Source organism: Rosa chinensis, chromosome 7 (assembly GCF_002994745.2).
Source record: "Rosa chinensis cultivar Old Blush chromosome 7, RchiOBHm-V2, whole genome shotgun sequence".
Lineage (NCBI taxonomy): Eukaryota > Viridiplantae > Streptophyta > Magnoliopsida > Rosales > Rosaceae > Rosa > Rosa chinensis.
In genome coordinates, this window is record NC_037094.1 from 8287457 (window position 1) to 8427964 (window position 140508).

Genomic DNA, 140508 nt, shown 5'->3' on the forward strand with positions numbered 1-140508 from the left:
AGTATTTATGAGGCGATGCGTAGATAGCCCCAGAATTCTGATCCTGACAAAGTGTGAAGGTAATGTCAAGATGATGCCGCCTCGGGACTTGAGCGATGTGGTTGCGGTGGAAACGAACCGTTTTGATGTTTCAAAAGGGGAGAGAGCCGCGTATATATGGACAGTAATTAAAGTGTTTCTAATTTTAATTTTAATGTTAACTTTAGCACTAATTAATATAATATGACCTTTTCCCGGACAGAGATTGAGATTCCTCCGTTTGTTGCTTTAGACCATACACACTAGCGATTAGACAATACACGTGGGCCCCTGTTCATTTTCTTTCCCAACAAACTTTAAAAATAAAAATAAAAAGGGGAATTTAAAGCTTCCAGTGTCAAGCGATATGCCTCCCCCCGTTATGGAGTTACCTTTTTACTGTTCTGACATGGAAAATTACCTATTACAACTAAAAAAAGAAACTGAGGAATATTACCTTTTTATCTTTACTTGATTTCTTTTTTCTTTTAGAGCACTTTTAATTATGGAGAAAAATAATCTACGAAGAAAAAAATTTATAATAACTTCCATGACCCATCATGGACCTACACTTCACCCATCATGCATACTATGTTGGTGATGTAAATATCGAGATATTCATGCCCAGTCTGACTGCATTAGAAATATTTACACATTTAAATTAATTTTATTTCTTATGTTTTGTATTGTCGGCATTGACATTACTAATGTACAAACTGAGCTATTTTATGTGTCGTTTGATTATACATTTATACTAGAGATACACATTTGACGAGTCTTTTAAATTAATTTTATTTCATGTGTTTTGCATTGACGTCGTTATGTACAAGATTTTGAATTTAGCTAAAAAAAAGACGGGTTATTGTATAATAATAAATAAATAAAAATAAAGACACCAAAAAACCTACCATATGACAAACAAATTAAATTTTCTTAATTAATAGTATAGATCCGATTATTAATTCTTTGATATGCAAAACCTCAATTTAATTACGTCCCCAAATAAGATTACCTACTAAATCTCACAGACAATCAATAAGAGCTAAATTCCTGTAATCTTATAATCAGGGCAAGGCAGGTGGGTTAACTAAGCCTATTCATATCTTTTTTTGGAAGGATTTATTTCTTTCTTATTAGACAAATTGTGATTACCCTAAAGTAAGATTAATTTATTTTCTCTCAAATTAAAGCAAATTATTTCGTATTATATCAATCTACGCTCCAAAGTTTAAATAAACATAATTTGGAGTCTTACTTATTTTATAGGGCCCTAAAACAATAATAAGAGCGTTGCTTAATAACGTACACCACGATTTAGTAAAAATGGTAGGTCATTATAATGACTATTATAATGACAATCTTTGAAAGAATATTAATGATGATGTGATTCATCGCTTGGCCAATATATGACCATTCTTAATTGTTACATTAACAATGTAATTTATCTTTCCATATCAATATTGAGTATACTTTTTTCCAACTTTTATGGATAGGAAGGTAAGAGTACAAAATATCTCTTAGAAAATATCTTAATGGTTACATTAACAATGTAATTTATCTTTCCATATCAGTATTGAGTATTCTTTTCCAACTTTTATGGCTAGGAAGGAGACAGTACAAAATATCTCTTAGAAAATATCTTATCCAGTGAGTTTAATTGTATGGACACTAAATACAATACAATAAGGTACACTGTTATAAATAATTTATTTACACAATCGACTTGTCAGATTTTCCCGGTACAAGTCATAAAAATAAAATAAAATAAATGATTATCTTCATTACTCAAAACGAAATGATTATCTTCATTGCTCACTATCGTGGCATCTAGATTGCATCATGTAAGTTATCTTCACCTACTATCGTTTATCCAGTATTACTCACAGATTGTGACATATATTTCTTCAAAGACAATAATGCAGTAAAAAATTTGTAAATGTTCGATTGTAATTGGTTAAAGAATCTTAGGAGTTAAATAATGGAGGTGTGACTAGAAAGTAAAACCAACATAAAACCAACTAAGTTTATACAACTAAAAAAGTGATAATTTTCTTTATAGAACTTAAAAAAAGAAAAAAAATAAATAAAGTAACCATGGTTTATGAAGCGCACACTCGGAAAAAGGGGAGTGGGTATTTAAGTACGACCCCTCGTTACCCTCCTCATCCATCCAAGCCTGCCCGTTAATAGCACGACAATGCCACTTCCCCAATTAAAACACAACAACTTTTTCTCACTTAACGTCGTTACCTGCCCCTCAATAACTGGGCGACACCTGGTAACGGAGAGCGCAAACGGCGTTTCTGCTGTCCCGAAAGCCGCCTTCATTATTAATCGGGGTTGTCGCTGTATGGGGCTTGGTGACTGGGCCAGCGGGCTGTAGCCGGTAACAAAGGGCTAGGTCACCGGTGATTCCGGGTCTCGCTCTTAGAATGGTTAGAAATTGACTGCGGTTGAAAATCATTGCACGCTGTTTTGACCACTGAGGTTAAGCCCCCATTTTCAGACACTCGTAGACTCAAAGAAAGAGGAGACGCAGAGAGAGAGAGAGAGAGAAAAAGAAAAAAGGAGAAGAGAGAGAGCTTGAAGGCGGGTTTGGCGCGCAGAGCTGTGGTGAAGGAAGGAAACAGACGCCGTGAGTTGCAGAGGGAGATAGAGGAGAGAGAGCGGCGGACATTGACGGTCGAATCGAGGGGATTGGTCCAGATTTGAGCGAGGTTTGGTTTCGGAGTCTGAAATTTGGGGTATTCGTGAAGCTAGTAGAGGAGACAGATAGGTCAAAATTGTAGGTGTGTGAAAGAGACGGGTTATATAGTGAGGTTTGAGGCGTAAAACCGATTTGAGGTGTGTGAGAGAGATAGGAGTGATTAGATTGTTTCAGTGGTTGAAGGAATCGGGGCTCCGGCGAATAGATCTCACGGTGTGTGTGAGAGAGGTGGGAGATTGATGAGCCTAGTGTCGCAGATGAGAGATCTGTGTTGAAGGGCCTTGAAAAATGACGTCATCGGAGGTTTCGATAAAGGACAACGGAGGAAACCAGAGAGGAGGAGAGAGCTTTTCTTCGGGTTTCAGCGACCACAACGACGGCAGGAATAATGCCGCGGAGGGGCAGAACGGTCATTCCACTGTCCCGGCGGCCGGCAGAGGTAATTCCGGTTTCCTTTTTCGGTGACAGAGTTTTGTCTGTGGTTTTCTTCTTCAAGTAGTTCCATGTGATGATAATTCGGCCCGAAAAAATAATATATATATTATATTAAAAAAAAAAAAAGTCGCTCCATGTGATGAGGTTTGTTTTTCTGATTTTGCTGTGTTGATTTTGATGTCTGTAGATGCTGAAACTGCACTCTACACGGAGCTGTGGCACGCCTGCGCCGGGCCGCTCGTGACTGTGCCGCGTGAAGGGGAGCGTGTCTTTTATTTCCCTCAGGGACACATCGAGCAGGTCGACTTTTTATTTCTCTCTGGTCTCTGCCTACTGTTTCAACCCCTTTCATTTTCTTTCCACCTTTCTTTGGGTTCCGAGCTTTTTTGACCAGATTTATGGTTGATATGTGTTTTTTTTTTTTGGTATATATTCATGGATTTTCATTGCGTATCGATGTGAATTGGAGGTGCTGTGGGTAATTGTTGGGGAGGTTGCTAATTGTTTGAATTTTGTTTTTCTGGGTGTTCAGGTGGAGGCGTCGACTAATCAGGTGGCTGACCAGCAGATGCCAGTGTATAATCTTCCACCGAAGATACTTTGCAAGGTGATCAATGTTCAGTTGAAGGTACGGATTGTCCATTTCTAAGGTGTTTAGTTATTGGATTTTCAGCTTATGCACTTAAAATTAGCTTGGCAAACTAATTAATTTATTTCTATTGAATTACAGGCTGAGCCTGACACGGATGAGGTATTTGCGCAAGTGACACTACTTCCTGAGCCAACTGTAAGTTTCGTTTGGAGGATACGGATCAGTACAATGATTTGATTGTATTTGCATCGACAAGGGATCTGATTCTGACACTTTCATGTTCTTTTTAATTCCAGCAAGATGAGAATGCTGTGGAGAAGGAACCTCCCCCACCTCCGCCGCCAAGATTTCAAGTACATTCATTCTGTAAGACCTTAACAGCCTCAGACACGAGCACTCATGGAGGATTTTCTGTTCTAAGGCGGCATGCGGATGAATGCCTTCCACAACTGGTTGGTTTTTTTAGCAAGTAGTTTGTTTGTTGTGTTCCTTCCATTTTGCCAGGTAGATTATATTCTAATGTGGCTTTCTCTGCAGGACATGTCTCGTCAACCTCCAACCCAGGAGTTGGTTGCCAAAGATTTACATGGAAATGAGTGGCGCTTCCGACATATCTTCCGAGGTAATTGATATGAGATAGAATTACAATAATGCACAATTTGACGACAAGTAGTTTAATCCGATTTGCTTTGTTGTCGACAAGTAGGCATTACATCTTCTTTAATTAAATTACCGTCATGATGGGAATGACAGGTCAACCAAGGAGGCATCTGCTTCAAAGTGGTTGGAGTGTTTTCGTTAGCTCCAAGAGGCTTGTTGCAGGGGATGCATTTATATTTCTAAGGTTAGTGACTTGCAGTTGGGATCTTTTTTTTATTTTCTTTTGCTCCTCAATTTCTTTCTGATAATGGACCGTTGCCTTACTTTAGGGGTGAAAATGGGGAGCTCCGTGTTGGTGTTAGACGTGCAATGCGACAGCAGGGCAATGTTCCATCTTCAGTAATATCTAGTCACAGCATGCACCTTGGTGTGCTGGCAACTGCATGGCATGCCATTATGACAGGAACCATGTTCACTGTCTACTACAAGCCAAGGTGTGGTTTTATTTGGTTCAAACTATTTTGCTTAAACTTTTTACTTCAACATTTATAGTTGGTATACATACCAGATTTTTTGCGGTTGTATTGGTGTGACAATTGCAACACTTCCCCCTTGATTTGTTAAGACTTATTTCATGTTTATATGTTCTGGTACAGGACAAGCCCGGCTGAGTTCATTGTTCCATTTGATCAGTACATGGAGTCTGTGAAAAACAACTATTCTATAGGGATGAGGTTTAAGATGAGGTTCGAAGGTGAAGAAGCTCCAGAGCAGAGGTATGTGTAATGGATGCTGCTTTTTATTTGTCTTCTTCCACTTTCTATCTATCTTCAAGAAAATGTGTAATATATTCGATAATGTTGTAGGTTTACTGGCACCATAATTGGAATTGAAGATGCTGACCCGAAAAGGTGGCGAGATTCTAAATGGAGGTCCCTTAAGGTAGTAAAATTCTGAAGGCAGCTTGTTATGTTGTTCTTCACATGCGAAAACTAACATTCTTATGTTTATTAAAGGTGAGATGGGATGAAAATTCAACCATACCTCGTCCAGAGAGAGTTTCATCTTGGAAAATAGAGCCTGCTCTTGCTCCACCTGCACTAAATCCTCTTCCCATGCCACGACCAAAGAGGCCGCGCCCAAACATGGTTCCCTCTTCTCCAGACTCTTCGGTTCTCACAAGAGAAGGTATAGTCTTACTGCCATTGCAATCTGTTTTAGATACCTGGGTAGTTAGGTCCAGAACATTGTTAGTTTTTTCCTACTCGAAAGAACTAAATTTTCCTTTTCATTGTTATTCAGTAGGATCATCTAAAGTAACGGTAGACCCTGTACTACAAGGAGGTGGGTATTCAAGGGTATTGCAAGGTCAAGAATTCTCGACCTTGCGAGGCAGTTTTGTGGAGAGTGAGTCTGATACAGCTGAAAAGTCTACTGCATGGCCAGCTTCGGTTGATGATGAGAGGATTGATGCAGTGTCTGGTTCAAGAAGATTTGCTTCCAGTGCAGATAACTGGATGCCCTCAGGGAGACATGAGCCAACCTACACAGATTTGCTCTCAGGCTTTGGTACTAATGGTGATGCCTCACATGGTATCTGTCAGCCCTTTGTTGATCAAGCAGTAGCATCTGCTAATTCAATGAGAAAGCATTCACTGGATCAGGAAGGCAAGTTTAACTTGAATTCATGGTCCATGTTACCCTCATCGCTGTCACTTAGCTTGGACTCTAATCAGAAGGTTCCTATTGGCAATGCATCTTACCAACCCCAACAGAATGTTAGATATGGTGGATTGAATGATCGTTCTGTTAACCATGTTCATAGAGTTGAGCAACCGCAAGGAAATTGGATGATGCCTCCACCACCCCCATCTCATTTTGAGAGTCAAGCGAATGCACGGGAAGTCATGCCAAAGCATATGCCAGTACTGAAACATGAGCCTGTTAAACCTAAAGATGGAAGCTGCAAGCTCTTTGGCATTCCCCTCATAACACCAGAAACTTCATCACAGAGACCTGGAATGAATGAATCAGCTCGTCATAACCAAGCACTTGCCTTGGAGTCTGACCAGAAGTTGGAAAAGTCAAGGGGACTAAAGTCAGTGGATAATTTATTAGCTGTTAATGAGTCAGATAAACAAACTTCTCAGCAGCATGCCAGAGATGTTCAGGGTAAAGCACAAGGCTCTTCAACTAGGAGTTGCACAAAGGTATATATATATATTTATCTACATATAGTATTGGACATTATGTAAAACTCTGTTGACAATATACTGAAGCAGAACTGAATGTTTTGCTACTTGTACAGGTTCACAAGCAGGGTATTGCACTTGGTAGGTCCGTTGATCTTACAAAGTTCAACAACTATGATGAACTGATTGCTGAATTGGACCAATTGTTTGAATTTGGTGGTGAACTAATGGCCCCAAAAAAGAATTGGCTGATTGTTTATACTGATGATGAGGGTGACATGATGCTTGTTGGAGATGATCCATGGCAGTAAGTAGCTATCTTGCATGGATCTGAAAATGCTTAATGTATTGCTTATTTAAGTTGATTGATGTCTGTTTTTCATTGTGACCAGGGAATTTTGTGGCATAGTCCGGAAGATTTTTATCTACACGAGAGAGGAGGTTCAGAAAATGAACCCCGGGACCTTAACGTCACTGGGGGAGGAGAACCCAGCAATGCCTGCTGAGGGTGTGGATGCAAGAGAGGGGAAGTCTCAGTGACCTTCCTTGAGCATCTATGCCTGAGAAGTGTTAGGACTGGTTGTAGGTATGACTAGATCTATTATTCGACTAGAGATGCTTTAAGCCATTTATCACGGTTTCACTGGTGTTCTGTAGATTTTTGGGGGGTGATCATATTCACAGTTCTTTTGTCAGAGTGCTATTAAACTATTCAGATATATGAACTAATCGAGATTGATGTCAGCTCGTTTCTCTATTGGACTTCAAGTTCACCTGATACGTCCCGGGTAGAAGGCACGTGATTTATCCAGTTTTGGGCATGTTTCTGGAGTTAGTATCTTGAATTGTCTGCGTTATATAGGTATAGATAAATATTAGTTACACCCTAGTTTCGAGTAAGGTCCTGTGAGACTTGCTTTCTCAAACAATTCCACCTTGTACAGTTATCTCCTTATTTTCCTGCCTTGTAATATAAGTACGTGCGCAGATTGTCTAATTTTCTGCTTTTCGGGTTGATGAAGAAATTATCTTTAAGTTTTCAGTTTCTGTTGACTTCTTTGTTACAATACTGTTTCTGCCATTGCAATCCTGTTGAAGGTTTGTGAGTTAGGCTAGCCTGTGTTTTTCCGATCAGCAGATGCATGTGTCTGTCCTGTGAGTTCGGCTTTTGCTTTGGTTCATTCTCTAGTTTTGGACATGAAATGGGAAAACTTGAACTTGACGCGCCCTTTTTTCTCACCGACAGTACGAACGGTCGTTGTGTAAAAGAAGTCATGTTCCCTTGGGAATATTCAGGATGATGGGCAAAAGTATTTGCGAACACAAAAAAACATCTCATCCCTCGTGATTATGATCTGGATTGGGACCATTGAGCTCTCATTCTGTTTTCGTAATCTTATCCTCAGAATCTCAACCGCATTACGTCACTGGAGTTAGCTCCGGGCTAGGGACCAGCCCAGAATTCGAGCAACCGGGGATGAAGCCCGATTCCATTGATTTGAGATGGGCCTTTTGTTCACTACAGGACTTGATAACACAATAGTTCTAAAGAAACACTTTATTAAGAACCTGAAGAAAAGGCTCAGAATTACAAACTTTCACTCAATTCAGGTGGCAGTGGCACCAAGAACCTGAATTTCCATGATACAAAGCAAACCTACAAAGTTTCTTCGATAGCTGCTAAATTAAAATGTGATGATGGCACAGTTGAGCTTTGGCTAGCAAAACATGGTGGAGAAATTGCACGACTCCTCTCCTATCTTGGTAAAGCAACTTCAGTTTGTTGTTCTGCTGCAACCTATATCATGCCATGGAACCCAGCTGAATCCAAGAGTACTGCCTTTATATGCTCAGGGTGGACGTCTTGACCTTCCTTGCATTGCTGAAAACGAAGAGAAGTTAGTCGTTTCACTCTTATTTAGTAAGAGCATAAAAAATTTCTTACTAAGGAAGATGTAATATTGTCGAGACAGTTTGAAATGTTGCGTATTAAATCGTCATTCTAAACCAGTTGACCAGTGGAACTCTTATTTGAATTAGTGGACTCTGAATCTGTGATACATTTCTCGTTTAGGAAAATGTTTTGCTCTCGAGACAATTTGACGTGTTATGTTTTAAACCGTCATTCTAATCCATTGACCAGCTGGATTGAATATCTGAATTGTTGTTTGAATAAACAGTCTTAACATATCTAACATAACATGTACACTAGACTGTCTGATAAGAGAGTATTACTCGCAACAATATTAAGCAATGACAATATTAATGGAATGTTATTGTAGAAACAAAAGATGACTGAAAGTAATATTACCTCAGCCCGGAATATATCCATGGCAAACCCATTGAAGCAGCTAATGACGGCTTGCTGGATGTCTAAACCAAGATTATCTACAGCCCTCATAGTGGAGAGCAAGAGACCAGGTCTTCTGCCACAGAACATGTGGATGTTCACAGCTCTGCCTTCTCGTAGCCTTACTTCAACCTACATGATTATCAACATTAGAACACTGCAATGAAATTTTGATAAGATAGTGGCACTATAACAGTCATTAATCTAAACGAACATAGTGACTTGTCATCCCTGATATTTAAGTAAAATCACCTGAAGTGATTGACTAGAAGGCATAGAACATATACTCTTAACTAGAACATTTATAATAAGAAAGAACTTCCGAAAATGTTACCCTTGCAGGTTGGCCATTCGGGCTAGGTAAGCTGGGGCAAAGCTCTTCCTTAATACGGCTAGGCAGAGTAGGTGGAGTGGGTGTCAAAGGATGAAAAGTACTTGCGGTAGGTGTCAATGCAGACCCGGGAGGGAGCGACTCCAATTCGTTATGGAGGTTGTTGATCCTCTGCAGAAGTTCTTTCAAGTACTCAATTGCATCCCCAAGGATAGAAGCCCTATCCATCTGATAGCACAACAAAACTTGTTACTTGATCACACAATATTCATGAAACAGAACAACATAAAACTCAAAAAGCCTTCTCTTTCGTAGCTTCTTTGTCTACGATGCCAAAACTTCGAAGAAGTACATATGAAGCTTTCTTCATCATACAATACCAAATTTTGCTTTGAACTACATCATTTTGAAACATTGTAGAGAAGTTGCTCTATCAAATGACAAAAGGCTAGAAAAAAAAAAAAAACATCTGCTTATGAATCTTGAGGACCTCATGACATAACACATAAAATCAATGCACACTCGAGATCACAATAAAAATGGTGTAATGTGAAATGAATTCTTACTTTGCTGATCTTTGGAACAACAGATCTCAGCATATACAGCCGATCATTGAGCTTCTTCCGGCGGCGCCTCTCAGCCATCAGATTCTTAGCAGGCAACCCTTTCTTCTTCCCCTTGTGCTCCCCACCAGTAACAGTACTATTAGCATTGGAGCTATTGCCACCATTCTTGGCATTCTCATCCATCTTAGTATTCTCAGTAAACTCATCTGAATCATAGTTCAAACCCGAGCCATCGAAACTCAAATCTTCGCCATCATCTCCACCACTAAACTTCCTCTTCTTCTCATTCTCTTCCCCCATGTCCCTCTTCCCCTTATCCCCTTCATAGTTACTCAAGACCAGTCCCCCCTCGGATCCCAGTCCACCCAAATTCTTCCGCAGCGCCGCCCTTTTCTGAAAAAGAGTCGGCTGTGCTCCCACAGAAGATAAGGGCTGGAGGGGTCTCAACATTTTAGACCTATTGCTAAACAAAGCATTGCCTGAAGTATCATCAACACCCCGAAAACCCGAAAAATTATTACCATTCTCAAGCAAATGAGGCAAACGGGTGGTTGAGAATTGCAAATTGGAGCACAGATTCTGAGCCTGCATGTGGGTGTTGGAGCTCAAATCATTGAACCCGGTTAAAACCCCACCTCCCCTGTTCATCAAACTCGAACCACCACCGGAGCCTTGGTTGTCAAGAAACCCAATTTCACAGCCCAAATCAAAGCCATGGTCCAGAGGGTTGTTAGGCACAGCATTGAGCAGAGAAGACAACGATGGGTTCTGAGGCAGGTAGTAGTGAACCTGAGACGGGTCGAGGTTGTTGAAAACAGAGGAAGATGGAGAACAAGAAGACGAAGAGTCCACTTGGTTGAGCAGCAAGCTTTCTGGGTCAGCAAAGCTGGGCGAGAACGTCAAGTCTCTGACGTCAGAATGGCCCTGAATGCCATTGTTGTTCATGTACGTCCACTCGTCTTCAACCTCCAGCATGGATTTGAAATTCGACAGAGAACCCATCTCGTCCTTGCTGTTCCCTGCGCCGGCCGCCGCGGCGGTTCTGGCCCACTCGCCGGCGTCTCTGTCCTCCCTGTCCTCCATCCAAACAACCCCATTGAGCCTCGGCAGCATTTCCAACACTCGATTGCTGGAGCTAGCTGGGTTTTTTCTGAGAGAAGCAGAGTAGAGAGAGGTAACCTCAGCTCAGCTTAGGTCATTGAGTTGGGTTGTTGTGGTGAGATAAGGAAATGGGGTTTTAAGCAAGAGGTCAAATGGACGTTGCAGAAGGAAAAGGGCACCGGTTTTTGACACGCCAACCCAACCCTTTGGAACGTTACACACTCACACAACATTAGTACTAGTCTCTCTCTCTCTCTAATCTAATTCTAACCTCAACACCCCCATCAACCTTATCACTCATTTGTAGTTATGTAATGATTACTCTGTTTTTGCTGCAGGTTTAACGGTTAGTGAAACTCAGGAAGGATAAGCATCACAAAAGCTAACATAGGTAACTTCTCCATCCTGCTAAGCTCTGTTTAACTGCAAGCTGTGTAGGGGAAGCTCAATTCCTGCAAAGGTGCTCTGTAATTTGCAGAGATCTCAACTGATTGTGGATGTTTGTGATGATGATAGGGAGTTAAGTAGAGAAAATTTGAAAGCATTAGTGCTTTTTTTTTTTTTGAAAGGGCATTAGTGCTTTTTTAGTTGGTTACGTTTTTGGAGTTCTCCATTAAGTAACAATGCTTTGTGTTCAAACCCTTTTTTCTTTCTTTCTTTTTTTGTCTTAACAAACTCATAATTCAACTTTGAATTTCTGAAAGAAACCGTTAAATCACTTTTTTACCAGATTAAGAATATGGAAGGTAGGTAAATGGAGTGTCTCGAGTAAGTTTATGAACTATTAATTGTGTTTCTGTTACGCGAATGAAAAACAGTTTATAACGTTTTATCGTCTCAAACTTTTGAATCATCAAGAATTTTGCCTTGAAACTTATGATTTTACAATAAAATGAGTTGAATGGAACTTGGTTTTGATTATAAATTCACGTAAAATGGTCGTGGAGTTAAGGAAATTGTGGAGAATATTTTTTTTCCGAGAGTTGCATTATTGAGTTCGAAGGCTTTGCTTTTTTATTTAGTTAACAAGGAACTATTTTAGTAGCTTATAAAATTTTCCGATATACTTTGTTCCATCAATTCAAAGATTTTTTTTATTTTTATTTATTCTCAATATAATTATCTTTGACTATTGATTTAATCAATAGTCATAGTTGGTCCCCCTCCTCATGGAAGATAACAACTTGAGCGAAAGCAAGATAAGCAAAGAATCTTTTTTTTGGCTTGTCTAAAGGTTAATGAAATTATTGGTCTTTGGATTTTACTTGGTTTTAATTGTATTACCAATTTAGCTAAATTAGTAAATTGTGGTCGTTTAGGTCATTTTTGTATTAGAATTAAGCACACAGGGACCAAAAAGATCATCTTCCAAAATGCATGGTAAAAACTCTAATCCTGAATTCCATTGGTTTCCTTAACCCTGACGGCTCTTTTACTAGCAAGTTCTTGGGGTTCATAAGATCCACATGTTAAATTTGATCAAGATAGTTGTCAAAACCCGATTGTACTCAACCATTTCAAAACTAATTACAATTCTACAAACACTATTTGTTCTTTTGAATGTGAATAGTCTTAAGCATGTAAAAAATATGAAAGGCGTTATTGCAGTCAATTTTAGGAAATTATTAACAATCCCATCCCTTTACTTTCAAATTTTTAATCAATAAAAGCCTAGGGTCCTGGTTTGAGCTCTCAATCTGAACTTCTGAGGGATAAGCTGTATGGTATTTAAGATCTGCTCAGACTCTCAGTGGTCCCAAAGGTTATGGTACTTGTCCTACTCAAAAATAATGATGAGCATTTTTTAAATTTTGTATTTTTGCTGGGTTTATTTTCATGTATTTGGCCAGAAGCAGAGTGAACACGTTATTAACAGCTTCATGTCCCAAAATATGTAAACATTACATGTTACAAGAACTGTGCTATATAGCATTAAGATTTTGAACTATGACAAAAGCACACACTGAATGTAGAATAATATACTAGATATTTGGGACCAATTTAGTAAGCTAATCAAAATTTAGAGAAGATGCGTGTGTGAACAGTGTATGCTTGCATGATATGAATATAGTTGGTTTGATTTACGTTATTGTTTTTAGCGCGGTTAGACGTTTTATTGTTTTCAGAGTCCAATGATTATCTGATGTAATAACAGATGGTGATGCCTTAGATCTATTCATTTGTTTTTAACTTTTACATGAAATTCAAGCTTTTCGGTTTAAGTTCATGATTATACCAAGTGGTTTAGTAATACAGACTGACCTAATTACTATCGTTATTCAGCATCACGATAGCCTCGTATAAGCGACTGAAATTAAAACGTCCATACATACAGAGAATCTCATTCACGTCTTTTTTACTTTAAACAACCGAAACCCAAAGCTTCTTTATGACAATAATGATTGCATTTTCAATAAAGAAGATGCTGCCGTTTCAATAATTATCTGCTTTGTATTGATGCTTATCGAGAATTAAGGTTCTACAGTTTGAGGTTACAATTCCGAAGATTTCCTTGCAGTATTATACTAATGTAAATATGTTTAGTAACTTGTTTATAATTGTGGATGTAGAACATCAAAATTTACAGCGAATTACATGCACGCCTTTCAATATTTAAGAGGCCCAACATCATGTCTTTTATATTTAAATCTATGTAGTAGGGTGTAGTACTCATCTAAACAAATGAATAGACAATGATACAAAAATGATGTAGTCACATACTTTTAGGGTTTGTGCTTACGATTCACGAGACTTATTTATTCCGCTGCTATAATGAGTAACCAAATATGAGGGGTTGAGTTTCAAACGTCCAAATTTAGGGCTCTTTCATACTCGTATTTTTATAAGATATTGTATCATATAGGTTTGTAGTATTCCCAGGGTAAGAGAGCCAGACTAATTGGACCTTGTATTAGAAATCTGAGGCATATAGTTGAGACCCAATTAAATGCAAAGACTTGTTGCAAAGTAAAAAGCTACAGCTAGCTGAGCCAATAAAGATGAACATAGGAGCCAGGAAGGACAGGAGGGTGGTACGTACGTTCTGGGTAGCTCCAGAAAGAGAATAATTTCGAAATTGGGTTGAAATTAACTTGAACAATTAGTAGGGAAGCCAAGAATCCCGTGATTTCTTTCTGTTTCACCGCACCTACTATCTAATCCAATCCCAAAGTCACCTCTCTTTCACTCTTTCTCTTTCAATTTTCTCTCTTTCCTTTTCAGAATCTGTGGCTTCCCTCCATCTCGATCTCTCTCATTGCCCTTGCCCCTCGTTCTAGTGCCATACATACTTCACCTTTCTATGCCAAGACTTGGGTATTGTACCAATCAAACTATTTGGACTTTGATGTATGGCTCAAATGTCAAAAGTGGGTGCCTTAACCTATCAATGAAATTTTATCCTGTATTCCGATTTTGGAGTTATAAAGAAAAATAAAACACGCAATAAAGTCATCCGTCACATAAACGAAATTTTCAAATGGTTGATTTATTCAAACAAGTAACTTTATTTTCTTTTGAAAACCCAGCCAAACTGAAATGGTTTGCCCATGCCCATATTTATACTAGGGGTACAATACATCGGAGGAATACATAACACCTAAATCATGAGAATCAGAGATAACAAACATTTCATGTAACTTTCAAGACAAACTTCTAAGTATTTGGTTTCTTCACACAAATAACTTTCTTTTTTTAAAGCCCAGCCAAACTGGGAGGGTCAATCCAATACTCATATTATTACTAGATGCACAATATATCGGAGGAATACATAACACCAGAACCCTGAAAATTATAGATAACAAACATATCATGCAACTTTCAAGACGAACTTCCAAATGATTAGTTTTTTTAAACAAGTGACATATATAACAAAACTTAATGAAAATCCACAAATATGATGTCAAACAGTGATTGTGTTAAATAATAATATGAATTAACTTTTTAATAGCGCTAATAATATATTTTTTATAATATTAGACATTAACTATCCAAATTGAACAGAAAACTGAGTTGATATTATTAAGACATGAAGTCAAAAATCTCATTTCCGCTCCCTCCTCCCTCCCTTTAATACCGACCTATTTTTCGTACTTGCGAAAAACAAAAAAACCTAAATAAGCCCCATTTTCTTGTGAAAATGATGTAATACTTTTTCAAATTGGTAACATATTTATCACATGGACCCACTGAATCTATGAAATAGCATATGGCAAGTGGCGCATATGTGGACCACAATGGAAGTGTAATTAAATTTTGTAAGTGATGCCCTTGGAGATTAAAAGGAATACGACAAGAATTTCAATTTTGGTGCAGCTGGGGAGGGGGGTGGCTCCTTCGGGCTTCGGCTATGGAAAACAAAAGAAGAAGAGAGGCTGCCTTTAATATTTCTCGACTATCCTCGTGAGTTTGGGACATTGGCATAAAAGACTGCCCTTAATTTGGGTTACCCCACCCCCACTCCCCCACCCTACCCTATGAATCATTTTCACTTCTTTGGAAACCAATTGACAAAAATGGCGAGAAAATTTAGGTTTATTTAGGGTTTAGTGCCCTATATGCCAGTATGGTCTATGCACCTACAGCATGGGGGAGAAGCCCAAAACTAATTTGGGCTGATTCTGCCTGGCCGGTGTTCCTTTCAGGTGTCTACCGGCTTTATGGGTGGATATGAATGGCTGAATAATTTGGTCTTAGTGGGAAGATTGTAGAGAGAGAGGTGACGATCAAGAGGCCTTTTATCCCCGAATTTGATTTGGCTGCTAGAAGCTTTATGCTATTGATAAACTATAAATGTTATTAGCGCTAATGGACATGTATACAACCTTTTATGTAGAGGGTGGTAATGGTGGTTTAAGAGAATATATGGGTCGACGGTTCGGGCCTAGTCATTACATTGTCAAAGCCACTGAAGGATTTTCTTAACCCTAAATGTTGATGGGGCATGTTTGCCACACCATACCCATGGAAGGTTGTGGCCCAACTCGACTAACCTATAAAGGCATGGCCCATTGAGCCCACCAAAGCTACAGCAAATTCAGACCAAGAAGAAAAAAACAAAAAACTACCTGTAGATTATCATTAGTGGATCAACGAGGCCGGTGGAATTCAAGAACCGACATTGATAGAGAGGGGGTTTCTCATTCTGAACAAAATTCGGCTCATCTTTGTAGTTCGACGACAAAACATATAACATTACATCTAGTAAAATAAAATGAGATTTTAGCTTGATATCGTTAGAAAAAGTCAAATGTTAGTTTAGTCGACACGGAACTTCTAATTGATGAATATGCACTGAATTATCGAATAAATTCATAAATTTGCCTCGGTGCAATATTGGACACAAATTTTTTTTGTGGATTCCTAGTACGACGCACCATGATCAACCCACATCTACCTATTAGCCCAAATATGGCCCTCATAAACCTCCAAAATAGTAGGGACAAGGGAATCCTTTTCCTTTCATCAAAAGGGTAAAGAACAATGTTTTGTTTTGGAAACAAATAGAAGAATAGAATGGAAAAAAAATCAAAATTATGGTCTTTGGAGTTACAACAAGGCCAAAATTAAGGCTGCCGCCCCATTAGGCTGACAATGCTTTGATATTTTTTGAGAGATACAAACAATCAAACCCATCCTAATCATTGGAAATTTGGAATTTGTCAAACAAGCCCTTAAAGGCCTTCATTAAAAGTTTTCTCCAAAAAAAAAAAAAAAGGCCTCTCCATTTAGTTTGTTTACTCCATTAAATCATTAATATCAAAAGTTTTACACTAGCTCAAAAAAAATATTTACTTAAAAATTAAATTTAGATTTATTACTTTGCTAATGCTTTGTTCAAGTTAAAATTTGTTTACATGGTTCGTGGTTCATTTCAGCAGCCCTAATTTTTATTTATTGTTTAAATGTAACCTTACGATCTGTATCTAATTTAACATAATGCGATTTATGTTACGAATCCATATCAAATCACATGTAGTAATGTCATCCTAACATGTTGAATATAAATCTAGTTGACCAAAACTCTATTAATCTCCAATCATTTTGCATAGATTTTGCTCTACTCAAAGAAGAAAGGAAAAAAAAAAAACTCTAATTGTGTGAAATAAGATTTCCCAATAAATCAAAACTTAAAAAAATGGGTGAAGCAACCGGTCTCGTGTACGGCTTTGCTACAGATAGCCTAACAGCGACGCATTTACATTCGTTCCCATGCACCTATTTTCTGTGGCCAATAAAGACCTACGTTTCGAGGGTAAGATAGTCATCCAACGAAATATCTCGGGACAAGATAGGGACTTCCCCAGACATTGACTTACAGATAACCCCGGGAGGGTCCCGCCCCTAGCTAAAATCTCACACACCCTCCTACGTGGCTCCATCTCCCACCCTCCATTACTCGGACTCGGTATCCCGGTAGCTTTATCGGGTGGGCGATGGCGCATGAGCGGTGATGCAGGCGCACAGAAAGAAAAGGCTTATCATTTAGAGCGAGAGAGAGAGAGAGAGAGAGAGAGAGAGAGAGAGAAGAGGAGCTTGTTGTTTAAGACCACACCCTCTCTCTATCTCTTGCTGTTTGGGCCGACCATAACAGAGTAGTGCTAAGAATAGGGTCTCTTCTCGTCTCTTCTCTCTGAAGAAAGACCCTTCTTCTCTTATTTTTTCTCTCTCTTTGAACTTTCCTTCTTTTTGGGTTGGAGGTTAATCCCACTACCGAGCGGGTTTAGGTGAGCCTTTTCGTTTCGTTTCGTTTCGTTGCGCAATGGGTTGTACGAGAAATTAGGGTTTTTGGGTTCGGTTCTGTTTATGTGGATTTGGGTTTTTCTTTTGTTTTGTGATTGATGGAATTTTTAAATTTCTATTTGTTGGATTGCTTTTGATTTTTAGCTCTGGATTGAGAGTATTTGTTTTTCTGCATCCTGGGTATTTGAGATTGAAGATTGTGGGGAGCTAGGGTATTGTTTAATCTGTGATTTTGATGGTGTGTCTATGTACTAGTGCTTTGTAGTTTATCCGTTAGTTTTTCCATTCCAAGTGTTTAGGATTTTTCAAACTGAGATGGGTTTTAGGCTCTAGGATATGTTCTTTGAGATTTTGTTGGATTGGTCGCTGCTATGCTGGTTTTGGTGATTTTGAATTGATATTTTGATTTTGAGAAGCCTGGCCGGAGAAATGTAGTGTGGATAGAATCGTGTGTTTTTATGAATATTATGGTAGCCAATATGTATAGTTGATGTTGATAGGATTCCGGAATGCTCGAACATATTGAGGGTCGCACTTTTTACTGACTGCATGTTCCTTGATGAATTTGAGTACCATTTTGCTTGTAACATTAGTGTTGAGTTATTACTCAAGTTGGTTTACTTCATTTTCTGTTTTTAGGAGTGTGTTGGAAATGCCTTCTAATCGGAGTTTGCTTGTTGCTGTAGGTTGGAATCATGGCTAGGGTTTTGGTTCAGTCCACGAATATTCCCGGTGTGGTTGGCGGGCGAAGGCTTGCCCAATCTAAAGGATCTGGAAATACTAGAAGGTCGACCAAGATGATGTGTACCTTGCGAGCACCTGCTTTGAGACTGAGCAGTTTCTCCGGACTACGTAGTGTTAATGCTCTAGATATTATGGCGAGGCCTGGGCAAGACTTGTATTCTAAGGTGGGAGTAGCTATCTCCTCCCGGCGTCAAAAGGCTAGTAGATGTGTGCCCAAAGCCATGTTTGAGCGCTTCACAGAAAAAGCAATAAAGGTGATTATGCTTGCACAAGAGGAAGCAAGGCGACTCGGTCACAACTTTGTTGGTACAGAGCAGATACTTTTGGGTCTTATTGGTGAAGGAACTGGAATTGCTGCCAAGGTCCTTAAATCTATGGGAATCAATCTTAAAGATGCACGCGTTGAAGTGGAAAAGATCATTGGAAGGGGTAGTGGCTTTGTTGCTGTTGAAATCCCATTCACTCCTCGTGCAAAGCGAGTTTTGGAACTGTCACTGGAGGAAGCTCGACAACTGGGTATATTCTTTTCCCTGTTCTTAATATATCTTTTAACAAAAACATGGTAGTAGCTAATAAGAAGTTTGTCTTATCTGAATTATTGAGGTACCTTTTGGGCTACCTAAGATACCTTATCTGTTAAATTTCAGGCCATAACTATATTGGTTCTGAACACTTGCTTTTGGGACTGCTTCGGGAAGGTGAGGGTGTGGCAGCTCGTGTTCTTGAGAATTTAGGCGCTGACCCCAGCAACATTCGTACACAGGCAAGCTAGTGTCCTTTGGCTTTGTCTTTCTTTCTGGAGTAATTTGTCACAAAGAAATTAGTAATGTAACTCTTTTTTGGTTTGAGTAGGTTATTCGTATGGTGGGTGAGAGCACAGAAGCTGTTGGTGTTGGAGCTGGACAGGGAAGCAGTGGCAACAAGATGCCAACTCTGGAGGAGTATGGTACCAATTTGACTAAGCTAGCAGAGGAGGTAAAGTAGGGGCAGCTTTTATTATTATTCTTTATTTTTTTTGTCATGTTGCTGTATTTGCTGCTTTTATTTTGAGAAGACCTATTTAATATGTTTTATTCGTGCATTTTCAGGGAAAGCTGGATCCTGTTGTTGGAAGACAACCACAAATTGAACGTGTTGTCCAAATTTTGGGTAGGCGGACGAAGAATAACCCCTGCCTGATTGGGGAACCTGGTGTTGGGAAGACTGCAATTGCTGAAGGTCTTGCTCAACGAATTGCAAGCGGTGATGTGCCTGAAACAATAGAGGGAAAGAAGGTGAGTGAGTTTGTTTGTAATTTTCAGCAAGCTTATGCTCTCGCAGCATGTTCATGTGATTTTGAAAAATCAATACATTAGGTATACATTGGAGAGCAATAGAATAACACATGTTACCTCCCCACCTGCTATTCTATAGGTTATCACTCTGGATATGGGTCTTCTTGTTGCTGGTACAAAATACCGTGGAGAGTTCGAGGAAAGGTTAAAGAAGCTGATGGAGGAAATCAAACAAAGTGATGAGATAATTTTGTTCATTGATGAGGTGCACACTTTAATTGGAGCAGGAGCAGCAGAAGGTGCAATTGATGCTGCCAATATATTAAAACCAGCTCTTGCAAGAGGTGAACTGCAGGTAATTTTTTTGATACTATGCATGGATAGAAAGAACAAAATTTGTTTTTTCTTGGTTTATTAGATTCTATATTTACCTATTTGATATTGGAGAATGCAATTATAATTCTGGTGATTTTTGCCGTTCAAGCTTTATATATATATGTACTGGTTTTGGGTGCTTTGGATTCTTGGTGATTCAAGAATGATGGTGTTTTCACATCCAAATATTGAGTTTTACATCTATGCTGCAGTGTATTGGAGCCACCACTCTAGATGAATACAGAAAGCACATTGAGAAAGACCCAGCATTGGAAAGACGTTTTCAACCAGTTAAAGTTCCTGAACCATCTGTGGACGAAACAATACAGATTTTGCGAGGGCTCCGGGAGCGATATGAGATCCACCACAAACTCCGGTATACTGATGAAGCTCTAGTATCTGCCGCTCAGCTATCATACCAGTACATCAGGTGGGCATCCCTCTATGTGTAATGTTCATAGTAGAATCTATATTAATCTTGCATACCTCTTGGACATTCTGCTGTTGATGGATCCAGTAGACATTGTTGTCTGGCTGGAAATTTAGCTTGTGCAATCAGTGGTGTATTAAGTACTCAATTAGCATATGTATAGAAATTGATTATCATCTTTTTTTGTTTGTAGTGATGCTAGCTACTTCTCTCCTCCGATGCATATCTAGTTAATTAAATAGTTTTGTTCCTGATTGACAATATTGTTTTCTACAGTGATCGCTTTCTACCTGATAAAGCAATTGACTTGATTGATGAAGCTGGTTCTCGAGTTCGCCTTCGTCATGCACAGGTATGACCTCACTTTCTAGTTCAAAGTCCAGACAGGCATCATCTTTTTATCTCAGGGATTTTTGAGTTGACATGACCTATTATATGATATCTGCAGCTACCTGAAGAAGCTAGAGACCTTGACAAAGAACTGAGACAGATTACCAAGGAGAAGAATGAAGCTGTTCGAAGCCAAGACTTTGAAAAGGTATAGATGTTTTACATGTGCTTTGGATCGGTATGTTTGCTGAAGTTGTAAACCACTCTTTGTTGCAATTATACTATGAATATGATGAACCAGATTAGTAGTGAATCTATTAAAGATTGCGGCTAGAAATATTGGTAAACTTTCAAGGTGATTTAGAGTAAGATGGTTATTAGAATTGTTCATGTCTAGGGTGGTAGATTAGAACTAAAATATTTACTTCTGATAATGTGTCTTGGAAAGCTTCAACTGATTAAGCTGACAACACTATTTTGGACAGGCTGGGGAGTTGCGTGACAGAGAAATGGACCTCAAGACACAGATCACAGCTATAACAGAGAAAGGCAAAGAGATGAGCAAGGCTGAGAGCGAGGCAGGGGATGTAGGACCTATGGTAACTGAAGTGGATATTCAACATATTGTCTCCTCTTGGACTGGTATTCCTGTTGACAAAGTGTCAGCTGATGAATCAGATCGCCTTCTCAAGATGGAAGAGACCCTCCATAAGCGGGTTATTGGTCAGGATGAAGCAGTCAAGGCTATTAGTCGTGCTATTCGTCGAGCCCGTGTTGGACTGAAAAATCCTAATCGTCCAATTGCCAGTTTCATCTTTTCTGGTCCAACTGGTGTTGGAAAATCCGAACTCGCAAAAGCTTTGGCTGCATACTACTTTGGCTCTGAAGAAGCCATGATTCGTCTTGATATGAGTGAATTCATGGAAAGGCACACTGTCTCAAAGCTTATTGGTTCTCCCCCTGGTTATGTTGGTTACACCGAGGGAGGTCAGCTTACTGAAGCTGTTAGACGTCGTCCTTACACTGTGGTGCTTTTTGATGAGATTGAGAAGGCTCATCCAGATGTCTTCAACATGATGCTTCAAATTCTTGAGGATGGAAGATTGACTGACAGCAAGGGCAGAACTGTGGATTTCAAGAATACACTTCTGATCATGACTTCAAATGTTGGAAGCAGTGTAATTGAGAAAGGAGGCCGACGTATAGGATTTGACCTTGATTATGATGAGAAGGATAGCAGTTACAATCGCATCAAGAGCTTGGTGACAGAGGAGTTGAAACAGTACTTTAGACCAGAGTTCCTAAATAGGTTGGATGAAATGATTGTCTTCCGCCAGCTCACTAAGTTGGAGGTGAAGGAAATAGCGGATATAATGCTGAAAGAGGTTTTCGAAAGGCTGAAGACTAAAGAGATAGAGCTTCAAGTGACAGAGAGGTTCAGAGATAGGGTGGTGGATGAAGGATACAATCCAAGTTATGGGGCAAGGCCTCTAAGAAGAGCGATAATGAGGCTTTTGGAGGACAGCATGGCTGAGAAGATGCTAGCAAGGGAGATTAAAGAGGGCGACTCGGTTATTGTTGATGTTGATTCTGATGGAAACGTAACTGTGCTCAATGGTAGCAGTGGTTCTCCCGAATCTTTGCCAGAGGCTCTTCCCGTTTAAAAGTTGACAGCGCCACTTCTGTTCACCTTTTGCCAATATGTTTGTATTTTTTCATTTGAACTTTCTCTCGTTAAAAATAGTCTGTTTTCTTGAAAAGTACTAGTTGGTAGTGGTAATTGAAAGCTGTTTATTGATGCTTGACATGACTGATCAAGGCTGTACCGGTTATACAGAAGAATAGCATGCATAGTTCAGTCTCAGATAGTAGGGTTAGTATTTTTTCTTCTTCCATACTTGCGTTTGGTTGTTGGGAATGCTGGTATTTATAATAAAAGAACGTAATTTGATCATTGTGTAGATGACTAGCTGAATTCTGCAATTTTTTCTGCTTGGATATTTCTGGAGTTTTATGCTATTAGGTGATCAAAGCTGTATGAAATTCACATTTCTTTTTAATAGTATGGATGATACTACTATAGTGGGATGCCGTGGTTCGTTTCTTTGTTAGCGAGGAATCTATCTATCATATGCGTTAAATGTTACTAGTATTGCCAATCCAAAAGGTTCTTCTGAAGCGGGGCCTTGATAACAAATTGCCACTCCAAAACATTAACCAGAGTTTCAGCATTTCTAGAGATGGATTCCGTTTTCCTAAAATCATCCATTCAAATCTTTTTTTGATAATACTTACTGACCATCATAATAGTCGAAAAAACTTTATGCAATGTTGTATGTCAAATGCTGTAGGGTCAATGCCTAGTGCAAAAGACTCAAAACATTTTTCGCAAAAAGGCTGAGAGGCTTAGTGAACTTTTGACATGAGAGCAAATGTTCCACCACGTGGGCACGTGTGGTAAGCAAGCTCGTTAATCTGTTTTCACTTTTTTTCTCGACTCTGTTCCATCATCTATTCCGTTTAGGGTTTTTAACATACATGCAGCTCGGATTACCTATTTCATCTTGATGGAAACCATAAATACTACGCAAAATGTCACTGCTATGTCAAAGCAAATAGAGTAGCCATTTGTGCACTTTTTGCTAATTGGTGCTTGTTAGAATACATAGATCTCTATGCTTATTGTAATCTAGGGTTTATGTTTTATGTCCCCACTTGTATTCTGCAATTTCAATAATCAAGGATTAAGTACAGCCGCACCAGCCCATTTAAAAAAAAAAAAAATATAGCCCCAGTTCTAGAACCATGGCACAAAATACCACAACTATATTAAACCACCCAAAAGGTAATTAGCTCATTTGTTCATGATACATTTTTACTCCAAACCACCTCTCCTAGTGTACACGGATTACCTATATCATCTCTACTGCATATATACAACAATGATCAGCAACATCAACTTCGGTAAACATTTTATAGCAATTAACAAGAAGCTTGGAAATCCCTACTCTTCAACATCTGAATGAGATCTTTGTGTGGGGCTGACACTTCCGCCTCGACTGATTTTTAGTACTGTCAAAGCCTTTTGTATTTCCATTGTCATTGCGCTATCCACGCTACCAGACGATAGTTTCTTATGTGATTTCTGTAAATGAAGCTTAAGAGAGCTGCTACTCAGACCCGCATTCACCCCACAGATGGGGCAAACTTTCATCATTGGCTTCCGCTGATGCCACTCCATTGAAACTTTACCATGCAGTTTCTTATCCAAATTCAACAAGATCTTCGCAAACCCATCATTGGGTTGTGCTCGGCGATGAACCTGCTTTAGAGAATTCCATGCTTCTAATAGAGTGGAATTCCTGCACCACAGAAAGATCACTTATATAGCAGATCATTTCGCAAGGTAGTCTTGTTGCAACATACAAAAAAAATGAGGAGGTTCCATATCACTGTATATTGCAGTTTTTACTTACTTTCTGAGCATTAGGTATGCAAGCACTAGTGTAGCACTTCTACTTTTTCCCTCAAAGCAATGGACTAGAACCTTCCCTCCTGTTTCTTCAACACGATCAATAAACTCAACAGCTTCATCAAAGATGTTGCTGATGTTGAAATCTTCACTGTCACATATCTGTTCAAAGAGGTAGTCTAATGAGGACAGTTCAGGTAGAAAAGTATGATGAAAACAAAAAATATACGAGTTGATGAGGATCCCAACAAAGACAACACTCACCAAAATATGACTAAGTAGACCAAATATTGGATACAATAAATAGAGTTACATAATGAAACACACTAGTTTGTAGGGGTTGTGCCCTTGATCATGAATTCACGATACACTATCCGAGAATATGTCTAATGAGGCAAACTTGAATTCTAGATGTACTGGAATAAGGGCTATGCTAGGTGTGACCTCTTGAATTGATAAGAAGGTTTAAGGAAGAAGTGAATTGATTTTTCTTTCATTCTATTTTGTTAAGTGTTTTAAGAATATGCAAATGGCTTCTTGGAGCTAATATATCATGACATAACCTTCACATGGGCTGAAGAGATGTGTAAAGAAATTATTTAAAAAAAAAACAAAGAAAAAAAAAAGATGAACCAACAATTGGAAAACAAATAAGAAACCACTTACAGAGAAGTTTTTGTACTCAAATAGATCAGGAAACTGGGAATCTGACTGTCCAATTTCATTGGAACACAAACATAATATATGAGTGATTCCTAAGCGTTGCAGTGTGTATACAGATCGTGCAGCAAGCGCTCCACCAATAAACAGGCTACTTGTGATTCGAGATGGCCTCTCTGTATTTGCAGCCTCAGATATCAATGAAATTCTCTCGAGAATGTGCTCAAGTCTGACCTGTTAATAAAGTTGAAAAGTGAAAGAAAGAAAACGGGAGGACAAAAAGAGAAGGGACAGTATCTTCTCAGCAGCATCCACCCTGAGCAGTGTAATACATGTTTAATTGTACAAAAACAAAATTACCTTCAATTCATAAGCGTCAACTACGCCGTTATTGTCACTACCCTCAAAGAACCCAGCATTAAAATTGTTCTCCTGGCAAAGTTTGACTGCATCGCTCTTTAGCATTTCATTCCACTGTTCCAATTCTTTGTTTGTTTCAGCATCAACCTGAGCATTGTAATATTAAAACTTAAAAGTTTGTATTAAGAAAGGACTTAATCACATAGCATGGAAGATGGAATTCACCCCTCCCAAAGAAAAACTCTTAAATCATTATCTACATATATCTCCTTCTGTTGTCTGGTTTACATGCAACTACATTATCTAGTGTACTAACATGAAAAGAAAGCAACCCTGAAATCAAACATACAATTCCCCTTGACAGTAGTATTATTTATTATTTATTCAGACAGAAAACACTTGTACCCATGATCTTATCAAAAGTGTGAGCTCAGAATATCAGAACTATGAATACTTGAATAGCACTATTAATTATATCAGCAGATGAATTCAATGAGCATTAAACTTCCCAACTAATTCCAGATATCATTATCTGCAGTATGATACAATGTACAGTTTTCAATTCAGATTTCCAACCTTGGCATTTTTATGAAAGTCCCGGAGCTTTGCTGTCAAACGCAGACTACGGAGGGGATCTGAACTTGCACTCCCTTTCCAAAACTTTCCGTGCCAACTCTCCCGTGACATGGGAGAGCTGCAGTCACAGCTTTCTTTAGGTCCTGAAGTTGAAGGCCTTGGAGCAGTTCTCTGCAATTCGGAATCACTAAAATCTGAATGGTTCTCATTGACAAGCCTCTCCTTATTTGGTGTAGAAGGAAAATAACCACTTCCGGCAGCTTGTGATGGAGACTCAATAACTACCAAATCCTCCTTATCGGACTCCCCTATTTTATCTATAATATTGAAAAATATACGTATCAGATTCTCCAGTTTTTGATGAAGTGTCAGTAAGAAGATATGGAATCCTTGCAGATCCCTGAGAGCACGTTTGAACCCACTACGGAACCCTTGAACAACCAAAGTCATTTCCATTGCTTGTGTATCAGATGCATCAGTATCTTGTAACGGAGGACGTCCTAATTTCCCTAATGTTATGTCATGTAACAGATTAGAGGAGTATTCAGAATTGTTCAGTAGTAACTCAACCAACTTTGGATAAATTTCCTGGTCATTTGCACGTTTTCCAGCAGGAGGTCGACGAGGAACGCCAGAATCAATAGCCACAACTGGAAAATCGGAAAACATTAAATCATCTGAGAGTTGACTCTTTACGCTCATCTGACTAGACCTTGGCGAATCCATAATGTCAGAAAGATCAGATTTCTGTGGTACCAATGCTGTATTATGCAATCTGATATCTACTGAAGTTGCCCTTCTATCCTTTTGAAGAGCTCTGATCACTCTTGGTTTGTATCTCTTGATGGCAGAATCAAAGGCTTCCTCCAATCTGTCCATATTTCCAAAATCCATTTTGTCTGCAAACAATAGATTTGCCGAGTTTCCACGCCATCTGAGCTGACGGCAAGGTAGTCTATCTTCATTTCTGATGACAAGGTCCAACATCAAGATCCTACCAAGAGAAGCTGCTGTTTTCTCTGCAGTTTCCTTCACCTCAAATACACTTGAGCTTTCAAGTAAAGGAGATCCGTGAACATAGCTGCATAAATGAAAGATTTGATCTTCAAAACACCATATGAAAGATCCAGTTATCCACTGCAAAGCATTTTATAATGCTGCACATCATGGAATATCATGCTTCGTCATTAAATCAGTATTATAAGTATACAGCAATGGCTGAGGACGAAAGAGAACATGATCTAGAGAGCCTAAGGAACATGTTAAATGTATATGTAATGAGCCTAGCAATCAACACAGTTTTTCCCACGGATCTAACTAGTCATGTAACAGACTCATGAATCTATAGAAATGCTTCCTCAACTGATATTGAACTTCTGAAAAATAGTACAATGGATAAATAAGCCTCTGTAGAATACACTCACATTTTTCGGAGCAATATATTGTATAACAAAATCAATTGACACTAGATGGTGAACAAAAGCACAAGCATTTCATGCTGCAAAGTAACACCTCATCTACTTAGTAAATTGCAATCTTAGTTATACCTCATGAGCAAAAGGCATCGGCTAAGTTCAAGAGCTTCCAAAAGTTCCGAACATGTCATTTCCCCACATTCATCTCCTTCTGAAACTGCTGCTTCCCTTGCTTTTTCTGCTGCTTCCTTCATCTGGAGCCACTCCATACTACAATTATGTATGACTCTGGCCTGCAATGTCCAACAGAACGGTTCAGGAGAAAGATCACAGTGATAACACAGAGAAGAAAGAAGCATTATGGCAAAAATAATAGGATAGCATGATTGACAAGGTAAAACCTGTGGAGTTCGAACTCCAAGCCACTTTGCAAATTCGTAACCTAGACGTTCAGACTGTGTGGCCATCCTCGATGAAGATATCTTTATAACAGCCGCTGCTTCCTTAGAAGAGTTATCATCAGTCCCTGGCTGGTTGAAAAGGGCAAAGAAAACAACTCCCCCCGAATTCACAGTGACCTATATGCAACAGAACTGAGAGACGATGAGGCAACATTTACAAGTATATAAATAATAATGACACACTTCTTTGATTCAATCCAATAAACATAAAATGATGTTCCATATGTAATTAAAGGGGATTGCTTACCTCCAGCGCTTTGTTCATTTCATCCTCAGACTGATCATTGCTACTACTATGTTCAGTGTGGTGAAGTGAAGAAAGCCTATCCCATGAGAAAAAACTCGACTCAATGTCCAATGTAGCAGCTTTACCAAGTCTTTCCCAGAGATTGACTTCTGTGGTTTGCTCAGGCGACGCAGGACCTTTCCAGTCCTCACTACACTCTCCTGCACTGAATGCCAACCCAACCATGATGACTACTATGTTCCGCATTTCAATGCTTATACACAAGATAACAAAAAGTTAACACCAACCTAGCAGGCATTGTGTCAAGCCTTAATGGGCGGCGAGGGAAGCCAGAGGAATGGTATTTGGCACTGCGTTTACGGACCAATTCCAGCCATTGACTGATTTTGAAGGCCGGTCCAGACGCAATGTCACCCAACATATACAAGACCTACATTCCCAAACTACATTTTTACATCAACCATTGTTTTGTTTCTCCAAAATTCAGTTACTATCAACATTACACACCAGCATTTCAAAACACAAACTATTCAAATTCAAATCACTCAAAAGTAACTAACCCGGGAAGTGACGGTGAGAGGCAGAGGAGCCTCGAGGTCGTCAGATCCAGGGTCCAGATCCCCGTCTTCCTGTTTTTCCTGCAATTTCAGCATAACCCAATTCGTTTTATCTCTAAAAAAATCAACCCCAGTAAAAAAGATTGCAACTTTATGCAATGTGCTGAAAACCCAGATCCCAAAAATCACAAGAAATGAACCCAATGTAAAATAAGAAATAGGGTACAAGATTTTGATGATCTGGGTTTAAATAAAAAGTGGAGAAACAAAAAGAAGAGGGGTTTGGAGGGGAATACCTGGACCTGCAGAGGGTTGATGATTGCAGGCTGCTCCTGCTTTTGCTCCTGTTTTGCCATAATGTTTATTTTTGGGAGATTAGTTTTTCTTTAGAATAGATAATGAGAGAGCTCTCTCTCTCTCTCTCTCTCCTTGCTTGGAGTCAGTTTAGAGAGAGAGAAGGAAAAAACTGGGAAAAGCAGTTTGCTTTATATAACCAATTTGGAAGTAAAGTTGGCGCCTTTTCAGGGCTGCTCTTCTCAACAGTTTAAATAGTCACTGTAAGAGGTGGTGGGGGAAGTGGAGGTTACTAGTGGTGGTGGTGGTACTTGTTTGGTCTGGAACTCTTAAGATTTAGATGGGGTTTTGGGAATTGGTAGTTGTTGCTGTTGCTTCAAAGCTATGCTATCATTGCTATGATGAGGAACACACTCTAAAAAGTCTTTTGCTTTGGCCAGCATAGTGCATTGTCTTGGGTTGTTTATTATAGTGATGGGGTTTGTGCCTTGCATGTTTATCATATAGTATTGCTGAATCCTATAAATATCCACCGACTGTTTTGATTTAATTAGGTGTTGTTCTTCATGATCTCCAACGGTTCTTTTTCTTCTTTTGGTGGAAACAAGAACAAATTTTTCATTGCTCAGAAGAATTTATTGATGTATATGTCCTATCTCCAATGCTCGACTTGATTAGGTAGCTGGTCAATTATGCGATTGACATTAAACACAAAACTTCGCACGTACGAAATTAGGTCATTAGTAGGATAATACTCGGCTAATCATAGCCAATAACAAGATGACACGTGTTCATTTCACCGAGATACTATTCATAATTTGTTGCAGTGGAATCTTCTTCACATTATTGTCAAACATTTTTAGCTGATTATTGGACAATTGTCTTCTTGTTATTGGCTATGGCCCCAATAAAGGATGTGCAAGGACCAAAACCGAAAGCTAAGATCCATAAGGTGCAAAGACGTCCAAAGTGATTAAAGAGGACTTCCTCTTTAGCTTTTGGTTTTGGTAGTTTTGATTCCAGTTGTCAAAGAGGTTATTGGCTCTAGTGTTTTGTACTAGTCTTACGAGATAATTACCACTAACTACAATTTGCTACCTTTTCTTCCCATGCGCAGGAGCCAGAGACACGTTGTCCTTGCGGTCATTTACAGCTAGCTACAAATGCATTAAAGTCATAAAGATAGTTAAATTTCTATAGAATTACCAAAATTGCCACTCAGTATATCACGATACATAAGCTCTCTCTCTCTCTCTCTCTCTCAAATCCGTTTCTCCCCAAAATCGAAACTTCCATTTCTCCCCAAAATCAAAACCTCCATTTCAGTGGCGAAGCAACAAAGCAAGAATCCGGCAGCAAAGCAACAAAGCAAGAATCCGGCAGCAAAGCAACAAATCAAGGCTCAGGCGGGGAAGCAATGAATTGAGGCTCCGGCGGCGAAGCAGTGAATCAAGGCTCCAGCGGCGAAGCAACAGATCTAGGCTCCGGTGGCGAAGCAACAAATCCAGGCTCCGGTGGCGAAGCAACAGATTGAGGATCCGGCGGCGAAGCAACAAATCGAGACTCCAGCGGCGAAGCAACAGATCTAGGATCCGGCAGAGCCAATCAATGAAGAAGAGGTCGAGGCAGTTGCTCACTTCACGATGAAGACACCGACGGCGAAGCAACAATTCGAAGCTCCGCCTGCGCTAGGCCTTAAAGGTCAGTAGCCAAAGAAATTTCTAGTTATTGAGGGTCAATAGATATAGACTCTGATTACTAATTGATTGTTTGATTTGGTTTGGTTATTGAGAAATCCAAAGAAAGTGAATAATGAATTTATGTAGCTAGGTTACTAGATTTGAGATCTAATTAACTCTCTGATACAGTACAGTTAGGGTTAAGATGAGAAGATGCATGAAATATTTACAAATGGTGACAAATTTCAATTGCAGTTAAGCTTAGTGAAGACTGAAGAGTGAGTAGCAATAGCCTGTTTGGTTTGAGTAAAACCTAAGTTTTGGCTTGATTGAATAGTTTTGAAGGTCAGTAGCATTAAAATTTCAATTGCAGTTAAAGCTAGTGAGAATTGAGTACTAGTAGCTTGTTTTGAGGGTCATTAGCATTGAAGTTTCAATTAGAGTTAAAGCTAGTGAGAATTGAGTACCAGTAGCTTGTTTGGCTTGATTGAATAGTTTTAAAAGTCAATAGCATTAATATTTCAATTGCAGTTAAAGCTAGTAAGGATTGAGTACCAGTAGCTTGTTTGGCTTGATTGAATAGTTTTAAAAGTCAGTAGCATTAATATTTCAATTGCAGTTAAAGCTAGTAAGGATTGAGTACCAGTAGCTTGTTTGGCTTGATTGAATATTTTTGAAGGTCAGTAGCACTAAAATTTCAATTGCAGTTAAAGTTAATGAGGATTGGGTACCAGTAGCTTGTTTGGCTTAATTGAATAGTTTTGAAGGTCAGTAGCATTAAAATTTTAAACGCAGTTAGCAGAACCTGAGTTTTGAGAGTCAGTAGCATTAAAATTTTTGTTATAGTTAAAGCTAGTGAGGATTGAGTAGAAACAATATGTTTGGAGTGAGTAAAACCTGAGTTTTGAGGGTCAGTAGCATTAAAATGTGCAATGTGTGTAATGGGGTATTGAGGGTCAGTATCATTCTTTTCCTTGATAAAATAGAAGAGTTCAAATTTTTACAGTAACATATGAGCACTTAATATCTTGGTTCCTTATTTGGTCAACATAAGAGTTCATATTTGAGTGGAACTGAGTTAGCTTTTGAGGGTCGGTACCCTACTGAGGTGTGTTTCAATGGCTTCAGTATTTCCTTAAAGTTCTTGGTTTCTAGCATCTATATAATTCATTACTTTGAAAATGTGGATGCATCATTTGATTTCCTTACAATCCTATTCTTCATACTGCATGATTGTGTAAATATATAACTCATGACTTTCATGTGTAAGCTACTGAGGGTCAGTACTCATAAAGATGTTCTACTGAAGGTCAATAATTTTAGTTTTTAGCAATACTCATATATTCGCATATCACATACGCAGATTAATGACAATGGCAAAGAGGAAGGCTGCTGCAATAAAAGAAGAGGACGCAATGTTAATTTGCTACTACATGTAATATATTGCTTGCAGCAATGTATATGTAAGATTTCTTTTTACTCACCTTACTGCATGTCAATAGCTTTAACTAAATGAATACCTTAACTTAGATTTTCTATCATTTTGTAGTTTGACTGTGGAGCATATATATCCTAAACTATATACAACAAGTTGCAAATAACCAAGGAGTCAGGGATAGAAGAATGTGCTACAAATTGAAAAGGAAATCAAAGAGAGCCTCAAGCACATGAGGAAATCCTGCTGGAGAAACTTCTTCACCATGAGAAGAGGTGAAATTCAAAGCAACTTGTATGTGAAAGCAGCAAAGCAGAGATAAATGATATAGTGTTCAAGTTTCATATTGTAATATGTATAAATAGTCTTGGCATGTTTAAATAAATGAGTTGTTTCTAAGAAAAATAAAGATGGAATGTAGAAATATTATTTCTTCATAATGCTACTGACATTCAGCAGTCTTAATTCATAGGGTTAATTACATATAAGTGCATATTTGAATGTTCTTTTAGCCATAAGGCCACCAACTATTTTTTTCCCTTATAAGGCCACTAGAATAAAAAAGGTGTTAAATTTTGGATATAAAATTAATATATTTACATAAATGTCACTAGAGTAAAAAGTTAACAATCATCCTCTCTCCTCTCCGGTGAGATCTCCGGCCAACTCCGGCAGGTCTCTCGTCGACCTCCGGCCAACTTCCGACGACCAAAAAAGCTATTGTTGCAAGCAACAAATGCTACTTTGATGAGATTTCCGGTAACCTCCAACGAGGTCACAAAAGCTACTGTTATCAGCAACAAAAGCTACTGTCGCTAGCAACAAAAGCTACTCTGGTGAGAATTCCAAAAACCTCCGGCGAGGTGACAAAAGCTACTATTACTAGCAACAAAAGTTACTCCTAACCAAAAAAACCTATGATCTCCAAAACCAAATGCTACTATCCCTACCAACCAAAGCTACTATCACCAACACTAAAAGCTACTCTCACCAACACCAAAAGCTACCCTCACCAGCAACAGAAAACTACTCTCAACAACAGCAAAAGCTGCTCTCACCAACAACAAAAATTACTCTCACCAACACCAGCGAGCTACTCCAGTATCAAAAGCTACTCTCACCATCAATAAAAGTTACTCTCACCGACGCAAAAAGTTACTATCACCACCGCAAAAAGCTACAATCATCACCACCAAAAGTTACTCTCACCAACAATAAAAGATACTCTCATCAACATCAAAAACTCTTCTCACCAACAACAAAACGCTACTTTCACCAAAACCGATAGCTACTCTCACCAACTTCGAAAGCTACTCTCACCAACATTGAAAACCGCTTCACTTGCTCTGTTTTTGAAATGATGCAAGTGCAAGACAAATATTGCCAGAATTCAACAACAAAAACAAACACAAACCAGAATAAAACACCATCATAAACATAGATATATACCATAACATCAAAATTGCACAATGAGGCATAAAATTAAGATCAAATTTCATTAACCACATCTATCTATTAAGTGCAAAGGTTAATCAATTCTAACATGTCAAAATGCAATTAATACTAATTCACATGCCCTCATCACTTTTGTGCTGTTAAACAAAGGTACAGCTATAACCAACATCCCTGCTCAAACGAAAACTAAAACAATTAGGAACAGAACAAGTTGGGCAGTCCAATTTTCCCCACAGTTAATGAACCAAACAAGTTCCCAAGCAATGCAGCATCAGGCACAGACGAAAACTAAAACAATTAGGAACAGAACAAGTTGGGCAGTCCAATTTTCCCCACAGTCAATGACCCAAACAAGTTCCCAAGCAATGCAGCATCAGGCACAGTCAACCCATTTATAAGCCCAGCTACAAACTCACCGAGAAAACTATCTCCGGCACCGGTTGGATCAACCTGGCTGGTCAGAAACGATCTAACTTCTACTTCCTCATCTTTCCAACACACTACACCCACGCTTCCCATTCACCACCACAACACAACAGTGAGGTAGCTCTGATCCAACTAAGAATCTGCTTGACTCGCACGAAATCTCACTGCCAAAGTATGAGCACGAGGTCGAGTTCACAGAGAAACCAGAGGCCTTACTGCGAGCATTCGGTTTCTGAGACGAGTAGAGAATCGGTGAGATCTGAGTTGGACTCCAGTGAGGTAGCTCCGATCGGAGCTTCGTCGTCGTCTTTAGGCGTGGCGGTGCCGTTTCGAGGTTTTGCAAGCTTGGATCGATTGGAATCTCACTAGATCGGAGGCGGTGGTCGCCGAAATCGGATGGGGGGAGAGAAAGAGTCGTGCCGGTGGTTGCCGGAATCAGAGGCTGAGACAAAAGACGTGAAAAACCTGTGGTCGAGGAGAGAGAGAGAGAGAGAGAAAGAGAGAGACCTGTGGTCGAGGAGAGGGAGAGAGACTGTGATCGGAGATCTGAGAAAGAGAGAGAGGTACGGGTGTAACTGTGTAAGGCTGATGGAATTAATTGGGTTTCTTAAGTGGGAGGGTAAAATTGTCAGGAATGAATTAATTTGTGGAAACAGGTGGCCTTATGTGTACAAGAAAAATTAAGTGGCCTCATCACTAATTAAAGTTTCAAAAGATCACTTGTGTGTAATTTTCTATAATTCATATTATCCAAACCATAAAGGTAGTTTCGTAATTTGCATGTCAATAGAAACAATTCAAAAACAGAAGGAATCTGACCTCAAGGTATAATACCTTGCACATGGGCCTTGAACAATAGCGCATGGGAATTCACAAAAACAGGCATGCGCATGGTAAAATTGCTAGAGAATATGTATCTTACGGTAATTTGTTATTTTTTTTTCTATAAAAAAATATAAGAAGACATCCTAAATAAAAGACTGACCAAAGTATCACATTGATACAAAATTTAGAATTCAAGCAGTACATTGATATTTTTTTTAGTTGTGCGTCATTTGGTAGATGACTTTTCAAGACGTGAAACTGTATTTTAATAGATCTTATTTACCGCTTTCTTGTTAAATAAATGCCAAAATATGAGGTGGGTTGAAATTCTAATACCAAAATAAGATCGACTTAGTCAATTAAAGTCTTAATCTCAATATAAAAATCATTGTATACACAAACTTATTATGTTAGGAATAGTCGATTCAAGTGACTAGAGAGCTCAAATCTCAATAAAAGTAAAGGTTGACGAACAAACCCTAGCATTAATTTATTATCAAGAAAACTTTGGAAACCTTTTTAAAATATAATTTCGGGGATATATCCTCAAATCTCATGCGAAGATGTCCTGACCCGGAACTCTAACATTAACCTTTGACTTTCAATTATGGAAATACGGTTCAAACAAAGTAGAGTTTTATTATCACCTTTTGCATTTGTATAAACAAAAATGTCGTACTGTACATCTCACAAATTGGAACATGTCTTCAACAGTCATGCATATATATGACTTGCAGATTAACTTGCACACCAGCTTAATAGTGGGTGTCAGAATACTAGAGGTAGAGCCCTGCCTTGAAGAAATGACTTGAATAGCATGAGTGATCTCTCAGGCTGTGAGAATGGAGCTTCATGAGAGGCACCTCTGATGGTTGCAAATGAAAGTATGTTCCCATAAACTTGAGTCCATCCACCAACCTGTACACAATAGATCACAAATTAATCCACTTTATAAAAGGCAAATTCCTACAATGAGAAATATAATAAGCGTTGCAAAATACCTGTTTTCCCTGAAACCAAACTCTATAAGGGACAGTGGTGTTCAGTCCTAACTCCCTTGCCAATCTGTCGACCAAGGTTCGGCTTCCCGTCAATGGAATTGCAGAATCCTGATCTCCACTGGATTGAAATATTTTTTTTTATCAAGGTTAATATTATAGCAAATGGAAGTAAATGCATGCATGCCACTGTTACTTTGATAAAGATCATGACGTAGTTACCTGTAAACTAACACTGGAATTCCGGCCTTGACAATAGATCCAACTAGTGAGATTGTAGGGATTTCCAGGTCGAGCATTTGGTAGTCCAAAATGCTAGTATCACTATATACAATAAAAAGTATAAGATTTTTGCTTGGTAATTAAGAAAATGTAATTGTGTATATAATCCTAAGTACGGTAAAACTGAGTAAAAGGAATTACTCGCTGCAAACATCCCATCTTCGAACCCCTACAAGCTTGGCATGGAGAGCCTTCTGCACATCTTTTCGGTTCAAGTAACTTACAATCTTGTCTTCTACACACACATCAATCCTCTGTGTCATTTGCTGCCACATTAATATGAAGAGTTAGAAGTGTAAGAACAGAAAAGGCACATTATATAGTTAAAACTAAGTGTGAGAAGGCTTACGTTGGGGCTTATAGCCTTTGACTGTGAGAGCACAGATGAAATGCAGACGTCAAGAGTGACATCATACTTATCCACAAATTTACTGGTTTCTATGCTCACTTGGTTCATAACTCTTGAACAAACAGGTGAAACCGAGTCTCTATAGTACTCACTCACGTAGCGCGAATAGTTGCAAACAGAAGTGAACATTCTGTATGTTGAGTCTGATATTAGTCCATGAGACCAGAAATACTCAGCTCTTGAATTTAAGTCGGTGGCGAATTCTAGGACAGGGTTACCCAACTGCGCGTATACATATATAGTTAGAAAGTTCATATGTAAGTTGCTTGGTACTGTATGAGAATTGTTTGGTTTTTCAATCAAAATTGATAAGTCATGAACTTCTTGTACTCACAGCTAGTCCTTTTAGATTGAACAACTTCTCTTTGCTGTTAGCTTCAACCATAAGCTTTGCAAGTTGAGGGATGTAGTGACCTGGTATCAAGAACCAGCTACAAATTAAGTAAACAAAAAGGGATGAAACAGTCAATTCTAAGTAATATAGAGTGCATGCATGAGAGAGTTTACCTGCATAACTTTCTCCAGTTAGAAACAAATCTCTGTGCTTATATTGAGGGAACTTGTTGAACCAGCGTTGTAAGAATACAAGATTGTCCCTGGCTTAAGAAGACAAATATGCAGACACAAAATTCAAATATCAAGATAGAAAGAGTTTGAATCCTTCATGGGAAGAACAAAACAAAAGTTACGTACGGCCGATATTTCGACAGAATTAATGTTGTAGATGTCACTATTTTCAAAGCCTAATGAAAGAAACAAATGCAGAAAAGTAGACAGAAAGCAAGAAGCTAAAAGATGAATCTCTATGTATTTGAAATTTGCAACATAAATACCTGTTGCTTCATCATCCACTGCCACATCGTTGGAGCTATGTCTAGAATAAGAGAATCCCACACCAACTGGTGTCTCTAAATACAACATATTAGCCTCTGCAGTATCAAAATGAAAAAAAATGAAAAAAAGTATATTAGTTGCCAAACTATGCAAGAAAAATCACACTATCATTTTCATATCATTACCTATATTCCAGCTGTACTCATTTCTAACCAGGACTTGACCATCTGGTCTAAAAGGTCCATTTTCAGAGAAAGCCCCTACTCCAACAGAAGAACAACCAGGACCTAAACGAAACATAAATTAGCCCCATGAAGAAACCACATTGTATATTTGAGTTTACATTGAAGAAAGCAAAAGGGTTAGTGTCACAGACCTCCATTTAACCAGAGGACCAAAGGCTTTGAAGCTGGGTTTTTTTCTGCTTCAGCAAAGTAGTAAAATAGAGCTTTGTGGTTTTTCTGATGATCGCTCACAGAAATATAACCTGAAAAGTGTTGAAAGTCCACACTGGGTTGTCCTGGAAGCCTAACTATCTTGTGATCATAGTGATGAGATGAGGACTCAACAAACTCCATGGAAATGAAGCACAGCTGAAGCACAAGTAGTAGAGCCATTGCCATTGTCTTCATTGCTCAGAGAGAGAGAGAGAGAGAGAGAGAGAAGGGTGGTTGAGTTTGGCAAAATGGAAAGCAAAATATAAATGTGAAGACTTTTGTTTTTATGTTATCATTACAGTTGTGGCTTTTTGCTTGCAGGCCTGAAATCGTTGGTGTTGAAAGAGACACAATCACTAGGGAGTGAATCTGGTCTGTGCTTATTTTTGTTGCGTGAGTCAGCAGCACTTATACAGATTGGTCTTGTGAAGTTGAAGTGAGCAATATTCACCAAAAAAAAAAAGTTGAAATGAGCAATAGATGGAATCTTGAATGCTTTAGATTAATATTCACAGAAATTTCAGTTTTGTTGTTTCTGCATATTCTTCACTTTTGATTAAAGTAACACAACCTAGCATGATCAGTGGAAAGTGGCTTTTTCCCAAGATTACTTTCCATCTGAGAAAATGTGTGACATTTAATTAAAAACATTTTTTTTTAAAATAGTTATCCAGAAAAGCCTTGTTAACTTCTGCATATATATTCTCCTTTTTAGAACAACTTTACAGTTCCTTTTTGGTTTTCCAAAAAATGGCTGGATTAATGATTTAGATTTTCTTGATCTCCGAGTACAAGCCCTTATCTGGTTTCTAATTCTAAGAAGATTTGAACATAGGTACATGATAATTGCTAACTAGTAACTAGCAACTCAGAAAAATTTGAAAAGGTGAAGGCCAGGAATATGTGAGTGAGAAATAGAAGGAAGAAAAAGGATGCGTAAATGCATAATGTTAAAAGAAAAAGTTGCCAACATTCCTCATAGATTACACATTGACCGTTTAATTGCATCATATATCCCACTTTGTTTTTCAATTGAAACCAAAACATTACTGAAAGCAATTTACCAAAGATTTGCTTATCATATTACAAGCATGGAATTTGACTGACAAAATCCTTTAATAAAATTGAAGAAGGAATATGATCATCTGTATAATCAAACACTGTACGATGGATATAGCATGCGCCTTAAGTAAAATAGTCCCAAATTTTGAGTGGAGATTGAGCAAAAGCTCCTAAACCTTTTATTTAGGTATTCATCTGGGGATGAATTTGTTCTCTTTGACCTTTTTGTTTAAAAAGGCATCACTTACAATATGATCTGTAACCGTCCCACTTCCTTAAGTTGTCATTTTCTTTTAGTTAATTATATAGTAATACTCACAAGGAAGGTCCACGTGAGACACCACATGTTCCCCATCATAGCTTCAAAACAACTAGTCATTGCTTCTAATGGGACCTGCCTCCTCCTTCTCCTCTCATTCAGTACTTCTTAGCTGTGCGTGCCATTTTCTTTCAACTGAGTTTTCCAGTCATCCAATGACCACTGAGGAAAATGGTCATGACCTCAAGTCACGGATTTTCTTTTAACATGCCAACTACTTCACCCCTTTACCTTTAAGTGTTTTTATTCTGATGAACACAGGGGATGGGCCGTTCTAGGTGAGGCGTGTAAAGCAAATCCCTTCCATTCAAAAAGATTAAGAAAAGATGTTCAACGATTTGTCTCAAATAAGCTAAGACAAGAGCAACTTGCTAAGCAAAACAAATTGGCAAATGAGCTTCTTTAACTTTGGCTGGATGAACAAGAGTTTTTGAATTACTAGGAAGTCAATGCATATACTTTGGTTCTTGGCGAGAAGAGGTATGAATGGTAGTTCTCATTGTGGATCTAAAACAACTCTAGATATTCACAAAAAGTAGAAGATCATGAATTAGTATATGAATTTTCAGCAACAAGTTGGTTTTGGGAGATTGAATGCTATTATGAATCACTATACATATATAGATTCTTATATGATGCTTGGTTCTCAAAGAGCCAGAGAAGAGGACCCAGCTGTCCCAGCATAACTAAAGTTCATGAATGAGATTGATCCTCATTATTACTATATCTTATATAAGAATGTTATTAATCTTTGATAAGATTTCCTCTTTAGAAATGTCATTGTTTCAGAATATATATGACATTAACTTACACAACCACAATTCCAAACTAGGAAAACCAGGATTATGTAGGCTTTATATGAACCTTGCCATGAAAGCAAAGGTTCCCCTTTCTCTTTCATTTACCAATAAGCTCCATTTGCTTATTTTTATTAGTGCGCCAAAGGCTTTTTATGTTTATCCCCTTTTGATAGAAATTTTATACATAGAGTGGAGAAAAGCTCATCAACTTTTGTGTTTTAATAACTTAAAAAAAGAAAAATTGAGTTCCTTCTTTTAAGGGTATGTATAGGGAGTGCCACATATCCAAAATTTCACTCCATAAACTAAAGCAGGTGGTCTTTAACTAAAAGAGAGAGCTTATGAATTCCTTCTCTTTGTCTACTATCTATCATGTTCCTCAATTTAGGGGTTATAATGCGGGCTGGCTTCAAGAGTTGCTTATGTTGTTTTCTGTTTGGCAATAACTTTTTTTTTTTCCTTTTTTATTTATAAAATAATAAATATAACTTTCATAACAACAACTTTTATGACAATTTCTTTGGTTTTCTTTGTAATTTCTTTGGTTTGTCGAAAAAAAAAAAGACATTTTATTTGTTGGAAATGGTCATTTGGTTATTTTATAAAATTGGTGATTAAGATCTTTTAGTTATTTCATAATATAAAAAGTAATTTTGTAACTTTTTGTCAACAATAAAAATAGTTACTTAACTGAGAATCGCTTTAGTTCTATATGCTAAAACATGTTAATACTATTTTTTCTTCAAAGTCTATTTACCATAAGCACACCATTCGTACAACATGATTTCTCTAGCGGGTTCCAATTGACAGAACACCAAAAATCTTAAACTAAATTAATTTTTTTTTATGAATTTTATTATTTTCTAATTTTGAATTTTTTTTAAAATTGCGTTATGATTATTGAATTTTAGCAGTTCAAGAAGTATTTAAAAATCAATATTTGAGTGTAGAAAAATTTTGGTGAGAAAATAAGAACATATAATTTTGATCAAAAAATCGTGTGCTATAGTTAGGATTTGGGACCTATAGTCCAGAAATTTGGGTAAAAGCTATAGTTAGGATTTGGGACCTATAGTCCAGAAATTTGGGTAAAAATCAGGTATTGAAGTTTTTTTTTTTTTTTGGGAGCAAGTTACAGTGTCCAATTTTCATGGAATTGGGGATCGCTTTTTAACTTCTTATTTTTGTTTTGCTGAGAGAAAATTAACAGTTACATTTATATGGTCAAAGTTATGTTCATTCTTTCGATAAAGAGAAGAAATTGGGGATATGGAACGGGGAATAATAAACCATTCTTAAAATAGGATCAAAATAAAACGGGCCGACATGAAGATCTGTAGTATCAGTATTAATTCCCATTGAACTTGTTTGGTTCCAACTCCCTCCTTGCCAATGTGATGGAGGGGTCTGATTAGGAAAGTCATGCCCTGTATATTTGGGGCAACCTCTTTAATCTAAAATATAACAGTGGATTCAATAAAAACATAAATGTCTTCAACATTTTTCATACCATTACTGGTAACGGAACACGCCCTGTATATGCATGTGATTCCCAAATCTATGAAGCTATTAATTACATGAAAAAATTGGACTTGCATCCGCAATACAATCCCATCCCGGTTATTGACCCAAAAAGAAAAGACTTATCTGAGTATTATACAAAAAGAGGTGAAAATAAGAAATATAAATAGAAACTTTAAAAGAAAAAGAATTGGTATAAACAACAATCCAAGGCAGCATCCATCATAATGAAGAGGTGTCGAAATCTGCAGAAGATTTGTGATTGTGATTATAAGTAATATCTGAGTTGGGATGATCGATTTCCTTGCGTGATGCTTCCCAGAGTTGCTTTTCAATTCCCAGCTTCCTCAGCTCCAATAAACCGCCCTCCACTGCCACAAGTTACCATTTGTACGTTCATTATTATACAATAATAAAATGGAAACGATAGTTCCCAATATGAAAAACACCAGTTTTTCTTTAATCTTTTTGTTCCTGATTCAATTCCCATATCATTTCTAGACAAATTCTCCATTGTTGAATTTCAGTGCGGGAATTGAGACCATTCAACAGGTGAATCATGAATCTTGGAACAGTCTCTTACAACCCCCCCACTAAAATCCCACATTAGAGAAAATTCCGTCATTCACTGTCTTCACTACCAAATTGTAAGCTTTACCAAAACTGGAAGGAAGTGCATGTAAGAAATAAATGGCAATATTCATAGCGAATGCATGTCAATAACTAAAAGAAAAATAATTAAAATTCATATATTTAGGCTTGGCGTCATCAGTAATAGTGAGGCTTACCATCCACAGCATCATGTGAAGTTGGCGACTGTGCGCTGCTACGGCTTATCCAAAACTGAAGCCTATCATCTGCTATATCGTCTTCGACACCATGTACTCTAGCTCTTCTCCAAAAGTAAGTCAGCCAAGCCTGCGCATATCAGTAGTGTTTTCAACTTGTCAACTCACATAATAAATTATCTTCTTTCAACAAAACAAATACACATCACGACAAAAAGGGGTTGGATCACACTATACATTCACGACAAAGAAACTGACCTCTTTGAAACGAATATCATTAATTTCCTCTTCACTAAGTTCTGCAGGAAGGAAGGAAAAAAAGTAAATAGTAATACCACACTGAATCCATCAACAAACTTGCTGTGCAAACAATGCGTGACCCTATAACATGCATTAACTTGAAGCATCTTTAAAAAGCTTCTGAAACACAACCCAATTGAGTCCTAATAGCCGGCCAAACACCATTACATCACTTTTGGGTAAGGAGAGAGTGAAGGATATAAGGAACAAATGATAAAACTCAAAGTCAGCTTTACTATTCACCCTCATGCCGTCACCTAAGCCCACCCCAAAACTGTTAATCGGTAATATTATACATATGTTACAAGAACAGTAGTTCTGAAAGGTACTGTCATAAATAGTCCAACAAAGTGTAACAATATTTCTTCATCTTAGCATATCTGAGAGAAATCAAGATATATTTTATGACAGATGATTCAAAGTATATCATTCTTACCAAATGCCTCCATAAACTTGGGATCACCGGATGATTTTGAATCTGAATTACAAACAAAAGTAAAAGTAAGCTTTATTCTGAAATAGATTCTCCTATCCACAATTTAAAAAGAAAAAATGCAGAAATCTTCAGATATCTCTATGTTACAAACATGAAAAAGTTTGATAGTGAAAACAAGGCCATACAACATATGAGCCATACAAAATGTTATAATCAGATTGAGGACTGATTATAACAATTTCAGTAAAGTATGGTCTATAATTTGGAACAACAAAAAGAGAAACAGATATATGCATAAGAAAAATCAAACTCAGTAAATCCATTTTCTCCATAACATCTTGAGGACATCATATTAAGGAAGAAGATAGTTTATAGACTCACAGATAAATTGACAATCAGGCATGTTATACAGAGAGAGATTAAAGCAATTCACAAATCATGTTTATGAGGAGCAAACCCAAGACAGCATTGAAAAATACCAAAAGCTGACTGCCGAATAGAATCTGGACGTCTATGTCGGGCCAATGCAAGTGCGACAGCATCCTCAACCTAAAGAAAACAGTGAATAATGGAGAGATTAGACATTAAAAAATAATAATAATAATAATAATTCATGCATGTTCACTTATATTTTTGACCTATATGTCAAAGCAAATTCAATATCCATATTATAAAGGAGTAGCCTGTCATGGATGTACTATTTACCTACATGCAACACTCATTGCTCCATAGAAGAAGATTATTTTCCTAAAAGTTGAGTACAACTTCAGGGAAAAAGGGAAGGATGGGAGGTGGTAATGAGACTTCACCGCTCATTTGGTGTTAAGAATGAGAGAAGGAATTAAGGTATAAAGTATAAATATCCTCTTTGTCAGCTATTTCAATCCTCCACCTTTCAATGGATTGCAGGGAAGAAAGTATTCCCTTGTCTGTTTGGACAAACTATTAAATATATACACAGAACAGTAAAAAAACTCTTCTAGGATGAGTGCCTCGCCCAACTCAAAGAATGAATGGTCCCCAACCCTCTCCTTCTCCTTCTACGTTTCATTAATTTTCCATTAATATCCATCTCTTACTGAATAAATATGTCAGGGTAAACTATAGAATTAGTAACAGACCTTTAGAGAGGCTAGTTCCCTCAATCCCATTTCCACAGAAAGCATACTCTCAATATTTCCTTCCCCAGTGAGGTCACTCAAATCACGACCTAAATTACTTCTATCTGGGTCATCACCACCTGCAGGACAACATCAGTACAAAACGTGAAAAACAAAATCAGATAAAAGTTATAACACAACATTTTTTGGTATAATGAATGTATCTACTAACTTTTTTCCCAAGAATCCTCCTTTGCCTTTTGTCCAGCAGAAATGATGACTTCATATGGAAGAGGAGCTAAAGATGACCAATGCTCATGCTTTGATTCTGCTATATCAGCACATATGCCTAAAAAGAATAAAAGTAAACAGAATATACAGTAAAATTTTAGTAGGAGAAGATAATTCATATATACTATACATACAGTTGTGTACTCTTTCTCAATGTTAAGACCGAAACGAATCATCTTCAAAGGAATAACAGTATGTTGGAAACTAACAAATCACCATTACAGAGAAAATTGGCTTCATCAAGCAGATATATCAGTTTTAAGCATCTGGTATATGCTCTTTATAGAAGGAGAAGATGGAAATAATTGAATACCATGCTGCACAGCTAAACCCCAGTAGCGAGAAAGCCAACATCTCTTGAGAACAACTTCCTCCTACAAGAAAGATGCAGTAATAAACTTACGACCATGAACAGCTAAACAAAAACCTCACTCGAGTCAGAAAACAAACCATCTCTTCTTGAGTTAAAATCATTCTTTGTGTCTTTGAGCGAAGAGTGTTTGCTTCAGATTCTGCTTCTCGGAGCTTTTCTGCTGCTGCTTCAGCACTGTCTTTTAGGTTCTGAATATAGAAAAGTAATTATAAGCAACTCGGAAGATATTACAGATTAACTTCACTGAGATCGAAAGCAATTACCTCAACTTCTGAATGAAGAGTGGCAATTTCCTTATCTTTCCCATCCTCGTTTTGTCTTGCAGCGTCTAGAGCAGCCTGTGAAATAAATGCTTTGTTGTCTAAGAAAAACCACTGAAGGAGCTCATATGACCATATATGCATCTATTCCAAACCTATTTTAATCTCCCCAATTACCTGTTTTTGACGCAAATTTTCTTCCTTCCTGCAGGTGAATCATTCAAATAATCAGAACCAAGACATCAAATAAAAACAGAACAGATGCAAAACAACTTTTACCTGCTCAATAATTTGGCTTCCAGGGATACACCTTCTCCTAGTGTTGCAACCTGTTAAAGAAGAATTGAACATGAACATGGCTCAAAAAGTAGCACGGCCTTCTTTATTTCAAACTTGAGCTCATACAGTCACAAGTATATGCAATAAAAAGAAATATTTAATACTAAACTACGAGAGAAGTCATCTTTACTGGAAAGAAACTTCACAACCAGACCTGCAACAATACCTACCTGAAGTCTTAACTATGACAAAGGTACAGCCTTAAACTGATTTGGATCACTTGATTCGCAAGCTAAGAAAATACAAAATAAATATAGAAACATCATACCTGTTTCTCAAGCTCCTTAGCTCTGGCTTCTGCTTGTTCCCACCTTTCTTCAGCGCTTCGGAGCTGTACAAAATGCTCAGGCATAAGTATTACAAATATTAGATATGAATTATTTGCACTTATGGGGTTTGCAAGAAGGGCACACCTTGTCAAGAATATTCTCGTTTTCTTCTTGTACCATATCAAGCTGCAATTACAAGACATGTTAGTTTCAATAATTGCTCCAAAATCTAAACCTTTCACAAGATACCAAACTTAAAATGGCAGTAACTATCTAAGTGCATCCTTGAAAGTATATAATTTTAATTTGTCTGCACTAGTTCTAAACAAAAATTGATGGCTGACAGTGGCATACTTCATCACGTAGAGCAGCAACTTCACGTTCATCTCCTGGGGCTTGTGAGTTAAGCTGTCCAATGTCCCGCATAAACCTGTGCCAATAACATATTATATATAGAAAGAGCTACATAAACTTCAAAAACACCAACTAGCTAGAACAACTTAAGCCAGAGAGATATTTATAGGTACTTGCCTTTTATCTCTGTTTCTATTTGAAGGAGGATCAATTGGAGGTATGGATGCTGGAGTCCTAATAGAGGTCTTGCTGGCTGGCACTACATTCCCTGCACGAAGCGACACTGCAGATCTTCCTGTTGATGCCGAACGAACTGAAGTAGTATGCTCTACAAAGTTCCGAGGAAACTAATTACAATACAAGAATCACAATTAGCCATAATGTAGCCACAATCGAATTTACAAAATTAACAATGCATCGTTCAATGGAAACTATGACAAGAATCAAAATCACAGGATACAAGAAACACTCCAATAAACTCTGAGAGCTCCAAAATCATGTTCACACTTCTTTCACTCTAATTCATTCAAAAAGGGATTCAGAGTAGCTATTCATCAGATCTCAAAATAAACACCAGAATTGAACAAATACTCTGAAAGCAAACTCGGTTTCAACACAATTCAAATCATTCAGCATCCTAACCAACCTACATCAGATTCAAAAGCGGCATCGTAATTTAAAACAGGTTCGGAAATTACCGCCGGAGACGGAGATCTAGTAGGCCGAGTCGTGGAAATCGCCGGAAGACCACTCCCGCCGTTATTGGCGCCATTGCTGGAGTAAGAAGACGGCGCATGAGGCGGCTGGCCAGGGAATCGGAACCCGAGATCATCGTCGTCGTCGTCGTCATCAACCGTCGTCTGCGACGCCATGACCTGCGCCAGGCGCTGCGCGGCGGCTTTGGCGGCGAAGTTCTGGTTCCGCTTGACGGTGGAGAATCCAGTCGCGGAAGGATTGAGCCGCGACTGAGGGTGCGCCGGCGACATCGCCGGAGATGAGCCTGGGCTGCTGGAACCTCCGCTCCACTGGCGCGCGTACACTGGACTCGCAGGTCTCCTCCGATCCATTATATACAGGTGTGTGGATTTCAGTGTAGCATGGAGTAGGGATTGTGAGGAAGCTTAGATTTTAACGAGGGAATTGGAAGGAATATAGGGAGAGAGGGGTGGACTGAGAGAGAGAAAAGGAGAGACGGGTTTGTGTGGGGTTGAAGTTGAAATTTTGGAGGAAACGGCGGCGTTTTGCGTGTTAAGGACGTTGAAGCACGTTTCGCGGGAAGGGGAGAGTGCGCTGACGTGTTGATTGAGCTGGCCGGATCCGGCGGCGGAGGCCAGGTGTTTTAGTTTTGGAGTGGGTTTTTCCGTCGGCGATTTGGACACGTAGACTTTCCTTGGAGTGAGTCAGAAAATGACGGGTCGTCGATGTTCCGACGTTCGATGTGGGAGAGGCCCCAAAAATACAACGTCTTAAAAGTATAGCTTTGGACAATTGGGATGGTAAGAGTTATATAAAGCAATTCCACCAACATTTGCTACATCAAAGACGAACATCTAGGGAGAATTTTGAGGCATGATTTGCATCTATAAACATCAAGAACAATATCTTTACATACGAATTTCTGAGAGAATTAGGAAGATAATTTACAAGATTTTATGAAATAATATAATTATGTTTTGACCATTTCCTCATATGATTGATGTAAAACTACCTTATAAAATCAGTCGCTACATAAAACCTGTAGTTTCCCACTTTGTGCACTTGATAAGAGAAATTTCATTTAAAAGGACATTGGTGGAGCCTCTAGTGTTTGACTTTGTTAAATGAGTTTCATTGCCAAGCATTGGTGAAACCAATTGGACTTTTATACCACCACAGGAACCGAAATTGGTCGCATAATTCGTAAAAATATAAATAATTCCAAAAGAATGAGGCAAGAGCATCCATTCCGAGTTTTATTTATTTATCTTTTTTTAATCGAAAGAGGTCAGCTAATTTTATAATTCAGCAAGCAGTACTAGAAACGACACACAAATAACCTATTCTAAATTAAATAAAACCTCGCATTCCCAAATACATTCACCTTCTGAGGAACTTCAGGCACCATTATTCTAACAAAAACCAAGATGCTCAAAAGCATGTAAATAAAAGTTCAACCGAGCACCTGGTCTTTGCGAAACGATATTTGGGTTAGAAGATGGCAACCCATCCTCCACTCTACTAACTAAAGAAGCCCAAAATTCAGGGTCCAAACCACCAAACCCCAGTCCACGGGCCAACACAAAGCCCAAACGGCCCAAGCAAAAATTGCTGAGTGCACCGCGGCTTTTGTCAGATCACCAACGCCACCGCTTTGTGAATCACCGCCGCAACCTTCGACGACTCGAGCAGCCTCACCAGCCAAAGTGTCGGCCTCCCTCTCCAATTTATCCCCTGGGGATCAATCCAACCCCACTAGCCTCTGTAGTAAGCCACGAAAACAGAAAGAGCCCTCCACTTCCCAAGCCCTAGCTATCATCGCCGCCCATCCCAGAGATGCGATCCCATCTCCACCACCAGAAACATAGCTCTCCTTGTCTCCATAAAGCCAGATCCGATCAACTCCCAGGTCACACAACCCATCGCTCTTAGTAGGGCTGGATTTGGTACGGTTACCGTTTTTTTTCATCTGAGCCGAATACCAACCGAAACACATCGGTATATTGAAAACCGATACCACTACCGTACCGGAAAAGTCGGTAACCGTAACTTTCGGTTACCAATATTACGGTCGGTTTTGTCTCTGTTAGGGCCCAACTGAAGAGGATGATTGGGCCTAATATTGATGAACATTTATATAGGCCAATCACCCATTCTGGGCTGTTTTTAGACCATTTTTCCTGTTCAGTTTTTACCAAATACATAAAAGCTATTACATACATACTTACCTCTACAATTTCCTGAATAATACATCTTCATCAAGTGTATGTCACGTTGTCTAAAAGTTATTGAATATTACAGAACCTCAAATTGAAATAAACAATGAATATTACAGAAGCTCAAATTGAAATAAACAAAAAGCTGCAAGTGATTTGAGTGTTCCAAAGACTAAACAAACAAAACAAAAAACACAGCAGCTGTATCCAAATCTTCAAGTAGACTCCAAAGACTTGACCAAAAAATGCACAGCAGCTATATCTTCGATCTGAATGTTTACACCATCCAAATCTTCAAGCAGTACTTGTCGTAGACGAGTTCGCACCTCTCAAATGCAGCGCAGCAGTTTCTTCAATGTTAAAACCACAAAAAAAAATACAAATAGCCAAGTCAATATAGAAATAAGTTGATGTATTAATAAACAAAAATTTCAAGTAAGCTAATATTTCCAGATTATACATTTCTGCAGTTCTTCTAGATCCTTATACAACATACAATTAAATGGCAAATGATACCTTTCCAGTTTTGACAAACGATAGCTTAAATGGCAACATACAATTAAAAGCAACAGATGCGTTTCATACTTTCAAAGTTTTGCAATCATGTTCAGTTTATACTTTAAAACAACATACAATTAAAAGCAACAGCTTCATACTTTGCAATCATGTTCAGTTTATAGTTATACACATAGAAAGTCACAAAATAATTAATAAGAGAACAAGCAGAAACTTATTCACACAGAAACTCTCAAAGTCACATACTAATTAATAAGAGTACAAGTAGAATAGAAACTTCATGTTCAAATAATCATAAACACCCATACACAAAGTCACAAGCAGATACTTTAAGTTCAAAGAATCAAAACCCAACCAAGCACACACAAGTTTAGACGTTTAGTTACCTAATCAAAGACCTCGATCACCTCCCTGCCTCAGGATAAACTGATAAAGCCTCAACTGAAATACATGGTCAATACCTTCAAGCTTCAAAGGACTTTCCTACCAAAACACATATGAACATATATGTTAGATAACCACGATCAATTTCAACCATGAAATTAACAAAATCAACAACAGATTCCTTTTTTTTCATACAAATTAGAGCAAAGGGAGTAACAAGAGTAAAAAACTAAAAGGAGATCGATTTTACCGAATTATTTGTGCTCGGAAACACCAATTGAACACCGTATAAGTCTCTGAGAAACCACTTCAACCAAGCAAGTGAAGCAACTGATCTAGGGTTGGTCGAATGATTTGGGGATTTCAAAAATCAAACTCAATCTGGGTCTCAGCTTATGTTGGTGAGGTTTGCATCAATGATCGATTGTTGTTTTTGGGATTGGATTGGGGCTGGGTTGGTTCTGAGAGGAAGAGAGAGGAAGAGTCTAGGGTTGGTCGAACGATTTGGGGATTTATCAAATCAAACTCAATCTGGGTTGAAGCTTATGTTGGTGAGGTTCGCATCAATGATCGATTCATTCGATTGTTGTTTTTGGGATTGGATTAGGGCTGGGTTTGGTTCTGAGAGGAAGAGAGAGGAAGAGAGGGTCGAAACTCGACAAAGAGAGAGGCTGCAAATGACCTAATCTGAGTGACCCCTGTTAGGTTAACCAAATCTCCACTAAGATGCAACGGCTATCATTTACCCTCCCTAGAAATCAACGGCTAATAAACATACCTAATATTAAAAATAAATAAAAAATAATACAAGTATATATGTACGGTTGGTACGGTAATACCGTATAATTGATATTAGGGTACCGATACCGAGCCGAGTACGCGTATACGGTACGGTAAACCGAACCGGATCTTCCAGTTACCATCTCAGTCGGCACCGACGGCGGCGGTTGCCGGTTTTCGGCAGGTTCGGTAATTTCAGCCACCCCTAACTCTTAGTGACCAAGGCACCAACGCCACTACCAGTGGCACACAGATCACTCACACAACCACCAAGAACGACCATCTCCGCAAGTAGAGCTGTCAATTCCGACACGACCCGATAACACCACTCGAAACCCGCAAGAAATAAAACGGGTTGAACCCGCACGATTAAAAAGAGGGTCAGCCGCGGGTCAACCCGCCATGACCCATTTAATAAACGGGTAGGTCACGGGTCAACCCGCCAATTCATACCCGATTATGCTATATTTTTTCTTGAAATTTTAGACGTTGGGAGTATTTTAATCCTATGATTGAACAATTTGGAATATTTTTATTCATCATTATTGGGTTTAATTATTCATAAATTATATATAATTATTTATATTCTTCGTCTTGTGGAGTTTTAAAGAATTTTATCAATTCATGCCTTATTTTTATATGAATGTGTCACAATGTTAACCGTTAAATGAGTCATTTTGTCCAGCACGACACGACCTATTTATTAAATGGATTAAGTGGGTTGAAAATGGGTAACCCGTTTAATAAATTTGTTGAGTTTGAGTTTAAATTTTTGACACGATTATTAAATGGGTTGGGTTTGAGTTTGTCTCCTATATATGACACGAAAAATGTCTTGACCCAACACGACCCATTGACAACCATATCTGCAAGGGAAACAGGTAGCCTAAAGCCTGAAAGCATGGAGTGCCGTCGGGAATCCCTCCTTCACCACCAAGATTTGGACCGTAAAGAAGGGCGAGCCCCTCCTTTCTAATCAAAGGTACATCGCCGCCGACGACCGAAGGAGTAGGCCAGCGAGAAAACTCTCAAAAGAGAGGCATAGGGTATCCTCCTTATTCATCTTAACAATAGTGTCTTAGACTCTTCCTTTGCTTGGAAATTCTAAAAAATTTTGAGAATGCCAACTTTTGAAGACACTCATATAACCTACATTGTGTTTTATTGGCGTCATTCAACCCAAGCACAACAAGCATATGTTTTTCTTTTATCTGAAATATAACTTTATTAACTCAAAATGGGTCACATCAATTAAATTAATAAATGAATAAATAAGCTTACATAATTTCATAACGTATTTCTAACTATTACTCAAATCAAACCTCAAAATCTACCTTTTATATGAAGTTTATGAACATTGAGAACTAGAACAGACACAACATGGCAACAATTAACACCCATATAAAAGAAAACAGGCAACTCCAAGAAATCAAATCAAGGCATTCAAATCCAGAAATTGCAACAAAATCAATTAAGAACGTTACATGGTTATCACATTTCCTCTTCCTCGCTCACAATAAATCAAGAAACTTAAACAAACTCATCAATTTCTTCTGGCTAGCTAGGCCGCTAATATTTAAGCCTGTGTTTTCTTCTCTATAAGCTGCTCTATCAAATCAGCCGCTTCTTGAACCGTGGTTATGTTCTGAGAGTTATCCTCTTCCACGTTGATGTCAAACTCTTCCTCCAAACCCATCACTATCTCCACCTGTTCCATGACCATAATAGTAACTTCTCATCCAACCCTCACCACATTACACATCACAATTAATGTAAAACCATATCTATATACTCAATGTGGATATATAAGAAAATAAGAAAACTGGATATACTACTTACTGTGTCAAGAGAATCAGCGCCAAGTGTTGAGAACTTGGAGTCCGGGGTGACCTCGGACTCCGCTGGCAAAGCCAGTTGCTTCCTCACAATCTCGACTACCTTTTGGACAGTCTCTGGTTTAGCCTATCCATTTATTTACATAAATTCATTACGAATACTTATTAAGAGAACCCTCTTTATCAAACAATGTAGGTATTAGAATTTTAACTCACAGCGGAACAGATGCGAAAACGAGAAGTTCTCAAAGGAGTGAAGCCACTCTTCCCCCAGCCAGTAGATACCAAACTTGTCCTGGTTACCTGCAAAGAAAAGCACATGCACATTTGGTCATAAATTTGCTGAAACAGAAATGAAATCAGTGAAATTAGGTAAACTATATTTCTTATTACCTGGCTAGTTTTGATTGGCTGGCTTTGCAAGGATTGGAAGCTGCAGAGACTGGTAGCTGAAAGAGAAGCCATTGTTGAAGCTAGCTCAAAGATATTGGAAGTGAAGCTAAGCACAAGAACTGAGTAATCTAAAACACAGATATGGTAACAGAGAGGCAAAACTCTTCTATTGGAACAGAGCCCTATCTACTAGTTACATGGCAGGGATTCCACATTCTCGTGGGTCCTTCTATAACAAGTTGCCAATTGGGACCAAAAACGGAAAAAGGAATTTCAAGCGACATGTCGTCTATAGACGACGTTCCGAGTCTTCTGACATCGACAAAGGAAAAGGTGGAACAAACGAAACGAGTTACGTCTATGCTTACCGCGTCCTTAACCAAAAAAGTTTCGAGTCTTTGACAAGGATTTGAATCTTTGATTATTTGAACGACTAGTCGCTGGTCAACTGCGTACAGTGATGGCCTTGTTCTAATTTTTGGTCATAAAAGGCGCGCACTTGCAAAAATGTTGGAGCATTACATAATAAAGGCCAAAACAAGAGGACCTTCAATAATCATTGAAAGAGAGACAATGGCAGATAGTTTCACCAGTTCTCGCCAGTCTCTCGTTCCGAGCTTCCTCTACTCTTCTTCTTCAATTTCTTCGAAAAGATCGATTGATTTGGATGCCGTGACACATAGAAGTGGTAACCATGCATTGTCACCGTTTATTTCATCATCTACGTCGTCGAAGAGGGTGGTGATTCCGTCGCCTAATGAGAAATTGGAGATGTACTCGCCGGCATTCTATGCCGCGTGCACAGTCGGAGGAATGTTGGCCACCGGACCCACCCACACGGCTGTCACTCCTATTGATCTGGTCAAGTGTAACATGCAGGTACTACCCTAATTATACATCCCTAAGCTTTTCTTCCTCTGTTCTAGTACCAACGATGTTAGGCTGATAGGCAAAGTTATCAAATAGTTCTAAATAAGTAATTTTAGTGTGGATTGATCCAAATTTTTGGAAACTGTCATTGTAATAATCACTCAAGTTTAGAAGTTCTTTTTCCAAATTAAACATATCATTTGCTGAACAAATTAGAAATGGCGTAGCCAAGAAGATTCTTTCTTCACCAGGTCGGTATTGAAATTGTGTTGATGATGATGTAGATTGACCCGGCAAAATACAAAAGCGTCATCTCTGGATTTGGAGTTATGTTCAGGGAGCAAGGAATTAGAGGTTTCTTTAGGGGTTGGGCGCCCACTTTGATTGGTTACAGTGCTCAGGGTGCCGGCAAGTACGGCCTCTACGAGTTCTTTAAGAAGTACTATGCAGATATTGCAGGGCCTGAGTATGCAGCCAAGTACAAAACCTTGATCTATCTCGCAGGTTCTGCATCTGCTGAAGTGTTTGCTGATGTTGCCCTCTGTCCTATGGAAGCTGTCAAAGTTAGAGTCCAGACTCAGCCGGGCTTCGCCAGAGGTTTGTCAGATGGGCTACCAAAGTTTATCAAATCCGAAGGCGCTCTCGGGTATGAATATATAATGTTACTCAGAATTGGCACTAGCTTGTTGTATGTAGTAATATATGGAATGCAAGAACTTTGGTTTGATAATTACTGCTTTGATTGTCTTACAGGTTGTACAAAGGGATTGTTCCTCTTTGGGGTCGCCAAATTCCTTGTAAGTTATGCTTCTCTATCCGTTACAGTCTAGCAACATAACATGATCATGCTCGTTAAGATTAATTATCTTCTGGAGTTATTGCTGATAACAATTACTTGGTGGGTTTTGTACAGATACAATGATGAAATTTGCAACTTTTGAGAAATTTGTCGAGCTCACTTACAAGCATGTGATCCCAACACCGAAAGAGCAGTGCAGCACACCCTTGCAGCTCGGAGTGAGCTTTGCGTGTGGATATGTGGCTGGTGTGTTCTGTGCTGTTATTTCACACCCTGCTGATAACTTGGTGTCTTTCCTCAACAATGCCAAGGGGGCAACTGTTAGTGATGTGAGTCCAGTTATGCTCATATATATATAAGCATTAAGTAGCCTCATAGTTATACTTGGTCATCTTTTGTTAATGTGCCAATTTTAATTGATGTATGTTGCAGGCTGTGAAGAATCTAGGAGTGTGGGGTCTTTTCACCCGGGGTCTTCCTCTTCGTATAGTCATGATCGGAACCCTTACTGGAAGCCAATGGGGTATCTATGATGCCTGCAAAGTTTTCATGGGCGTGTAAGCTTTCGATCCCTTCATTTTTTGCCGTGTCTCTTCTATGTTATATCCTAATCTTATACTTTCAATACTTCATATTTATGGGGCTTAATTGTTCTATTTCAGGCCAACTACTGGCGGCGCCGCTCCTGCTGCCACTGAGCTTGCCAATGCTTGAATCCAAAACTGATGGATGTCAAACCCCATTCTTTTAGTTCAAGGAATTACAAACCATCAAAAGTCATACTATCAATTCTACAAGTAGTCATTTTTTATTTTTTGTTACTTTTTTTGTAAAATTATCATCTCAGTTAGTCAAAAACAAAGAATGCAGCAGATTATATTTATCAGGGATTATGCGGAAAGCCGAGTTTCTGACTTCTGAGGTTGGCATCAAGAGCTTTAGGCTCTCTTCTGTTCTGCCATAGGGAAGGCATGCTGGAACAACATGTTCAGTTCCTAGTTTGCCTTCTCCCAATGAATTATGTTCTCATGAGGAGTTTGAGTGCAACGTAGCCGGCAACTTCTTAACCAGAAGAAAATATCTTTTCAAATAAAACCTTCATATATTAGAAGTTATAAAACTCAACTCATTACTACATTATGTTCTTTCAATCACAATAACAACCCTTCCATATGCATTGCAATCCACTACATTACATCAATCAATCCAGCAACATGGCCGCTGCTAATAGTTATATGTTCGATCTTACTGTTAGTTTAAACTAACTTTGACTAATTAGGATAATCTTTTATAACAATCCCGTAAATAACAACAATTCACATCAACAAAGCTTGAAGCCTTCTCTCCACATTAAGCATATCTTTCCTCATGTTTAAGCGACTGACAATAGTTGCAGGATTCACATTTCAACATTAAAACCTTTCAACGACCATTCTGACCACCTTTACATGCTCAAGTGAAGTTCCCGCGGCAGTCACAGTGTTTCCCTGTTCATTGGCACATGTTAAAAATCTTTAAATTCATAGTGTTTGAGCCCAAAAGTAATTTTGGCAAAATCCTTTAGTGGGTCTGAGCTAGTGGGCAGAAACCTGCGGCCCAAAAATGGGACTATACGGATTTGGGTTGTGATGTTGCTCATCCCGTGTTTCATAAGGAGATATCATCCTTAATTGAGCGCTCGTGGGGGCGTGAAGGTATATTTGCAATTAATACATGCGTATCCTACTGCTTGCATCCAGCGATCGTATCTAGGATTCTCACAGAGGCAATTAATCCTTGCCTATATTCTAGCGACGATAGAAGAGGATAGTTATCACTCATAATAATATCAATGCTATCAAGAGTTTTGATTTGATTCAAGGCCAATAACTGTGGCCCAAGATATAGTATTCCATTCCTATTAGGGAAGTGAATCTGCAATAAGCCTATATATAGAGGCTAAACACGATACAAAAAGGACCTTTTGACCTTTGATCTCTCTGAGTAATCAATCCTAGCGATTACAAAGCCTCTCCGGAGCAAACCCTCAACCTCGTTGAAACTCGGTGACCGCCCGCCAGTCCTAGTCTCCTCGCGAGCCGACTGTCAGCCTCACCAGATCAACCCGGCGACCGTACTTCCAGTCCCAGTCTCCCCAGGAGCCGACTGCGAGCACAACCGCCATTGTTACTTCCAGCGAAGCAAGGGTAACGCCCTCGCAACCCAGCGAAGCTAGAGTCACGCTTTAGCAAACCCGTGTTCCTCTCCAACTTCCCAGTGACTGCTCTGCTCGGCTTTCAAGTTGAGTATCGATTTGGTGAACGCAAAGAGACCACAACCAAAGCCCTTACCCGCGTAAGGCAAAGAAGTCCTTTTCTGGAAGGCAAGAAAAGAACCCTGTGACGAGGTTGGTGCTCTCCTCGTCCACAGCGCTTGAAGAAGAAGTCAGGTCACGGGACTACCCCAACGACTGCATCCCGCGGTGCTGGCACGCCTGCGCAATCACTCGCTCAAAAGAGACTGTTTGCACACCAGCTGGTTTTGGAGCCAAACATTTTGGCACACCCGGTGGGACAACAAACTAGGGTTTCTTTCTAAACGCAACCATTGGGAAGCCCAACGATAACCCTTACCAAAAAGGTTACGCTAGCTGCCCAAAGCATAAGACCTCCAGCTACAGGTCGCATTCGCGTGCGGACTGTCGTGGTCTATCTGAGGAACAAGTAACGCAACGATTCTCTCTGCAGAATCAATCATCCAGTATGTCAACTTCTCAGGGTGAGAATCGCTCGACCGCGACTGAGGGTCAGAGCGTCAGTACTAATCAGGCAAGCGAGCCTGTTAATTCCGCTACTGTCAACACTATAGTGGCCGGTGATGAGGAAGAGGCTTTCGTTTCGAAGCCTATCCCGGAAGGAGCAACCTTTGACGAGACAATTGCGATCCTTATGGAGAATGTCGAGAATCATCGCAAGAAGATGGACGCAGATCTCGCAAGGGAAACTGCGAAGTCAGAAAGGCTCCTCCGCGAGTTCGAGCAGCGTATGACTCTCTATGCTGAAAATACCAGGCAGCAGGTCACGCAGACAGAGAGTGCCTTGAAGGCGCAAGCTATAACCATCGCTGCCGCACAAAATGAGCGTCATACCACAATCTTGAATGCCATAGCGGATCATTCCAAGCAAACCGCATCAAACATAGCAGATCTTCGCAAGGATGGGGCCAACTTGGCAACTGAAGTGGCTATGCAGAGAGCCGAATTGAACCATGCGAAGGAGGTGATGCACTCGGCTTTAGGCGATCCTAATACTATCCTTGGCTCTCTTGCCCAGCCGTCCAGTTCGGGCAAGTATGTGCCCCCAAATCAACGCGAAAAGGCCAACCAAAACGTTGGTTCTTCATCGGCAACTGTGGCTGCTACTCCATCAAAGAACAAGGAGCAGGCCTTGGTTATTCCTGGCAGCAAGGAAAAGACCGCTTCATCAAGTGGACAGACCGCCAAGAAACACCAAGTCGCGAGGGGTGCAGGGACTGCGTCAGAGCCTGTGACTTTTGTCCAGTACGACAACGACGGGGCAGAAGTGGTGTATCAAGAGTTGCCGGGAAGCTATTATGCACTCGACCAAACTGGTATCCCGATCAAGATAACCGCTCTGTCAAAGGAAGAGATTACCCCTGCAGTGACTCTCCAGCAGCAAGCTACTACCCGCATTGTGCAGGTTGGGGAAGGATCAACGATGGTAAATCAAACAACCCCTGGACAAACTGTTCACCGAGCTGCGGTGATACCTCCTCCACCTCCGGGCCCAGAATATGTGAGACGTGAGGAGGTTGAGGAGATGATCAGATTGGCAAACCCTAGGGCCCAGCCAGATGGAGTGTACGAAGGACCTTTCCCGCCAAACATCATGCTCGCACCTTTCCCTCGAGGTTTTAAGAACATTATTTTTTCTACTTTTTCAGGAGAAGACACGGAAGATGCGGCCACTCATCTGGCCAGATTTAGGGTGCAATGCGGCCAATATCAGAATGATGACGTCCTCAAGTGCAGGATCTTTGGCACTTCCCTATCCGGCGCCGCTTTCAGATGGTTCTCCAAACTTAGGCCAGGGACAGTGGCAGACTGGCCGGCGATGGAACTACTTTTCCGGGAAACATTTGGGAATATTGAGCCTAAGGTAGATCTAGCCTCTCTTACCCAGATGGCCCAACAGCCTACAGAATCAGCAGTCTCTTATCTTCAGCGCTTTCAAATCCAGAAGGCCAAACTGAATGTCATTCTGCCCGAGAAGGAGTTGGTCAAGTTGGCAGTTAAAGGCCTGGAGCCCCGACAAAGAAAGAAACAGCATGGCAGCATGATACAGTCGATGGGAGAACTCATCACGGAGGTAGGCAGTTTTGAGCATCTCCTTCGAGAGACAGATGCAAGGAAAAAGGCTTCTAAAGGAACGTATGTGCCCGGTAAACACCGTATGGTAGCGGCCCTGAGCTACCAGCCAACCACTTACGACCCTTACTATCATCACGTTACCGGAGAAGCGAGCCAGGACGATGAAGAGGACGAGGATAATGATATAGCAGCCTACGAACTGACTGGGAAGAAAAGCTCGTCTTTGAAACAGTTGAAGATTTCCAAGGAACCTGTCAAGCTCAAGTCGATGGCCTTCACTAAACCGGAGTTCGCGACATATACCTACGATGCCAACAAAGCTCACGAGATTCTCGACGAAATGATTGCTGCGAAGATGGTGAAGACTGATTTTGGGCCATTTCCGCGGCTAGAGCAGTTGAAAGGAAAGAAATACTGCAAGTTCCATAACCTGTGGAACCATAACACTGCGGATTGCGTAAAGCTCAAGGACCAAATTCAGGTATGGCTTAATAACGGTAACTTGCAGGTCGAAGCCCCGGTCACCGCGACGGCGCTGGTGGATGTGGACCCCTTCCCTGACACCGGAGTCAATATGATCAACGTAGACTGGAACAGAAAGCAGCAGCGGAAACCAACACTGGATTTGGCCACGAGCAAACAGGGTCATAAATCCACCGCAGGCGAGACAGCTGTTAAGGATAGAATTGCGACGACCAACCAGGCCTCACCTGTGGTTCTGTGCTCGCGATGTAAAGAGGAATGTGGTATCCAATTACCACATGAGGAGGTCGAGCGGACATTTCGCTTTGGTTCCCTTCCACCAGTCAAGTGGACTTCCCCGTCACTGAACTATCAGCCTACCAGCCCGAGAGAACTGGAGAAAGTGACATCACCACCATCCCCTAGAGACTCCAATTTATTCCTGAAATTAAAAGCTACCGCGAGCGAACCAAAGCAAGAAAAGGTCAGAAGCAGCCGCGAGGATGTTTTGACTAAGCCTTATATACCACCTGCAGCAGCCAATCCTATCAAAGAAGGCAGATGGTACACCAGGGAAAAGGGGAAGGCAGTGGAGATTAGCCCGTCCAGGAAGAGGAAGTTGCAGCACAGGTTCGGTGAAGCCAAGCGCACGCTAGAGGCCTTGGACCAAGGCCTGATCAGACCTTCCTAATTGGTCAAGTCGCCTGAACAATACCAGAAAGAAATGGAGGCGCTGGCTGCCAAACCACTGAGACCTCCTCGTGGTCTTGACAAGCAAACAGATTCGCTAATGGGGGCTTCAAAGCCCAGTGTGTTTTGCAGGATTACTAAGGAGATCTCACCGCCGTCTACCCGAAGGAACAGCTCGCCAACTCAACGACCGCATGTCAGGCGCAGGCTCTCCCCTGAAGCACCGGATGCCAAGGTTTCAGTCTTCGACAGGCTGGGGGGCAAGGACAGAGTGATTAGCACCTTGCAATGGTGACCTAAGAAAGTCCAAAGTTTGGTCATTTCCGCCCCAACAGAGCATAAGGAACCAGAAAACCCTAAGCCGTTGGTAGGAGAGCAAGAACTTGAGTTACGAGGGCCTGAACACTGCCAGGTAAAAGGCCTTACAGAAGAATCGTTAGTAGATCGCTTGGCTCGGCAGTTCCAGACTGATATCCCGTTGGAAGAACCCAAGATTGATCTGGATGTCGATGTGGAGGCGACTGAGTCAGATAATGTTTCTTGCAACATGGTTTACGTGCTCCCCGCGAAATATGCCTTACCGGTCGCTACTCAGGAGTGCGTGGAGACAGAAGAAGAGGGTGCGCAACCATTGCAGGTCACTTCAGCAGCCGCAACACCTGTAGAAGACGGGGCCTTACCAGAACCAGCGGGGGTTCCAGACAAGGTGTCACTCATGCACTTCTCGAAGCCAACTCCAGCCATGGTTCAACACATGCGACTGCTATACATTACGGCAGACATTGGTGGTATCAAGGTCAGCAAAATCATGATTGACACCGGAGCGGCCGTTAACGTCGTCACTACTCGGACCATGCACTTGCTCGGAATCAAGCGGGAGAAAATCCAATCCACATCTCTTGCGCTCAAAAATTTCACGGGAACTGTAACCAAAACCCTAGGATTATTGTTCTTGCGTATTAAAGTCGGACCAGCAGAGGGAGTGTATGCTTTCTTTGTGACGGATAGTTATGCGGCCTACAGCGCCATTTTGGGCAGGGATTGGATCCATCGGAGTTATTGTGTGCCGTCAACACTTCACCAAGAGTTGGTTATGTGGAATAGTGAAACAGACACGGCAGAGGTGGTCCCAGCAGATCCCCGTCCGTTTCCGGTCTCCTCAAATTATGTAGATGCCAGATACTATTTGGAACCTATCACTCCATTGCAAGTTAGTGGCATCGATGATAAGGGCCGCCCCACAGGGGTGACGGCCTCTGAACTAGCACAGTGGGGCTTCACGCTCGCAAAAGAAGGCTTGGAGCGGCCCGGCCATGCTGTGCCCAAACCTTTAACCGATTAATGGATTACGACCTCACTGAAGAAGGAATAGAAGCCTTCCACTCGATACACGAACGGTTGTCATCATACATGGTGGAAAAAGAGGCTTACGATCGCATTGCGACCTTAGAGGTCGTCAATGAAGAACTAGCTGATCTGGAGGATGAAGAGGAAGTCCATATTCAGCTCGCTCCGGCGGCGCTGGACGATACACCTCCCAAGGTTAAAGACCCTACTGAGAGGGTCAACCTGGGTACTGTAAGCGAGCCTATGGAAGTATCCATCAGTGCTTACCTAGAGCCTAATGAGAAACAGAGGCTCATCGAACTATTGCTAGAGTTCAAGGATTGCTTCGCGGAGAAGTATGAGGACATGCCCGGCCTGTCACAAGACTTGGTTTGTCATCAGTTACCAACTCTTGCTGACAAGAGGCCCGTCAAGCAGGAACCTCGACGAATGAACGCGGAGACCCAGATTCTGGTAAAGGAAGAGGTAGAGAAAATGCATAAGTCAAGCATTATAAGGGTTGCCAAGTATAATCAGTGGCTATCTAATATAGTGCCTGTCCGGAAGAAAAATGGCAAGATAAGAGTCTGCGTTGATTATAGAGACTTGAATCTTGCTACACCTAAAGACGTTTACCCCATGCCAGTCGCGGATATGTTGGTAGATGCGGTGGCAGGCCATGAATTGCTATCCTTCATGGACGGTACTGCAGGGTACCACCAGATTCCGGTCGCTGAAGAAGACAGACACAAGACTGCTTTCCGCTGCCCTGGTTTTGCGGGGGTTTTCGAATATGTGGTCATGCCGTTTGGCCTGAAGAACGCCGGTGTGAAGTATCAGCGAGCCATGAATCTGATCTTCCACGACATACTTGGGAAAGTTTTAGAGATATACATTGACGACGTAGTCGTCAAGTCCCAGCAGAAAAGGGATCACATCGCGGATCTCAGGAAAGTGTTTGAGCGCATGCGCCGACATAAACTCAAGATGAACCCGGCTAAGTGTGTGTTTGGGGTTCAAGCAGGGGACTTTCTGGGGTTTATAGTCCACCAGCGAGGAATTGAGGTCCCCGAGGACAAGGCCAGCGCAGTCATTAATGCATCTCCCCCACGGACGAAGAAGGAATTACAGCGTCTTTTGGGTAAGATTAATTTTCTAAGGCGTTTCATTTCTAATTCCGCAGGGAAAATCCAGCCCTTCTCACCTTTGCTGAGACTACAAGGACAGAATGAATTTGTGTGGGAATCCAAGCATCAAGAGGCTTTCGATAGTATCAAGGCCTATCTGGCCAAGCCACCAGTCTTGGTTCCACCTAGAACCGGGGTCCCGTTAAAACTGTACATCTCAGCAGCCGACGCCTCCATTGGTAGCCTACTCGCTCAGGACGATGAGGACGGTGTCGAGCACGCTATATTTTATCTCAGCCGCGTACTAACAGATTGTGAGACAAGGTACACCCCTATGGAAAAGCTGTGCTTAACCCTATACTTTTCGGCGTGCAAGTTGCGACATTATATGTTATCCTTTACTACTTGCATCATCGCTCAGACCGATTTGGTCAAGTACATGTTGTCCCGGCCTATCTTGAGAGGCCGCATTGGCAAATGGGTATTGGCACTTTCCGAGTTCTCGCTCCAGTATGTACCCCAGAAGGCGGTCAAAGGGCAGGCTATCGCAGATTTTCTAGCGCATCATCCTCCGCTAGAACTACCCGTACTGACAGAGTTGGAAATTGCTTGCAACACGCGACTCGACCAGATAAAGCATGCATCCCGGAATACGAGGTCTGGTATCAGGCTACGATCTCTTTACAGCCCTGGGTATTATTCTTTGATGGCACAAGAACGGACGCTATGGCTGGCGCGGGGATTGTTTTGGAAAACCCGGCAGGTGATCGTTTCTCTTATTCTTTCCAGCTCACGCTCCAATGTACTAATAATCAAGCTGAGTATGAAGCTCTTATCATTGGACTCGAAGTCTTGTTGGAAATGGGTGTCCGGGACGTTCAGATTCGCGGCGATTCTCAGCTCGTCATCAATCAACTTCTGGAGAAATATCGTTGTACGAGTTGGCTGCTCATCCCATACTTGAATCGCGCCATTGAGCTTCTGGACCAATTTACAGACGTCGATATGGAACATATACCACGTGAACGTAACTTTGCTGCTAATGAGCTAGCTCAGTTGGCTACAGGCATTACTTTGAAGTATGGGGTGCGCGAGCGCATTCTGAAAGTTGAGCATCGCACACTACCTTCGTGGCTTGCTCGACCTGATCCTCCAGATGACCCCATGGTCGCGGTACTGGAGCCCATTGATGTCGATTGGCGGATCCCGTTGATTGAATACCTCAAACAACCAGACTCCAGCGCTGATCGGAAGATTCGTTTCCTTGCATTGAATTACTTCCTTAGAGGTGATGAACTGCGCAGGCGTGGAGAAGATGGTATAGACTTTCGATGTGTCTACGGTCGCGAAGCTAAGCGACTGATGCGCGAGGTGCACAAGGGATTTGTGGATCTCATCAAGCTGGACCTAAGATGCGTTGGCTCATCCGACGTCATGGTTATTATTGGCCCAGCATTTTGAAGGATTGTATTGCATTCGCCAAAGGCTGTGCGGACTGTCAAGCCCACGGTCCTGTCCCGCATGTCCCTAACATTCCTATGCAACCCATCATTAAACCCTGGCCTGCGCGAGGCTGGGCACTGGACTTGATTGGGATGATTCACCCTCATTCTTCCCTACAGCACAAGTTTATCATCGTCGCCACTGATTACTTCACGAAATGGGTTGAAGCAGAGCCTCTGAAGGAGGCCTCCGGTGCTACCATTCGCCAGTTTATTTTCCGTAATATTCTTTGCAGATTTGGTATCCCTAAAGTGCTGGTGTCGGACCGGGGGGCAGCGTTCATGGGAGGCCCCGTTGAGGAGCTGGTGAATGATTTCGGTATTCAATTCATACATAGTACTCCGTACTATCCTCAATCTAATGGTCAGGCGGAGGCGAGCAACAAGACCATCATCACCTTACTGAAGAAGATGTTGGTGGAGAATCCTCGACAGTGGCATGATACTTTGTACGAAACACTTTGGGCCTATCGTACTTCTAAACGTAACCCCACCGCCACGACGCCATACGCGCTTATGTTTGGACATGACGCTGTCTTACCATTAGAAATTAATGTTCATTCCTTACGAGTCCAAGAACAGCATCATTTGATTGGCGAGGATTATGTTCAAGCAATGTGGCAGGAGCACGAAGACTTAAGCGAGCAGCGCTTGGCCGCTTTGGACAATTTGGTGATGGAAAAACAGCGTATCGCCCGCGCCTATGATAGGCAGACGCGGGGTCGCAGTTTCAAAGAAGGTGACCTTGTTTGGAAGGTCATTTTACCCTTAGGTGACAAGGTAGCCGGTCGTGGAAAATGGACGCCGCGATGGGAGGGGCCCTTTGTTATCCACCGCATATTAGAGCGCGGGGCTTTTCACCTCAAAGACATCGACGGTGATATCCATCGCAGCCCCATTAATGGTCGTTTTCTGAAGAAATATTATCCAAGTGTCTGGGAGTTCGACCATCCTCCAGACCCTGTTCTTGCTCCGGCTGGGGGGCAACCTTAATCTTCATCGGCTCGCAGCGTTATGATTATTCGGCCTTTTCTCTGTGGCTTTTTTGTTTTTGTATTTGCTCCCCGCTAAACATTGGGGGGCACCTCAATATCTATTAGGGCCTATACAAGAGGCTTTACATCCGGACTTATTCTGTAAGAACCTATACAAGAGGTTTTGGTTATGTTTGTAGTCCATGTTATCAGTTGCTTGGTTTTTTATTCATTGTCTTGACAAAACGTGTTAAGAATAAATACAAGGGCCTATACAAGAGGCTTTATTTTGGACTATTTTTTGCTTTTTGTTTGTGCAGATTTTTGAGTAAACCAAGCATTTTTATTCATAAAATGGCTTTGCGGCCAGAAGCATACAACAGAATAGAGCAATATAGTTTCACATGCGATTACAAGAGAGGCTACGGACATAAAAGCTTAAGGTGTTTGTTGTGGCCGTGTGAAGAAGGATCTGGACGCTACCACCTCAGAGCATTCTTCCCCCTATGATCAGATCCTCCTCCCATCTAAGTCGCCGCTGCTGTCATTGGTACTGGAGGAAGAGGGGAAAAAGAGAACCTTCATCCCCCTTCCTGGGGCCTCTCCTCCAGGCGAGAGTTGGTCTCCGGAGCAGGCGCGACTCACAACCACATCTACCTCCTGGGGTAAATCAAAAAGTGTGGGCCCAGGCCCCAGAGGTAGACCGCGGAGGCAGAAAGGTAAGCCTCAAAGTGGCTTTCCTCCCTTCCTCCGCTTGCTCCGCGCGGGCAGTCTGAAAAGTTGGACTCCTCAGAATGTGGTTTTGCCGCGTTAGGAGCGCGGCATGTTCTTCGGTTTAACTGAGGCTGGCAAGTTCATCCAGGTTCTCAGTAACCAAAGACATGCCGCCGGACCTGAGATTAAGCCATGAGGCCTAACCAGGTCTTGAGATTAAGCCATGAAGCCTAAGAATCTGTGGCTAAGGGTGAGATCACGGTGGGAAGATTTTAGAAGCTGGAGAAAAAGCAACAGGGCTTGCGAGTCTATCTTTGGAAGAAACATGGTGGTTTGGTTATCGCTCTTCTTTGGATGCTGGTATTTATAGGACTGATCTCACACCGTGCGATAAGCAGTTGAGACGTTTTCAACGCCACCATTATGAGAATCAATGCGGTTAAATGCGATTATCTCGGAAATGGAAGATAGTGAAACGCGTGGGAAGCAGGACGGTCTCCAAGGAAGCAACCGCCCAAAATGGGATTGTCTTTTCAACGGTCTTGCTTTTCATTAATTGGCAAGCCTTAAATGATATTTGGGCCGAGCAAAGCGGGCTAAATATTGTATGTATTAAAAATTATCCTTATACAAGGTAAAATGGGCCTAAAACAAGAGGCCTAAAGTTTTCGACCCGCATAGGTCAAGCGAAGCAAGTGCTCATCCAGACGAAAGCTAGCGTCGGCAGCAGCGCGCTCTGCTTGTCGAACTGCTTCGGGCGCTTGAGCCAGGTTCTGAGACATCGCTTCTAACGCCGTTAAGGGTTGTTCTATCTGAGGCTCCTCTTGCGCTAGTTGGGCCGTGACTGTCACTAATTGGGCCTTGGCTTCGATTAGTTGGGCTTGGAGGTCCTGAATGTGGGTCCGAAGGTGGTTCTGTGAGATCCTTAGATCCCTGACGCGAATCGCTCGATCGCCTAGAGAGTCGCGAGATGCCTCTGCTTGTTGTGCAAGGCCGCGATAGTGAACCTGAACCTGCCTGGCCTGTGCGGCCGCGGTCGTCCTTTCATTGATTCGTGCAGGAAGATTTTGCAAGAGCTCATATACTTCAACAAATTCATCTTCAGTGATGGTACGTTCGCGGCGAAGTACCATCAGATATTCTTGAGCTCTGGCAGCTGCGCCTGGTAGTAAAATGTCAGGACCCAGGAGTCGCTGCAGGTTGTCCCTCGCCTCATCTGCGACCCCTGGAGGAGCCACTTCTAGTGCGCGAACAAGTCTTTCCAGCCTATTAGGAGGCTCAGGAGGAGGAACTTCAGCGATGATATCGGCATCAGCGACAGCAGCAGCAGGGCCGATTTGAGGCTCAATGATAGGGGCCGCGACTTGTTCTGGTACGGCATTTACATCAGCACCTATTTCTGGAGCCTGGGGGGCAGGTTCTTGATTCGCCATGCCTTCATCTGCGGGCTCAGCAGGGTCAGCGACAGCGGCATCCTCAGCAGGGACGTCACTCTGCAATAAGGAAAGACGGTCAGATATACAAAGAAGAGCAAGGACTAAGGCACCAATTTTCAACTAAGAATACCTCTGCAACAGGGCCCTCGTCGGAGACATTTGCGGCGCGTTTTCTTGAGCTTCCTCATCAGGATTGCGATTAGGTGACGCGAGCGCTGGGGGTGGTGTAGCGATCGGATCCTCATGTGGTGCGTCCGGAAGAGGTGCATTCTCTTCCGTTTCATCGGAACTATCCTCTATGATCTGCACAGGAATAGAGGCGGAGCCACCATCAGCGCTGACAGGAGGTGGAAGATTTTCAGGTCCCACAGGCGTTGGCGCTCGCGAAGCAGTTGTTCCTTGAGTGGCAGCTGAAGAACCTTCCCCAATATGTAGATGACCTATGGCGAACCTGTAAAGGAGAAGGGTGTGAGACATTTTGGGCAGAAATTAATGTTCATTCCTTACGAGTCCAAGAACAGCATCATTTGATTGGCGAGGATTATGTTCAAGCAATGTGGCAGGAGCACGAAGACTTAAGCGAGCAGCGCTTGGCCGCTTTGGACAATTTGGTGATGGAAAAACAGCGTATCGCCCGCGCCTATGATAGGCAGACGCGGGGTCGCAGTTTCAAAGAAGGTGACCTTGTTTGGAAGGTCATTTTACCCTTAGGTGACAAGGTAGCCGGTCGTGGAAAATGGACGCCGCGATGGGAGGGGCCCTTTGTTATCCACCGCATATTAGAGCGCGGGGCTTTTCACCTCAAAGACATCGACGGTGATATCCATCGCAGCCCCATTAATGGTCGTTTTCTGAAGAAATATTATCCAAGTGTCTGGGAGTTCGACCATCCTCCAGACCCTGTTCTTGCTCCGGCTGGGGGGCAACCTTAATCTTCATCGGCTCGCAGCGTTATGATTATTCGGCCTTTTCTCTGTGGCTTTTTTGTTTTTGTATTTGCTCCCCGCTAAACATTGGGGGGCACCTCAATATCTATTAGGGCCTATACAAGAGGCTTTACATCCGGACTTATTCTGTAAGAACCTATACAAGAGGTTTTGGTTATGTTTGTAGTCCATGTTATCAGTTGCTTGGTTTTTTATTCATTGTCTTGACAAAACGTGTTAAGAATAAATACAAGGGCCTATACAAGAGGCTTTATTTTGGACTATTTTTTGCTTTTTGTTTGTGCAGATTTTTGAGTAAACCAAGCATTTTTATTCATAAAATGGCTTTGCGGCCAGAAGCATACAACAGAATAGAGCAATATAGTTTCACATGCGATTACAAGAGAGGCTACGGACATAAAAGCTTAAGGTGTTTGTTGTGGCCGTGTGAAGAAGGATCTGGACGCTACCACCTCAGAGCATTCTTCCCCCTATGATCAGATCCTCCTCCCATCTAAGTCGCCGCTGCTGTCATTGGTACTGGAGGAAGAGGGGAAAAGAGAACCTTCATCCCCCTTCCTGGGGCCTCTCCTCCAGGCGAGAGTTGGTCTCCGGAGCAGGCGCGACTCACAACCACATCTACCTCCTGGGGTAAATCAAAAAGTGTGGGCCCAGGCCCCAGAGGTAGACCGCGGAGGCAGAAAGGTAAGCCTCAAAGTGGCTTTCCTCCCTTCCTCCGCTTGCTCCGCGCGGGCAGTCTGAAAAGTTGGACTCCTCAGAATGTGGTTTTGCCGCGTTAGGAGCGCGGCATGTTCTTCGGTTTAACTGAGGCTGGCAAGTTCATCCAGGTTCTCAGTAACCAAAGACATGCCGCCGGACCTGAGATTAAGCCATGAGGCCTAACCAGGTCTTGAGATTAAGCCATGAAGCCTAAGAATCTGTGGCTAAGGGTGAGATCACGGTGGGAAGATTTTAGAAGCTGGAGAAAAAGCAACAGGGCTTGCGAGTCTATCTTTGGAAGAAACATGGTGGTTTGGTTATCGCTCTTCTTTGGATGCTGGTATTTATAGGACTGATCTCACACCGTGCGATAAGCAGTTGAGACGTTTTCAACGCCACCATTATGAGAATCAATGCGGTTAAATGCGATTATCTCGGAAATGGAAGATAGTGAAAACGCGTGGGAAGCAGGACGGTCTCCAAGGAAGCAACCGCCCAAAATGGGATTGTCTTTTCAACGGTCTTGCTTTTCATTAATTGGCAAGCCTTAAATGATATTTGGGCCGAGCAAAGCGGGCTAAATATTGTATGTATTAAAATTATCCTTATACAAGGTAAAATGGGCCTAAAACAAGAGGCCTAAAGTTTTCGACCCGCATAGGTCAAGCGAAGCAAGTGCTCATCCAGACGAAAGCTAGCGTCGGCAGCAGCGCGCTCTGCTTGTCGAACTGCTTCGGGCGCTTGAGCCAGGTTCTGAGACATCGCTTCTAACGCCGTTAAGGGTTGTTCTATCTGAGGCTCCTCTTGCGCTAGTTGGGCCGTGACTGTCACTAATTGGGCCTTGGCTTCGATTAGTTGGGCTTGGAGGTCCTGAATGTGGGTCCGAAGGTGGTTCTGTGAGATCCTTAGATCCCTGACGCGAATCGCTCGATCGCCTAGAGAGTCGCGAGATGCCTCTGCTTGTTGTGCAAGGCCGCGATAGTGAACCTGAACCTGCCTGGCCTGTGCGGCCGCGGTCGTCCTTTCATTGATTCGTGCAGGAAGATTTTGCAAGAGCTCATATACTTCAACAAATTCATCTTCAGTGATGGTACGTTCGCGGCGAAGTACCATCAGATATTCTTGAGCTCTGGCAGCTGCGCCTGGTAGTAAAATGTCAGGACCCAGGAGTCGCTGCAGGTTGTCCCTCGCCTCATCTGCGACCCCTGGAGGAGCCACTTCTAGTGCGCGAACAAGTCTTTCCAGCCTATTAGGAGGCTCAGGAGGAGGAACTTCAGCGATGATATCGGCATCAGCGACAGCAGCAGCAGGGCCGATTTGAGGCTCAATGATAGGGGCCGCGACTTGTTCTGGTACGGCATTTACATCAGCACCTATTTCTGGAGCCTGGGGGGCAGGTTCTTGATTCGCCATGCCTTCATCTGCGGGCTCAGCAGGGTCAGCGACAGCGGCATCCTCAGCAGGGACGTCACTCTGCAATAAGGAAAGACGGTCAGATATACAAAGAAGAGCAAGGACTAAGGCACCAATTTTCAACTAAGAATACCTCTGCAACAGGGCCCTCGTCGGAGACATTTGCGGCGCGTTTTCTTGAGCTTCCTCATCAGGATTGCGATTAGGTGACGCGAGCGCTGGGGTGGTGTAGCGATCGGATCCTCATGTGGTGCGTCCGGAAGAGGTGCATTCTCTTCCGTTTCATCGGAACTATCCTCTATGATCTGCACAGGAATAGAGGCGGAGCCACCATCAGCGCTGACAGGAGGTGGAAGATTTTCAGGTCCCACAGGCGTTGGCGCTCGCGAAGCAGTTGTTCCTTGAGTGGCAGCTGAAGAACCTTCCCCAATATGTAGATGACCTATGGCGAACCTGTAAAGGAGAAGGGTGTGAGACATTTTGGGCAGAAATAGGGATAATTTCCAACATAGGCTCCTTGCCTCTTACCAGTCGGTCAGCCATTGGTTCATCTCCTTCCCAGGGATCAGCGTGAGTATCTGAGCGACTACGCTTGCGGGCTATAGCAGCCATAACCTGTGAGAAACAAGAGGTTAGCCGTTAACTCACAAGATTAGTCCTGAAAACAAAGATTTCTTACTGTTTGTGGGTCGTCGTCGTCAGAAGAAGAAGAAGAATCCTCAGCTGTGGCGTCAGCAAGTACTGCCTTCTGTTTCCCAGTTTGTCCAGCGGCCGGTGAAGCACTGTTAGTGAAGCGGCCAGGACGCGGCGCACTCCCCTAATGCAAACAAGTATGAGTAAAGGAGGAAACAATGAAGGAGATTGCAGGGATTAGAGTTGCAGTACTTACTTCTGGAGGTGGTTCACGAATTACGATGCCGGCTTGGGCAGGGCGAGGAGCTCGCGTAGGTCTGACCACTTGGAGGGGTCGAGGCCTGTTGGCGTCTTCAGAAAAGCGAGCGAGCACCTCAATATCAGCGGGGTATGGTTTCCTGAGCTCGCCAAAGAGAGTAGCGAAGAGTTCGTCATCTGGTTGAGTCCAGCAGTTGACAGAGACTTCTCTCCACCAAATCTCATACCCTTCTTCGGTCCCGTCTACAGCATCAAGGTTTTGGGCCCAATCGGGAAGGTCGACCAGCGCGAGCATACTTTGTGCCGGTGGGGGCCCAGAAGGCGGACCGAATCGTCGCTAGGAAGTGTTATAGTTCCAGGCATCATACAGAGGGACTGGCACCAATTGGACAAGGCCAAATTGGCGGGCGAAATGATTAGGAGCATAGAGCTCATAGCTGAGTTCCTCGGCGGCAATCCGGATGTCTGAACAGGAGATGGCGCGGCGAAACGCCAGGCGGGTGCGGTCGGGATAACGAGGATCGTCAGGAAGGAAGCCATATTGTAGCACAGAAGGGAATCTTCTTCCCAGAATCAAATCACAGTATGGCATGTCATCTAGCAGGTACAGATAAGAAAAGCATTCAGAGTAAGGGGGAGATGAGTACTTGTCCTCGCGGCAAAACCATCGACCTAACAATTGATCGGGCGGCGGGGATTGCGGGATATCTTCACGGCGAAAGAATGGGAAGTAGGTCTGGATCCAGAAGTCCAGAATCCAGAAGGGTCCGGAAATGTTGATCTCGAAGGGATGCATCGTCGCTTGGTATAGCATGCGATAGATGGCACCCAAGACCGGTTGTCAGAGCCCAATGTTGCGGCTGTTGTAGAGGGCCGTTGCTAAATAGGTCCAGGTGCCAGTGGGCTTGCAGGAGGAGGTTCAGAATATGAATTTACAGAGCCAATATTCAAGGAAAGCGATTCCTCCGGTCGTATTGTGTTCCCGGTTGTAATATGCCAGCCATCTTGGGTATGAGCCACTATGAGCGCTGCGACCTTGCTGAGCCATGGTCAAAGTAAAGTCGACAGAGTCAAATTGACCATGCACATATGGTTCGCCATCGATGGGAAGGCCAGTGATAGCGAGGATGTCCAACAGAGTAATGCTCATTTGACCAAATCTGAAGTCAAATGTATTGGTGGCGGTATTCCAGAAACAGAGAAAAGCAGCGAGCGGTGAGCGATTACCACCGCGAGGAAGATGGAAGCACAGATCAATAGTGTGGGTGATACCTACAGCGTTCCAGCGACCTAGATCTCGCGCCCGCGCCTCGTGATACCAAGAAATCTCCTGTGCACTAATGGAGGATGGCCAATTTCCTATCTTGGCTCGATGGTTTTGGACACCCCAGCCGCTAAAGTCTCCGGGAGTCCTTCGAAGGACTGGAATGGGCCGTCGGACAGGAAGACCGTACATGGCGATGGCATCATCTGGGATAACACCTTGCGGTGCTGGGTGATAGGCGCATTTTAATGTGATATTTTAAATGTTAATTCCTCACATTTTGCTTAGTTATTCCTTAACGAATCGATTTTTAACTTAATTTCTATTTTTAGGTACATTGGAGTAGATGAAGAAGAAATGAGTGTTACGTCCATAATTACCTAGAAATGATGGAGAAGAATGAAAATGCACTAAAAAGTCAACCTTGAATATTTTCTTACTCCGGCTAGGAGAATCAGAGCCAAGCAAGGAAGAAGGAGCGGCCACCTGACCAAATGAACTCGAAATGAGCTGAAACTCTCCAGATCCATTCTAGACACCCAAAGGATCATTTCTTATGAAGAGTGCCAGAGAAAAATATGAGTGGAAGGCCTTCAAACAATCAGCCCAATTTTCTACAGAAGCAAAACCGGAAAACTGGACCTGTAAGAGGTCCAGCAGCATTTCCGGCCCAACCACATGGAATAAAGCTCTGAAAATTTGTGAGAATGATATACACTCATAGTGGAACATTTTTTATGAAGAAGTCGAAGGCTCATTCTGAAGTTTTGATGGAGAAATAATTGAAGGAATAAAGGGGAAGAAACTGACCTGAAAACAGCTCAACACCACATATTCATGTTTCCCACCCATATGAAGAAAGCATTTCTTTTTCCTTGGATACAATTTTTCTACCCTAAAAGATCATCATCACTTCCACATTTCTTCACCTTCATGCTTTGCTTTCATCATTACCTCATCTTTTACATATTTTACAAACCACTCTCATACTCCACTTTCATTATTTTTCTTCATCTCATCATTTCACTCTTCTTTTTCTTCCCTATTTAAACACCTTCTCCTCTCACTCTCAATCACCAATTCCTTCATCCATCTCATCTTCTTTGTCTCTCCATTTCCTTTCCATTTTCCTTCTCCATTCTCTAGTTGCAAAGTTCTGCATTTTCAAGCAAGGAGAGGAAGAAGAAGAAGGAGCCGTGAAGATCATATCCTCCATCATCCACCTTGAAGGCTTGCTTCCAAGATTCAAGATCCAACCATCTAGCTCTCCATCTCCATCTCCACTCACGGTGTAATTCGTTCCTTTTCCTTGTAACCTTTTTGGTTTCCTTGTTTGATTTCGTATGAACTTGTTTCTAGTTAACAATAATGTTTAGGGCAAAGTTTAAGCCCAATTTCTATGTTTAAATAAAGTTTTCGAATTCCATAATTGTGATTCTAAGTTGCTTATGTGAGTTTGTTCGATTGAATTTGCTTGATAGAAAACTTTTATATGTTTATCTTATTTGGGTCGACACTTATAGGATTTGCATGTAATTGGTGCTAGGTTTAAGAACATGAAATCGACTTTTCGTTTTGTGTAAACTTGAATCAAAGTAGTAAAGGTTTTGGACAAAAATCGAATTCAATTGAAGAGGATTGCAATTAGGTGAACTTATTCATACTAAGTTGTACACTTGAGTTGATAGCCTTTCTCTATGTCTAATGCGTTGAACATGTCATGATTGACTAGCTTTCTAGGGCTTGATTGCATGTTTGATAGGATTAATCTAGGTGCTTTCGCTTAGGTTAATTAGCATTGAAAAGTAAAATATGGGAAATCATTTGCTGTCGAATGTTTCACATGATCAACTCTTCTCTCATGACTTGGAAGAACAATTATAGGGTTTGAATCGAATTTGATTACATGGAATTGATTTTGATCTTTGTTCCTTGCGTTCCACCCTTGTATATATGTTTTTACGTTTTCTTTATTTTATTTATTTTAATTTTAATTTTAAGAATCCTAATCCCCCCCCTTATTTGTGTTTACTTGTATATATTTATTCTTTATTTTATTTTTGTAAATAATACTTTATTATTTTAATTCTTTATTTGTTTATACAATTGTATATATTTATATTCTTTATTTTATTTTTGTAAATAATACTTTTCTTTATTTGTTTCACAATTACAGGTGTACCCTCAATCCCCGGAATAGAACGATCCCTATTTGCTTATACTACTAACGATATTTCAGGGTTAAATTGCGCGCTTGCTTTCAGGCGCATCACTGGGCCTAACCCGGTGTGGTGATCGGAAAAACGAAGGAGTAAGGGTCGGTGAATAGTGGTCTCTAGATGAATGCGAGCACCGATATGGGTGCCCCAGGTCCGAGCAGCCGTTTCGTTCAATTCTTCTTCCTGATCGATAATGATTTTCTTAGGGGGAGCCATTTCTGGATCGTTTGCAAAGAAGATGGAGCAGAGATGGGTTTTTTCTGGGTTTAGAGCTTGAAGGAGTGTCTGATGTGACAGGATTGCGGCTGTGCGTTTAAATAAAGAATTTTGTGAGGGAAACGATGCGACAGAAGGCGTTTCACGAATGAAGGGACGCAACCCTTATTAATGGCATCGTTTCAAGCGACCGGCACGTCTTTCTAAGTCCCCTTCAATCAGTTGCATTTCAGCGGGCCTGATTTCGGGGCCTGGGGGGCAATGTTTGAGCCCAAAAGTAATTTTGGCAAAATCCTTTAGTGGGTCTGAGCTAGTGGGCAGAAACCTGCGGCCCAAAAATGGGACTATACGGATTTGGGTTGTGGTGTTGCTCATCCCGTGTTTCATAAGGAGATATCATCCTTAATTGAGCGCTCGTGGGGGCGTGAAGGTATATTTGCAATTAATACATGCGTATCCTACTGCTTGCATCCAGCGATCGTATCTAGGATTCTCACAGAGGCAATTAATCCTTGCCTATATTCTAGCGACGATAGAAGAGGATAGTTATCACTCATAATAATATCAATGCTATCAAGAGTTTTGATTTGATTCAAGGCCAATAACTGTGGCCCAAGATATAGTATTCCATTCCTATTAGGGAAGTGAATCTGCAATAAGCCTATATATAGAGGCTAAACACGATACAAAAAGGACCTTTTGACCTTTGATCTCTCTGAGTAATCAATCCCAGCGATTACAAAGCCTCTCCGGAGCAAACCCTCAACCTCGTTGAAACCCGGTGACCGCCCGCCAGTCCTAGTCTCCTCGCGAGCCGACTGTCAGCCTCACCAGATCAACCCGGCGACCGTACTTCCAGTCCCAGTCTCCCCAGGAGCCGACTGCGAGCACAACCGCCATTGTTACTTCCAGCGAAGCAAGGGTAACGCCCTCGCAACCCAGCGAAGCTAGAGTCACGCTTTAGCAAACCCGTGTTCCTCTCCAACTTCCCAGTGATTGCTCTGCTCGGCTTTCAAGTTGAGTATCGATTTGGTGAACGCAAAGAGACCACAACCAAAGCCCTTACCCGCGTAAGGCAAAGAAGTCCTTTTCCGGAAGGCAAGAAAAGAACCCTGTGACGAGGTTGGTGCTCTCCTCGTCCACAGCGCTTGAAGAAGAAGTCAGGTCACGGGACTACCCCAACGACTGCACCCCGCGGTGCTGGCACGCCTGCGCAATCACTCGCTCAAAAGAGACTGTTTGCACACCAGCTGGTTTTGGAGCCAAACACATAGTATAGACAAGAAAAATAAGTGCACAATGTATAATGTATCAGAATCACACAGGAATTGTAACCCTTGCGTTAACATACAGATGACAACTCATCAGGCATGCAAGGTCCTGCATCCAAATTATGTTGTTAGCAGAGAGAATATATTAACCATGGTAAGTACCTAGTAAAATGTGAAGATAAGGAATGCCTATTTATCCCTTCATTCCTTTTTCCATTTGTCTAGAAGATCGAAAGACATAACATAGGACTTTATGTACCTTTAAGTTTTCCAAGAATCTGGTCCTCCGTTTAGCAAATCGCTCCTCATAAGAAATAAAAAAAAAGGAGCTAGAGATTAGACGATGAGAGAGCTTCTATTACAGTATTACGGAGAGAAGAAGGCTAGGGTAGTTATAAATGCAGCAGAGCAACTATGTGAAGGCTCATATTATTTCCATACTAACCTGTTTCAGTAAACGATAACTCAACTCTAAACCTTTTAAATCACCAAACTAATTACATTTTAAAAATTAAAAGGCATCACCAGTGCACAACTGAAAGAAAGGCTTAAATGTTATAACTTCATTAATTAAGTTCAAAAAATTTGAAAGACAGCAGCTAAGAAGAATGCAATACCCACCTTCTTGATCCCATGAATTGCGGCAAGCCCACCTTCTTGATACCCAGTTTTGATGTGGTCATGATGCATATAGCCATTCAGTATATTGATTACCTGAAATAAAAACGTTATGCACTCGAATCAGAAAAAGAAAAATGTGCAGTTTGCTAAACAAAAGAGCAACATATATAAACATAATTTCTTATTTCAAATGCTTACATTAATGTGTTGAATCAACCAAAAACAAATACAGCCGTGATTACTATTCGCCCTGAAATGCTGTTGCCCTCTTAGATTAAATATTGCAGTCAATGAACGAGAATAAACACCTTATTCAAAACACTGTAAATATCTATAAGTTTGGGGAATAAATATAATGTCGCCTACCATGGGTCAACAATTCTTCAAGTAAAAATAAAGCTGGCTGTTCTCAATAGAAAACCAATTGCAACACACACTAGCTTTTCAATTTGTTCACTAAATACCTAGAACTGCAGGTGAGAAGGTTGATATTTTTTTGCTAAATAAAACTGGAAGAAAGTTAGAAGTAGTCAAGTAGAAGACGACCACATCTTAGAGAAACTGTCATTATTCTGCATTTTTAATTATATACACTACATTCAGATGACTTGAACATGTTATGCACTCGAATCCCTAAAAAAACAAAAAACGCTGAACAATAGAAGAAAAAAAAAATCAATTGTAAAAGAAATGCTTGTAAACATAGACACATGATATTTTAATTAAAGATGCAAAACATTATTTACAGGCTATTGCCAAAGAATTAGAGTGAGAGAAACGAAAATAAAATCGCTAATTATAGAATAAAAGGATGTGTGAATTGTACCACATATGTTGGAACAGTAGTTTTGGACAGAAGCACAATAATCTCCCTAGCCCTGTGAATGATGTCTGGATCTTCGGTCCTTGGGGTGGTTGAGACAGTCATGTAAAGCTCAGCCTGACCATAATTTGAAATATTAGAATCTCGTAATTCATAAACCACTAATTAATCTAAACCAGAGTAGATTTAATAAAGCTAGCTAGGTGGAACAAATTTCTTATGCATACCAGATTGAGTGTGTAAGAAATTCCATGCTCTTGTAAAGCCGATTCCACCTGTGGCCAAGCATCTTTCAACTTGGGTACCGCACAAAACAATTTACTTGTGTAAGTCTTAAGGAAAGTTAATTAGCTATGATCGTCGAATTGCACCGACTCACTGTGGTATTTGGAGAATGACTCGGTGAAGGAGGTCACTTCAGACTTTTCCAACTCCATGTGGTCGGAGTTAGGGCACAGCATCTCCGATTTGTGACCGGCGCAGATCTCCATCCTCTCTCGGTTTTAGTTGTAGCAGTGAGGGGGATTATAATTGTTGGTTATGGATTAGGCCTTGGGCCACAATTTCTTTAAAAGCAAACTTAGAATTGAAGATTTCCCATGCACATGGGGAAAAAAAATGGGGCTGTGACCACTTACCCAATTTTTGGCTAAAAATTGCTCACTTACTCCACCAAGAGTTTTTAAACCCCATTTACCCAATCTAACAGTGTTTGACAGTATTGCCCTCATTTTAATTAACAAATTAAACTCATATCTCTCTCTCCTCCCCCTCATCGATTTCTCTCTCTTTTTCTCTAACCTCGTCTCAGGCTCTCTTTCCCTCTCTCTCTCTGAGCCACCACGCCCACCACTCCACCGTCGATGTCGGCCTCCATCGTCGCCGCTCCGTCCCACCGTCGGACCGCCAGAGGATGACGCCATCTAACTCCACGATCCCAACCCCTCTGGGCTTCGCCGGTTTTGTTCGTCAGATGTTCGGGAAGCTCTGCACGCCGGAATCGGGTCTCGGCTTTGCCGGTTTTGTTCGTCAGATGTCCGGGAAGCTCCAAAGCTCCACGCCGGAATCGGGTCTGGGCTTCCCTTCCAGGTCTCGGACGACGTCAAAACTGTGGTCTATTGGGGGGTAATAGACAGATTATTGCCCCCCACTAATTTCTTAACTGTGGTTAATTAATCACTGAAATTAGAGTTTTGATAAGTCTTATGTTGTTTTGAGTTTATTAAAGTACAATAATCTGTCAATGATAGTTAAGTGAAGGGTTCTGACTTAAAACGAAGACATTATTTGGGGGCAGTAATGTGTCTACTGCCCCCCACTAAACCATTAAAACTTGCACCAGTTAAGTGAAGGGTTCTGACTTCGTATGAAGACATTATTTGGGGGCAGTAATGTGTCTACTACCCCCCACTAAACCATTAAAACTTGCATCAGTTTCAAGGATTCACAGTGTATTGCACTTTATCACAAACAAATCAACAAGAGATGATTACTGTCTCCTAAGAAAGACATTATTGGGTGACACTAATGTGTCTACTGCCCCCCAATAGACCATCAAACATTACACCACTTCCTATGTTTCACAGATTATAGAAGTTATTCACACTCAAAACAACAGATAATGTCTAAAAACCCACATTTTGAGGGTCAATATTTTGTCTACTGCCCCCCACTAGATTGACACAAACTACACAATTTTTTTCATTTATCGACTACTGCAATTTAACACTACATTTACTTTGGAATAGCAGTTTTCAGTCCGTCAATAAATAAAGCAGTCATCATTGGCCCCCAATACAAAGTCTACTGGGGGGCACTAATGTAACAACTTTTATGGTTATGACTGCACCATAGCAGATAGCAGTTTTCAGTCCCAGATAGCAGTTTTCAGTCCGTCGTCGATTCCTTCATAAGGTCAACCCCGGCCTCGCCGAGCTTCTAAGTGACGAGGACCGTTGGCTTGGCTTCGAGCCTGGCCGTCGAGAGCACGACGACGAGTTTCGGCGCTGCGATGGCGAGAGCAGTCGTCGTGGGCGACCTGCTGGAGGGATGGAGGGAGGGAGAGAGAAATCCGACGTAGTCTGGAGAGAGAGAGAGAGAGAGAGAGAGAGAGAGAGAGAGAGAGAGAGAGAGAGAGAGAGAGAGAGAGAGAGAGAGATCGGTGAGGGGGGAGGAGAGAGAAATCAGTGAGGGGGGAGAGGGCAAAAAAGTCCCAAAAATAAATAAAAAGAAGAAAAAAAGAATTAATTGGGTAAAAGGGAAATAATCCCTTAGAGTGTTTTGGGTAAACGGGGTTAAAAAATAGTTAGTGGAGCAAGTGGACAAATTTTAAGCTAAAATTGGGTATATGAGCATTTTCCCGAAAAAAAATCTCAAACCCTACCGGATGGTTGATTTCTCAATGATTAGGAATCAAGATGAACCAAGAGATCGCATTCTCAAAAAAAAAGATGAACCAAGAGATTAAGATTTAATACATCTCTTAGGGCATTTTTTATAAAACTTTGTTAAAGAGAGTTATATTTATTAGATGTGGGAGTGATCAACTATTTTGGATCCCTCATTAAGACTTATTATTTTGGCGGTAAATACTGGTCATGAAAGCAACAATTATTACGGCCTTAAGTACGTAATAATTGTATCATAAGTGCTTAAATAAATGCGACCATAATAGCGGGAGTAATGGCGGCTTGTCTTCCAAGTAAGTCATCGCCTATATAAAGGCGGCCCGACGTCAAGGTAAACCATCTCATTCCGATTCTTTCTACTCCATTACTAAGAAATGAACTGACTTAGGCATCAGAGAGTTTTCTGCAGATACCTCCCTCCTCCTCGAGCCAATGGTCAAACTTCGAGTTAACGCTCAAAGGAACCTTATAGATTGTTCTTGGTCAGCTCCCGCTCCAATCCGCATTCATTGGCAGTGACAAAATCCAATCCCCGAACAAACGTGCCCCGAACCTAATCCAAGATCCAAACTTGCCTCTGAATGACAAAATGTAAAGACTAAGGCAGCGGCGAGGCCAACGACGGTGCTTGCCAAACCAACATAGCTACAAATGCGGGCGCTGGTGGCGCCACCAACGAAGGCTTAAACATACCTCTCACCAAGATGGCATGCGACATACTGATTGGACGAATAATTGGAGGAACCAGTACAGGCCAATCCAAGTAAGCTTCCAAATCGTTCCCGGTCAACTTCCGCTCTTGTCCGCATTCATTGGTGAGTCAATATCCTCAATAGAATTTTTCATCACCAACAAGTGGCGTCGTCTGTGGGAACCACTTTCCCCTAAAAAGTGATGGCGGGAGCTGCACCTTAGGAAGTCTCATTTTTGTCACTAAGGACTGGGAGTGATAGAATACAAGCCCTAAAGAGATAAAAGCTCGGATAACGTAAACTAGAGTTCCTTTTTTTTTTAGTAATCATATTTCTGATTTTTGCTTCCTTTTATATTCGAAATATATTTGTGGCCGGTGTTTTCGAATTGTATGTGTAAGGCTGGTGGCCAAAGTGAATACCTGAGGCCGGTGGCCAAAAAGAATAAAGTGTTGTTTATCATATTCAAAGGGAAATGGGGGAAATTCCATGTCTCATGCTGAAAATAACTCTTTACCTCGAGGAAAGAATCAAGGTGATGGGGGCCGGAGGAAGAATCGAGGGGGTCAGGGCCGGAGGAAAGATTCAGGGTGGCCAAGACTCGAAGAAAGATTCGGGGCTACCAGGGCCTGAGGAAAGAATTTGGGCGACTAGGGCTTGAGAAAAGAATCGGGCGACTAGGCCTCTAGGAAATATTGGAGGTAAGATTTGACGCAGCAAGGGATCTGAAAATTTCCTCTTAGGACTAGTGTCCAAAGAAAAAAAATTTGGGGGCATTATGGGAGTGATCAACAATTTTTGGATCCCTCATTAAGGCAATTAACTCAATCATTATTTTGGCGGTAAATATTGGTCATGAAAGCGAAAATTATTTGGGCCTTAAGTACGCAATAATTGTCATCATAAGTGCATAAATAAATGCGACCATAAAGTAGTAGGAGTAATGGTGGCTTGTCCTCCAAGTAAGTCAACGCCTATATAAAGGCGCCCGACGTCAAGGTAAACCATCTCATTCCATTTCTTTTTACTCCATTAGTAAGAAATATATTAACTTAGGCATCGGAGGGTTTTCTGTAGGTGGGTCCCTCCTCCTCGAGCCGACTGTCAAACTTCAAATCAACACTCAAATGAAACTTATAGATCGTTCCTGGTCAACTCTCGCTCCAGTCCTCATTCATTGTAAGTCAAACTCCTCTACAGAAATTTTCGTCACCAACATCAGATTATGAGAAAATTTTACTTTCTGGATTCCAAAATTACAGTGAGCACATGTTGTAGAGCTTAATTTTGTCCAAAAGGCTGCAAGAACTCCTGCAAGAAGGTGGAGAAGTACATGTTATAACTTGTAATTGGCTCACTGAGTGGTTACCAAAAGGTTTGGATACCTAGCCTTTATTAGCATCAAGAGCCTCGGCCATTGACTGGCTGGACATGCCGAAACAATAAGTTTCTCGTTTTCTTTAACCATTCTGTCTAAGAATTGGCTTAATTATATAAGATGTGCATGCCCCGGCCCTTTTAAGTATATGATAAATTAGTGGTCGTGAAATCCTAACGTACCATGTTACCGAATTTACATGTGTTGATATGGTTATATGTTGAAATCACTTCGTTTCTCAAATGATCGAAGAGAGAAAAACAGTTTCAAATTTGATGTCAATGAATAGTTTAATACTAGGCTCCCTAGCTAGTAGGATGTGAAAGCATAGTAATTAAAGTTGCTTGCCCTTTAGTCAAATATGACTTGATTTTCCTTGTTCCTTATGCTAGCTCAGCTGATAGAAGTCCTATACCTCACCTTTAGCCCAGCCCTTGGCCTATAGCCCCTCAAATTTTCGGTTTAGCTTAGCCCCCCATTGGAGATAAAAATTTTCATTTTTTAGGCTATAACCACCCCATAGCTCACAGCTGGAGATGGCCTAACAATATATATTGATTGGCTTCGATTTCTAGTTCCTGAGTGTTGATAGAAGAGAGAGAAACTAGCACGTGACCCCTTGCTCTCCTTCCTTTTGTCAAACAATTACTTTTTTCTTTTAAGGAAACTTGGATTGAATTGTGCTATTCCCAAATTATAAATCACGACTCGCTTGGACTACATATATTAGAGGACCACATTTTCAAAGAGTTGAAGATCACTGTTATCCCCACCAATACTAATATTATTGACAGCTAGGTCGAGGTGCCTATAGTACTAGTATATAAACCAGACCTGACAGAATATGGGGTTTGATCTATATATCACACGCTCTAAAGAAGTAGAAAGTATTGAGTTTGAAAAATCCTAGCTAAGTTTCATTCTTATGTTCTCACTTTTCACTTAATATCTACTTATTTCGGTTGATAGCTTAGTGATCATGGCAGAGCAAGGATATGTTCCTCCAGCTGATTCCATAGCCAGACGTACGCAGAGTCATATTGCTCAGCTCAGACTGTTGTTGTTGTTGCTGAGGCTGAAGCATAAGCTGTCGCTCTGGCGTTGGCCACTAATGCTCAAGCGGTGGCTTATGGCCTGGTGGAAGCTAATGCTGAGGCAGTGGGAGTCCTGGAGATCCAGCAGGAATAGGAACCTGGTCAAGATTTGGGAAATGAGGTTGGAAAAGCTCCGGGGCAAGGCATTACTCAGATACGGAGTCCAACGATTCCATATCGATACGGATGGAAAGAGATGATTGCAGGGGCAACCCCCATGGTGAGAAATTTTAAAAATTGACCAAGTTTAGATTTTAAGTTGGTTTTTAACCTTGGTTTCCAAAATCATTATAAAATAACCATCTGGTAAGTGAAAATGTCTTAAATATCCTTCAATTAATTCTAATCACTCTATCTTCATCACCTCATCTTCCTCCTCCTCCTTTTTTTTTTTCCCCTTTTGGCTCATCTTTTTACTTCTGTTGTTATGTTTCATTTTCATTTACTCCCTATACAATATGGATAATCATCATTCTCAACTTCCCCACTCTCACTATCTAAGCAGATGAACTTTCGAGTGAATGAATGAAGGAAAAAGAAATTTACAAGTGAATGAATTTTTTTTTATTTGAACGAGCAAACAAAAGAACAAAACTTTACAATTGAATGAATGATAAAAATTGAGTGTTGCTATTGGGACCTCCAAATCTGCTCGCTTGACCTCACTTTATTATGAATTATTAAATGACATATATAGTCTACTATAAAATGACTATTAAAGACAATAATTATACCGAAAAATATTACATTGATTTTCTATATACTTTCCAATTCAATAATATTAGATTGCATTCTTTATTATTTTCCTTATCTATTTTCATTTTCCAATTTCACAACATACTCATTAAAGCATTCATATATATTTAATAAGAATTAAAACTATGATTATTTGAAAGCATATTGGTGAGGGAAAACAAAACATATCATGCATATTATGACCTAAATCTAAGTCTATCCATTATATTTGTAAAAAAAAAAAAAAAAAAAAGAGTGAGCAATTAAAAAACTAAACAAATATTTAAATAATTAATCATGAGGTACATAAAATAAACATTAAGAAAAATGTTAAAGTAAAATGACAATTGGAATTGGTCTACTCATTTCATTTCATAGTCTCTTTATATAGGGATAGAGTTACAATGGGAATATTAATTACATTAAATACATTGAATGCTGATTGATCTATAATTGTGCTGATTGATGATAATCACTGATTCTTTGATTCTCTCTCCGTCAGTTGCTTTGACGAAGGCACACAATATGTTTTTCCTTTAACACTCCCCCTTGTGCCAAGTCAAAGACGAAATGGTGCATGAGTTGTTGGCTCACTAAAAACCTTGCCAAGTAACAATAAAAACCCTGTGGGACAAAAATACACCTTGGTCGAAGGAAAATAGCACGACGCACCTTCTACATTTGAGAATGACATGTGTGTGTTAGACTCCCCCTGACGTCTACACCTCCCCTTGATCTTTACATTAATCAAGTGAGCTTGGAAAGTCTTCGCATTCCTATACTTTTCACATGTTTCTCAACTGTGGCCTTAGGCAGTGATTTGGTGAACAAATCTGCCACATTCTTCTCAGACCTTACTTGATTCACTTGAATCTTGAGGAGGGTCTGTTGTTGCTGATTGTAGGAAAACTTTGACGATATGTGTTTTGTATTATCCCCTTGATATATCTTAGCTTCATCTGTTCGATGCAAGCTGCATTATCTTCATAAATGCAAGTAGGCTCTTCAGTGGTAGAACTCAAACCACTAGTCCCTCGAATATGTGTAATGATAGCTCTTAACCATATACACTCACAAACCATCTCAAGTAGAGCAATGATCTCTGAGTGGTTCAAGGAGGTAGCCACAAGGGTTTGCTTGGTTGATCTCTAAGATATCGCTGTGTTCCCAATGGTGAGTACATAACCATTTTGGGAACGACCTTTATGTGGGTCATAGAGGTACCCAGTATCAGCAAAACCAACCAAAACATCATTTGGTGTTTCAATGTAGTTAGTGGCGCTTTCGCCATCAACATTTCCTTTAGGGATTGCAGTTCCATATGCGGTCCCTCTTGTCTCTCTGTAGGGAAAGAACAGTCTCAAGTCAATGGTTCCTTTTAGGTATCGAAGATGTTCTTGATACCATTCCAGTGACGCTGCGTTGGCGCTGAGCTAAATCTAGCTAACAAGTTCACTGAGAATGCAATGTCTGGTCGAGTAAATTGGGCTAAGTACAATAATGCGCCTATTGCACTTAGATAGGGAATTTCAGCTCCCAACATCTTTTCGTCATCTTCCTTTGGACAAAATGGATCTTTCCTTATATCCAAACTTCGACCGATCATGGGAGTGCTAGCAGGATGCGCTTTGTCCATGTTATATCGCCTGACTTTTGGACATACGCAGACTGGTGGATTAGTATTCCACAAACTTGTTGTTCTAGTTCAAGGCCTAGAGAGAATCGAGTTTTCCTAAGATCCTTCATCTCAAATTCTGATTTCAAGTAACTCGCGGTTTCTCTTATTTCATTAAGAGTACCTATTATGTTCATATCATTGACATATACAGCTACAATTGCAAATCCGGAACTTGTTTTCTTTATGAATACGCAGGGGCATACTTCATCATTCTTATATCTCTTTCCAATCAAGTAGTCACTTAGACGGGTATACCACATCCGCTTGGATTGTTTCAATCCGTAAAGTGAGCGTTTCAACTTAATTGCAAACGCACTCTGTGGTTTAGAGTCACTTGACTTGGGTAATGCAAGGTCATCAGGCACTTTTCATATATATCTCTGAATCTAGATCCCCATAGAGATATGCAGTAACCACATCCATGAGTTGCATTTCCAGTTCTTGGGAAATTACTAAGTTAACTAAGTAGCGGAACGTTATAACGTCCATTACGGGCGAGTATGTCTCCTCGTAGTCAATTCCAGGGAATTGTGAGAAACCTTGAGCCATAAGGCGAGCCTTGTACCTCAGGACTTCATTCTTCTCATTACGCTTTCTGACAAAGACTCATTTATGTCCTACAGGCTTTACACTTGGTAGGGTTAGCACTACTTGACCAAATACCTGTCTCTTTGTCAGAGAATATAATTCTACCTGGAATGATTCTTTCCATTTAGGCCAATTTGCTCTTTGTTGACATTTTTCAACAGAGCGTGGTTCGCTATCATCGTGCTCTATGATTCCTTGAGCAACAGTATATATCATCAATGTGTATGGAAGATCTTTCTATCGACTCATACGCACTCTCGTAATCCTTTGAGATTTCTTTATTCTCTGGAATCATTTCAAACATCAGAGCGTCCTCCAGTATTGATTCATGGACATAACTATGATCAGAGACAATCTCATGAGAGGGATTCTATACATTGATGATTGGTTTGTGCCTTACTCACCCTTTTCTTCCTTGGGTGAGTGTCAATCGAACCAAGTGACCTCCCCCTCTTCCTTAGGGAGCCACGGCCTCAACTACACCTCCACTAAGTGCGGTTGCAGTGCCTCTATCTGCGGCACCGTGCCCCTTGTTGGGGACTTCTAACCTTACACGCACATTTGCAGCTGGTATATGTGATCTCGTCACTTTTACGATATCAGTAAACACATCAGGCATCGAATCTGCTACGTTCTGAAGATCGATTATTCTTTTCACTTCACTTTCAATTTGTGAAGTGCGGGGATCAAAATGAGACAGAGTGGGGACAAACCACGACAATTCCTGTCGTTCCCTTGGAAAATCCTTTTTCCTATCTCCCCCTAACGACGGGAAGACTGTCTCATCAAATTGACAGTCCTCAAATTTAGCGGTAAAGTGATCGCCTGTCAAGGTTTCCAAATTGCGGATAATTGTTGGGGATTCGTATCCAACATAAATACTTAATCGTCTCTGAGGACCCATTTTAGTGCGTTGTGGGGGCGCAATAGGCACATATACTGCTCAACCAAATATGCGTAAGTGTGTAGTGTCAGGCTCATATCCAGTTACCAACTGGTACGCAGAAAATGGTTGGCTAGCTGTGGTCTGAAACGAATAAGTAAAGCTGAGTGCAATATTGCATAACCCATGCAGATATAGGCAGGTTGGTGCGCATAACCAATGCCCTAGCCACCATATGTATCCTTTTGATGGTGGCTTCTGCGAGACCATTTTGTGTATGCATATGGGGTACAGGACGCTCTACATCGATCCAAATAGATATGCAATAATCATCAAATGATTTTGATGTAAACTCTCCAGCATTATCAAGCCTTATAGACTTGATAGGGTGATCAGGGTGGTGAGCCCTTAAACGTATAATCTGTGCTAGGAGTATTGCAGCATTTCTTGTGGACAATAAAACAACATGTGACCAGATTGTCGAAGCATCCACCAGAACCATAAAGTACTTGAATGGTCCACATTCTGGATGGATAGGTCCACAGTCATCTCTTTGTATCCTTTGTAAGAATGAAATGTTTTGTTTTGTATCTTTAGCATAGGAAGGTCTTGATCCTATTTTTGCTAAAGAGCAGGCTTTGCAATACGAGTGATGTGCCTTTGAAATAGTCAATGAGGCATAATGGGAGGGAGGTAGTGCTTCTGGTACTTCAGAAGGCAATGACTGCATTTGAGCAATACTATAACTGACACCTTGCAGTGTGGCGGATTTTTCTCCCATTTTTCACTCGAAAGAAGGGATGTCCTTATGAGTTCTTTAAAAATACGGATCATCATGTCACGACCTCGGTGCCATAGGTGGTCATGCAAAAGCCTGTATAAGTCAGTGTCCCACATTTCATTGTTGGTGACAATATAGGATTCAATGATCCGAATCGTAGTGAGGTACAGTCCACTAGATTGACTCATAAGTTTCTCTAAGATGCGTTTCCTTCCACAATCATTAGATGTAATATCAAGGTATTCAGTTTCATTCTCACGGTGTGTTTTCACATGATAACCATTGGCACAAATAGCTTTGAAACTTTAACAAGGTTCGATTAGCTCTTGGTGTATATAGAGCGTCTGTGACTTTAAATGTTGTGTCATTAGGCAGCAAAAATTTGGCAGTTCCTCGCCATTTTATTAGTTGTGATAATCCAATCATCGTAGTCACAGAGGAATTATAGACTATTAGTTCAATGAATAATTGCCTATTTCTTAATATTGTGTGTGTAGTCCCACTATCATCTAAGCACTCAAGTTCTCCTCCATTCATTCCTACAAATAAATGGGAGGTATTTAGAAAATATAACTCATATTCTTTAGAGTATTTCTATTTGCGTAGAATGGTATTCTTTTCATTCTAATAATTTTTCTCTTCTCTAGATGTATTGCTTTACATCTTTATAGTGCTATTCCAAACCATGTAAATATGTGTATAGAAATAAATTTGAATAAATTCATTGCTTGAGAATAAAATTCAAAAATTTATTAATGAGCCAATGATAATCAAATCAAGGTCTTGTTCTAATTCATCAAACCATTATTGAAATAAACTTTAAGACCAAGTAATAGTCTAATTAAAAATGAGGCATTATACCTTCACAACTGTTTTTGGAAAATAAATAGATAAAGCAGGTCAGTCAAAATCTAGTGCATCTATTGACTGAGCAAGTTCCTTGTTGCCATTGAGGTCTGCAATTGTGAGGTTGACATCTGGGTCATGACCTCCTTCTTCCATATAGTGAGTTTCTTGTTCTTTAGACTCCCTATATCTCTTGTAATTGGCTGCTACTCTGTTGCTTGCTTGGAAGTTCTTGTACCAATGCCCAATGATCCCACACCTATAGCATGATTCATTGCCAACTCTATTCTGTTTGACTGAAGGGTTCTTAGGTGCCCTTTGCACCTTGTTTCCATGACCACTAGGGTCAGCACCACCATCTTTGTGCCATACATTGGGAGGGCCTACACGGCCCATATCATGACCCCCCATGTCCCTTGCCACGTGGTGCATTGTTGCCACGTGGTGCATTGTTGCCACGTGGGTAGGGATCAGCACGTCCAACCCCCTGTGCATTGGGGTTCTGTCCACCTTTCACTTTGCCATAATTAGCCTCGGAAATTTTCTTTGTCCCAAAAGGCCTGGCATTGTTGTTCAAAAGAACCTCATTATGCCTCTCAGCCACTTGCAGTAGGTTGATCAGCTTGTTGAAGATTGTGATTCTTTTGTTATCGTACTCCAGCATATACTGGTTCGCTAGTATAATTGCTGAAGTAGGAAAAGTGGAAAGAGTCTTCTGGATCATATCATCTTCTGTGAGTTCCTTTCCACAAAAATTTAGACGTGCTTTTAGGCGCAACATATCCTTGTTGAAGTCATTTACCCTTTTATAGTCAAGCAAGCTGATTTCATTCCACTGAACGGTCAGTTCTGGGAGCAATGTGTCATGAATGTTCCCAAAAAGTCCCTTAAGGGCATCCCACAGTTCTTTGGGTGTCTTCAACTGAAGGTATTCCCAGCGGAGGCTAGGATCAATATGTCGCCTCAGAAACATTAAGGCATTTGCTTTCACCTTGTCAGACGGTCCATTGTCTTTGGGGTCGGTAATGGTGGCAGTGTAATCTCTTGCCACAAATGCATTTCGGAAACCCAACGGTGGTACTCAAGTCCGTCTGAGTCCAAGATGTTAAACTCAAGTCGAGTTGGATCAGCCATCTACATAAACAAGAGAGAAGAAATAAATTATGCAGTCATAAAGACATCCATGTGAATTATTTTCCAAACATATGAATTAGATTTCAAGACCAAGATTCGTAATGGTCACATTTTTTTCGATGCTATGTGAAAATACTTTATCACAGTAAGTGTGTGTATAATGCGCATGAATTTTCATTATCATGGCCAAACGGTATTGATATGTTACATTAAAAATAATCATAGCACATTTAAATATAGCATATAAAAATAAACTACATAGCATGCTCAAATTTCACAAATATACAACAAATTATATACTACACATAATAATAGCAATAATATAGCATGCGTAAAATAAAATATAAACAATAGCATAATTAAAGGCATGCTTAGGAATAACTATATAAGCGTAAATAAAATTCACCAAACATGCTCAGAATTGCATAAATAATATATAACAAAATATATATGGCATGTTCAAAATAAAGTATAAACTATAGCATAATTGAAACATGCTTAAACATAATTATTTAAAACATAAATAACAAGGCATGCTGTAAGAGGATTAATATTATCGAACAAAACATTCTTAAAAACAAAATATAATAAAAGCATAAACAATAAAGTATAAAGCATGCTTTGTTAAAATCATAAAATAAAATAAAGAAAACATACTTGATTTCGAGAAAATAAAACAATCCTAACACACGCGCGTGTTGATGCAGGCGTGCGTAGCGATGTTTTTGGACTTGAGAAAAACTGGGCCGCTTCCTATTTTTTCAGCAATGGGCCACAAAGACTTTTTTTTTTTCTCTTTTTTTTTCTAGGCTGCTGGCCTACTTCTTTTGTTTTTTTTTTTTTTGATTGGGCCGGGTCACATTGTTTTTTTTCTTCTTTGGGCCGGGTCTGATCTTTGAGCCCTGCCACCTCTTTTTTTTTTTCTTTTTTTTCTGTTTCTCTTCTCTTCCTCCTCCTTCGTGTCTTCTTCTTTCTGGTTCTCTGTTCTTCTTTTTGCAGATGGGTTGCTAATCTGGGACGAGGGACGAGGGACGAGGCCAGTCGGTGATGCAGGCGAGCTGGGCTCCTTCAACGGAACAGGGAGTTTCCGGCAAGACTGGGCTTCTCGAAACGCGAAGGCCGGTTGGATCCCCAAAGTCTGGTGCTGCAGGCTGTAGGTGAGCGACTGGAGAAGATGGCCTGGAGAAGACGAAAGGGATCCGGCCGAAATTGTGCAGGAATCGGGCTAGAGGAGCGATCTGCACAGATGCGCTGGCAGGTGGGCTGGGATCGAGTGGAGGCCGCCGGGAAAGATGGGGATCGTGGACTGAGGGCGCTGGGATCTGCGTTCGGTCTGGCTGGGAGGCTGTGGGTGTTGGGTTGCTGCAGCAGTCTGCTTGCAAAAAAAATTTTCAATCGTTGGTGGTGGCAGAGAAAGAAAATTTCTAGGGATTGGTTTTTTTTTTTTTTCCTTTTCTTTGGACGGAAAGAAAATGGAAAGCTAGGTTTTTTTTCTTTTGGCTATTTGCTCTGTGATAGGCGCATTTTAATGTGATATTTTAATAGTTAATTCCTCACATTTTGCTTAGTTAATTCCTTAACTGAATCAATTTTTAATTCAATTTCTATTTTTAGGTACATTGGAGTAAATGAAGGTGAAATGAGCGTTAGGTCCATAATTACCTGGAAATGATGGAGAAAAATGGAAATGTACTAAAAGATCAATTTTACACATATTCCTATTCCGGCTAGGAGAAACCAAGCCAAGCAAAGAAGAAGGAGCGGCCGCCTGACCAAATGAACTTCAAATGAGCTGAAACCTTCCAGATCCATTCTAGACACCCAAAGGATCATTTCTTATGAAGAGTGCCAGAGAAAAATATGAGTGGAAGGCCTTCAAACAATCAGCCCAATTTTCTACAGAAGCAAAACCGGAAAACTGGACCTGTAAGAGGTCCAGCAGCATTTCCGGCCCAACCACATGGAATAAAGCTCTGAAAATTTGTGAGGATGATATACACTCATAGTGGAACATTTTTTATGAAGAAGTCGAAGGCTCATTCTGAAGTTTTGATGGAGAAATAATTGAAGGAATAAAGGGGAAGAAACTGACCTGAAAACAGCTCAACACCACATATTCATGTTTCCCACCCATATGAAGAAAGCATTTCTTTTTCCTTGGATACAATTTTTCTACCCTAAAAGATCATCATCACTTCCACATTTCTTCACCTTCATGCTTTGCTTTCATCATTACCTCATCTTTTACATATTTTACAAACCACTCTCATACTCCACTTTCATTATTTTTCTTCATCTCATCATTTCACTCTTCTTTTTCTTCCCTATTTAAACACCTTCTCCTCTCACTCTCAATCACCAATTCCTTCATCCATCTCATCTTCTTTGTCTCTCCATTTCCTTTCCATTTTTCCACACATTCCTTCACCCATTCCATCTTCTTTGTCTCTCCATTTCCTTTCCATTTTCCCACAAACATTCCTTCATCCATCTCATCTTCTTTGTCTCACCATTTCCTCTCCATTTTCCTTAGTCACCAATTCCTTCATCCATCTCATCTTCTTTGTCTCTCCATTTCCTTTCCATTTTTCCACACATTCCTTCATCCATTTCATCTTCTTTATCTCTCCATTTCCTCTCCATATTTCTTTTCCATTCTCTAGTTTTCTTGTTCTTCATTTTCAAGCCAAGAGAAAGAGAAGCCATGCAATACATCAATTTCCTAACCGCCATCCACCCTTGTGTCGTCCCTAGAAGATTGCTTGCTTTCAAGGATCTTCAAGTTCTTCGTCTCAAGGCTTTATCATTCATCTTTCAAGGTGTATTATATCCTTTCTCTTGTTTTCTTTGTTTAGATTTGTAGAACTATGAATTCTAGTTAACAAATAATGTTAAGGGCAAAGTTTAAAGCCCGTTTATATGTTTTGAGATAAAGTTGTGATTTCTATATGTTGATTTTTATGTTGCCTATGTGGGTTTGTTTAATTAAATTTGCATGATAGAAAACTTTTGTATTTTAATCTTATGTGGTTGCAAACACTTAGGGTTTTGATATAATTGGTGCTAGGTTTAAGAACATGAAATCGACTTTTCGTTTTGTGTAAACTTGAATCAAAGTAGTAAAGGTTTTGTGCAAAGACCGAATTTAATTAAAGAGGATTGCAATTAGGTGGACTTTTCCATACTAAGTTGTACACTTGAGTTGATAGCCTTTCTCTATGTCTAATGCGTTGAACATGTCATGATTGACTAGCTTTCTAGGGCTTGATTGCATGTTTGATAGGATTAATCTAGGTGCTTTCGCTTAGGTTAATTAGCATTGAAAAGTAAAAAATGGGAATTCATTTGCTTTCGAATGTTTCACATGATCAACTCCTCTCTCATGACATTTAAAATCAACTATAGGAATTGTAATTGGATTTCTTGCATATGGATGTGGTTTTGATCTTTGTTCCTTGCGTTCCACCCTTGTATATATGTTTTTACGTTTTCTTTATTTTATTTATCTTAATTTTCAATTCTATAATTCTTAAACCCCCTCCCTTTTTATTTTGTTACTTGTATATATTTCTATTCTTTATTTTATTTTTGTAAATAATACTTTATTATTTTAATTCTTTATTTGTTTATACAATTGTATATATTTATATTCTTTATTTTATTTTTGTAAATAATACTTTTCTTTATTTGTTTCACAATGACAGGTGTACCCTCAATCCCCGGAATAGAACGATCCCTATTTGCTTATACTACTAACGATATTTCAGGGTTAAATTGCGCGCTTCCCAAAAAGGCGCATCAATTTTTGGCGCCGTTGCCGGGGATTGAAAAATCACTTGCTAAATTGTGTCATTTATTGTATATATTTTTTGTTTAAAATTTTTTTGAAACTTAGTTTAAATTAACTAGGATGTTATTTATATTAGTGAACACGAATTTTAATTGTAGGTTGTAAATTGAGAGGAATAGGTGAAGTCTCTTTTGTTAATATTGGCCTAAACCCCTTATTGGTACCTAGCTCAGGTCCCTTAAGGTTGAGGGCGGCATTTATTAACACTTGTTGAACTGTCTTCACACTTATGAACTTTTTCATCTTAGTAAGTATAGCCTATGTGGAATGGTGTCTAGGAAGGGGACAACGTTCATGACGGGTTTTTGAATCCAGAAGTGCTTGCAAATGGGCATAAACCACATTGTGGGAGTAGCTCATGCCAAAATGGATTTTTCCTCTCGTGTTCGCCCTCCCCCACCTGGCCATTTCAGTAAGGTTGCCCAAACGATTTGAAAGGGAGTTTGTGTCTAGGCGACTATACTTGGGCCGCACGTCCACTTGATTTACCGCTTGGAATTTGATTCGATATCAATAATGTTTATAATAAAAGAAATACTTGTGAATACTGATAGGAGCATTTTAATGCGGTATTTTAATAGTTAATTTCTCACATTTTGCTTAGTTAATTCCTTAACTGAATCGATTTTTAATTCAATTTCTATTTTTAGGTACATTGGAGTAAATGAAGGTGAAATGAGCGTTAGGTCCATAATTACCTGGAAATGATGGAGAAAAATGGAAATGTATTAAAAGATCAATTTTACACATATTCCTACTCCGGCTAGGAGAAATCAGAGCCAAGCAAGGAAGAAGGAGCGGCCACCTGACCAAATGAACTTGAAATGAGCTGAAACTCTCCAGATCCATTCTAGACACCCAAATGATCATTTCTTATGAAGAGTTCCAGAGAAAAATATGAGTGGAAGGCCTTCAAACAATCAGCCCAATTTTCTACAGAAGTAAAACCGGAAAACTGGACCTGTAAGAGGTCCAGCAGCATTTCCGGCCCAACCACATGGAATAAAGCTCTGAAAATTTGTCAGGATGATCTAGACTCATAGTGGAACATTTTTTATGAAGAAGTCGAAGGCTCATTCTGAAGTTTTGATGGAGAAATAATTGAAGGAATAAAGGGGAAGAAACTGACCTGAAAACAGCTCAACACCACATATTCATGTTTCCCACCCATATGAAGAAAGCATTTCTTTTTCCTTGGATACATTTTTTCTACTCTAAAACATCATCATCACTTCCACATTTCTTCACCTTCATGCTTTGCTTTCATCATTACCTCATCTTTTACATATTTTACAAACCACTTTCATACTCCACTTTCATTATTTTTCTTCATCTCATCATTTCACTCTTCTTTTTCTTCCCTATTTAAACACATTCTCCTCTCACTCTCAATCACACATTCCTTCATCCATTCCATCTTCTTTGTCTCTCCATTTCCTTTCCATTTTTCTCTTCATACTCTAGTTTTAAGTTTCTGCATTTTTAAGCAAAGAGAAGAAGAGAAGAAGAAGCCATGAAGCCTCCTAGCCGTCATCATCCACCTTGTGCCGTGATAGTGAAGTCTTGCTTTAAAGATTCAAGATCAACGTCTCAAGCTCTTCATCATCCACTCCCTTCATGGTGTAATTCTATCTTTTTCCTTGTAATTTCTTTTGGTTTTCTTTGTTTAGATTTGTAGAACTATGAATTCTAGTTAACAAATAATGTTAAGGGCAAAGTTTAAAGCCCGTTTATATGTTTTGAGATAAAGTTGTGATTTCTATATGTTGATTTTTATGTTGCTTATGTGGGTTTGTTTAATTAAATTTGCATGATAGAAAACTTTTGTATTTTAATCTTATGTGGTTGCAAACACTTAGGGTTTTGATATAATTGGTGCTAGGTTTAAGAACATGAAATCGACTTTTCGTTTTGTGTAAACTTGAATCAAAGTAGTAAAGGTTTTGTGCAAAGACCGAATTTAATTAAAGAGGATTGCAATTAGGTGGACTTTTCCATACTAAGTTGTACACTTGAGTTGATAGCCTTTCTCTATGTCTAATGCGTTGAACATGTCATGATTGACTAGCTTTCTAGGGCTTGATTGCATGTTTGATAGAATTAATCTAGGTGCTTTCGCTTAAGTTAATTAGCATTGAAAAGTAAAATATGGGAAATCATTTGCTTTCGAATGTTTCACATGATCAACTCCTCTCTCATGACATTTAAAATCAACTATATGAATTGTAATTGGATTTCTTGCATATGGATGTGGTTTTGATCCACCCTTGCATATATGTTTTTACATTTTCTTTATTTTATTTATCTTAATTTTCAATTCTATAATTCTTAAACCCCCCTCCCTTTTTATTTTGTTACTTGTATATATTTCTATTCTTTATTTTATTTTTGTAAATAATACTTTATTATTTTAATTCTTTATTTGTTTATACAATTGTATATATTTATATTCTTTATTTTATTTTTGTAAATAATATTTTTCTTTATTTGTTTCACAATGACAGGTGTACCCTCAATCCCCGGAATAGAACGATCCCTATTTGCTTATACTACTAACGATATTTCAGGGTTAAATTGCGCGCTTCCCAAAAGCGCGTCAATTTTTGGCGCCGTTGCCGGGGATTGAAAAATCACTTGCTAAATTGTGTCATTTATTGTATATATTTGTTGTATATAAATTGTTTGAAACTTAGTTTAAATTAACTAGGATGTTATTTATATTATTGAACACGAATTTTAATTGTAGGTTGTAAATTGAGAGGAATAGGTGAAGTCTCTTTTGTTAATATTGGCCTAAACCCCTTACTGGTACCTAGCTTACGTCCCTTAAGGTTGAGGGCGGCCTTTATTAACACTTGTTGAACTGTCTTCACACTTATGAACTTTTTCATCGTAGTAAGTATAGCCTATGTGGAATGGTGTCTAGGAAGGGGACAACGTTCATGACGGGTTTTTGAATCCAGAAGTGCTTGCAAATGGGCGTAAACCACTATGTGGGAGTAGCTCATGCCAAAATGGATTTTTCCTCTCGTGTTCGTCCTCCCCCTCCTGGCCATTTCAGTAAGGTTGCCCAAACGATTTGAAAGGGAGTTTGTGTCTAGGCGACTATACTTGGGCCGCACGTCCACTTGATTTACCGCTTGGAATTTGATTCGATATCAATAATGTTTATAATAAAAGAAATACTTGTGAATACTCTATACGTGTAAATTATTTTGTTGTTTCACACATTATACTTGTAAAAATACTTTTCACGTTTTTTTACTCACTTGAGTACTTAACTTGTGTCTTATGTACAAAATACTTGTTAATTATACTTGTAGTTTGTAATTAATAGTTATACTTGTTTTTATTTTGTATTTCTTTGTTAATTATAGTTACTAATTTTATTTAATGTAGGTACTGTCTGGCTGCAAGACGTAAAATACAAGCGCTACTTGGGAGGCAACCCAATTCAGAATATAATCAGATTTGCTTTCTTTATCCTTATCTTTTATTTTTCGTTTTTACTTATTTGTACTTAGTATTATTTTCGTAAATTTCATCCCTATATGCTTAAGTGTTTCATTGCATGCTTATTCTTGAATACATTGAGGACAATGCAATATTTAAGTGTGGGGGAAGGGATTTACACTTTTATCTTGAGTCATTTATATTGAAAAAAATACAACAAAAATTGAAAAATGTCAAAAAAATTTATAAAAAAAATTTTCGTTGCTTTTGTTTTTGAGTCTTAGGATGCTCTTAACGTCTAGGATGAACATGTCTCCGAATTCATGGCTGAAGGTTTTCACAATCAAAATAGGACTTAATTAAATTCTGTGGTTAATCGACATTGTGATGCTTGTATGAAGATTTGAGATAGGATTGTAACTTGGTTCATTAAGCATGCTAGGATTAAGTCTGATTCATTTGACCCAAGTGAGCTGTTGAGCTAAAATACTTTCTTTTTGAGTGCTTATTGATAATTTCAGAATTTCATGGCTGTATTTGCAAAACCTCATCTTTCTTTGAAAATCCAATGATCATGTGCCATAGATTTTAATGGACTAGAGAGTACTAGAACTCGGCTGTTGTGACTGTCAAAACTTGTATGCCATAATATGCACTGATCCTGGATAGGATAGAAGGCATTAGGGTAACCACCATAGCCAAACAAGCATGTGTCCCCAATTGTGCCCGTCGTGGGACTCCTTAGAATGAACCCCTTTGAGCCTACGTTGAAAACCTTTGTTTCATCACCCTCACTACCCTACCATGAGCTTAGTACAAGATATCTCTACCCTTGTCTTAAGGACTTAGTAGAGCATGACATAGTGTGTAGGGGTGACGATGAAAGACAAGTATGGGGTGGGAAAAATCCAAGAAAAAAAAATTTTGCCTTGAAAAAAAAAAAAAAAAAAGAAAGAAAGAAAGAAAAGCGGCAAAAGAGAAGAAAAATTTAAAAGAAAACTCTTGGGAAAATGTTGAAGTGTGGTTTTGGACTTGCAAATTTGTAGAAGGCTCAAAGTTGAAAATTATGCCTTTGTCCATTCCCATGTTGGTTAGAGTGAAGGTTTGGCCCAAAACAATGATATTTGGTCTACAAAAATGATGACATAAGGTGGTCCTTATATGCTCTGCTAGGTCCTTAGGATTTTTTTTTTGTATCCTTAATCTTCATTTCGAAAACCCTAGCTTAGCCCCATTACAACCTGTTTTAAGTGCTGACTTGATCCTTGAGATGGGCAGTCTTGGTTAGTGGAGTCAGTTACGCAGTCGAGCTTATGGTTTAGGTCCATTTGTGCACTTAGTCATTTCATGAGGTCTTTAAAAATTCTTCACAAAATGTGTTTATTGATGAAATATGCAAGCTGTTTGTTGCCTTACAATTTGTTCTCTTGCATATACTTGAGTGTGAAGCTTTTAAGCATAGCCATTTCTGAGAGAAAAATCGAGAGTATGCCCTGTGAGTTTGGATTGGACTTGTTCGAAACATGCTATCATTCACTGTATAACTTCAGTTCTCCATATCTTGCTTAGTCATATGAATGTCACAGGTTTATTAACCATGAAATTATCTTTGTGATTTTGATTAAGTGTTTAACGTGAAAGCCATGAGTTTGGAGTCTCTGAGACAACAGTTAGGAGCAATAGAGTCATTTACTTGCTTTTTGTCAAGTCTTTGTTCTGTTTTGGATTTTTTTTTGTTTTGTTTTGCTAAGGGACTAGCAAAAGCTAAGTGTGGGGGAATTTGATAGGAGCATTTTAATGCGGTATTTTAATAGTTAATTTCTCACATTTTGCTTAGTTAATTCCTTAACTGAATCGATTTTTAATTCAATTTCTATTTTTAGGTACATTGGAGTAAATGAAGGTGAAATGAGCGTTAGGTCCATAATTACCTGGAAATGATGGAGAAAAATGGAAATGTATTAAAAGATCAATTTTACACATATTCCTACTCCGGCTAGGAGAAATCAGAGCCAAGCAAGGAAGAAGGAGCGGCCACCTGACCAAATGAACTTGAAATGAGCTGAAACTCTCCAGATCCATTCTAGACACCCAAATGATCATTTCTTATGAAGAGTTCCAGAGAAAAATATGAGTGGAAGGCCTTCAAACAATCAGCCCAATTTTCTACAGAAGTAAAACCGGAAAACTGGACCTGTAAGAGGTCCAGCAGCATTTCCGGCCCAACCACATGGAATAAAGCTCTGAAAATTTGTCAGGATGATCTAGACTCATAGTGGAACATTTTTTATGAAGAAGTCGAAGGCTCATTCTGAAGTTTTGATGGAGAAATAATTGAAGGAATAAAGGGGAAGAAACTGACCTGAAAACAGCTCAACACCACATATTCATGTTTCCCACCCATATGAAGAAAGCATTTCTTTTTCCTTGGATACATTTTTTCTACTCTAAAACATCATCATCACTTCCACATTTCTTCACCTTCATGCTTTGCTTTCATCATTACCTCATCTTTTACATATTTTACAAACCACTTTCATACTCCACTTTCATTATTTTTCTTCATCTCATCATTTCACTCTTCTTTTTCTTCCCTATTTAAACACATTCTCCTCTCACTCTCAATCACACATTCCTTCATCCATTCCATCTTCTTTGTCTCTCCATTTCCTTTCCATTTTTCTCTTCATACTCTAGTTTTAAGTTTCTGCATTTTTAAGCAAAGAGAAGAAGAGAAGAAGAAGCCATGAAGCCTCCTAGCCGTCATCATCCACCTTGTGCCGTGATAGTGAAGTCTTGCTTTAAAGATTCAAGATCAACGTCTCAAGCTCTTCATCATCCACTCCCTTCATGGTGTAATTCTATCTTTTTCCTTGTAATTTCTTTTGGTTTTCTTTGTTTAGATTTGTAGAACTATGAATTCTAGTTAACAAATAATGTTAAGGGCAAAGTTTAAAGCCCGTTTATATGTTTTGAGATAAAGTTGTGATTTCTATATGTTGATTTTTATGTTGCTTATGTGGGTTTGTTTAATTAAATTTGCATGATAGAAAACTTTTGTATTTTAATCTTATGTGGTTGCAAACACTTAGGGTTTTGATATAATTGGTGCTAGGTTTAAGAACATGAAATCGACTTTTCGTTTTGTGTAAACTTGAATCAAAGTAGTAAAGGTTTTGTGCAAAGACCGAATTTAATTAAAGAGGATTGCAATTAGGTGGACTTTTCCATACTAAGTTGTACACTTGAGTTGATAGCCTTTCTCTATGTCTAATGCGTTGAACATGTCATGATTGACTAGCTTTCTAGGGCTTGATTGCATGTTTGATAGAATTAATCTAGGTGCTTTCGCTTAAGTTAATTAGCATTGAAAAGTAAAATATGGGAAATCATTTGCTTTCGAATGTTTCACATGATCAACTCCTCTCTCATGACATTTAAAATCAACTATATGAATTGTAATTGGATTTCTTGCATATGGATGTGGTTTTGATCCACCCTTGCATATATGTTTTTACATTTTCTTTATTTTATTTATCTTAATTTTCAATTCTATAATTCTTAAACCCCCCTCCCTTTTTATTTTGTTACTTGTATATATTTCTATTCTTTATTTTATTTTTGTAAATAATACTTTATTATTTTAATTCTTTATTTGTTTATACAATTGTATATATTTATATTCTTTATTTTATTTTGTAAATAATATTTTTCTTTATTTGTTTCACAATGACAGGTGTACCCTCAATCCCCGGAATAGAACGATCCCTATTTGCTTATACTACTAACGATATTTCAGGGTTAAATTGCGCGCTTCCCAAAAGCGCGTCAAATACTCTATACGTGTAAATTATTTTGTTGTTTCACACTTTAAACTTGTAAAAATACTTTTCACGTTTTATACTCACTTGAGTACTTAACTTGTGTCTTATGTACAATATACTTGTTAATACTTGTAGTTTGTAATTAATAGTTATACTTGTTTTTATTTTTTATTTCTTTGTTAATTATAGTTACTAACTTTATTTAATGTAGGTACTGTCTGGCTGCAAGACGTAAAATACAAGCGCTACTTGGGAGGCAACCCATGCAAATCAGATTTGCTTTCTTTATCCTTATCTTTTATTTTTCGTTTTTGCTTATTTGTTTTAGTAGTCATTTTCGTAAATTTCATCCCTATATGCTTAAGTGTCTCATTGCATGCTAATAATTGATTACATTGAGGACAATGCAATATTTAAGTGTGGGGGAAGGGATTTACACTTTTATCTTGAGTCATATATATTGAAAAATACAAAAAAAAATCGAAAAATGTCAAAAAATTTTTTAAAAAAATTTACTTTTGTTTTTGTTTTTGAGTCTTAGGATGCTCCTAACGTCTAGGATGAACATGTCTCCGAATTCATGGCTGAAGGTTTTCACAATCAAAATAGGACTTAATTGAATTCTGTGGTTAATCGACATTGTGATGCTTGTATGAAGATTTGAGATAGGATTGTAACTTGGTTCATTAAGCATGCTAGGATTAAGTCTGATTCATTTGACCCAAGTGAGCTGTTGAGCTAAAATACTTTCTTTTTGAGTGCTTACTGATAATTTCAGAATTTCATGGCTGTATTTGCAAAACCTCATCTTTCTTTGAAAATCCAATGATCATGTGCCATAGATTTTAATGGACTAGAGAGTACTAGAACTCGGCTGTTGTGACTGTCAAAACTTGTATGCCATAATATGCACTGATCCTGGATAGGATAGAAGGCATTAGGGTAACCACCATAGCCAAACAAGCATGTATCCCCAATTGTGCCCGTCGTGGGACTCCTTAGAATGAACCCCTTTGAGCCTACGTTGAAAACCTTTGTTTCATCACCCTCACTACCCTACCATGAGCTTAGTATAGGATATCTCTACCCTTGTCTTAAGGACTTAGTAGAGCATGACATAGTATGTAGGAGTGACGATGAAAGACAAGTGTGGGGTGGGGAAAATCCAAGAAGAAAAAAAAAGAAAAAAAATTTTGCCTTGAAAAAAAAAAAAGAAAGAAAGAAAGAAAGAAAAGCGGCAAAAGAGAAGAAAAATTGAAAAGAAAACTCTTGGGAAAATATTGAAGTGTGGTTTTGGACTTGCAAATTTGTAGAAGGCTCAAATTGAAAATTATGCCTTTGTCCATTGCCATGTTGGTTATAGTGAAGGTTTGGCCCAAAACAATGATATTTGGTCTACAAAAATGATGACATAAGGTGGTCCTTATATGCTCTGCTAGGTCCTTAGGATTTTTTTTTTATCCTTAATCTTCATTTCGAAAACCCTAGCTTAGCCCCATTACAACCTGTTTTAAGTGCTGACTTGATCCTTGAGATGGGCAGTCTTTGGTTAGTGGAGTCAGTTACGCAGTCGAGCTTATGGTTTAGGTCCATTTGTGCACTTAGTCATTTCATGAGGTCTTTAAAAATTCTTCACAAAATGTGTTTATTGATGAAATATGCAAGCTGTTTGTTGCCTTACAATTTGTTCTCTTGCATATACTTGAGTGTGAAGCTTTTAAGCATAGCCATTTCTGAGAGAAAAATCGAGAGTATGCCCTGTGAGTTTGGATTGGACTTGTTCGAAACATGCTATCATTCACTGTATAACTTAAGTTCTCCATATCTTGCTTAGTCATATGAATGTCACAGGTTTATTAACCATGGAATTATCTTTGTGATTTTGATTAAGTGTTTAACGTGAAAGCCATGAGTTTGGAGTCTCTGAGACAACAGTTAGGAGCAATAGAGTCATTTACTTGCCTTTTTCTCAAGTCTTTGTTCTGTTTTGGATTTTTTTTGTTTTGTTTTGCTAAGGGACTAGCAAAAGCTAAGTGTGGGGGAATTTGATAGGCGCATTTTAATGTGATATTTTAATAGTTAATTCCTCACATTTTGCTTAGTTAATTCCTTAACTGAATCAATTTTTAATTCAATTTCTATTTTTAGGTACATTGGAGTAAATGAAGGTGAAATGAGCGTTAGGTCCATAATTACCTGGAAATGATGGAGAAAAATGGAAATGTACTAAAAGATCAATTTTACACATATTCCTATTCCGGCTAGGAGAAACCAAGCCAAGCAAAGAAGAAGGAGCGGCCGCCTGACCAAATGAACTTCAAATGAGCTGAAACCTTCCAGATCCATTCTAGACACCCAAAGGATCATTTCTTATGAAGAGTGCCAGAGAAAAATATGAGTGGAAGGCCTTCAAACAATCAGCCCAATTTTCTACAGAAGCAAAACCGGAAAACTGGACCTGTAAGAGGTCCAGCAGCATTTCCGGCCCAACCACATGGAATAAAGCTCTGAAAATTTGTGAGGATGATATACACTCATAGTGGAACATTTTTTATGAAGAAGTCGAAGGCTCATTCTGAAGTTTTGATGGAGAAATAATTGAAGGAATAAAGGGGAAGAAACTGACCTGAAAACAGCTCAACACCACATATTCATGTTTCCCACCCATATGAAGAAAGCATTTCTTTTTCCTTGGATACAATTTTTCTACCCTAAAAGATCATCATCACTTCCACATTTCTTCACCTTCATGCTTTGCTTTCATCATTACCTCATCTTTTACATATTTTACAAACCACTCTCATACTCCACTTTCATTATTTTTCTTCATCTCATCATTTCACTCTTCTTTTTCTTCCCTATTTAAACACCTTCTCCTCTCACTCTCAATCACCAATTCCTTCATCCATCTCATCTTCTTTGTCTCTCCATTTCCTTTCCATTTTTCCACACATTCCTTCACCCATTCCATCTTCTTTGTCTCTCCATTTCCTTTCCATTTTCCCACAAACATTCCTTCATCCATCTCATCTTCTTTGTCTCACCATTTCCTCTCCATTTTCCTTAGTCACCAATTCCTTCATCCATCTCATCTTCTTTGTCTCTCCATTTCCTTTCCATTTTTCCACACATTCCTTCATCCATTTCATCTTCTTTATCTCTCCATTTCCTCTCCATATTTCTTTTCCATTCTCTAGTTTTCTTGTTCTTCATTTTCAAGCCAAGAGAAAGAGAAGCCATGCAATACATCAATTTCCTAACCGCCATCCACCCTTGTGTCGTCCCTAGAAGATTGCTTGCTTTCAAGGATCTTCAAGTTCTTCGTCTCAAGGCTTTATCATTCATCTTTCAAGGTGTATTATATCCTTTCTCTTGTTTTCTTTGTTTAGATTTGTAGAACTATGAATTCTAGTTAACAAATAATGTTAAGGGCAAAGTTTAAAGCCCGTTTATATGTTTTGAGATAAAGTTGTGATTTCTATATGTTGATTTTTATGTTGCCTATGTGGGTTTGTTTAATTAAATTTGCATGATAGAAAACTTTTGTATTTTAATCTTATGTGGTTGCAAACACTTAGGGTTTTGATATAATTGGTGCTAGGTTTAAGAACATGAAATCGACTTTTCGTTTTGTGTAAACTTGAATCAAAGTAGTAAAGGTTTTGTGCAAAGACCGAATTTAATTAAAGAGGATTGCAATTAGGTGGACTTTTCCATACTAAGTTGTACACTTGAGTTGATAGCCTTTCTCTATGTCTAATGCGTTGAACATGTCATGATTGACTAGCTTTCTAGGGCTTGATTGCATGTTTGATAGGATTAATCTAGGTGCTTTCGCTTAGGTTAATTAGCATTGAAAAGTAAAAAATGGGAATTCATTTGCTTTCGAATGTTTCACATGATCAACTCCTCTCTCATGACATTTAAAATCAACTATAGGAATTGTAATTGGATTTCTTGCATATGGATGTGGTTTTGATCTTTGTTCCTTGCGTTCCACCCTTGTATATATGTTTTTACGTTTTCTTTATTTTATTTATCTTAATTTTCAATTCTATAATTCTTAAACCCCCTCCCTTTTTATTTTGTTACTTGTATATATTTCTATTCTTTATTTTATTTTTGTAAATAATACTTTATTATTTTAATTCTTTATTTGTTTATACAATTGTATATATTTATATTCTTTATTTTATTTTTGTAAATAATACTTTTCTTTATTTGTTTCACAATGACAGGTGTACCCTCAATCCCCGGAATAGAACGATCCCTATTTGCTTATACTACTAACGATATTTCAGGGTTAAATTACGTGCTTGCTATGAGCGCGTCACTCTGAGCGTGCTGATAACGTGTTAAAGTAAAATGACAATTGAAATTGGTCTACTCATTTCATTTCATAGTCCCTTTATATAGGGATAGAGTTACAATGAGAATATTAATTACATTAAATACATTGAATGCTGATTGATCTATAATTGTGCTGATTGATGGTAATCACTGATTCCTTGATTCCCTCTCCGTCAGTTGCTTTGACGAAGGCACACAATATGTTTTTCCTTTAACAAAAAAATGATTAATCTTCATTTTTTTTGTAGAGCTAAAACATAAAGAAAAAAAGTTTTAAAAAACCACAAAATAGTTTATGTTATTTTCTTGTTGATTAGAAATTAATTTTTAAAACTCAATACCTTGTGTATAATTTTTTTTTTATTGAAAAAAATATTTATGTTGTCTGATTAAGGAATGAATATGTAATTAAGATTTATAGAGTAATTAATCATTGAATTAACTAAGTTTTTTTTTTTTTAAGATAATAGTTTGTTTGCAAATTATATGAGTGAGGTTATTTGAGGAAATTCAGTGAGGTTTAGTGAGTAAATTTAGTATTTAAAAATTTGATAGGAGGTGTAAAAAGCATAGGAGGTCAAGTGAGTAAATTTGGAGGTTCTAATAGAAAAACTCTAAAATTACCCACCAAATAAATAAATGAATGAAAAATGCGCATTTTGTAACTTCTGGATATCTCCTAAAATTTTCTTTCCACCAATCCAACAATTTTTTTCATTCATTCGGTGGGTAATTTTTTTCAATCATTCAATTGAAATTTTTTGTTCATTCGTTCACTCGTTCAAAAATTATTTCATTACTTTTGATAATTTTTTTCATTCATTCGGTGGGTAATTTTTTTCAATCATTCAATTGAAATTTTTTGTTCACTCGTTCAAAAATTATTTCATTACTTTTAAATTTATTTTTCATTCATATTCGATTGAAAGTTTATTTGCTTAGATGTGAGGGTGTGGAAGTTGAAGTTGAGGAGAATGGTTTTATCTATACTATTATTAAGAGAAGAGATTTTGTTAGTCAAAATGCATATGAAATCACATATGGATCCTTACATCATATATTAATTTGAAATTATATTTAATAATTAAGGGATAAGAAGGTAAATAACAAAATCAAAATTGAAAAAAAATAAGAAAACAATAATTTACTTATCTGCAGATAACTTCCCACAGTGCATTTCATCTAAGACAAAACTTCCCACTATTAATAACTAGCATTTTTCCACTGCATGTGTAAGTTATTAATTTTTTTTTTTCAGAAAATAAAAAAGAAAAAAGTTGGTTATTGCAGAGAAAATAAAGTTGAAGAGAGAAAAGTGGGTTGTAGATACTTTTTTTCAAATTTTTTAAAGAAAAATACATTTTGTAAATGTCTTAATTATCCTTATGATTTAATTAATTCTCAAAGTTTATTAATATTTTAGGGTTAATTCTGTCAAAATTTTAGATTTTAGCTGACAAACCCTCTTCTCTTAATAATAGTATAGATAACTCCCCACTTATTTTGAAAAAAGCTTTTCCACATCTATTTAATTAATAATTATCCACACCCATCGGGTGTGTTTTGTTCTAGTCTGTATTGTATAAGGAGTAAATGAAAATGAAAATTAAATAACCATAGAAATAGAAAGATAAACCGAAAGAAAAAAAAAAATAGATGTTAGAGATAGAGTGATTATGAATTCATTAAAGGATAATTAAGACATTTTTATTTTTTAATAATTCTGAAAAACAAGATTAAAAACTAACTTAAAACCCAAAAATATTTTTTAAAATTCTCGCCTAATTTAAAGCAAATTAATTGGGTGATGTGAGGAATTTAAAGCAAATTAATGGGTGATAAGAAACGTCCATATTCTTCCTCTCTTCCCCAATAACACATGCATCGCATAAGGCTAATAAAGCTTACTTAATCTGGAGACAAGCTAAAGTTGAAGCTTTTATCAAAATGTTTTCTGTGGCTTGTAGTAATTCTTTAATTGCCTTGCTCCCTAAGGTTTCAACATGTTAAGCACTTAAATGATCAGTAAGACAACAATGCTAATGATCGATTACTATGGCTTTTTATGAAAGACTCGGTGAAAGAGGTGACGGCTTCTTCATTCAACCAAGGGCCAGAGCTTTCCAACTCCATGTGATCGTCATCGACATTTGAGTTCTGCGGCTTCGATTTGTGGTGCTGTTTAAGTTTCACGAAGCCGTAACGTAGTAGAAGAAATGGAGAGTCGGAGACTTTCTCAAAAGTGAGTGCATTGTCCTATTTTCAGAATGAAGTCTTGAGCTTGTAATTGCCATCCTAATTTTAGCTTGATCACAATTGCAAGCTGTGTTGGTTGCTATGGATTTTATCATGATTTTATTGCGAATGTTTTCATTAGTTTCGGTTCACTGGGACTGATGTTGGTGTTCATGTGTTAGCTTCCCCTCCCCATTTTCGCTCCTGGACATCTCTGTGGTTGCAGATGGTCATCTGAAGGCTACTGAACCAGAAAAAGAAGAGAGGAATTCTACATTTTTCTCACTGATCTCCATCTTTGTGAGTAACGTCAGCTTATTTTCATTTTGTTGAGATCCCATTGAATGATTCGAGTCTCTTGCAACAGAATCTTGTAAGCATAAACAAAACAAAAAACAAAAAAAAACTGATTTCCCTTGTATATATTATGATTGATGTTACAAAATTTTCTCACAATCAAGCATTTCATATACGAGAATGATCAAGATCTAGTCTAAAGAGGATATATGGTATCAAACACGACTCTTGCAAAAATATGCCGAACCTCTAGCAGGCTGCCCTGAGCTAATGACTCGTAGTCAATCTTGCTGCCTTGCTTTGCCCCAAATCCCAGCTTCCCACCCACTTTTACGCAGTTGAAAATCTGGGAGACCCTCAAAGATAATCCCCATGGTATAAATACCTGCAGCAAATTGAGATCGAATAAAATAAGACTTGCCCTTTACATGTTCTCCTTAAACTGAGATGAAATGCAAAGTCGACGATGTACACACAAACAGGAAGGGAGAAAGGTTGCACTGACCAGATCAGAAAACGGTGCTTGTGGGTACTCTGCCATGGCCTCTGAGACAATTTGCTGATCAGTCATATGATGGAGTGCCAGCCTAAAAGATGCCTCAAGATCCTTAACCTCTTTATCATATGCTTCAGAGTCCAAACGCTTCGGTTCTAATAATTCATGAAAGCCACCGACATATGGTTTAGTGATTGTCCTGGCTATGTCCACTGCTTCTGGCATATCTCCACCATTGTGAACAGCAAGGGTAAATGCAGCAACCACCAACGCATCTCGAGGCTGTTCAGAGAGTGCTTTGTGGAATGCTAAGATTGCAATCCTGAAAGTATAAACTTGTGATAAGCCTCCCTAGGTCATAGTTGTAATGATCTTGCAAGTATTACCCTTTATCACACATGTACACGAGAATCATGCAATTCAATCTGCTTGGATCACTGTCAGATCAAACTTATTTTATTTAGCATTCTGTTTACATTAACATCTTACCATAAGCTACTGTGGCATGGCTTGTCAGGTGCAAGAAGTTTATCTAAGTTAGAAAAAAGGGACTGCAAGTGAAAACCAGAGAACAAATAAGTCATTACCTTCTTAAGTCAAAGAAACTTCAAACTATAATCAGATCTTGTATAAGAATGTAATAAGTAACTGAATGATGATCAAAAGATAATTACCAAAAGCATGTTAGACCTTTTGTCTCGTCTTCGAAATCCATGGCGAACAAAATATGCTGCCTGCAATATGAAAATGTATTAAAACCTGTACTACTGTGCTGACAACTAGGAAACTCATTCAAATTTAGAAAATACATACCTGGATGGGTAGAAGTAGTTCCAGAAGTCCAAATCTCCATAATAATCGGAGGGAAGCTTCAGCAGAACCATACGCCATCATATAATTCATTTCCATGAGGATCCTTCCCTAAAGTATGAAGTACTGAATGAGTAATCCAACTTGAGTGCAAAGGAAATTATAAGGGCAAAGAGCTCTTAAACTACCTTATCAAGCCTAAGAATTGAGTAGGATAAATTTTTAATAGAATTAGCTGTTTCCTTCGAAATACGGAATCCTAAACGAGCAGCAATTCTTATGGCACGTAGAATGCGAGCTGCACAGTAATTGGAATATGATGTTAGTGTCTCCAAAAAGACGGGAAAGTGTTCAACATGTGCGCATGGGGGTGTGTGTTCTATAAAACAATGAACTAAGCTTAGCACTATCAATGTACAGAAAACACATCAAACTGCAAACATAAGCTCACCACAATCCTCTCGAAATGAAGTACTTGCTGGTACAACGGTTTGGACCTAGGCCCACAGAAGATGATGTGAGGACACAAATTTTCAGCTAGTCTAAAGTAATTTAAGAAACCAAAACTTCTAAGAATAGAAGCACACTTTAGCTTTTCTAAGATCTTCTATTCCTCCCAAGTAGTCATACACTATCCTTGCATAAGGATCAAACATCAACCTACAAGAGATGAATAAAGACTATAAGAAATATAAAGAAGAGTGAAACTGCAACTTTCAGGTGAAAACGGTTTGATAAACAACCCGTTAATTGTAAAGTCACGCTTCAAACAATTGCTCCAACGCATAAAATCCTTGTCATCACAGCGTACAGGTTTTTTAAAATCACTTCTTGAGTTCCTACCAAAGCTTTGTGCGCTGATGCTAAAACTAGAAACCTAATACAAGCACAACAATTCACTTTAGATTAGAACTCTGTGTATGTCTGTCTGTGCATGTTTGTATAAAAGTCACGTAAGATACTAAAACAAGTAAATAAAATAAGCCTGACCTTTTAGAGATCATAACGCGATTAAAAATGGGAATGATTTAAGTTTGAATTTGATGGTCCAGGATACCAGGACTGGTTACCTCTAGTTATTTACTACGACCTTACTCACTTTATATAGAAGTAAATTTTCTATTAATGCCCATATATAATTAGACAATTGCGATTTGTACATTTACAACAAAATAACCCACCTCCACTACCGTATCACCAATGTGCACATGACATATAGGAAACCGCCTTCCAACTACTTGGCACCAAGCAAATGTTCTCGTCACCTGAAAATATCATTTGCAGATACTACAAGCTAGAACTTATGACATCAAAAACCAACTTTCAAATAACATTTCAGAGCAAAACCTCTCTCAATTCAGCTGAAGTTAAAATGTCAAAGTCCTTTGGCGTGCGTTTTAAGATTAGATCCCTTACACAACCTCCTACAAGGTATACCTCAAACCCTGCAACAGAACATAAAATGACAATAGCAAAAACTAGTGCCAATGCAATTCAACACCATTTAAAACACAACTCAATGCTCACCCTCTCGCTTTAGCGCATTCAAAACCTTTCGGGTCGGCTTGTCAATCATAGAACCACTAATCCCAACCTCTTTCGAATTCAGCTTCTTCCACTGTGGTGCCTTCCCACCTCCTTCATCCCAACAAAAACTAAACGTAAGCTTTACAACCCATTTTAAATTCCAAACTACAATACCCAAAATCCAAAAGCATGAAAGTTCAAAACTTGCTCATTCCACTGGCCGAATCATTGGTCTTGTTGTCCTTAGAACGACCCTCTTGCTCATCAATCGCCTCCATGGCCGAAACCAAGTTCAATTGAACCTGAATTGAATTGAACCTAAAGCTCAAACGAACCCAATACACAAAATTCATTGCCCAAATGTAAAAACAGAGGCGCCTGCGAAATTACCTTGCCCATGCATTGAAAGGTGGGAGTGCGGAGGTTGAAATTGGGTCGGCAAGCAAACCCTAAACTTGAAATCGCCATTGGTGAGCTGAATCATTCACTGTGGGGGTTTTAGATGCAGAGCTTAAACCCTAAAAGTCTGAGGTTCACTGCAAATTGTGTAGAAGATTCAGTTGGATGAGCTAGGCTACATGGACTATTACTCACAACCAATCCAAGTATTGGGCCTCACCAGAAGTGAAGTAATATTATTGGGATCAGTCCAGCAGTTTCGGGCCAGTTTCTAATGATCCCAACAACTTATCCATGTATGCAATTTGAGTTTTCTCCACTACTCCCAAATCCGAGGTCTCCGAATTTCAAGGAGCCTTGGGTTTTTTTTAATATATCACACTGTTCCTCAAAGGCTTTCTAGACCCAGAAACTAATTCGTGTCGGGGGATAAGAGTAATGATTGTATGGTTTGAAATTACTACGTGTTTGTAATTTCGATCAGTAAGACGACGACATGTGCATTCAAGGGGCAAGAAGAAACAAATAAAGAAAATGGATCAATAACCAGCAAAGCAACGTCATATCGTTCAATCAAAATATCAAGAACCATAGACACATGGTAGTCCGGAACTACTGAATAATTTTTTTTTTGAGATAAAATAATTGGGGTGGTGGGACAAATTGATGAAAGATTCATTCCCTATTTTAGTACAGGTTCAATTGCATTGCATTAACACAGGTGATCTCTGCGGGGTTGATGAACAGTACTTTTGTGTCTTTTTTAGAGTTCTCATATTGCCCATGGTGTCGATCTTTGAAAAAGAAAAGAGAGAAATGTAGAATAGGAAATGGTAGAGAGATCGGGAGAATGATTTTTTTTTTTTTATTGAAAGAGAGAGAAATTTTTTTTTTTTTGATAATGATTGAAAAACAAAACATAAATTAGAAAACAAAACCACACGCCACACCAACTAATCTAACTGGAACGTTGGGGACACATAAAGGGGCAAACAGAAAAACCAGACATACGGATTATGGGAAGTATACGCTGCCGAAACTAAATGGTCTGCAACAAAATTAGCCTCGTGATACAGATGTCTGAAGATTACTGACCAGAATTGTAGCATTAGCGCCTTAATATCCTGTAATAATGTTTTAATGCGCCATGGAGTCTGACAACTGCTTTGAACACAGTCCATTAATAACTTGGAATCGCTCTCCACAATAATGTTAGAATGGTGCTGAAGTAAGGCTGTATGGAGTCCACCTCGAAGAGTCGTGGCTTCTACTACCAACACTAACGCATTGCCAATCTTTCTATTAGCTACAAAAAGAGGGTTACCATCCTCATTGCAAATAACAAATCTAATAGTAACCAAACCATTCCTGACAGAACCGTCAAAATTCAACTTCACTTGATTTGTATTAGGGGTTTGCCACTTAATATGAAAGTATTTCGAAATCTCTGTGTGATAGAAACTAGGATTGGCCTTCAAATAACTAGAGCTCAAAACATAAGCTTGCAACACACACGAAGCAGGAGACATATTGATACTCTTAAAAATTAATTTATTTTTGCTGTGCCAAATGGCCCAAGCAGTATAGAGACTTGAAGCAAAATGATCTGAAGACAAATCAGAGTTATTCCCAATATGGTCAAGCCAGTCTAAAAAAGATCAATTCCCAGGCAAAGGATTTAAAGTATGAGCCGAGGACCAAACCTGAACTGCAAAAGAATAACACATAAATAAATGGTCCATGGACTCGAAAGAACTATCACAAAAAAGACATAATGGAGAAATGTTATGGTTATAGATAGAAAGTTTATCTCGAGTTTTAAAAGCGTTACGAATTAAATTCTAGGCAAAAAAAAACACACAAAAGCTATTATATTTAAAACTTCAAAGAAACACAAAAGCTTCATCTCTGTTGCACAAGGTCTTCGGTCAAAACGCACGTCTTCGGTCAAAACGCAAGTCTGTATGAGATTTTATGGACTCAAATCGGGTTTTGTTAAAAAATAATAATTTAAAAAAAAACATTTTTTACTGTAATGGTAAATTCCCTACCATTCCAATATTAATTAGCACGTTGCTATCTACTAATCACAAATTGTTGCACATAGGAACCTTCCTTACTTTTTTAAAAGTTTCCATCAAAATCGTTAATTAATGATATGATATGATATGATATACCTTTTAAAAACTCAATCAAAGTGTCCATTTCCATTAGGTTTCACAAATAACGACGAAGAAGAAAAATAGGACCACATAAGCAACTATGTATATTTTATTTGGATATTATTGTTATTCTCCTCACTACTAATACATAAGCAGGGTAAGTTTTTTTCAACCGCTTCAGCTCAGATAGGTAATCAACCTCTCCTCATATCAGCTAAATACTACAAGGAAAGAACTTGGCTGACCAGCCCTGGTCAGGGTGTGCTGACCACAACCAATAAAAATTCAACAGCTGTCCATTTAAAAATAAAAAATTGGCTAGTTGAAGGCACAAACGGAGAAAACGGTAAATGAGCCGTCTAACACATCCAAATCCACCTCTCTCTCTCTCTCTCTCTCTCTCTCTCTCTCTCTCTCCCTCTCCCAAAACGGGTTTCTTTCTGCAATCTTCCACTAAATTACAGGGATTGGAAGCTATGGGTATTGGATTGGAAGCGATGGGTATTTGATTCGAAGCATGAGTATCGGAATCGAAGCAATGTACTGGATTTCTTCAGTACCGAATGGCCAATACGGGTTTCCTTATGCATTCTTCTACTGAATTACATGGATTGGAAGCTATGGGTATTGGATTGGAAGCGATTGGTATTTGATTCGAAGCATGGGTGTTGGAATCGAAGCGATGTACTGGATCTCTGATTTGGGCGATATGTTTTAGTGTTCTAATCCAAAGAGTTCGATTATCAATTCTGGGTAATTAAATTTCGATTGTGTTCTCGTTTAGCTTCTTCTTGAAACTCTTTCGATGACAAATGTTGGTTACTTGATTCTAATTGGATACTCTGTTGCAGGTTAATGGACAGTGAAATTTGTACTGGCTGGCTCTATTGAAGAACAAATGAGTCTTTGTATTGCAAAACAAATGAGTCTCTACTATGAGTCTCTACAAATGAGTCTTCGAAGTTTGCATGCAAAACAAATAAGTTTTGATATCTTTCTATATCTATCTTATTTGGTGTTAAAAGAAAAGATTTGTTTGAGGGGGAGTTTTTCCTCTTATATAAAAGGCTTCGAGACTAATGGAGTTTTTAGGGGTTTTTTGATCAGTAGCATAAAAACGTCTGTTCATTCTTGAACCATGATTTTCTGTCAAAAACCATTTTTCTGAAAAACTCTCTTTACTTATCTCATGCTTTATCTTATGTTGTCCAGTACTTTCATAGATTATTCTCAAAGATCAGTGAGACATTGAGAACAAGAAAGATCAGTGTTTTGATTAGATTTGTTAGATTGAAAATCAAGTAATCGTTAGATCAGTTGTAAATCAAGTTAGCATTTGTTGCTAAGTGATTGTGTATGTTATGAACAACACAACTTGTGTACTGTAAACTCATTTGATTCGTATTGGATTGATCTTTCGTGTTGGCTACGTTAAAAGCCATGCAGTGAAGTTTCCTCAGTGGAGAGGTTTACACTGCGTTAGCATATTCTGTGTCCCTATTGATAAAGTACTTATGTAGTTAAGTTGTTCTTTGGGTTTTAACACAACACCGTTTCATTTGGTATTTTCAATATCTGATTTGGTTTTCATACACATGTAGAAGGTAATTTTTATATCGCAACTAGAGACCTTTTTTTTTTACTATACGCTGGTTCAGTTGCACGAGTATGTGTATGACTAAATACAAGCCAAGTATGAGTATATGAGTGTGAGATGGCCAAATAGGAGTATATCTAGCAAAGCGTTTAGAGAAAGAAAAAAAAAACCATGCCAAGCATGAGTATATAAATTAGAACAGAATGTATCGAACACATGTAAGTGATAAGAAAGACTTCGCAAATATGAGCACAATTCTTCCACACGTGCAAAACGCGTGTAGGAAGGCTAGTAAGTAAGAATGTAAACTCATGCCCGAAAACAATCATGGTAGAATTAATAACAATCAAAGTCCAACTTGGTCAGTGAGTTTAGTGACATAAGACTATCTAGCTCGGTTCCGAGAGCACTTGTGTGGAAATAGTACAAAAATGAGATATTTACACCCTTTTTTGTCATAATAAATTTTTAACTTGCAAGATAAATGAACATTTCATAGCATCAATGTCCAAGGATTCAATGCTCCTAGTCTTTTTTTTTTTTAATTATCAGAAAGATGATCGAATTTCATCTTGATTTAATGATAATTCCTAATTGGTTAAATAGGATTAGGTTTTTTCATTCTTTCTTCTTCTTTTTTGGGTCAAAGATTTGATAGATATAGGGGAATTGATCGACGAACGAGTATTGAAACACAAGTGGACCTAGAAAAAAGAAATAAGAAAAGCCTAATTAGGTGGAGGCATACGTTTATGATGTTATCGCCTTAAACAGATGAAGCTAGGCATGCAAAGTTGGCACAAACTGTGTGATGTTGCATATCACATCGCCCAGTTTACCCATATACGGCTGAGAATGAAATCCCCAACCCCATTGCTTTCATTGCAACTCGATCATTCTAATCTATCGTCACCCGGTCATGTCGATCTCTTTGATTTTAAGTTGTTAGAATTCGCTTCGACGATTTCTGCTTGTCTACAAGCTCAGTCGAATCTCTCTGTTTACGCGTAGCCAACAGTAGTAGTAGACCTGATCATCATTCCCATGCACGCAATTTGAAGCTAATTCTGAGTTCAATCACTGCAGCCTGAAAGTGACTCGATCACTGCAGCCTGAAAGTGATTTAGACTACCAAAACCCCGTTACAACTTGGATCTTCTATCAGATGTATACATAGAAAGCAAGTTCCACCTACTGCCTGTGTAAGAAAGTCTATCGCACTCTATCCGAAAGAAAATTAATTTGGAATAGACCTCGCGATGGATCGATCAATGCTAATACCATCAGAATCTAATTTTTGAATGATCCGGTTGTGCACGAGGATTGCGGAATCTCTGAAATCTGTGATCGCTAGTGAGTCTTCGTGTTTTTATGTAGAATTGCATGGAAGTTTTTCATTAATGAAGAAAAAAGTAGTTGTCATGCATTTTACGTTAAGAAATATGTTTTTAACCTCAGACATGTCAGACGCTTTTTTTCTACAAAAAAAAAAAGTATTTATATATATCATTATCATACTGAAAGTCCTAAACTCTAAACATTTATTTAGTATGTATGTAATTGTATAATGTCTTTGATAATGGCTAAACTCTATATATTATTGGTAGATGTGGTGCATATAGGTACGTATATTCATAAATCATAGGTATGTTTTTTGTCAAGATTATTTCATGAAAGCAAATTTCACCAACTGGAGCAGAAGATCATGTCATTGCGTGACTTTAGATCTGATTTCTTAGTTTCATTCCCCACCAACAGCCATCTAATTGAATCAAATGCCGCAGAACCAGGAAGCAATTAATTAAGTAATTAATTAATTAATTAGGATTAGACCCTGAGTAATCTGCTTAATGATTAAATTGGAATCAATTTTCAAATCCAGGAGTACGTGCACAAAGATTTCCGAATAGATCTGATTTTGTCATTAAGAAGTAACCATTCTTTTCATTGGTTAGTCTTATTGATGTGAGAGATGTAACCAATATATGTGACGTATGAAGTCCAACGAAATGAATAATATTTCTTTTTGGCGGCAAGATGATTGATGAACACCAATGAAGACACATAGCTTGCTTTGCTTGCCGATATATCATTGGATTGATGTCTTTTAGCTAATTCTGAAATCTACGTAAGAATATCTCTTCCTGAAATCTCTTATCTTATCTTCTTTTTACTTTAATTCTTGCCGGTCCACCACATTTTGCTCGCAACTAGCTAATTTTTTTTTTCACATTTTATCAAACATCTCATCACTTCATTCTTTCAATAATAATAATAATAATAATAAAAACAAAAAAGTTACGTATATGGATAAATCACTGATGTTGTTTCAATGAATGCGCGCATCTCATATATTTGATCTGGAGATCGAGGTTTAGGTAAATATGGATACATTTTCCTCCGACATGGATCTACCTTATTACAAATACAAAAATATATCAAAGGATGCAGTGACACGGACTCACGTCTTATGAAGTTGTACGTTGGAAGCATGCTCGTGCAAAAATATTGCGAACAAGCACATGCAGATGCATTGCTTCGAATGTTCTAGTGCTCTAGAAAGCCATCAAGCTGAGCTGTTATCTATCATATTCACCATAGGCAAGGAGAATATTGGTATATTTACATCCACCGAAAACATGTGCTGATTGTTTCTGACTATCCGAGTATCCGCAAAATCAATAGCAACATCCAGTGTAACCATTACCGAATCAAGGACGACAGAAGTGGATGCGGTTGGTCTATTTCAAAGTAAATTTACCAATCCCAGCTATACCGCATTCTTTTGTGCTTTGAACAACGTGGCAGAATGAACCAACTCAAAACACACGAGAGCTAGAAAAGATACATACGTAAGATTGATGACCGGTTACTTAGTTGGTTATATAATCACAACACGTGAAGTTGATCGAGTACGTAGTACATGCATCTGAGCATCACCAACCTACCGTGAGTCATATATGGCCATATGATTTTTGACAAAGATACATTCTTTTGAATATACTGTTTAATGAAAAAAAGTGTTGTCACCTTATGATATAAGTCCTAAGCATATTTCAAAATGGTGGCACTTATTCCTCAGAGCTAATCTCCGAAAAAGAGGAACAAAATAAATATAAATAAAATATTGAATTCATTTGGCTTATCGGTTTGCACCCATATATGACTTGGACCTCTAACAAAACGGCATACAAAATTATTGAATTCTATAAGGAACAATTCTTAGCTTCACCCATAGGGTAAATGAGCAAATTCACCATCTCTTGCAATTAAGGCTTAATAACTTTATAATTTTCTAATCCAACCATTCATGTTGCATAACGTTATATAATGATTAGCTCTGTAAAAAATAAATCAAATTGAAGACCTTTTAGTTATTCATTTCTATAAAATACATAGACGGTTCATTATAGTAGTAGTAAGTGTTGTTAGAACCATCCATATTTGTTTGTTTCATAACAGAAATATAATTTATCTTTGAACTTTTGAAGGTATATGAAAGAAGCATCCGAAGGTCTCTTCCTCGAGAGAAACCCTAAAAACACAAAACCTGGTTTTCGTCTGTGAGAATTCGACCTTGTCCAGTGGCGCCCTACAGGTGCTGGCCTTCGGCCTAGCAAATGTCTTGGGGTCTGCTACCGGACGAGTATTCGATCCAATATGGTTTTGACTTGTGATGAATATATTTCTTTAACTCAAAAAATGAAGGTATATGAAAGAATACTATTAATGTTTTTTTATGAGAATAAATAATAGTATTAATGTTAAAAAAAAGAAAGAAATATTAACACATTGCTGTTAACCAGGGACCAGCCTCACATATACATATACATACATATATATATATATATATATAGATGTCTCTACCACTACGACAGGGCAACAAGAAATATATATATATATATAACACTAAAATTTCACTGGGGCATGGGACTCACCGTTCCACTCTGATACCATCGCAAGATAATTTTGAGCGTCACACTTAAAGTAATTAGTAATGTTTAAAGAGGGCCAAAGTCCAAAGTCAACATTTTTATGAGGTTTCGTTTTTTCAATGTGTGACAAACACTCTGCATTCTCACAAATGACTCAATCATTTTTTTTCCCTGTGCAAGTGTGCAGAGCTTGCATATAATGTTTGTCAAGATTTCTCCTCTTCCTTCTGCGATTTAATAAGTTCCACGAGTTTTATGTAGGTTGTTATACCGGTAATAGCTAGCTAGCTAGATGCATGAATATGAAAGTGATTGGTATTTTCTACTGTATATGTAACAGAACAAAAAGACTGGTCAATTCTTGCGGAAACATCCAAGTTAGGTAAAGCCCGGGATCGATCGAGTAGTACGTACTATAAATCAATTTAGGTAAAATCCAAACTCTCATATTTGACCACGGCATGCCTAGTTGTATCTGTACTGGTTTTTTTTTCGTTTGAAGCTAAAACGATGGAAACATGTTTTATCTTACCAGTTCATCCGATGTGCTGCCCTTGAATTTGTGTAATATTTAAATCCTTAAACAAACAATGTGTTAAGTAACTAATGACGGTATGTAAGTCCTAATTAGGCAAATGAGAACTTTAGAAAACAAAAGATTTTACTGATTTAGAATATCTAATGGAAAATATATGTTAACCAAAGACAAGTACAAACACATCATGAATAGTTCATTCTCTTTAATTAACTATTAATTCCCATGATTGCCACTTCCATGTTTGTTTCTAGTAGGACGCGATATTTTTTTTTTATCGAAATAGGTCAGTTCTTTCATTAAGTTCAGCAAACAGTACAAAAACGAAACACCTTTATGTGGTTGACAGAAAAAATCGTTCCTCAAAACCTCCTGAAATCCCTCTTCTAGAATAATAAAAACTCAAAAAGTCCCAAGTACACCCACCTTTTAGAAAATTCACGCATCATTATTCTAACAAAAATCAAGAAACCTCTAAGCAGATATAAAATGTAACTAACTAAGGCTCTGATTTTTGCGACCCAAACAAAATTTAAACAGTACTGTGGGCCATAGTGACCCAATCCATCCAACCCCATGGCAAAAGGGTAATCCCACCCACTTGAAACCCTAGATAGGTGAGCCCAAAACTATGGCCCACATACTAGTTCAAGGCCTAAGAGGCCCATCCACTGCATCCTTTGACCTGAGCAGGGAGCTTTGCCTTACCGCCGCACCAGCCCGAAATCCTGCAGGATCAGAAAGCTCAATCCAATAATCCTATCGCCTAGCCTCCCATTCGGAGGCGTAAGACCCCATCCACCGGTATCATTCACGGCCACCAAAACAGAGTCAAAATCCAAGGTACCACCCCTGATCGGATCTGAACCATTGCCATCATTGAGTCTCCATCCCACATCGCCCAACGCAAACACCAAAGTTGAAGGTGAGAAGACTCGTGCCTTAGCAACCAAGCCGACCGCCATCAGAGGTTTCAGCCCACCTAAAATACTAGCCCGATATCGTCGACACCAATCGTTATAGCCGCCAAATAGGGAAGAAGAAAGGGTGGCAGAGCCACCCTTCCAAATCCAATTTACCGAGCCACTGTGTAGCCGGGAATCCTCTCTGTCAAGAGTCAAAAAGTTTGCAGTGCCGCTGCCGCCAATCAAGGCCGGTTGCGGCTTTAGGGTTGCTCTCGAGAGAAGAGAGAGCATTTTTAAGTTTGTCTCATTGGTTGTGGATCACAGTAAGACGTGGTACTTAGTACGAACTTCAATGATTGACCTTTATTATTTACATTTCCAATAATGTTTGTTTTAGCTACATTTTAGACTCTTAATTAGTTGAATTATGTCAATTGACCTTCATATATTTTCATATTACTTTCCTGATATTCCCAAACATTGGAAGAGAAAATAATGGGAAATAAGGGCTTGTCCGGTAACGTTTTTAAAAATGATTTTTCAAAAACCAATTTTGAAAATTAAAAAGAGAAAACAAGATTGGATTTTTGAGATCCGAAAATGTGTCCGGTAGCTTCTTCCGAAAACAATTTTCAAAAACGAGAGAAGATGGTGATTAGAGATGGGAGAAAGACCTGAGAAGAAGAGAGCGACGTGAGAATATGGAATAAGAGAGCACGTTCTTTTTTTTCTTTGTTTTGGAAAATATATCTCTGTGTTTTCTAAAATATGAGAATGAAAATGTGAAAACGTCTATTTGTCGTTTTCTTGTTTTATAAGTAAAATAAAAAATTATTTTCTGCATTTTTGAAAACAGACCAAAGAATGCATTTTCAAGCTATTTTCATTTTATAAAATGAAAAAGATGACATGAAAACGTTACCGAACGTCACCTTAGTTTTCCATGCTCATGGAAAAGACCAAGGAACCAACTTCCTTTCAACAAACCAAACGAGGCCTTATTCTTAATTAGCAGTACTTTGCATGTTGTTGCTTGCTGGTTCTCTTCCTTTTTTTTTTTTTGGAAATTCTTTTATTCTTATTTTTTCTTCTGCTATATATTTATAGTTGTATTGATCGATAGTTATTATGTTGGTGCATAAAATAATTTCCAGTCAAAAATATATATATAGTTTGTTTCTTTCATTCCTATTGAGAAAAGTAAGAATTTGAAAAAAAAAAACATTTATTGCTGTGAAAGCATTAATAGCAAATAATAACTCAGCTTCTTCGTTGAGGTTCATTCCACTTATTTCAAGAAATTTCAGTCCCATATAGATAGATCTTGTGTCCGCCACTGCCCCTTTATGTGTAGAGAACTACAAAGTGAAAACCAATGGAGAAGCTACTTGCATGTATTAGAATTTATCAACATTTTATCAAGCTAAAATACGTAAGATGATGAGATAGAGAGATTTTTAGAATCACTCTTCAAGTCCTAACCGACATTATTCTGATTCTTAACTAAAACTTTGAAATTCGATTATAATTAACTATTCCATCGATCGTTACATTTACCCTCGCATTCAAGATCAATTAATCCAAAAGCTAGTGCCTCTGTAACATAACTATGAGCTATGTACGCACCGACTATAGTATCAGACCAGTCTTGTTTATTGAGCTATTAAAAATGGTGACACTGAAAAGTACCCCCCCTATTCACGCGAAGAAGACTAGTCTCGCTCACAAGATATGATATCCATATCCATCATTAATAATAACTGTTCTTGCATGAATCATACATGCACCCACCAATCCATAAATTCCAACAAAATTAAGTGTGTGTGTGTGTGTATACATAGTTATATACACACAAAAACTATATGCATGTATTCAACGTTCTCGGCATGGACATGTACTGATCGATGCAATATAAGTTTAATCTCTCAGAAGTATGGAGAAGACGAGAAAATCAGAACAACGAAAATGTGATTATTATTGCTGTGCACCTGTCTTTTTCGATCTTTGAGGTCTAACTAGCCAGTCATAAAGATGCAATAAATTCTCAACCAGTAGTCATTTGTCCTTGAATTGCATAGCTAGCCCTTTGAAAGCCAGGATTCCATTCAAAGTTCAACCGACAAATTTCGAAGAATTATCAAGAAATTTATGTATTATATTACGCGCAAATTTAATTTTGTTGTAGCTTATGTAATTTGGAATCGTTGAAGAATCTATTTACACTTGAGTTTCGTTAAGAATGAAAAAAAGCAAACTTAATTTGCATGCGCGGGAAAATTATAGTCATTTTAAACTTAAGAAATTGAGTTTCAAGCAAATACCAAATACCAAGCTGAAACCCTACTAATTAAGCCGTTATAAATTTCGATGAATCACAACGTACGGGTGACAACAACAAGCCGTTATTAATTTGTTCATACACTAAACATAAAACATGCATGATTAATTTGATCATCGATCCATAGCTTATAGCAGTGAGTAACTAGCGAGGGACCACAATAGTCCATATATACATGATAAACTGGGCAGTAGAACCCAAAGTCCAGACGAAGCAGAACCAGAAAGACACAGTAGGATGAATGATGCCTTTCACGGCAGTAGTACGTAGTCTACTGTAGTCTAGCTAGTGTGGTGCAAACTACACCTGCAGACTGATCGAGAAAGAGAGACATCCTGGGGACCGAAAGATACCTTACAGTTCGCGAATCCATCATATATACCTATTTCGATTCAATTAAAAAAAAAAAATCATACTTTTGATGGATCAGTCCGTACCTTCACCATAATTTGATTTAAATCCATAGGAAATCCATACAGATTTAAATTTATTTAGATATATTCATGCAGAAATACACACACACATATATGCGTGAACCTTATTATGCTTCAAAAGCATTAATAAGAAGAAGAAGCAGCAGCAGCAAGCAAAAAACGGCAGACTCCCAGGAGTTTTCACATAAGATTGGACGTGCAGTATGGCAGTAATATCTTCGACCAAAAAAAAAAATGCTAGTACCGTACTGTTTCCAACTTTCCATTAATCTTCACAACCCACCATTTCTACTACTGGAGTTCTATTAGTACTGTGTAGTATCCCTGTCCGAATGCTGTTCATCTTTTTTGTTCTGACCTTCCCAGTCGATTATCTTTAGTTCTTCTACTCTGTTTCGTTATTCTAAACTCTGTAAGTATGAATTGATCCATGATCAAACCCTTCGTTCATTTTTTTAGGGCATCCTTTCTGGTTTTTCTTCCCGCTCAAACGCTTAATCGTACATGCCCTCGACTAAAATATGATAGTCAAGTGTGGATTACTAGGCGGAAATATCTATGTCATGGCATCATTTGACAAAAATTTGGATGAAAATTCTCACGGTGAGGAGGGGATTGTATGCACCGACAATGCAAGTGCACTGACGGTTATTTTAATCTCTAAAAAAATAACAGCTACTCATCTAATCCACTCCTTTATATATTTTAATATATAAAAAAATACATTCATTCATATTGCAAGTACCCATGCACTGACAGTGCATGAAATACACTCCTGAGCAACATTAAATTTTTTGAAAAGTTTGAGGTCGTTGATTTCCAAAACCAAAAGCACATGAAATACTGAAATAGAATTTCCCAGAGCCGTAAAGGTTATAATTAATAAAAGGTAATTAAGCTGCAATCTGACGATGTGATATGTTATTGTGTTTCTTTAAGAAAAATAAACAAATTAATACGGAAGTATAACTATTTTATGCACGAAACAAATTGTACAGAATTTCAATCTCTTTTTTTAATTATTGATTAATTATTTTAGAGTCAAATTCATGACCTTCTAAATAGAAAATATATAAAGTGTGCGAACAGATGTCCTGATATTTTTTTTGGCACTTAGGCATACGGATATGAGCCGACAATGAGGAATTATTAGGAGACTTGTCGTATGCTAGCTTAGAGCCTAATTGACGACTAAACCAATAGGGGAAGAACCTAGTTATAGAGTTACAACAAACAATCTAGGACGTGGACGGACCTTAAGTATGGCATATTGATGTTCTACAGACTTAGGAGGTGGATTGACCCGTATTCATAGTTACATGTACAAACTAGGAGGTGGATTGACCCCTATTCATAGTTACATGTGCAGTATAGTTTGGGGACTATATCGAACAAATGCATATGCAAATAAAAATAGTAGGTTTAAAAACCCAAGGGAGTAAATGTCAGATCATCAAAAGTAACCTAAGAGAGTAGGGTCTTTGAAATATGTTATTTTTGGAAAGGGAAGTCTAAATTTGCATTATTTTGTTGTACAGGATCCACTGTCACGCATAGAGGTTAGGCACATAAAAGACCTTAACTTCTTTATACAATGGACACATTGCTACTTAAAAGACGTTAGGCATTTGACTTGCAATGTGGCGTAATTAGTGGTGCTTTGCTTCAAGGGACACTCTCTCGCCAAATCCAACCAACAATTGATGTAATGTACTTTTTGGTGGTAATATTTTTGTTTCGAATTCCATTTCTAAGCTTAGAACACACAAGAAATCTAAACTTTGTGTTTTAGACAAAAAAAAAAAAAATGCACCAGGAATGTGTGTGGGTTTTTGTGAGAAAAATCATATACTATGTGTTATTGTGATGATATCTTCCTTGTAGGACCGGGGAAGATCAAAAATCTCTAAACTCATTCAAAATTTGTAGGTTGATGTTCAAACATAATATATATATTAGTGTTGTTTTCTCATTTTTCTTAAGAAAGTTTGCATACGTATGTAGCATAAACAACTTTTAAAAAAAAAATTAATTTACTTCTTCCTAAACCCCTAAAACATAATGAACTTTTTTATTTTTCATTTTTCCCCTTTATATATCATGCAATTATCCAAAAAAAAAATCTCAAATTAATTGTTATTGGCTATTCAAAGATTATTCAATTTAAACGAAGCGGTGTTAGCTTAGTGGTTAGAGCACCCACTACCTATGTACGAAATCATGAGTTCGAGTTACCATGGGGGCATGAGTGAAACCCTTTAATCATCTTTAAAAAAGAAAAAGAAAAAATTATTCAATTTAAACATGTTTATTGAGAGTTTAACTTTGTAGTTTATGCCATTACAACTTTTGATCATAGTGGTCGGTCTATGACTATCTAGCCGAATTGTTTTTTTCTTTTATATCTTTAACATTCCATTTAGATCAACTGTAAAAATTTTAATTTATGAGTTTGTTTCATAAAAAGAATGACTAAATTCAGTTTGCCCCATCTAACTTTAGGACAAATTTCAGTTTTGTCCCTGATTTTTTTTTTAATCGTGATCATCCCTACACTTATAATTTCAGTCATCCACATCCAAATTTTAAAATTGGCTCCAATCATGACGTCACAATCTGACTTGGCACCTACATGAGGGCTTACTTTTCAAATTTTCACCCCATAAGAAGGGCAAATGGGACATTTCCCTTTTACGGAGAGTTCGATCTTCTTCCTCGTTTGACGTTTTTCCTCTAACAAGTCAACCCAAACCTCGTCTCCTTCTCTAATTTCTCTAATCCGTCGAGCTGTTCCACCTCACGTTTCAAAACCCTAAATCCACACCCAATTCCAAACCCAACATAACAATCCAATTCAACCAAAATTTCTAAAACAGACTCTAGCGCTGATGTGAGCAGCGCTATCTTGATCACCGCCCTCTCCTTCGTCAGAGTTCTCTATACTCCGGTGAACAATCTCGTCAAGGGCAGCCCGAGCCTTCTCATGTTCTTAGCCTTCTTTCCTTTCATCTATACTACTGTCCAAACCCTAATTTGATTTTTGATTTGTGGTGTTTATTGGTAATTTAGCAATCCTGTGTGTGAATGTAGGTTATGAATTGTTTGAATTTGAGATTGAAGAATGTAGATTGATGGCGGAGATACAGCCACCAGAAGGTAACTGAATTTGAGCTCAACGAGGCTTCCTTTGATAGACTACCATCACCGCAAGGAGACTTGGCCTTCCTCTCGGCCACTCTCGTCGGCCTTTTCATCCTCAAAATGTAAGATATAAATTTGTGTCAAAACATGAAAACAGAACTTATATAGCAACTCAGATAATTAAAACATCAAGAACAATGATGACAAAGTCTGCATATTCAATTTCTGGAGAAATTGATCTATAGGATCAAAATGTATTATGAGTTCATTAATATAAACAGATTGACATGAGTAAGATAATAACTATGTCAAATACAAGATTGTTAATAATCAATAACATGAATCATAAACGAGAAACATAATCTGCAGCAAAGTAGGAATTTAAACTTAAAACAGAATTAAAAGAACATGTAATACTAACACGATGATGATGGAGTGCTTGTGTCCATTTCTCTTCTCCAAGATCCACCCTTTAGTCTCAATTTTGTGATGGACAAAAGAATATGAGTTATGGTGTTCTTGCAGGGATCAATACAGATTGACAATCCTTTTATATCAGCAAAACAGTTGAGACAGTTTCTTCCATCAAGAAACTGTCGAATAACCTCTTTATTTGTCTGATAAGGATTGATATGGATGATCACAAAATTTGAATTTCAAATTCAAAACATATCGCATTAAATAAAATCATTTTCGATTACTACTTTATTTAACTCACAGATGTTACAAACTGAACTCCAAAACTCCTCACAATGTCAGCTTAAGTGAAAATGTTGATGTCTAGTTCAATAAAGTCTTACACAAAAACCTCAAACCTGAGCAGCCCCAATTACCTACCGATGATGATACCCACCTCAAAAACCCAGAAACTCTCCCAATCGATTTTCTAAGGTAAACCATTTCTAAAGATTTCATCTTTCTCTTCTAGCTTTTGTTCGCTTTGGGTTAAAGTTTCCATATGTGGTTCTAGACTTATGGGCTTGCATTTTTTGCAGGTTTGCTCAGCCATGGAATCTGGGTTCTGGACGGTACCTATGGAGGCATTAATTTGGTCACGTCTTCCACAAAGTCAAAGGATTGACCTCTTTAGCGAACTGGGTCTTGCTCCTAATAACACATATATGTTCAGGTTTGAGATTAACTACTATGGTGGTGGTGGTGTATGATGTTGAAAGCTCATTTGATAAGATGTGTAATTTTTCATATTTGACTTCCATCTGAAACCAGAAATAGTAAGAGTGAAAGGTGAAGTTTTGGAATAAGAAGAATATGGGGTAGTTTGGACATTTTGTCCAAATTGAGGGTCAAAGGTTGAAAAGTGGGTCCTCATGTCGGTGCTAAGTCAGCTTATGACGTCATGGTCGGAGCTAATTTTGAAATTTGGATGTGGGTAATGGAAATTGAAAGTGTAAGGACGATCGTGATTAAAAAAAAAAAAATCAGGGACTAAACTGATATTTGTCATAATATTGAAGGGGGTAAACTAAATTTAGTCCTAAAAAGAATTTAGAGGCCTTGGTGCAACAAGAAAAACTTTGGACAATAATTATTCAATATGGAGATAATACTTCACCAAATAAAAACAAAAAACAAGAACTTCTTTTTATGAGTAAAATAGTCACAAACTCTCACCGGCAGAGCGAAGATTAATAGTTAGCAATTTCTTCTGATAGTGATACTTTAGCCCTTGAAGGTGTCTCAGTCTGCTTTTAATAAGTTTATTCTCACTTTTTTTTCTTAAAAAAAAGAGATTTATTTTCACATTAATAAGTACAAGAATTACAATATTGTTCAGAGGCCCATCCAGTCTTCTACTACACATTGAAATTGTAGTTAAAATAAAATAAAAATTCTTAGCCCACCTCACTCTTATATATGTTAGTGAAAATCGAACTCATGACTTTTACAATGTTTGTATTATAATTTACCAATGGATCACAGCTCACCGACTGAAACTGTAGCTTAAAACCATGGTGAGTCATATAGTCCTATGCTAAGAAAATAGTTTTGGGTGCAAAGATCATTAAATTTTGCAGAAGCTACCTTGTTATGGTAGCCACCAATCCACCATGATTAGACCAACCCCTATTAGTTCTTTCTCTTAATTTTTGCTTTCGATACACACACACATGCATACATACAGTGCTTCTGTGCTAAGGACCTTGCCATATATTAAAATATGTGAATTTTCTTGATAGACTCACTTTTCGATGACATATTCACATCTCAACTATTCAATTTTTAGGTATATATGAGTAGATCATCTCTGTAAATTTTCAGCCAAATTGACAATTATTAAGGCATTCAAAATTGTGATTTATATTTATGAGCATGAACGGTTCAGATTGGACATATTCAGTTCGTCAATTGATTTAATCTAATTCGATAACTTAATAATAATTAATTTGACTGAAAATTTACAGAAATAATCTATATATTAAGATTTAAAAACTGAACAATCGAGATATGAATATACAATCAAATCAAAGAGCGAGTTCGTCAAGTATTTTTTAATATATGAGGAGGTCAGAAAAGTACTATGTGTCAATGTGTGTATATGTATATATATTAATGGAGAGAGAGAAGAGGGAAAGAGATTGGTGAGATAAGACTGGTCAAATGTACAGAGAAACTTTGCATGGGAATGAGTTACCAAAAGATTTTACAAATTTTGGCTTTAAGTGTCTCAGTTTCATCTCCTTCGCTCTATAGTATCTACCTCCTGATCTCTCTCTCTATATAAGCCTCTGCCTTCTTGGTCTTCTCTCACAGAGACCCCACTACTTTTCTTGACTGCTACTTCTGCCTTCACTTGTATCATCAACCCAAGCATCAACGCCCCTCTTCCATCACTTTCCTGATTACTTCCATTTTCCAATTCCAAAGCACTATCTTTCTCTGCAGATATAGTAGCATGGCAGCCTTTTCTTACCAACATGTACTCCACCACCCCTTTCTCTTTGACTCTATTTTCTTTCCAGGCACTCCTACCAGTACTAATAGCAACAACAACCATTTCTCTCAATCTCAATACCCATCTGAGCCTTTAGTTGAGCAAATGAATATTCCTGTTGAGAGTGCAAGAGTTGCCGAGAGCAGCTCATGTATTGACCAGAGCTCCACAAAGATTGCAACTTTTAGTGACAATGAGCCTTCTGTGACCAAAAAACAGAGCCCAGAGTCCTCAGCTGTGGTGGATAAGCTTGAGACTGGCGAGCAGGTTACTCAGAAAGTGATGACTCCCATGGAAAGGAAGAGAAGAACCAGAAATGGGTCATCACCCAATTCTGCTCAATCCAAGGTAAACATAGAATTTCAGATCTTTTTTCTACAAAAATTGGGTTCTTTGATTTTGATTTTGATTGTTTCTCTTTAAAGGTCAAGAAGCCAAAGAAAGCTGAAGAGGAAAAGAAGCCCAAAGCTGAAAAGAAAGAGCAAGTGAAAGCTGTACAAGAAGTGGAACCTCCAACAGGTTACATTCATGTTAGAGCAAGAAGGGGTCAAGCTACAGATAGCCATAGCCTTGCAGAGAGGGTACTATTTCCTACTACTACTTCTGGTTTCTTAGACATAAACAAATAACTAACACTTGGAGTCCATTCTCAGCCTATCATTTCAGATTTGCACCTTTTATCCACAAAAAAACATTTAATTTCAATACATGCCCGAAATGGTTTCCCAAAGTTCAAATTGTGCCCACCTTCTTAATTTTGTATCCTTGTGCATTTCAGGTAAGAAGAGAAAAAATCAGTGAGAGGATGAAGATGTTGCAAAGACTTGTTCCTGGTTGTGACAAGGTGGAACACCTCCCTACCTTCCTTGTCTTCACCTTGTCTTTGTTAAAAGAATAGGGACTTGTGTATATGTTTTGTGGTTTAATTTTCTGACATATTCATGTGGATTTGCTTAAATAATAGGTAACCGGAAGGGCTGTGATGTTGGATGAGATTATCAATTATGTTCAGTCCCTACAAAATCAAGTGGAGGTACCACTATAATTGAACCAGTCTTTTACTATCTATTGGTGTAAATTGTGAATGAAGTTTTAACCAATGTGATTAAAATTACCATCTTTTCTTTTCAGTTTCTCTCAATGAAGCTTGCTTCTGTGAATCCAATGTTCTATGACTTTGGACCAGACCTTGGTGATTTGATGGTCAAACAAGAGGTATACTAAGAAAGTTACTCTACACACTTAAACTGTCAATCACCAAATTTCTTAAAGCTGATAGTATTTATATGAATGGTCAGGCATCACCATTTTCAAGTGGACCACAATGCAGCCCAACGCAGCCAACAGATTTTGCTGATACCTCTACCAATTTTGTCACCACCACCACTGCCGCCACCACCAGCTTCACAGCGGCTACTAACAACTATCCTTTTCTGGATTCACTTCTACTTCAGCAATCGCAGAGGCCGACTGCCTTCCATCAGGTATATTTATTTATATTATATATATGTTAAACCAATTAATCGGAGAGAGAGCATGATGTTACAACTTGGGGGTGTAATATTATAACATTTTTCTGACCATGACAAACATATCATTTTCAGGACAGTGAGAGCCCATTGTGGGATGTGGAAGATCAAAGACAAAGCTTTCTTAATCCATCTGGGTTCAGCAACAACTTGTGTTCTTTCAATTAATACAACATGCACCACCAAGAAGCTGCCTGCCCTACCAAGCATATGGTTGGCCCTCAATTCCTGTCTCATCAACTTTTTTTAAAATAAACACTGTTGGTTCTAATCAGTTTTTTTTTTTTAATAAAAAAACCATCTTTACTTTGTTGACTTATAAAGCTCTGTATTTTCCAGTTTTCTATGAGGAACTATAAAGCAGAATCAAAGCCAAGTATCAGTTCCATTGGAGAGGGCTAGCATTGCTTTAGCTTAGCTTCTTCTTCAACTAAGTTAAACCAAAGGCACTGGTTCCAAGTACAATATATGAATAAAGGTGGAGGGCAGCAATTTCAATGGATGAAGAAGAAAGAACACAAATCAAAAGGACAGATACAGACCGGACCAAAAAAGACCAAGATCTTTTCTAGATCCCTTGTTCCTGTCCATTATGGATCATTTGCGTGCACAAATTCCAAGAACCCTGTTACCTTTGTATTATCAATGTAAAATATAACAATGTAATAAAAATTTATTAGTAAACCCTGCATTGAATACTTTGACTCATTCATTATTCTGAGGTTACAGTTTTTCCTGTTATTTCAGTTACTTTTTTATTATCTTTTTAATATTTTTTTCCTTATGGTACTTAATTCGAGAAAGAAGAGGAAGTAATAAAAAGCCTAGAAAGGAGAGTGCATGGGTTTGATTCGGTTTCGTGGGAGGGTGTAGTTGACATGACTGGTTATGCAGTTGTTGTGTTGGAATCTTTCTCTGTGTTTTGGCGTTTATTTGTGAGCTGAGCTTTCTGTGGTTCATTCCCCCTATCCCAGTATCCCACCTATCTAACGGTTCTGAAGTCTTCTGGACAGAGCATCTCATCCACAGCAGCAGATTAAATATGCCGATCACTTACTTCACTACTTTGGTCTTTACTCTTTAGCACAATGGTTGGTGTTAAGATGAGCCAAACATTCTGGTTCTGCTCTGCTTACCATCCGAAAGACTATATTTTGTATACCGGATTTAACTAGTGACCAAACGAGTTTTGATTTAGTTTTATTCCTTTTTTTTTTTTGGCATGGATGTTTCTTGTATGAATTTTAAAAAATGTACTACTTAAATTATTGAGTCACATTATATGGTAACGAAAAGCTTAATAGTCAACAAAAGTTCACTTTGCGAACAAACTTACTAATAAAAACAACTGTGTTCTATCTAACATATATTAGTCTATCTTTTAAAGCAAAAGTGATAACATAAAACATATAATATGAAGATAGTTGTGTATACTTACTAGAGTTGACTTACCAAACTCAATGAACCTCGATAAGTTATTCGTATTTCTATTAAACTCCACGAAGATCGATTTGGTTTTCTCAGAAGTTTTCATGAGCAGACAAGAAAAGATCATCGTCTAATGAATTACCTCCGTTCTTTTCGTTTAACTTGCTCAAAGATGAAGTACCACCTGCCATCCTTAAATTTTTTTTCCTAAAGGAAAGATGCAAAAGATTGATCTTTAATGCACTGTGGATCTTCCTCTCCCATTAATTAAACCTGCATCGATGAAGCTTTTGCCTCCCATGTCAATCATCGAATTTCAAAAAAAAAAATTTGCAAATTGAACGGATGCTCTTAATTCCGCCGTTACAGAAACATAAATGAGAAGATGGCGATCGAGCAGAAATAATTGTTCTCTTCACCAAAGTATGAATGTTCATACTATTTATTCAGAGGACCACTACAGCACTACTCCCATCAAATCGTTTTTACCTCGAGGACACATGACTGTCACATGCAGGGTTCTCATTCAATGCTTTTACCAAACAAGGAGAAATAATTGTTGTTCAGATACTAGCAGATCGATCAATCTCAGAAATAAAAAGCCATTACAGTTTGCAGAGGGAAGATTCAGTGCACTGACGTGCACTTGCACTGATATAAATAGATTGTTAGATTATATTAAATACACTCTTAGGTTATTAATAAAATATTAATTTTAAATATCAAAAGTTGAGATCATCTTATAAGTGTTAGGTTATTTACACCGTCGGTTCATAGAATAATTTCCACAGATGCTTGCATGTATATTAGTATATAGGGTAAATTCCTCCTATGGTACTTGAGGTATTCCTACTTGGACAGTTTGATACCTGATGTATTAAAGGGGACAGTTTGATACTTGAGGTTAGACTCCGTTTGACACTTTGGTACTTCTGTTAATTTTTCTATTAAATGTAAGGATAAAATTGACATTTAGAATATATATATATATATAAATATATATATATATATATAATAAAAAAACATGAGTTTGTGGGTTGATTTTCTTCATAATTTTATAGATGTGAATTAATGCTCATGGGTTATGTTGAAGGTGAAATATTCGAATTTTATGTTTAAGAAATATAGTAATCATATAGTGAACATCCATGAGAGTACTCCATTGAAATGTACTAGTCTCGTACAACTAATTTTTTTTAAACATAAAATTCAATTATGTCAACTTTAACATAACCCAAAAGCATTAATTCATTTTCATTTTCTCCTAAATGACCCAAAAAATGATGAAGACCTAAAATAATACCAAATAATATCATCGCATTGTGTTTATGAAGAGGAGGAAAAATCCAAGTTTGGAGGAAAAATTAGTGGATTCATAGAGAATAGTACAAAAAAAATATCTGATTATTTTATTTCTTTAACATAAAATTTGAATATTTCACCTTCAACATAACTCATAAACATTAATTCATACCTATAAAATTACGAAGAACGGCAATCAACCCACAAACTCATGTTTTTATAAATTTATTCTAAGTGTCAATTTTATCCTTACATTTAATAGAAAAATTAACAGAAGTACCAAAGTGTCAAACAAAGTCTAACTTCAAGTACCAAACTGTCCCCTTTAATACATCGGGTATCAAACTGTCCAAGTAGCAATACCTCAGGTACCATAGGAGGAATTTACCCTAGTATATAATGCTTCACCAAGTGAACGACAATAATGAATGAATTGCATGAACCAAAAACTATATTAATTTTAAGTTTTTATAGGGCAGAGTCTGAGCTGACTACAATCACATGCAGAAGGGAAGTACTTATTTGCTTGATATTAGAGAATGCATGGCTTCTATATATAGCATCGATGATCCATATAATTTCTCCTAGTTATAAATTTTATGAATTATTATCTGCATAATATTAATTGGACATACTCAACATTCTCGGTCAACATCATTATAAAGAAAAATTCTACAATATCTTAACATATATGACATACATATAATTACCACTTTTAGAACTTAATTATTCAAACAAGAACTACAATTACCACCTAAACTTAATTACTCAAATGAAAACCTATTTTACTCTAACGAGGACCTTATTTATCTTAATGAAGATTTTTTTTTAGTTACCTCGTACATGAGTCTTCATAATGGTAAATATTACATGAAATAGGACATATATGAGTATTGTTAACGTACCATAGCTTTACCACCTTATTAATGTATAACATGGATTTATAATATGAACTGAATACTAATAATATGATCAATTACTACGTACTTCACTACAGTATACCGATCCACAAGACCAATTAACCATCAGTGGATATAATAGATATATGCAAATAGTTAAGTGTACTATACTGCAAAATCCTATCATAATTTTAACAAAAAAGACTTCTAATATACAGAATATAGAGAACGTAAAGTGTAGTTAACATACAGTTCTCACATGACGTCCGATCATTTTTTTTTTTATGAAAAAAAGTTTAGGTAATAGGAAGACTTCCCTACACTACCAGGGCATGGGCAAACCTACGACCTCAACCTAACAGGACTTACAAAACTGGCCAGTGTCCCAGCCCAGCCCATTTGTATGGAATTATGCATGACATTTTTTAGATTGCCCACCAAATGAGAGATTGTTGGTAGCGGGGATTGAACTTGTGTGGGTTTACACCTCAAGTCCGCCCTTGCCAACTGGACCAACTGTCATTGGCGATGTTTGATCCTATTTTTGGTGAAAATTTCTATTTAAAATTAGACGGCTGTTAACATGTGCTCCGCACATGTCAATTGGTTTATATTTTTTATTATAATTATTTTTTTAAATTAAAAAAGTAATAACAATTTCTCTCATAATTTTGGGGAATCTTCTCATTTTATCATGAGAGGTATTGCAATTTTTTCAAATATAATATACTCTATTGACTTTCTTATTCTCATATAGAAATAATTTATTTATTAATATTTATATTATGTGAGAGCATATATGGTACTTCAAAAATTTAACAATTCACTAAAAAATTGGCTTAATTATATAAGATAAGTATTTAAAATTCGACGGCTGTTAAATGATGCAACAAGTATTATTCTCATAAACTACTACTAGCCCCTTAAGCACATGTCAATTGGCTTTTATTTTTATTTTTTTAAATGAAAAAAAGTTATAGCAGTTTCTCTCCTGATGTTTCTCCTTTTTTTAAGGGAGGTATTACAATCTTTTGAAATATGATATAGTCAATTGACTATCTTATCCTCATATAGAAATAATTTATTTAGTAATATCTATATTATGTGAGGGCATATATGGTAGTTCAAAAATTTAACCATTTCTTCAATAATTGACTTAATTATATAAGATATTCACGAATTTTTTTAAAAATATATCTTACCCGATCCAGTAAATATGCAACTCTGTTTAGGTAATCTCATTTAAAAAAAAAAAAAAAAAGGATTGATCGACATGCTTAAGTTGGCTCTTTTCGTATCAAAAAAAAAAAAAACATGCTTAAGTTGGCCCTATAGAGGAAAACAATCCATGTGGTTTTTGTGTTCCACCTACTATTTTTTGTTGACCCACATGTTATACTTTTCTAGGCTCTAACCAATCAATCGGACCAACCAGTGCAGCTAATTCCATACTATACAACTTTTGAATCATATAAAATCGTTGCATTAATGTGAATAAAGAAAATTAAACTCTAGCTAGCTCTTTGGCATTTGGCAAATGAAATGTTATCCAGTAGTGTAGTCCCATCGATCTGCCTGTGACTGTTGAAGTTGAAACCAGAGAGCATCATGGGGTAGGCAGATTGTGTCAGTTCTAGAAACTACAACTTATGATGAATGATGATGATCGATCCAACTTTGATTCTCTATTCTATCCCTTATCTAGTTATCTTCTTTTTCTTTTAGGATCTTCCCAGGTGTGTTCATGAAAAGCATGAGATATATATTGAGATGGTTGTAGATATTCAAACACGTTCATATATGATTAGAATTCAATATGATTTTCTTCTTCTTTTTTTATCATGAGCCCGCAACATTTTATTTGTTTCGTGTATAATGTATCATCGTTGCAGATTTGCCACTTGGCTCAACTGAATACAAGCAATATGCAGTCACGATCGATGTCTACAAGTTTGGTCTTAGAAGAGTAATATTAACACCTACATAAATATCCAAATGAAAAAAAAATGATTCAAGCCTTATTGAATAATCCGAGATGGAGGTCGGGGGTTCTTGACTTATTGGTCATTCATAAATATCCAAATGAAAAAAAATGATTATAAGCCTTATTGAATAATCCGAGATGGAGGTCGGGGTTCTTGACTTATTGGTCATGTGGTTTTGACCAGGGAGCTAGCTGCCTGTTTGTTGTCTCAGGGCTTCATCCCAAATCTAGGGTGGATGGGTCGAGGGTAATCAATCTAACCTAGATCACCGAATTATTGTATTTTTCGAGCACAGTAGTGGAGCAAGCTTGACTAGCAATGCTAGTTCAGTATATAGCTGGTCAGTTGCAGCCTTCTCAGCTTGTGTCCTAAGTTGGTGATCTCGACCAAGATGATGAAGAAGTTGAGTGCGTATTGCACAAACAACGATGAAACGGAAAAGATGTTTATACGTTTTCATGCAAGGTTTAGATCGAATTCTGGTTGGTGTTTATGTGTTCTCATTATACAGGATTACAGGGGAACAAAAGTAGCTCTGAACTCTGAAGTATCAAGATCGAGTTCTAAAGAATTTCAATTTACATCATTGAGCAGGGGCGGAGCTAGGAATTTACGATTAGAGGGACCGGCCAATATGCCGATATAAAAAATCAAGCCTAAATTACGATGTACATTGGGGATTTGGGATAGAGATAATCACCCTTGCTCTTATTTTTTTCATTGCTCCCCCACTCATTTTATAGGAAGTGTTATTAGATTTATTTATTAAATTTTTTTTTTTTGAATCTAAAGACGTCAACCCTTTATTGAAAATAAAATTATTTTAACATTACAAAACTCTGCTGTAATCGAAAATGTTCACCTGATCAGTTATTGACTAAAAAATAATGCTCAACCACCCTTGGATGTAAATCCAATGGCAGATAGAATTATTATTAAGTTAAGGTGTTTTATTTTCCACCCTTGGATGTAAATCTAAGGGTTGTTGAGTATAAATTTTTTGGTCAGCAGCAGACCACCACTGCTACTGTAATAGCAAGTAGAAGAAAATCAAGAGCAGAAAAATAAAATTGAAACTCTCTAAAGTAGAAAAGAATACTTCAATTCAAGGTTAATTCGATAATTCTATTCATCCCACAATGAGGGTATATATACAAGTACAAAGGAGTAGTCTAACTGTAATAGGAAACAATCTTTCCATAATTACAGGATATCCTAATTAAATAAAATCCTAATTGCATACAGATTTACAGCGATTCTACACTCCCCCTCAAGTTGGTGCATAGATATCTATCATGCCCAACTTGTCAACTGAGCTGTCAAATACCTTCCTAGACACTCCTTTAGTAAGAACATCAGCTAATTGCTCCTCTGAGTTTACAAATGGAAAGCGAATAACCTTTCTGTCAAGATTTTCTTTAATAAAATGACGGTCAACCTCCACATGCTTTGTTCTCTCATGCTGAATTGGATTATGTGCAATCTCAATGGCAGCTGTATTATCACAATGCAAATCCATAGGCTTTTTAAGCTTATAACCCAGGTCCTTCAAGACATTACGAATCCATAATATTTCACATACTCCATGTGCCATATCTCGGAACTCAGCTTCTGCACTTGATCTGGCAACGACTTTTTGCTTTTTGCTACGCCAAGTGACAAGGTTCCCTCCAACAAAAGTGAAGTACCCAGATGTAGAACGTCTGTCCGTTTTATCACCAGCCCAATCTGCATCTGTGTACCCAACAACTTCCAATTCATCTTTTTTCTGAAACAGTAACCCTTTACCTGGCGCCCTCTTCAAGTACCTCAAAATACGAAATACTGCATCCATATGCTCTTCACTAGGACAATGCATAAATTGACTAACAACACTCACAGCATAAGCAATCTCAGGTCTAGTATGCGAAAGATAAATCAACCTTCCTACAAGACGTTGATACCTCCCTTTATCAGTTGGCACTTGATCAGGATAGATAGCAAGTCCGTGATTCATCTCAATGGGTGTCTCAATGGGTCTGCAGTCCAACATCCCCGTTTCAGCAAGTAAATCAAGAACATATTTCCTCTGTGAAAGTGAAATCCCCTTCTTAGACCTTGCAACTTCAATACCCAAAAAATACTTCAGTTGTCCCAGATCCTTCATTTCAAACTCCTTTGACAAATACTTTTGTAATTCATTTATCTCTTTCGGATCATCCCCTGTAACAATCATGTCATCAACATACACAATAAGAGCTGTAATCTTACCACTCTTGCGCTTGATGAACAAGGTATGGTCAGAATTGCTTTGTCTGTATCCAAAGGCTTTCATGGACTTTGAAAATCTTCCAAACCAAGCTCTTGGAGACTGCTTCAGGCCATACAAAGACTTCTTCAATTTACACACCTTGCCAACGTCACTTAGGTAATTCTTAACACCTGGGGGCACATCCATGTACACTTCTTCTTCCAAATTCCCATTAAGAAACGCATTCTTCACATCAAACTGGTGCAAGGGCCAATCTTTGTTTGCTGCAAGTGAGATTAGAATCCGGATAGTATTAATCTTTGCCACAGGTGCAAAAGTCTCCTCATAATCAATCCCATAGCGTTGTCTATATCCTTTGGCAACCAACCTCGCCTTGTATCTATTAATAGTTCCATCTGCATTAAGCTTCACAGTAAATACCCAACGACATCCTACAGTCTTTTTTCCAACCGGCATAGGTACTAGCTCCCATGTTGCATTCTTTTGGAGAGCTTCCAATTCTTCATTCATCGCCTTTGTCCATTTTGTATCCGCCAATGCATCCTGCACGTTACTAGGAATAGATACAGTAGATAATTGATCAACAACAAGTGCATGTGACCCAGAAATCCTATTGTTAGACATAAAATTAGCTATAGGGTATTTAGCTTTGGCTTTGATATCTGGTTCATATTGTTTCTTAGGAATTCCCTTGGTAACCCTTTGTGATTTCCTAGGTTCGACACTTTCTAACCCAGAAGACTCATTACAGTTTAGGGGTACCTGAGGTGGATCATTCTGACCGGGATCTTCAGTTGGTGATGCAGAAGGGGAAATATCTTGTGTGTGAGCTTCAGATATGTCTTGATTTTGATTCAAACTATCCAAAAAAGTTGTCTCTTCCGTCTTGGAATTCACAACACTCTGTTCGGCAGTTACATTTTCTATTTCGGAATTCGCGACACTTCGTTCGGCAGTCGCATTCTGTTCGGCAGTCACATTTTCTGTTTCGGAATTCGCAACACTTCGTTCAGCAGTCGCATTGTCTATTTCGGAAATTACAATGCTCTGTTCGGCAGTCACATTGTCTGTTTCCGAATTTCTACCTTCAAATCTATCCTCCAAATTTTCCAAGTCTTCAAAGACATCAAAATCAATAATAGAACGAGAACGAGGATTCCCTTCACAACCTCTCTCCCCCTGAAGGGAAGACTGAGAAGCTCCCCCTGAGTAGTAAGGCTCGGATTCACGAAAAGCAACATCAAGAGAGACATGTATAGTGCCAGTAAGACGATCATAACATCGATAACCCTTCTGGAAGTCAGCATAACCAACAAAGATACACTTACGGGCACATGGATCAAGCTTGCTGCGTTGAGGCTTGGGAATATGAACATAGGCTGTGCACCCAAACACCCGGGGCTCCAAATTAGGCATAGAAGGGATGGTCAAAAGTGTATGAAGCTTCTGATGAGGATTCTGAAACTCAATCACCCGTGAAGGAGTACGGTTGATAAGATATGTTGCTGATTTTACTGCTTCTCCCCAATAGGATCGAGGTACATTCATACCAAACAAGGAAGCACGAACAACTTCCATCAACTGCCTGTTCTTCCGTTCTGCTAAACCATTCTGTTGAGGAGTATAAGAATTGGAGGTTTGATGACGAATTCCATGTGACCGGAAAAACTCAATCATAGGGCCATTCACAAACTCTCCACCATGGTCAGACTGAAACACTCTGATGGATTGTTGATACTGAGTTGCCACCATTTTGTGAAATTCGGTAAACATTCCAAATACATCACTCTTATTCTTCAGTATTGACACCCATGTCATGCGAGTGCAATCATCAATAAACGTTACAAAATACCGAGCTCCAGAAAGAGAAGGAATTTTCGCAGGACCCCAGACATCGGAGTGAATCTTCATAAAAGGAACAGGACTTTTATTAAGACTTGGTGAATATGAAATACGGTGACTCTTGGCCAGTTCGCAGATGTCACAGTGGAAATCCAAATCACTAACAACTGAAAACAATTGAGGTTGCAGCTTCTTAAGATAACGAAAGGATAGATGACCTAAACGGCGATGCCATAACCATACAGCTTCCTTTGCATTCTCTATCCCGTTGATATGATTAGCCTGTCCCAAAAGATGCTTCTGTTTCTTTCCAGTCTCTGTCAAATCCTGATAGTATAATTTCCCCCTTCTAACACCATAACCAAGAATTCGTCAAGTCAGAATGTCTTGAAACACACAGAAAGACGGATAGAAGGTCACAATACATGCAAGAGCTAAAATAACTTGACTAACAGACAAGAGATTATAAGCTAGTGATGGAACAACTAAGACAGATTCAAGGGTTAAGGTATCAGATAAAGCAATAGAACCTTCTCCGGTG

At 38.8% G+C, this 140508-nt stretch overlaps 11 protein-coding genes and 3 long non-coding RNA genes across 22 annotated transcripts; 7 read left to right on the forward strand and 7 right to left on the reverse strand.

Moving 5' to 3' along the window:
* Positions 1-2506: 2506 nt before the first annotated feature.
* LOC112175392 (auxin response factor 2) lies at positions 2507-7591 on the forward strand. Of its 2 annotated transcripts, XM_024313068.2 has the most exons (15): positions 2507-3164; positions 3348-3460; positions 3693-3788; positions 3891-3947; positions 4049-4204; positions 4290-4374; positions 4506-4596; positions 4682-4846; positions 5009-5128; positions 5219-5294; positions 5369-5540; positions 5655-6562; positions 6661-6851; positions 6937-7130; positions 7202-7591. In XM_024313068.2, exons 1-14 carry the CDS (start codon positions 3014-3016, stop codon positions 7082-7084), a joined length of 2529 nt encoding a protein of 842 aa, XP_024168836.1. In that variant the 5' UTR covers positions 2507-3013; the 3' UTR covers positions 7085-7130; positions 7202-7591. The 2 variants fall into 2 exon arrangements, with proteins under 2 accessions (XP_024168836.1, XP_024168835.1); XM_024313067.2 differs by having other exon boundaries at positions 6937-7589.
* A 485-nt stretch (positions 7592-8076) lies between these two features.
* Positions 8077-11129, reverse strand: LOC112175393 (transcription factor ICE1). Its single transcript, XM_024313069.2, has 4 exons — positions 9792-11129; positions 9229-9453; positions 8856-9026; positions 8077-8426 (listed from the first exon to the last, which is right to left on the reverse strand). The coding sequence occupies exons 1-4, from the start codon at positions 10902-10904 to the stop codon at positions 8343-8345; spliced, it is 1593 nt and encodes a 530-aa protein (XP_024168837.1). The 5' UTR covers positions 10905-11129; the 3' UTR covers positions 8077-8342.
* A 6249-nt stretch (positions 11130-17378) lies between these two features.
* LOC112175394 (chaperone protein ClpC, chloroplastic) lies at positions 17379-22747 on the forward strand. Its single transcript, XM_024313070.2, has 10 exons — positions 17379-17617; positions 18320-18893; positions 19025-19140; positions 19230-19352; positions 19466-19651; positions 19791-20006; positions 20239-20456; positions 20733-20808; positions 20905-20994; positions 21272-22747. Exons 2-10 carry the CDS (start codon positions 18329-18331, stop codon positions 22448-22450), a joined length of 2769 nt encoding a protein of 922 aa, XP_024168838.1. The 5' UTR covers positions 17379-17617; positions 18320-18328; the 3' UTR covers positions 22451-22747.
* An 832-nt stretch (positions 22748-23579) lies between these two features.
* LOC112180660 (dual specificity protein phosphatase PHS1) lies at positions 23580-29288 on the reverse strand. Of its 3 annotated transcripts, none has more exons than XM_024319226.2 (11): positions 28831-29288; positions 28538-28606; positions 28265-28407; positions 27978-28182; positions 27671-27847; positions 27402-27562; positions 25855-26935; positions 25279-25425; positions 24925-25152; positions 24263-24420; positions 23580-24148 (listed from the first exon to the last, which is right to left on the reverse strand). In XM_024319226.2, exons 1-11 carry the CDS (start codon positions 28888-28890, stop codon positions 23791-23793), a joined length of 2787 nt encoding a protein of 928 aa, XP_024174994.1. In that variant the 5' UTR covers positions 28891-29288; the 3' UTR covers positions 23580-23790. The 3 variants fall into 3 exon arrangements, with proteins under 3 accessions (XP_024174994.1, XP_024174993.1, XP_040367748.1); XM_024319225.2 differs by having other exon boundaries at positions 28538-28615; XM_040511814.1 differs by lacking the exons at positions 28538-28606; positions 28831-29288 and having other exon boundaries at positions 27978-28177; positions 28265-28399.
* Positions 29289-30119: 831 nt separating this feature from the next.
* Positions 30120-32198, forward strand: LOC121050485. Its single transcript, XR_005803113.1, has 3 exons — positions 30120-30529; positions 31871-31970; positions 32057-32198. It is a non-coding gene; the product is annotated as an uncharacterized LOC121050485 (long non-coding RNA).
* A 3069-nt stretch (positions 32199-35267) lies between these two features.
* On the reverse strand, positions 35268-37847 carry LOC112179653 (serine carboxypeptidase-like 45). Its single transcript, XM_024318107.2, has 10 exons — positions 37548-37847; positions 37357-37458; positions 37171-37266; positions 36845-36937; positions 36672-36751; positions 36278-36559; positions 36070-36194; positions 35869-35970; positions 35650-35767; positions 35268-35566 (listed from the first exon to the last, which is right to left on the reverse strand). Exons 1-10 carry the CDS (start codon positions 37801-37803, stop codon positions 35417-35419), a joined length of 1404 nt encoding a protein of 467 aa, XP_024173875.1. The 5' UTR covers positions 37804-37847; the 3' UTR covers positions 35268-35416.
* Positions 37848-41237: 3390 nt separating this feature from the next.
* On the reverse strand, positions 41238-46887 carry LOC112178786 (coiled-coil domain-containing protein SCD2). Its single transcript, XM_024317005.2, has 17 exons — positions 46519-46887; positions 45998-46167; positions 45821-45896; positions 45611-45652; positions 45466-45528; positions 45138-45187; positions 45036-45063; positions 44862-44936; positions 44676-44786; positions 44539-44599; positions 44167-44283; positions 43956-44074; positions 43314-43383; positions 42835-42876; positions 42357-42397; positions 42099-42228; positions 41238-41681 (listed from the first exon to the last, which is right to left on the reverse strand). The coding sequence occupies exons 1-17, from the start codon at positions 46885-46887 to the stop codon at positions 41533-41535; spliced, it is 1713 nt and encodes a 570-aa protein (XP_024172773.1). The 3' UTR covers positions 41238-41532.
* Positions 46888-51814: 4927 nt separating this feature from the next.
* LOC112179524 (acyl carrier protein 1, chloroplastic) lies at positions 51815-52854 on the reverse strand. The gene is made up of 4 exons (XM_024317957.2): positions 52641-52854; positions 52464-52550; positions 52252-52374; positions 51815-52120 (listed from the first exon to the last, which is right to left on the reverse strand). The coding sequence occupies exons 1-4, from the start codon at positions 52710-52712 to the stop codon at positions 51989-51991; spliced, it is 414 nt and encodes a 137-aa protein (XP_024173725.1). The 5' UTR covers positions 52713-52854; the 3' UTR covers positions 51815-51988.
* A 289-nt stretch (positions 52855-53143) lies between these two features.
* On the forward strand, positions 53144-55446 carry LOC112179528 (mitochondrial phosphate carrier protein 2, mitochondrial). Its single transcript, XM_024317966.2, has 6 exons — positions 53144-53519; positions 53795-54156; positions 54264-54307; positions 54424-54638; positions 54742-54866; positions 54972-55446. The coding sequence occupies exons 1-6, from the start codon at positions 53148-53150 to the stop codon at positions 55021-55023; spliced, it is 1170 nt and encodes a 389-aa protein (XP_024173734.1). The 5' UTR covers positions 53144-53147; the 3' UTR covers positions 55024-55446.
* Positions 55447-55669: 223 nt separating this feature from the next.
* Positions 55670-77870, reverse strand: LOC112179529 (KRR1 small subunit processome component homolog). 2 transcript variants are annotated; one of them, XM_024317967.2, is made up of 7 exons: positions 77653-77870; positions 77501-77577; positions 77277-77390; positions 76451-76543; positions 76089-76133; positions 75900-75938; positions 55701-55796 (listed from the first exon to the last, which is right to left on the reverse strand). In XM_024317967.2, the coding sequence occupies exons 1-7, from the start codon at positions 77762-77764 to the stop codon at positions 55722-55724; spliced, it is 555 nt and encodes a 184-aa protein (XP_024173735.1). In that variant the 5' UTR covers positions 77765-77870; the 3' UTR covers positions 55701-55721. The 2 variants fall into 2 exon arrangements, with proteins under 2 accessions (XP_024173736.1, XP_024173735.1); XM_024317968.2 differs by lacking the exon at positions 75900-75938 and having other exon boundaries at positions 55670-55796; positions 75992-76133.
* Positions 77871-106562: 28692 nt separating this feature from the next.
* Positions 106563-108215, forward strand: LOC121050867. Its single transcript, XR_005804261.1, has 2 exons — positions 106563-107209; positions 107385-108215. It is a non-coding gene; the product is annotated as an uncharacterized LOC121050867 (long non-coding RNA).
* LOC112178662 (poly(A) polymerase I) lies at positions 107597-110966 on the reverse strand. 5 transcript variants are annotated; one of them, XM_024316832.2, is made up of 14 exons: positions 110723-110956; positions 110537-110634; positions 110333-110460; positions 110153-110250; positions 109987-110070; positions 109549-109682; positions 109393-109465; positions 109257-109302; positions 108994-109103; positions 108809-108916; positions 108670-108729; positions 108485-108546; positions 108005-108317; positions 107597-107884 (listed from the first exon to the last, which is right to left on the reverse strand). In XM_024316832.2, exons 1-14 carry the CDS (start codon positions 110798-110800, stop codon positions 107696-107698), a joined length of 1581 nt encoding a protein of 526 aa, XP_024172600.1. In that variant the 5' UTR covers positions 110801-110956; the 3' UTR covers positions 107597-107695. The 5 variants fall into 5 exon arrangements, with proteins under 5 accessions (XP_024172600.1, XP_024172601.1, XP_024172603.1 ...); XM_024316833.2 differs by having other exon boundaries at positions 110333-110443; positions 110541-110634; positions 110723-110953; XM_024316835.2 differs by having other exon boundaries at positions 110333-110443; positions 110723-110740.
* A 15612-nt stretch (positions 110967-126578) lies between these two features.
* Positions 126579-126981, forward strand: LOC121050467. Its single transcript, XR_005803077.1, has 2 exons — positions 126579-126669; positions 126774-126981. It is a non-coding gene; the product is annotated as an uncharacterized LOC121050467 (long non-coding RNA).
* Positions 126982-128419: 1438 nt separating this feature from the next.
* On the forward strand, positions 128420-130968 carry LOC112179563 (transcription factor bHLH137). The gene is made up of 8 exons (XM_024318022.2): positions 128420-129079; positions 129157-129312; positions 129510-129575; positions 129696-129764; positions 129863-129946; positions 130030-130215; positions 130336-130473; positions 130600-130968. The coding sequence occupies exons 1-7, from the start codon at positions 128693-128695 to the stop codon at positions 130426-130428; spliced, it is 1041 nt and encodes a 346-aa protein (XP_024173790.1). The 5' UTR covers positions 128420-128692; the 3' UTR covers positions 130429-130473; positions 130600-130968.
* Positions 130969-140508: the final 9540 nt, after the last annotated feature.

Bases quoted from the DNA above. Each gene is read 5' to 3' on its own strand.
- LOC112179653 (XM_024318107.2), bottom strand. From the start codon at position 37,803: ATGAAGACAATGGCAATGGCTCTACTACTTGTGCTTCAGCTGTGCTTC. The intron at 36,752-36,844 runs GTAAACTCTCTC...TCTTGATACCAG, and splicing joins AACTGGAGAAAGTTATGCAG to GTCACTACATCCCTCAACTT. The intron at 35,768-35,868 runs GTAACTACGTCA...ATTTCAATCCAG, and splicing joins ATTCCAGTGTTAGTTTACAG to TGGAGATCAGGATTCTGCAA.
- LOC112180660 (XM_024319225.2), bottom strand. From the start codon at position 28,890: ATGGCAAAACAGGAGCAAAAGCAGGAGCAGCCTGCAATCATCAACCCT. The intron at 28,183-28,264 runs GTTGGTGTTAAC...GTTGGCATTCAG, and splicing joins CTTGACACAATGCCTGCTAG to TGCAGGAGAGTGTAGTGAGG. The intron at 24,149-24,262 runs GTAAGTAAAAAC...TCTGTGGTGCAG, and splicing joins GCATACCTAATGCTCAGAAA to GAATTCCACTCTATTAGAAG.
- LOC112179524 (XM_024317957.2), bottom strand. From the start codon at position 52,712: ATGGCTTCTCTTTCAGCTACCAGTCTCTGCAGCTTCCAATCCTTGCAA. The intron at 52,551-52,640 runs GTAATAAGAAAT...TTTTCTTTGCAG, and splicing joins AGCCAATCAAAACTAGCCAG to GTAACCAGGACAAGTTTGGT. The intron at 52,121-52,251 runs GTAAGTAGTATA...GTCATGGAACAG, and splicing joins GCGCTGATTCTCTTGACACA to GTGGAGATAGTGATGGGTTT.
- LOC112178662 (XM_024316832.2), bottom strand. From the start codon at position 110,800: ATGGCGATTTCAAGTTTAGGGTTTGCTTGCCGACCCAATTTCAACCTC. The intron at 109,303-109,392 runs GTGTGCTTCTAT...CTGTGGGCCTAG, and splicing joins AAGATCTTAGAAAAGCTAAA to GTCCAAACCGTTGTACCAGC. The intron at 108,730-108,808 runs GTATGTATTTTC...TTCATATTGCAG, and splicing joins AACTACTTCTACCCATCCAG to GCAGCATATTTTGTTCGCCA.
- LOC112179563 (XM_024318022.2), top strand. From the start codon at position 128,693: ATGGCAGCCTTTTCTTACCAACATGTACTCCACCACCCCTTTCTCTTT. The intron at 129,313-129,509 runs GTACTATTTCCT...TGTGCATTTCAG, and splicing joins GCCATAGCCTTGCAGAGAGG to GTAAGAAGAGAAAAAATCAG. The intron at 129,765-129,862 runs GTACCACTATAA...TTTTCTTTTCAG, and splicing joins CCCTACAAAATCAAGTGGAG to TTTCTCTCAATGAAGCTTGC.
- LOC112175394 (XM_024313070.2), top strand. From the start codon at position 18,329: ATGGCTAGGGTTTTGGTTCAGTCCACGAATATTCCCGGTGTGGTTGGC. The intron at 18,894-19,024 runs GTATATTCTTTT...GTTAAATTTCAG, and splicing joins GGAGGAAGCTCGACAACTGG to GCCATAACTATATTGGTTCT. The intron at 19,652-19,790 runs GTGAGTGAGTTT...GCTATTCTATAG, and splicing joins AAACAATAGAGGGAAAGAAG to GTTATCACTCTGGATATGGG.
- LOC112179528 (XM_024317966.2), top strand. From the start codon at position 53,148: ATGTTGGAGCATTACATAATAAAGGCCAAAACAAGAGGACCTTCAATA. The intron at 53,520-53,794 runs GTACTACCCTAA...ATGATGATGTAG, and splicing joins TGGTCAAGTGTAACATGCAG to ATTGACCCGGCAAAATACAA. The intron at 54,157-54,263 runs GTATGAATATAT...ATTGTCTTACAG, and splicing joins AAATCCGAAGGCGCTCTCGG to GTTGTACAAAGGGATTGTTC.
- LOC112175393 (XM_024313069.2), bottom strand. From the start codon at position 10,904: ATGCTGCCGAGGCTCAATGGGGTTGTTTGGATGGAGGACAGGGAGGAC. The intron at 9,454-9,791 runs GTAAGAATTCAT...TTGTGCTATCAG, and splicing joins TTGTTCCAAAGATCAGCAAA to ATGGATAGGGCTTCTATCCT. The intron at 9,027-9,228 runs GTAACATTTTCG...ATAATCATGTAG, and splicing joins CGAATGGCCAACCTGCAAGG to GTTGAAGTAAGGCTACGAGA.
- LOC112175392 (XM_024313068.2), top strand. From the start codon at position 3,014: ATGACGTCATCGGAGGTTTCGATAAAGGACAACGGAGGAAACCAGAGA. The intron at 5,129-5,218 runs GTATGTGTAATG...ATAATGTTGTAG, and splicing joins GAAGAAGCTCCAGAGCAGAG to GTTTACTGGCACCATAATTG. The intron at 6,852-6,936 runs GTAAGTAGCTAT...CATTGTGACCAG, and splicing joins GTTGGAGATGATCCATGGCA to GGAATTTTGTGGCATAGTCC.
- LOC112178786 (XM_024317005.2), bottom strand. From the start codon at position 46,887: ATGGATCGGAGGAGACCTGCGAGTCCAGTGTACGCGCGCCAGTGGAGC. The intron at 45,529-45,610 runs GTGTGCCCTTCT...CATTTTGTACAG, and splicing joins ACGAGAATATTCTTGACAAG to CTCCGAAGCGCTGAAGAAAG. The intron at 43,384-43,955 runs GTCTGTTACTAA...TGTTTTCTTTAG, and splicing joins GGGAACTAGCCTCTCTAAAG to GTTGAGGATGCTGTCGCACT.
- LOC112179529 (XM_024317967.2), bottom strand. From the start codon at position 77,764: ATGGAGATCTGCGCCGGTCACAAATCGGAGATGCTGTGCCCTAACTCC. The intron at 76,544-77,276 runs GTACAATTCACA...TTTTTATTTCAG, and splicing joins CTACTGTTCCAACATATGTG to GTAATCAATATACTGAATGG. The intron at 75,939-76,088 runs GTACATAAAGTC...ATTTGGATGCAG, and splicing joins GATTCTTGGAAAACTTAAAG to GACCTTGCATGCCTGATGAG.